The sequence below is a fragment of the Poromitra crassiceps genome (assembly GCF_964638095.1).
Source record: "Poromitra crassiceps genome assembly, chromosome: 13".
Lineage (NCBI taxonomy): Eukaryota > Metazoa > Chordata > Actinopteri > Beryciformes > Melamphaidae > Poromitra > Poromitra crassiceps.
Window position 1 is genome coordinate 29,744,132 of NC_139644.1, and position 137,521 is coordinate 29,881,652.

The 137,521-nt window shown below is 43.2% G+C and overlaps 7 protein-coding genes across 9 annotated transcripts in view; 2 read left to right on the plus strand and 5 right to left on the minus strand.

Moving 5' to 3' along the window:
* Positions 1-11,186: 11,186 nt before the first annotated feature.
* Positions 11,187-24,833, minus strand: LOC310788470 (adhesion G protein-coupled receptor E3-like; the record flags this gene model as incomplete). Its single annotated transcript, XM_083650018.1, has 17 exons — positions 11,187-11,261; positions 11,497-11,562; positions 11,798-11,957; positions 12,420-12,511; positions 14,502-14,568; positions 14,682-14,923; positions 16,446-16,649; positions 16,744-16,956; positions 17,132-17,307; positions 17,451-17,564; positions 17,965-18,130; positions 18,240-18,269; positions 18,669-18,749; positions 19,345-19,382; positions 19,465-19,611; positions 24,131-24,169; positions 24,803-24,833. The coding sequence occupies 17 exons, from the start codon at positions 24,831-24,833 to the stop codon at positions 11,187-11,189; spliced, it is 1,941 nt and encodes a 646-aa protein (XP_083506144.1).
* A 4,644-nt stretch (positions 24,834-29,477) lies between these two features.
* Positions 29,478-46,535, minus strand: LOC310788471 (adhesion G protein-coupled receptor E3-like; the record flags this gene model as incomplete). The annotated part of the gene is made up of 19 exons (XM_083650019.1): positions 29,478-29,552; positions 30,314-30,379; positions 30,635-30,794; positions 32,429-32,520; positions 34,957-35,023; positions 36,090-36,331; positions 37,523-37,726; positions 37,819-38,031; positions 38,178-38,353; positions 38,497-38,610; positions 39,042-39,207; positions 39,317-39,346; positions 40,557-40,681; positions 41,195-41,341; positions 41,893-41,947; positions 43,599-43,696; positions 45,602-45,730; positions 45,836-45,874; positions 46,505-46,535. 19 exons carry the CDS (start codon positions 46,533-46,535, stop codon positions 29,478-29,480), a joined length of 2,229 nt encoding a protein of 742 aa, XP_083506145.1.
* A 6,022-nt stretch (positions 46,536-52,557) lies between these two features.
* On the minus strand, positions 52,558-73,586 carry LOC310788472 (adhesion G protein-coupled receptor E3-like; the record flags this gene model as incomplete). The annotated part of the gene is made up of 19 exons (XM_083650020.1): positions 52,558-52,653; positions 52,924-52,989; positions 53,245-53,404; positions 54,825-54,916; positions 57,562-57,628; positions 58,442-58,683; positions 60,130-60,333; positions 60,426-60,638; positions 60,795-60,970; positions 61,114-61,227; positions 62,007-62,172; positions 62,305-62,334; positions 62,646-62,726; positions 67,433-67,557; positions 67,942-68,088; positions 69,984-70,127; positions 70,683-70,808; positions 72,944-72,982; positions 73,553-73,586. 19 exons carry the CDS (start codon positions 73,584-73,586, stop codon positions 52,579-52,581), a joined length of 2,301 nt encoding a protein of 766 aa, XP_083506146.1. The 3' UTR covers positions 52,558-52,578.
* Positions 73,587-76,976: 3,390 nt separating this feature from the next.
* Positions 76,977-97,221, plus strand: gtf2f1 (general transcription factor IIF, polypeptide 1). Of its 3 annotated transcripts, none has more exons than XM_083648806.1 (14): positions 76,977-77,030; positions 80,736-80,793; positions 81,287-81,333; positions 84,751-84,823; positions 89,873-90,066; positions 90,915-91,085; positions 91,942-92,153; positions 92,638-92,791; positions 94,157-94,215; positions 94,615-94,746; positions 94,885-94,964; positions 95,429-95,570; positions 95,719-95,857; positions 96,070-97,221. In XM_083648806.1, exons 2-14 carry the CDS (start codon positions 80,782-80,784, stop codon positions 96,272-96,274), a joined length of 1,620 nt encoding a protein of 539 aa, XP_083504932.1. In that variant the 5' UTR covers positions 76,977-77,030; positions 80,736-80,781; the 3' UTR covers positions 96,275-97,221. The 3 variants fall into 3 exon arrangements, with proteins under 3 accessions (XP_083504932.1, XP_083504934.1, XP_083504933.1); XM_083648808.1 differs by having other exon boundaries at positions 94,885-94,955; XM_083648807.1 differs by having other exon boundaries at positions 94,885-94,958; positions 96,070-97,220.
* Positions 97,222-97,358: 137 nt separating this feature from the next.
* Positions 97,359-105,271, minus strand: LOC310787147 (GDP-L-fucose synthase-like; the record flags this gene model as incomplete). The annotated part of the gene is made up of 10 exons (XM_083648498.1): positions 97,359-97,444; positions 97,953-98,052; positions 98,695-98,774; positions 99,459-99,525; positions 101,932-101,996; positions 102,107-102,240; positions 102,881-102,954; positions 103,453-103,581; positions 103,785-103,899; positions 105,117-105,271. 10 exons carry the CDS (start codon positions 105,269-105,271, stop codon positions 97,389-97,391), a joined length of 975 nt encoding a protein of 324 aa, XP_083504624.1. The 3' UTR covers positions 97,359-97,388.
* A 3,202-nt stretch (positions 105,272-108,473) lies between these two features.
* alkbh7 (alkB homolog 7) lies at positions 108,474-111,898 on the minus strand. The gene is made up of 4 exons (XM_083649002.1): positions 111,517-111,898; positions 110,693-110,866; positions 110,269-110,393; positions 108,474-108,737 (listed from the first exon to the last, which is right to left on the minus strand). The coding sequence occupies exons 1-4, from the start codon at positions 111,802-111,804 to the stop codon at positions 108,617-108,619; spliced, it is 708 nt and encodes a 235-aa protein (XP_083505128.1). The 5' UTR covers positions 111,805-111,898; the 3' UTR covers positions 108,474-108,616.
* A 15,642-nt stretch (positions 111,899-127,540) lies between these two features.
* cacna1aa (calcium channel, voltage-dependent, P/Q type, alpha 1A subunit, a) overlaps positions 127,541-137,521 on the plus strand; it is a gene marked incomplete at both ends in the record, with an annotated part of 192,414 nt that continues 182,433 nt past the window's right edge. The window contains one exon of the mRNA XM_083648784.1: positions 127,541-127,867. Within this exon, the coding sequence (XP_083504910.1) occupies positions 127,541-127,867 (327 nt within the window). The remainder of the gene's footprint in view (positions 127,868-137,521) is intronic.

Here is a 137,521-nt window from a genome sequence, read left to right on the forward strand (position 1 = left end):
CGTTTCGCTCTGCCTAGCAACAGACCATAAACACGGAGAACGCCATGCAGGGGCTTGCTACTCTCGCGAACATCTCTCGTTATATTCTAACAGTTTGTTTGGAAGTAATTTTGTGGTTATGGCTGAAGTGGCTGCCGCAAACCGTTTCATTTCACTTCCTGATCTGCCCCGGCCGCAGACAGACTAATCGTCAAGACAACACTGGCCAATTCACTCGGGGTTCAAGCGAGACTACTCTGCGTTGGTCTCGTCTACTATTAGAGGTAAGATGTGATGCATCGATATTAAATTTAGACTGTTTAATAACAATCGAAAATCTTGCTCGTAGCTGCTTTAAAGAGATTATTTTCCATTAAAACATCCTAGAACTCTCAAGAGGCTACTTATAAACTCCTCTTCTACTCATTGTGGCGTGGTATTGCTGTGTTTCAGAGGCTGTAGGAGGCTCATTTTTAAAGCTAGTGAATATATTGGATCATATGAAACTAGAAGACCTGATGCATCCATACTGTAGGTACCAACCATGTCATGCTAGCTTGTTGGGAAGGGGTGCAATAATGCTCCAAAGTTAGGCTAAAAACTAACATGGTCATTTTCAAATTGACATGTCACAATTTTTAACTGGCACCTCAGTCACTTCATGCTGGAACCAGGCCTGCTTGTGATATGAATACTGAGAAATACCATGCAATTGGGTTTTAAAACACACCTTGTGAGGCATTATTGTACTCTACTCAAATATGTGAGAAAGAAACATTGCCAACAGATTATGTAAGGCAGATCGATGACTACTGTAGCATATCACCAAACCAGATCTTAGCTGGACCTGAACCATTCAATTTCCTCAACATGTGGAGCTTGCAGACCACCACAGCCCCGGTTGCGCTTGGTCAGCACAATGCGCTGTCCGTGGTGCTGAAGCACTGTGCTCCATCAGCCGTGCTCTACCATCTGAACAAGCATGGAGTCTCACCTACTATGATGATGAAGCGTAGATAGATAGATAGATAGACAGATAGATAGATAGATAGATAGATAGATAGACAGATAGATAGATAGATAGATAGATAGATAGATAGATAGATAGATAGATAGATAGATAGATAGATAATGTAGATAGATAGATAGATAGATGGATGGATGGATGGATGGATGGATGGATGGATTGATGGATGGACTTCCACACAAGCAAATCCACAAGCCTACTAGGCTACTGATTAATATATTTGATTGGTATACAGTATAGAATACTGATTAATAATGAGATAAAAGTGGCTTAGTTGTGTAGTTGCTAGTGGAGTTGACTCCCTCTCAATGGAAATATGTGGGCGATGGAATTTGAATCAGGGTTGGAGTGATGGAGGCATGTAAGGTGGATCGGTCAGCAGTCTCTCTCTCTCTCTCTCTCTCTCTCTCTCTCTCTCTCTCTCTCTCTTGAAGGCAGCTGAGACTCAAGCCATCATTGCAGGTAAAGTGACGCCCCGTTGTGCGACAGCGTAGCCAACAGTGCTTTCCCACATGTTCCGAGCCATTCACCCTCAAAAGACACTAGCACACATAAATACACGCACACAACGCCAGTAACGCACGCGCGCGCGCGCACCCACACACACACACACACACACACACACACACACACACACACACACACACACACACACACACACACACACACACACACACACACAGCGCCAGTATTATCCCCTGCGTGAGTCCTCCATACTAAATCCCTTCTCTCACATCTGTCCATCCTCTCCCCAGCAGCAGAAACACCAGCCCTGTTCCCTCCAACACTCATCCATAACGTGTCTCTCATATTTGTAATAACAGTCAAACCAAAACAACAGCCGATATCGCACCGTCTTGTCTACAGCAACAACTGTAAATACGGGGACTAATATCAACCTGTAAGACCATGTTATTCTTCACGGAACATCATTCAGTGTCTGCAGAGTCGCCAAATGGCAGCGCTAAACGGAAAAACATGGTTAAAATACGCTCGTGAAACGCACCCATATGGGCGACTGTTGCACCAAGAGGAGTCGATCCAACAGAGCGTTGGAGTCTGTAGCCGAGTGCAGGTGCATGCTCGCCCTGCCATGATCTAGCATCCATCGCATCAGAGCATTTTAGCACGCTATAGGCTACATGAAGACAATTCAATTAAAACAAAATCATGGAAACGATCGCATTTTAGTACAGTCGCCTACCTCCTCGTAATTCCCTTCCAAATCACGCGTCTGATGGTTGAAGCACATCCATCCTCTGCCAGTGCCAACGTCGTAGGTTGAGCAGCACGGCGAGAGAGAGAGAGAGAGAGAGAGAGAGAGAGAGAGAGAGAGACGGGGGGAGGGGGCATAGACCTCTATGCGTAGTCGTCGTCGAGATATGCTGTGCCTGTGCCGCTGTGCCATACAAATGAACTGCAATAGGAATTCAAAAAATTTGGCGCCCTATGGGCGACGACAAAAAATTTTGGCCACTTGTCGCCAGATTAGAGGAATATTAACATTAAGATTAGACTGTTGTGTCATTATTCAGTCACCTTTTCTCACTCACCTCCATGTCACCACTTGCTCCCACTGCTGTGTTGGAATCCTCATTCTCTCTCCCACCCTTTTTGGACTTTTAGCCATATTTAGAGGAATATTTAATTTTAAATTAACATTAGGATTATACTGTTGTGATGTCATTATTCAGTGTCTTCTCCTCTTCTCTGCAGCATTACTCAATTTGCCCTCAGGAATCAGGGACAGTGATAGCCTACCTGCTATTCTTCCCATATATCCAGGGCCGGATTAATAGTACCATGGGCCCCCGGCCGGGGCTATTCATTTTCTAAGCTATTCATTTAGCCTTTTAGTCATAAAGATTATATCTTCCAGACTGAAATGTTATAACAGAAGTGGAGTATTGGCCAGAATTACATGAACATTTGGACACTTATTCAGTGGGTATTTTGCATGTTGCGTTCAGGTGCACTGTAAAAAATAAAAAAAAATAAAAAAAGTTTTACATATCTTGCCACCAGGGGGTGCTGCAGCACCCACCGCACCCAGCTTCCCGCACCCTAGTGTGTGTGTGTGTGTGTGTGTGTGTGTGTGTGTGCGGGCGCGACTGGCCACTTGAGGCTGGCCCCAAAAGCGAGTCGTTTCCAGGATCGGTTTTGGCCTATATAGCTAATTTCACCTTTTATAACTGTACAGGGTGAATTTGTATATAACTCACCCATTTAGACTAAAATAGACAATAGAAAATACTATGTTTGGGGGGTGATTGACAGGTCGCCTGTCCAGTGATTGCGCAGCTTGCCGATCCCGGTCCCCGGACCAATAGCAGGCGGAGCTGCGGCTCTGGGAAACCCCCCATCTCGTGCGTCTCACGTGAGCTGTGGAAGGACCCCAACATGGCGAGCGGCTACACAGGCTTCCAAACCCAAAAACTAATGGTAGGCTTCGTCCATATTTACTGTCGATGGTCACACCCCTGGCCCTGGCTATTTTCTATAGACATATCTCTCCACCTAACCCCGCATCCCTGCACCCAAGATAATGTGTGTGTGTGTGTGTGTGTGTGTGTGTGTGTGTGTGTGTGTGTGTGTGTGTGTGTGTGTGTGTGTGTGTGTGTGTGTGTGTGTGTGTGTGTGTGTGTGTGTGTGTGTGCATGCATGCGCATGTGTGAGTGTGCACGTGTGGGGGTAATGCATGCCTATGTGTGTGATGGAGAGTTTATGCATACATGCATGCATGCATAAAACTAAATATAAATAAAATATGTGAATGTATTTTACTGCTTGCTTCTGTGTGTATACCCATAGCCTGATTTGCCTTTGTAAATCTTCATTGCTGCTTGGTGAGATTCCAGAAAAGAAGAGCTTAGATGGGTGTAGCAGTAGACACACGAGGAGACAGGAGGATGTCATAGCATTGCAGAGTGCATATAACGAGAGAGGAAGAGAGAGATCTACAGAGAGAAGCGAGAGAGGCAGAGAGCAAGATATTTTTTACAGCGTGGCCACTAGGGGCCGATATATCACCAATGATGTCATAAATCACTGGTGATGTCACAGACAGTGATGAGGCCTCGTGGCCGACCTGGTCACTGAAGAGAGAAAAAGACCAACAAGTTTGAGTCTGGATGTTTCATAATGTAGAATATGTTAGAGCTGTGATCATACTTGATTAGCACTATTTGCCTCTGTCTTTCTCACTAGCTCTTTTCATCTCTCTCGCTCTCTCTCTCTATGTCGGTCTCTCCCCTTCCCTCACAAAAGCAAGAGCACAGAAACACATGCATCTACACGTGGATACGTCGGCTCATTAACTTTCTCTCTCAACATCTCAGTTTTTTTCACAGCCCTCAACCCCATGTCAATAAAGGCACTATTTGCCCCAGAGCCGAGATCAACGTGAGTCTGCGCAGGAACTGCATGATGGCTGGAAAACGAGATCGACCGTTGTTTAGGATCTCTATGACTGCTGTGTTATCAGAGTGGATTAGTTTGGACTTCCTAAACATGTCCCCAAAAAATGGCAGCTATGACAATGCGTGATAGCTCGTAAGTGCGGATGAAGGAAAGCGAGACTCTGAGTCAAGAGATTTGATCTCTCAGCGGTTGAAAGGGCAAACTGCGTCTGCAGCAGCTGATGGAGCAAACTGCATCTGTGCAGCAGCTGGAAGAGCAAACTGCGTTTGTGAAGCAGCTGGTGGGGCAAACTTTGTCTGCAGCAGCTGAAGGAGCGAACTGTGCAGTTGACGGCTTCTTCAGCTGCTGCACAGACACAGTTCACTCATGCGTCTGTGCAGCAGCTGAAGGAGTGAACTGCGTCTGTGCATCAGCTGAATGAGTGAACTGCATCTGTGCAGCAGCTGAAGGAGTGAACTGCATCTGTGCAGCAGCTGAAGGAGTGAACTGCATCTGTGCAGCAGCTGAAGGAGTGAACTGTGTCTGCGCAGCAGCTGATGGATCGAACTGCATCGTACGTAACTCAGCTTTCCTTTCAACTGTGTCGTAGCTTCTGATGGAGGCACGGAGGGATGAAGGGATGATGGAGGGAACTTACCTGCTGCCAACTGAAACCAGTTGAAAACAACACACACACACACACACACACACACACACACACACACACACACACATTGTGGCCACACTGCTTCAGCCTTTAACATTAAGAACTCAAACAATAATATAAAATAACAATAGTTCAGCTTGAACAATATTTTAGTGCTCTGTCCACTCCTGTTCAGTCATTTCAATCTGATCTACCCGTTTCCCTTCTTAACTCAGGTTCTCCCTGTCCTCCGCCTGTGGTCCGTTTGGAAATGGGGCAAGGGTGTTTCATGTGTGTGTGTGTGTGTGTGTGTGTGTGTGTGTGTGTGTGTGTGTGTGTGTGTGTGTGTGTGTGTGGACAGTCTGCCTCCAGCGGCCTGGAACGTTCTTCGCTACCACTGGATTGACAGGTAATGTCCAAGAGAAAGATGTCAGCTGTCTGTCGGTGTATTTCTGTTTCTAGCCACATGTGGTTGATTAACAAAATTGATATCTGTTGTTTAAATCATCATTGAAATTAAACATGAAAATCTCTCTCTCACTCTCTCTCTCTCTCTCTCTCTTTAGATCTCATCGAGTTGCAGTTGCTGTCCCAGTTCCACACGGTTCTGACACCATGCATGACCATGCATAACCTCGGCTTAATTTCTTAATAATTTCACATACTGACGCAAACCCAACATATTCACTTCAGATCGCAGGATTGTTTACCCAACGGGGTATCTGAGCTGACTGGCCTCACGACTCAAGCGCTGCAACAGTGTTTCCATGGTAACCAAGTGTAGTGGTGAGGAGAGGAGCAAAGAGAGTGAGAGAAGGAGACACTTTGTAACCCAGAGCACAGCGTTCTCTCATTTTCCTCTCTTTTCCCTGTCTTTTATTTTGAACTATCCTAGAAGGAGATAGTGCTATAGCTTATATCTTGTCAGAATCCATGTTGGTATGATTGCATGTAACACTGACCTGGGGACTTTCAAAAAGGTGTCTTTACAACGATTGTGATGATGAAACTCCACTCTCAGTCTAATCCACAAATGCTATGGCAAAGCAAAGCAAAGGACATTACATGGTTGTCTACGGTCCATTTCGACCTGCTTTGACACTATCTGGCACTCAGGGAAGGACATAGACGAGTATAGATTACCATAGGAATTAACCTGGAAGACCCAGGATGCTAACACTTCCAGTTCAATCGTCTAAAAGTCAATGTTGTTGTTTTTTGTATGGGGATTTTGGTTAAATGCTTGAAATAAGGTCGGTGGTTAACACGAGTTTATGAAACCGCGAAGTCTGTGTTCAGCAACATAATCTTCACAAATGAGGACCACTTTTATGATTTTCGAAGCATAAATAAGATTATCTTGCTGAACACGAAGTTCGCTGTTTCGCAAACTTTTGTTAAAGTCGAGCTGAACCCAAAAATGACTTTTCTTTTCTTTTAGTTCAAATACCTGGGTATGCAGTGCACCTATTTAATGATGTATGCAAAAAAAATCACAGAAATCTAATTCCTTTAGTTTTTCACACTTTTTCACATCAAAAGTTCATTTTTCAAGATTTCATTGATAACACTAATCTACAGTTTGCTGACGTCACCTAGTACGGTCAAATTTCTACCCCATTTCAACCAATCATATCACGACATGCAGCTGTCAATCAAATCTTCATTTCAAAATAATTCTCTCTTCCAAATTAAATATAAAATGGCGCCTAGTGCCTGTCATCTGGCAGAATTCCTATCCCATAAACTAACTACTAACTTGGCCAATTGCATGAAACATGAACAAAAAACAAAAACTATAATCTCTAAGAATGCAAAGAAATGTAACTGGCTCGTTAAAACGCGCATTCCAGGAATATCGTATTTACAGAAATAGCGTAAAAGGCGCGCGCTTGAGAGCGTGGTAGTCAGGGGTCTTCCCTCGGAGATTTCAGGTGGGCGGGCAGCACCCATGCATCGGATTGTGCGCTCGCTCCGCACGAAGCAAGTGGCTGCCTGGTACTCCACGGATCCCACTGACTCGCGTAGCACGACAACACGCTGAATCCCACTCGATTTGGGGGTGGAACACGCCATGATTGACCAATGCCAAAGCCAGTCGACAGAATTGTCAAATCAAATCATTGACACGTATATGGTCCGCCTCTCAATTTGTTTTCAGTCTCCGACGCTCCAGTGAAGAGTTCACTTCGACTTTAAGCACAGACCTTATTTCATCCAATTAACTGAAATCCCCGTACAAAAAAATCCCATTGACTTTTAGACTTGGGAACCGGAACTAGCATGACTAGTTGAGTTGGCCTACAAAAATATGTCATCCCTGCGCTACTCTATAACTTCTGTGCAGAAACTGGATCAAGTCAATTAGGAATCAGCAGTAACTACACTGAATCCTAGAACTGTCTGGAATCAGCTGTACAATTTCCTATGTGATTTCTGGGCAGGACTCCTAAAATGTTGATGTACAGTACAAACACCTTCGACTGAAGCGAATATCACAATTTGCATAGCATAGCAAAGTTCAAGGAGTTTCTGTTCCTCTGCTCAGACGTTAGTTTGTGGTCTGAGTGTAAATTGTCACAGATTCACAGATGTCCCCCATCTCTCCTCATGCACCTACACACCTGTCTCCCATCAGCCAATTAGTCCAGTGACTTGGTTCCGCCTTCACCTTCCTGCCATCAGCCAATCAGCTCCCAGACTCATCTCAGCCAGCTAGTTGCTCCATGTTCTCATTAGTCTCAGTGTGTGTGTGTGTGTGTGTGTGTGTGTGTGTGTGTGTGTGTGTGTGTGTGTGTGTGTGTGTGTGTGTGTGTGTGTGTGTGTGTGTGTGTGTGTGTGTGTGTGTTCTCCTATTTGTCAGATTGTCTGTGTTGTATTATATATTAGTGTCAGTGTCTTGTGTCAAGTCTTCTAAGCCCTGTTACCTGCCTGAATTTTTGATTCTCTGTTCCCTTCACCTGCCAGCCGATTTGGATTGTTTGCCTTTCGGATTGCCTGTTGTCATTTGCACGAAAGCTTTCTGCTTAAACTTTGAATGAACTCTGTCTACCGTTAGGTCCAGACTCTGACTTTCTCCCTCACAGAAAATAACAGTACAATGTAAGTTAGCACTGCTCAAACTTTTCAGTTTTGGCAACAGGTAAACAATTATCTTTTTGCCTGACAAGTTGTGGCATTCCTACATTCTGGGACTGCATTACAACTAATGCCAGTAGTAGAGAATAGCCCATGTCTCTTGACAGGCAGCCAGCATAGGGGCGGCTCTCAAATCCTTATTTGCAAAACGCATAGATGGATTCCAAGACTGTCACAAAGCCAGTGTGTTGAGCAGACCATTAAGAATGATCAGCCACATTCACTATCATTCAAACAATTATCCTTCCTGACTGTACTTTAACCAGTGTCAGTTTCAAGAGCACATAGAGTTGGTGAAGGAGGGAAGATCATTAGCCTACTCATTCACTGCCCAGTGGGAACTCTCACAGTGGGGATTTGAGCTGGCTTCCCTAACCTATGGGCACCTGCCACCCGGTAACTCCACTCTATTGAGTGGGTTACTTATTCAGACACGCATCATTTTCAAGTGTAAGAGGGTGAGGCTGGGAACTTTTGACACTAGTTATTTGCCAAAATCCCTTCCTTCATTTTGTGTGTGTGTGTGTGTGTGTGTGTGTGTGTGTGTGTGTGTGTGTGTGTTCTGTGCATTTACATGATGGTTATCCCATCCCTAATGAAGGATTGTGAGAGAATGTGTATATTCTTTAACGTGCTTTATGTACGGTAAACATTGATGCTGTACTGTATATGGGCTATAAATATACAGACAGCAGATCTATTTTTAGTAATGGCAGCATACATTTGATTTTGTTTTTATTTTGTTTTCATGTCATTGTTCATGTTATTTTGGCCTGAGAGGAAAGACTTCTCCCCACAAATATTAATTTAAAGTAAAAAAGTCTTTAGCTCACTTTATATAAAACTTTTTTCCCTAGATGTTGTCTTTAAAATTCCAGCCTTGACTTCTTCATCCTGGAAGAGAGTCAACTAAGAGAGTCGACATAATGTGTAATGAAGTGCTGCAGCCTTGTGGTGGAACGAAGGCACTACAGCAGATAATGCATGATAAGTTAAAACCTTACAAAACAGAGCTTCAAGCGTTCCAGTTGTGGAAGTGACGTCTCTCCACAGCTTTTCCCAGGCAGGGACTGTCTGGGACACATGTAAGGAGAGAACAATGAGTGGAGACAATACCAACAACTTCTTGAGGATAACCTGCTTCGTGCCAAAGCCTCCAAAACCTTAAACTGAGGTGATAATTTACGTTCCAACTTCCAACAGGACAATGACTCTGAGCCATGTTGTGTCTACAAGGCAGGAAGTAACACAGTTGCAAGCAAAACTTTAATGAGGGTTTCCAACTTCGAATCCATTTAGGTGTTGCAGTGCAGGGCCCTCGTTAATGTTTTGGTTGTACCTGTGTTACTTCCTGCCTTTTAGACATAAAATGGCTGAGGTGAAAAAGGTGAATACAGCCAAATCAACACTGGAATGACTTCAGAACATGAATGTGAAAGTCTTAATAGCCAAAGCCCAGAATTGAATCTCAATGGAAATGTGTAGAATGACATGAAGAGCTGTCCACTCCTCGTCCAATTTGACTGAGCCTGAGCAAATCGGCACGGAAGAATGGACGTAAATGTCAAAATCCAGATGTGCCAAGATACAGAATGCAAGCTGTAATCACTGCCAATGCTGATTCTACAAAGTATTGATTTTCACAAGGGTTGTACTTAGTGAAGGTTCTTTTAATGGGCTGTACAAAACATGTCATATTTACACCATTCACTGCAATTATTTAGAAGAATGCTGACCTTCCACCAGCATGGGGGTGAGTATATAATGACTGAATTTTCATCTTTGGGTGAACCTATCATGGACTATCATGGTGCAATACTTTGTGGGACTCTGAAAAAAATGTTTTTGTTCATGTTTCTTCTTCTTCTTCTTCTTCTTCTTCTTCTTCTTCTTCTTCTTCTTCTTCTTCTTCTTCTTCTTCTTCGTTTGTTTGGTTTTGCCCATCCAATGAATTTGTCTTGTAAAGCTGGACATGCCCATTCCATCCAGCCCGCTTGTAATTACAACTATGTAAATGGGAAAAGATTAGAGAGCGACTCCAGAGATCAGAAGCTGTTTTACTCAGTACTGTTTGTGTGTTGTGTGGAAAGTGAGCAACAGGCCATTGTGAACTCAAGCTATCAAATAGCAGAGATGAAGAGAGATATAGGCAGATTTTTTAATGTAATCTATAAGAGTCAGACATCGTTTTTAGATCATTCGGTAGCCCTAGGGGTACTACAGAGGTACTACTTGAGAGAAATGGAAAAATGCCAACTCTTTCACTCCACTTCTTATTTTGTAATGTTATATCCTTGAAAAGGTGGGCTATAATTCATTCATTGCATTATGCGATAGTTTTTTCTAAGCAAAATGTTGGAGTCAGGTAAAGGGGGTACTTGTATTCACAAGTCAGGGAAAGGGGGTACTGAAGCTAAAAAATGTTTGAGGATCACTGACCTATGTATATGGTATGAATGTTTTTATTAGTTACCAAGACATGCAAAGCATCATAAACCATCAGGCTTCTTGTTATTTTCCAATACATAATGGTTGTCAAACTTGTGAATCCCCGTGGATACATGAGTTACAGTATATCAGTGTTAATGTATTGTTAATGGATAACTTATTGGACAAGGAGTTTCAAGAAAAAAAGCACAGGGAACTGCAAGTTGGGCTTTCATCTTTAGCAAAGTTCATATAAAGTGACACCCATCTCAACACTGGCTTAGAGACACTAGTGATAATGAAACTAAAACAAAACTTTCAAATAAACCTGCCGGCTATATTGGTGGCCAGACAGTTCTTACTAAAGATCTAAATGATCTTACGTCGCAAACAGAAGTTTGTGGAGAAGTAGCTCAAGTGAAAATAATAATGATGAAAATAGTGGGCTAACAGACAAACAATGACACAATCAAGATGTGGACATTCAAATTCAAAGATATTTCATACACCACATTCATGTAACAGGAATTTGTCTGTCTCTCATCTCTTTTTTCCTTGATTTCAACACCATCACCCATCGTCTTGTCTTCCCTGATCTGTTTCTTCAACCTTGTCCAAGTCCTCAGAGACTGACGGTGCATCTCCCTGTGGAAAGCAGCGTTGTTGAGAATTACTGAACAAGCAAAATCCCAATTAATCACAACATTTAACCAATTAGGCCACGCCTTTGTTGTGAGAATGGACTGTCACTATCACTGGTCTAATCTTCACAGCACTCATACTCTATTTCAATACCTCAAATGCGGGTTATTGCTGTCAGACAATGTATGTGATCTATATTACAGGGCCAGAGCGGTGTATTGCATCTATAGGAACTCACCACAGATCCTTGAGTATTGCGTTTTCCAAAAGAGATTTTCATCAATTTCATGTACTCCTCTCGCACCTAGCAAACAATGAAATAACACCACTAAAATAAAGTTTTAATTGTTTTTAGAGGTTAAACACATTTCAACTGCACAATAAGATTATTGAGGTTTTGTGATGTCACCTCAACACAAATGCAACATTCTCTCTTCCTATTCTCTTCATAGCAGTAATAGTAGTAGTAAAGTATCTGAAATAATTTGATAGATAGAGGGGAGTGAGAGAGGAGAGGGCAGTGATCTGGATAAGTCTACCTCCTTGTTGAGCAGACAGTGGATGATGTAGAGGAAGGTCCCCTGCTGTGAGTTGAGAATGATAAAGAGGAACTGAAAGAAGAGGTTGTTCTGGTACAGGCCTAGGATCCAGGTACAGCCCAGTATGACAAACTGGGCCACGATCTTGAACACAATCAATCTGCAAACAAAACATCACAGGACTTCCTCAACAATGTATCGACAATGTAGGTAGTGGCCAAAGACAGGTTCAGCACCAAGGAGAGCTGCAGAGTGGAGGTGCCCACAGGTGAGCGGAGTTGTAATCAGCCAGTGAAGCGAGCGAGTGAGGCCTAACTAAATGGCTAGTCATACAGGGACGGGTATTCCACTAGTAGGATTTACCATGGCATAATTTGCAAATAAATCTGTTAAATGGATTGATTGATTGATTGATTGATTTTGATTATCCCTAAAACTCTCTCTCTCTCTCTCTCTCTCTCTCTCTCTCTCTCTCTCTCTCTCTTAGATTAGTTGACTATGATGCACAGTGTCGACTAGTGGTTTTGATAGTCGACTAGTCGACTATAGTCCGTGAAACCCCTAACTTCTATAGGGGAAGGAAACCTAACAGACCTAGCGGCAGAGAGAAACTTGTACCCACCTTGTGTCTTTGGACTGAGAGACATCACTCTTCATGCTGGCCAAGGTAGGTCTCAGAGTCCATAACGTAGCACAGAACAAGATCCAATTAATCTTAAAGAAGAAAGACACTGAGGATGAGTAGATATTGAATCTGACCCCATTACCCCAATGAGAACATTGACAGTGTATGATGCATTAAATGTTTTTGAACACTTTAGTGTCAGGCTGTTTCCCCAACTACACATTATGATGGTGCTACTTCTGCAGGTCCTCAATGTTCATACATTTAAATCTGATAATAGTTTAAAGGGATAGTCTGGTTTGTTTGAAGTGGGGTCCTATCAGCTAGTTCGATACACTAACTGAAATAGGTGCAGTGTTCTGCACGCTGAGCACACCGTGTATCGAGACCATAGAGATCCAGCACTCTGAAGCAACAGCCTCCACAGCTCTGTCTCTCTAGTACAGGGGGCTGTAGAGAGAATTTAGAGGTTGTTGTAATACCTCCTCCTAGACGTAGGGGGCGCTAAGTGCATAAAGCTACTCTTTGTTGTTGGAGTTCAGGAAGAAGTCTGTAAAAGGAAGTGACGAACAGGAAGGTGGGGTCAGTCCCCAGGAGAGAGGAGATGGGACTGAACCACAGTGCTCTGTGATACTTTGTTCATGTAAATAAATCTTTTCTAATACTTTCACCTTCTGGTTTGTATTGGTTATCTAAAGTTAGAGTTATAATTCCTCACCACAGGGCCAAGAACTAAAACGTAATTTAGCCACCTAAAACAACGCCCACCTAAACAAATCAATATCAGTGTACATGCACGCTCTATTTTGACAATTTTCAGCACTTTACTTTACCGTCAAACAGCCCTCTCATTCGGCACTATTTCCTCCCAACCGTACAACTACCGTATTCCTCCGCTAAACGCCTGCACAGAGCCGGAAGGCTTAGAAGAGAGACAAAACACTGACTTACTTAGAGACAACAAGTCACCAGGCCTCTCTGGTCTGGGACGTTTCCCTAATTTATCCTGGGAATGGTGAAAAAGGTCTGCAGGACACCCCGGCATTTAGGCAGCATATTATGGCAGTTCCTCGTATCTCTCTTTCTGCCTGTTCACTCTCTACAAAAGTTCCTCTTCTGTATATTACTCTCTCTGGTTCATAATTGTATCCTCTTGTCACCAAGGTGAATGGCATATCGTCCTCGCTATCAAAATCACTCATATTTTCGTTCGTGTATTTGTATTCTATTTGTTGTCTTCACTAACAAGCCGGGAGAAATAACTCAAAATAACAGCTGATCTGCGGAGTAATCCAGCGCCGCGGCTCTGTGCAGGCATTTAGCGGAGGAATACGGTAGTTGTACGGTTGGGAGAAAATAGTGCCGAATGAGACGGCTGTTTGGCGGAAAAGTAAAGCGCTGAAAATTGTCAAAATAGAGCATGCATGTACACTGATATTGATTTGTTTAGGTGGGCGTTGTTTTAGGTGGCTAAATTACGTTTTAGTTCTTGGCCCCCTGTACTAGAAATACAGAGCTGTGGAGGCTGTTGCTTCTGAGTGCTGGGTCTCGGTAGACGGTGCGCTCAGCGTCCAGAACACTGTACCTATTTCAGTTAGTGTATCAAACTAGCTGATAGGACCCCACTTCAAACAAACCGAACTATCCCTTTAATAATACATGCTTATTTGAGTGTCCCTCCTACAGTAAAAGCAACATTCAGAGAAAATCACCCTAAAGTTAGTGAACAAGTTTGGTTTGCCCTGAACATGCTAGTTTGCTAACAAAGTATTTAGTTAAATTGTTGTCAACATCTAAACTTGCGAGGAAATATGAATGTGTGTGTGTGTGTGTGTGTGTGTGTGTGTGTGTGTGTGTGTGTGTGTGTGTGTGTGTGTGTGTGTGTGTGTGTGTGTGTGTGTGTGTGTGTGTGTGTGTGTGTGTGTGTACTACTACTGTATAATTGGAGAGCTGTCTGTTTGTGCGGCCGGAGTTGGTGCACCACTGCTTCGATCGCCTCCAAAATCTGCCAAAACACTTTTCAGGGGTGAAATGGAATCTTATTCCTTTCACCAGACCGTGTCACATAAACACACTCACTGCGAGGACAACAATAACCGGCCCTTTTAAAGCCCAGTCGAAGTTGTGATCTGTTGACAGCCAGCACCTGCAATTCAATCACACAACACAGTCTTATCCAAACAATATGCAGGATAAATAGACATAGATTACAATGATCTGGAAGAAGCATTGAGTTTATGTATCTGTTATGCTACTCACACTGACACCTTTGTAGCACCATAGCCATCAGAATACACCAGTGCAGAAATGCCCACAATCACAAATGGAACACCATAGCCAGTGGGGTAGAGCAGCAGCTTGGGGAGGCCTTCTCTCTGGATGATCTGCACCTTGGAAAGCCTCCAAACCAACAGGTGCAGCTGCACAGCTTCCAACAGCATCCACACAAAACTGGCCACAACCAGGAAGTGGATCAGCCCAGCCATGACAGTGCAGGCCAGCTGTAGACATACATACATAGCATTTGGTAGTTGAAAATATATATAGAATGCCTTTGTCTATTCATGTGTGGGTTAGTTTAGTCACTTTAGTGAGTGACTCATGTAGGTGCCTTAGTACAACCAAAACCAAATCTGTGTAAAGTCTGACATCGAATGATGTAAAAAAAAAAAAGGAAAAAAAAGCTTACTACTGAAACTGTCATCTGCTATTGACAAATCTTTGTTGCACAACATATGATAATCACACTTACCGGTAATAGAATTTTGATGGAATGTTACCTTTACTGTAGTCTTACAAATTAGTCAGTGACAAACACTGGTAAACTTGCCACAAAATACAAAATAAGGGGAAATAAATACTGATGCCTGTTTATAGCCTGTTTAAATTTGAGCGATGATGAACATCACAAAGTATATAAATGTAGGTTTGAAAGTCATGGAGAAACTAGGCAGACTTCGCCCCTCTGGCTCACCTCGCGGATTGTTTGTGTGTGTGTGTGTGTGTGTGTGTGTGTGTGTGTGTGTGTGTGTGTGTGTGTGTTTAATGTACATACAAAAAACTGTGGCGACTACTTTTTGAAACACGCATTCGAAGAAGAAACACGATGTGCTGGAGCTGAGGTCACGACCAAGGCAGTTCCTCAACTGGTGGCCGATCATGAGCGCTCTGCAATGGTGTAACCTACCGCGCTGCCCGCCTGCTGACCCACCTCTCCCTCCAGCAGCCTGCGCGTGTGTGTGTGTGTGTGTGTGTGTGTGTGTGTGTGAAAGTGGGGCAGGCTCACTCAGTGACTCTGACTATGTTTTATAAATGTCGTAAAATAAATCGAAAATAGCCCACCAACATACAAAAACATGAGCATACAGTATGTGTTTAATGTACAGACTTTTGAAACACGCATTTAAAGAAACACAATGTGTGTTTGCGCGGAGGTAAGGTCTCCCCGACTCATTTCCTCATTCTGGCCGAGCAGCACTCTGCCACGGGCGGCCACATTCAAGACACAGTGATCCCCCCCGTGCTCCATTCAATAGATGACTGAGCGGGCTGTGGGGGCGCGGAGGTTTTGTAAGAAGGGACAACTGCAAGCTATAATTGGATCCGCCTGTTGATGATGTCAATGGGCAGTCAGTTTTGGAGCCATAAGCACCGCCCACTTCAAACCCTGCATCAGCAAACAATGACAACAGGGAAATGGCAATATTTAGGATTTGGGTTAAACTAATATCTCCTAGTTAGATAAGACCCTAAATTACATCATTTTGCTTGCCATGCTCTTTAACATTGAACTTTACCGTGGACTGTGGAGCCCATGACAGTTATACTTAAAAATCAACTAGTATGTGTAACTTAGTGTTATCCAGTGGTGGAAATGGCCAGGATTTGCTCTGGGAAACCTACTTACGCAAGGTGGGGGTCCCCGGACGCAGCGCGGCGCGGCCCACCCCCTGCCCCCTGTCTGATATTTTGGTATGCTTGAAAGTTTTTTCTTATTGATTCTACTCATTACCATTATCGTACCTCTTGTTTGACATATCTGTCATTAAACAGCAGCAGTAGATGGGATAGGCCGAGGCAGATGCAGAGGTGAAGACGGGCTGTGTTGTTGATCTTAGGGTTCCAACTACACAGGAGGAAGGTGAGGATGGCCAAAGCAAAGAAGAACAGTCCGATAATTACACACACTCGGTTCAGCCATTTTAGGAAAGGATCCTCTGGTGGAGGCTGAGAAGACAGAGGAACACACACATACAGTCTGATCAATTTGACCTTGGGTGTGGGACTTGGCATAACACATGTACAAACACATATTTTGTACCTCCCCAATTTGCAGGATGAGGGCGAAGGTGGAAAGGTGAGAGCAGCTGCACACTGTGTAGTTTTCATCAGAGTATGAGACCCAGCAGCCCTCTACTGACCAACGCATGCTCTCTCCCTCTTCTCCTCCATTGCTATCCCGCTGCTCCTCTCTTTTCTTCTCTCCTTTGTCCTCCCAGTAGACACAGGTCACCAGACCAGAGTCAGGTAATCTCTGAAGAACCAAGAGAAACAAAGATTATTAGATAGCCTATGTCAAAATATAGCTTTATGTTGTTAGAGAAGTGGATGGATGGATGGATGGATGTATTGATGGTTGGATGGAATGGATGGATGGATGGATTGATGGGTAGGTATACAGTATAATCAATGGTTGGTTGAAGGAGCACCGTCTTGTGTTGGATGGTGAAGGTGACAGGCTCGGAGAGGTTGGTGATGTTTGTTGTGGGCAAGATTGCAGTGATGACATCAGAGTACATCTCTGTCTTGTTCTCTGTTTTAAAGTATTGGTGACTGAGAAGACTCTCCATCCCACTGAGTGTCATGAAGGCAGCTGCTGCAGAACCTGGGAATGTCCACATGATAAAGATAGAGATAAACACAAGAGACAAGAGATAAACAAACTGGTAAAAATCATTACCATGGTCATCTCCATCATCATCATCATCATCATCATCATCATCATCATCATCATGAGCTCTCTCTCACCATTGTTGCTTTTGGCTACAGCCTGCAGGTTGATCTCCATGGTGTTTCCTTTGACCGAAAGCGAAGTTATGTTCTCAGTGTGGCTCCCTGGACCAATAGTTTGTAGACTCAAAGCTGGCACAGAGATACGAGTTACAATGTGTTGAATTGATATTGAGAATCAAATATGTCAAAGCCAGTGATTCTCAACCTTTTTCCTATCAAGGACCCTAATTTAGTCCCTAATTTAGTCCACATTAGATCCACAGACCCCCATTTGATGAGATATGTTGTCTCTCTTACCCAAATCTGAGAATATTTCTATTGTTACAAATAATTGTATTCCAGAAGTCCATGACTATCTGTATTGTAGGTAGAGAGATAACAGAGAACCTGTGATCAAAATAGTCATTCTTCTGGATTCTCTACTTGTGTGAACTTCTTGTAAATGCAATATTGGTGACATTTAATCATTCACAAATTGAAGACCTCACATTGAGACCCACTAGTCTAAGCTGAGAGGAATTTCTCTTACCCACTGTTGAAGTCTGCACGGTTCTGTTGGTCTGGTTCTGAGTTGGCTCTATCAGGGTAGAAATCAAACGCCCTGAGATGCCCAGGATCACACTGCCGGTCTCCCCATCTCCTTCACTACTCACCATGTTGGTTGTCTTGGCCCGTGGTCCAACACCTGACACTTCCTTCAAACATGTAAGTCATCATAATGAATAAGTGAACTGGCTGACAAAAGAGGGGTCTCTCTAAAGACAACATAATGTTATTGAAATGTGTTGGCGGTTGGTTGAGTACCATAGCTGCTGAGAAGCAGTTTGCCACTGTCTGCAAAGGAGACAGAGGGAAAAGGATTGGGTAAAATGTACTTGGAGTTTTCTCACCACATCACATCAAATCACATCTTTACACTGAAGCTCAAGAATTGTTTGATTTGTTTCTACAATTAAAACACACTGTGTGTCTGTAGATCATGCTATGTTGATGAAAAATATTTGAAAATTAGCTACTGAGTCTTGGTTACATTCACATTAATAATACTCTGACAGAGAGCAAGCCATGTTTGAATCTCTTTTTCCAACTCCAGTAGCATCATTATGCCATGCATAGAAACTCCAGTAGCATCATTATGCCATGCATAAACTCGTGCCTAGAAACTAGTAGGATGTAAATAAGTAATGATTATCAACATGAACTGTGGGTTAAATGAGAGATTTTTCTACAGACCGCTTCTGGTAAGGTGATGCCTATGTTGTTCTTTAGTTGTTGATCCATATGACAAAGGAAAGCTCTCTCTCTTGTCTGGCCCTGCAACAAATACACAAACTCAGCTTCTTCTATCTAAATTTGGATTATACATCTTGTATATCTACAGTTATGTCTTATCTATGTAATTTTGGATTGTGGCTTGCAGAGGACAAAATAATTAAAGAGACATTCAGAGACATTTTGGCAAATTAAATCAACAGTTCATCATTAAATATTATTGTCATGCTTCAATATGACTGATAATCCATTTATTTTTATGTTTGTGTGTCGAAAATGTGTTTCCGTTGCTACACTGTATGCTAATGATTTAGCATGGCTGTGTTAAGTGGAAGCTACAAGCTGTGTATCATCTAAAAATCACTACTAAATGCTGAACACAAAGGTGACATTGCAACCAATGTTTTCATTGCACAATGGTAACATTACTCTGAGGATTGGAAGATGTAACAGGCTTGTTACAGTAACTTCCCGGTTAGCAAGCCTGTTAGACAGTTAGCAGGTCAAATCTTCCTCTGAAAGATCTTAAAACATTCATTGTTGCTAATTATTTGAGTGGACTGGGCTCAAATGACATATTACATAGAATATAGCATGAATTGGAGTCTTTCAAATTGAAGATGCCAGCAGTACTTACTTCTGAAGGTTTTATCTCATCAAGAATATCTTGAAGACCTGTCAATGTGACAACATACAAACCACATGAATGTTATTAAGAAAATATGTCATCAATCTTTGTTGTCTTGACTGTGCTCACTTTGACAAAATGTGACCCCAACCGTCCACAGGATTCCAGTTGAGGGGTAGAATCCATCAGGACAGGAACAGTAGTAGGTCCCTGCTACATTAGTACACACAGTTTGGTGACCACACAGACCTGGTGTCTCACTGCACTCATCTATATCTGTAGAGGAGAAAACACCAACGTTTACACAGGCCAGCTCTTCTCTTATTGGCCAGCAGTGACCATCATTCTGGTCTGGACGCCACACAAACAATTTGGACACCACAAAATAGTAAAAACATAGGTCTCTCCCACACACACACAGACACACACGCGCACACACACACACACACACACACACACACACACACACACACACACACACACACACACACACACACACACGTGCGCACACACACACACACACACACACACACACACACACACCTACACACACACACACACACACACACACACACACACACACACACACACACACACACACACACACACACACACACACACACACACACACACACACACACACACACATTGAACAATGGCACACACCTGTGCATGGGTTTGCAAAGCTGGCTGTCACATCTGGGTTGTTTGTCCGGTAACCAGTGTTGCAGGTGCAGAGGTGAGACCCAATTGCGTTGGTACAGTTGGCATCAGGACCACAGATTGTCTCATGTTCGACACATTCGTCAATATCTGTCCAAATACATGATACTTGCTTTAAAAGGTTATTCTAATTCACTATTACTCATCTATGTCTGTATCAGAGGAGGTTTTTCCAGTGAGGCATAGGAGGATGGTCCTCCTCTATTAGATTGGGGATTTTATATAAAAAAAAATATTATAATTTTTTTTTTTTTTTTTTTCATTTTTTTTTTTTTTTTTATAATAAAATATCAATCAAATGTGTTTTTTCTTATGTGCAGACGCTCATTTTTTCATTCATTATATTCTTATATGCTTAAACAACAGTGACCTGAACTGATGGAAAGGAGAGCTCCATGCAGAGAGTCACTCTGGCCCTGGTCCCAGCCTGTGGGTGTTTATTTATTTGGTCATTTATCTAATGAAAAATATGATTGGTTGAAAAACACTTGCAATTCACAGAAACCTGACAGAAACACGTGAGAGTGATGTGTTTTCCCACCAATCACATTGAGCTGGAGGTTCGCACGCCCTTACCTAAACCAGGTGAAATCTAATTGGTTGTTGGTTGGATAGATGGCTGACAGTGATTGACATTCTGTATTGTCCAATGCTGAATAGCCTACGTCTGAAAATCTTGTTGAATCCGCAGCGCTCCATTGGAAATACAGGAAATGAAGACCTGACAGGCTAATAGATAGATTTACAGACAGTAGCACCTATATTTTCCCCTTTCTCTTTTCCTATGTTTTATATTATCAAGCAGTAAGTTAGCTCACAAGCAGGGCCGTAGCTAGCTATGAGGACGGGGAGGTCCGGACCTCCCCTAATATTTCAGAGGAAAAAAAAAAAAAAAAATTTTTTTTTTTTTTTTAATAAAACAATCTGCATGGAAAAGCATGAAAAACACGGGATCGCTTTTATTTTTAAACGAAAGGCAGGTCAGGCAGGAAGTTATCTGACGCCGCGTCCGCGGTAACTTGATTCCGAGAGAGCAGCAGCATAGCATGGTGGTGAGTGATGACTGTCTGTCTGCCTGGCGAGATAATTGAAGGTGAGCGACCTGCGAGACAGTGAGCGAGTGAACGACAGACAGTGAGTGACACTGACAGATTTTTTAGCAACAACCAAGAAAGTAAGTGTCTAGTCTGTCTCTTAAGTAATGTTACCTGTGTGACGTTGGGATGCTACTGGCTAATCATGCATGATGCCAATTGCCAAGCTCCCGAAGTCAGGTATGCAGGTGGCTATATGCATGGTTTCAGTTTCATGACCCAATAAGTAACAAAAAGAGGTGGTGTAAAGTTAAAAACAACATAATATATTTTATTTTATTTTTCAATCGTTCCTATCAGGAATAAATAAATGTCCCTCTGTATGTTTTTTTTATTATCGATGATGACTTTGTGTGTTGTGTACGGCTTAGGTTGTGTACCTGTGTTTGTAGGTGTCATTTTGATATGAATTTGGCTAAAACAGTTTGTGTTTGTTAGTTACAATTATGTTGACAGGAGAGCTGAGCAGGTGGTGACATGAAAGAGAATATACTGAATAATGACATCACAACAGTATAATCCTAATGTTGATTTAAAATGATATATTACTCTAAATATGGCTTAAAAAGGGGGGAAAAAAAACTCAAATCTTTTTTCGGCGGCGCCCATTAGGGCGCCGCCGAATCCGCCTCCCCTTGCTGGACCTCCCCTATTTCGGAACCCTGGCTACGGCCCTGCTCACAAGCCAGACAGTCGTTGCATTGTATTACGCGGAGTTTAGAGAGGGCAGCGTGGTTCACACGGAGGACAGAGGCTCACAAGCAAACACTGGGATAATTTAACCTCATCGGCTGCACTCGCACCGGCTACAGACTGCATGGATATTCAAGTAAGTCAATTCAGTTCGGCGTCCACCAAGCAGTGCAACTTTTTCGTATTATATTGTTTTATGCTGAATAGCCCGCCATTTGGCGATCTTAAACTCGCACATTTTTTAACTGAATTTGGCAGCGCGGAACCAGCGTGGAACGAAACAGCAATTTGCATAGCAAATTGCAACGAAACATGCAATTTGCATGTTTCGTTATGAAACGAATCTTGTAGCCTATGTTGGACGTAGTGAAGTGTTTTTGATTGATTTGTTCATCCATCAAGCCTTTTACTGACAGACTAACTAACTAACTTAAGTTTGATGTTGCCTGCTGTAACAGTGTGGATCTATAAAGCGGTCTGTAGCCTAATAATTTAGAAGAAATAAGGAATCGATTGGGACGAAGCATGTCAACCTAGGATGTCGGGAAGGGGGGGTAAATAGTGTAACTATCATGTTGATGCAGCAGCACTGTGGAGAGTGTGTCCCCCTGTACTGATAATGATGTTATCTATCACATCCGCTAACCTGTTGCTCGTTGAACAAGTCGGCATTTATCAGCTCAGCCGCACCGTCAAGCTAGACGTAAGGGGGAAGAGGACAGCAGAGAGAGAGAGAGAGAGAGAGAGAGAGAGAGAGAGAGAGAGAGAGAGAGAGAGAGAGAGAGAGAGAGAGAGAGAGATTTTACGCGTGGTTTCATGGGGCCTCCAATGCTAAAAGTCCTTCATCGTTCATTCAGGAATGTTTTCAAGGTGGCATTTGATTGTCTTGTCTGCCCACCCAGTGCCCAATTCGGTGTCTGTTCTTTTATTCCTGGTGGGAATCTTTTGCTTTGGATAAGGATTTCTCTGCTGACTGCATGGATTTCTTTTGTGCACAATCTAATGTGCTTTTTGCTTAGGTTACTGTAGGCTACATCACCTTCCAGACGGCTTCTAGAAGAAAAAAATGCTTTTAAATGAGCTGTTTGATAAAACTATTTATAAACCTTATTAATAAAAATGCTTATAAATGAGCCATTTAAATTAAATTAATTAATTTGACAAATGAAAGACTGATGCTGATTTGCAAAATGCAATTTAAAATGTGCATTTTTTAATCCATTTTCATATTCTTGCTTATTCGTTTTCATATTATTTGTCCTTTGCATAATTCATTTCGCCTTTACTTTACCATTAGACAACTGTTTTACTTAAAGCACAATTATGCCACACTGTATACAGGTATGGCGCGCACACGAGAAAAAAAAACGCCCCTTCGGTCGCCGCACTAGCTTCCTCCCCTGTTTCCAAGCTCACCAGCCACCACTGGTTCAGATGCTATAAATGTGCTTACCATCACAGCCATATGATTCAGGGGTGGGGAGATGTGTTGAAGGGATTTTATACCCATCAATACAAACACAGCCTCCGTTTTTGTTACACTTAGCACGTGGTCCACACGAGTCTGACTTACAGTGTTGATGATCTGAATAGAGATATCGCACACACACACACACACACACACACACACACACACACACGCACATGCACAAACATACACACACACACACACACACACACACACACACACACACACACACACACGCACACCACGTTCATCGTGAAAAGATGGAAGCATGTCATTCACGACAGTTGAAGTTATACCTCATTGGCAAGTTAACAGATGACAATGATTAGCTGTTACTCACAGGTCACATAAACCATACTGCCATGTGTGTGTGTTAAAGGTTTGTACACATGGAATCCTCCAGGACAGAGGGCCACATCCACTGAAACGGGATAATTTCTATTGCACCCGGTGGGATTTCCATATGCAGTCTCTCTTGTTGGTGTCACAGACTCATTAGTTGGAAGTGGAAATGAAATAAGGATGCTGGAAAAGGAGCCACCACGTTCCATTTCAATACATTCTGTAATGACTCTGTTGCCACCAATCCCTGTGAAGCGCCACCACTTGTCAACAAGATGTCCATCGTTTTTGGGATAGCCGTTGAAGGAACGTGATTTAAAGCCTCGGTTCCGCCATGAATCAGTTAAGTTGGTGTATCCATCACAAGAACCTGCTTGGAACAAGGAAAATTCTGTCAGTAATGATGAGTACAGATGACTACCTCACCTATGGAGCCTAGAAGCTTTTTGTGTCTGCTAGTAAACATCATCCATACCTGGAGGGAATTCACACTGGGCACAGATGAAGAGTAAACCTGAGAAAAACAGACAACAGAGTTATGGAGAGTAAGAATAGCTTACAGTACATGCTTTCAGTATTCTTTTACAGTTTACATCTTTACATAAGAAATAACAATTCTAGTGGGGGGGGCATTAACCCTCTGTAAATGTCATGAGAAATTTGACTTATGGTATGTGGTTATTGAAATGAAGAGATATAAGAATTTGGGCTTTCTCCTTTAAATTCTATTATTTATAAGTTGGGCTATTGTAAACCCAAGTTATAAATAATTAATTCTCAAGGTATCATGAAGTACCAGTAATGCCACTCCAAGTCTGATTTCTAAGACATTTATATCCAAAATAACTTCAGTGCTGATGATGATGATGATGATGATGATGCCTTTGTGTTTAATTGATTTGGAGTCAAGACAACACTTTCAGCTAAAACACCGCCAACAAATAATTAATTGATTGTGATCATGAATCAATTGAAGATGATCATACTGCTCAACTTTGAATTACAGTAACATATTTTCAGATTAACCACAATAAACATTTTGAAATGAATTACATGGGCTCTAATGTAGGCTAATACATCTTGATCCATAAGTCAGGTGATTCTCACACATCAGCAGCTACTGTATGTTAAATGTGAATTCACTCACCCAGGAGAAGTGACAGGGCAGAGTAGTTCATCATGACATCTCCCTCTCCGGCTCTGCAAAACATCAACCCTCTCTGTCTAAGATATACATCTTAGACATTTGCACAGCAGCCAAACATTTTTTAGAAGGTTTGGTACAAATGCAAACGGCGATGCAAATTCATTGAGTCACCCTGAAGAAGGCAGTAGCCCAACATGATAGTCCAATTACATATTTTTTTAACTGCAAGAGAGTGCAAGTGTGCAGTCTTCATTTCTTTATTCTAGGGAACAACACATCCGCATATCAAAACCACAGAATAAGTCAATTTCCAATGACGCGAAACGGTGGTGCAGGTGATATGCCTTGCTTTGGTTAATTGGAAAATGTCACATGGTTATGTTTAAACAGTTATTAGGCAACTAAAACAGCTTTGCATATGTTTAGGCAGCTAAAACAACTTTGGATATGTTTAGGCAGCTAAAACAACTTTGGATATGTTTAGGCAAATAAACCACTTGGTTAATGTTAGGCAACTAAAACAACTTGGTTAAGGTTAAGGTGAAGGTGAAGGTTAAAGTTAAGGTTTGGGTTACAGTTCAACATGGAACATGTCAGGAGGCGAACGGTCTCTCACACGAGGAAGTTGAAAGACAAGCTATAGTCCACCAACCCCATCAGCCCATTGTGTCAGTGACCTATTTCAATATCAGACTGTCATTAAATGGTAAATGGATTGTATTCATAGAGCACTTTTCTAGTCTATCGACTACTCAAAGCGCTTTACAATGAATTCAGTACCTTACAATCACACATTCACACTCACTGACGACAGTGGCAACCATGTGTGGCAGGGTGACCTACACCTATGGGTCCCGCCCACTAATCTCCACACACCAGGTGTTTCCGGCTACCTCAATTGGCCAGCCCCTATAAATAGCCTGCCTAACAGAGCGTAGGTTAAGGCTGGCTTCTCTCTCTGGTGTCTTCCCCTCCAAACCTCCATTGGAGGAAGGTATGTAGTGAGAATTATGTTTGATTGATGCACATTGCATGTCTCCTTGTGTTTATGGAGTTTGTTTATTCCTTAAGACAGGCTACTGTGTATCTGTCCTGGGTCTGGGTAGCAGGAGCTGTTCATATCCCAATGCTAAGTGCTGTGGTGAGTCTAGTAATTGGCTAAAAGCATTTCACATGTTATTCTGTTTGTCTGTGGCTAATTGTGCCTTTTCTTTTTGTACAGAACATAAGCTGCTGTGCTAGCTGTTCTGCCCTTCTCCTGTCCTATAAGTGTACCTTTAATTTAGTAAAAGAGTAATTGTTGTAACTTGTCCAGAATTAAGTTTTCCCTTTTTGTGTCCCACATAGGCCTGGCCACTGGAGTGGGTGTGTGGGTGTTAGACTGGTGTGAGCTGCGGGCCCTCCCTACCTGCCTTTTCCTTTATTTGCATGCGTGTGTGTGCCGTTGCAGTGTGCCGTGTTCAAGCACCCTTTGCACCAAGCACTTTAATTGTGTGTGTGTTGTACACGCTTGGTGGGGTAGGTACTTTTATTCTTAAACTCTCGTATTTTATACTATCCAGTCACTCCCTCACTCACTTCAGTTCCAGTGCCCTTTGCTTTTACCCTTCCCCCTTAATAGCTTGGACATTTTAAAGGTGCATTTCCCTGTTTTTGCAATTTAGCTGTTTTTAGCACTGTTTGAATAAATCTTAATAATTTTGGCAATTGCAATTAGTCTGAGCTTTTTCTAATAAATAATACATACTTTTATACCTGGAAATCACGTCTCTGCTCCTCCTTGGTCATTCACCATTGTAAACGAATCTGTATGGTTTATCTGTGGGCATTAAAGCCCTGTTATTTCCTTGGGTGAAACTCCCTAGGTGGCGTTGTCAGTTTAGACCTGGTCACACATGCAAGGTGCTAAGCAGCTCATCGGGAGCTGTTAGGGGTTCAGTGTCCCCCTTTATGAGTTAGACAGACAAACACTGCTGTATGAATGATGGATTTATTATGCACCACCACTTTGTTATACGTGGGACAGGATGGAGTAAAGCTACAAAAATGAAGAAAATAATTACCATTTGAATAATCTAAGAGTACAGAAGTAGTGCTGCAATAGAAGGTCTAACATGGAGATAAGCAATATTGCTAATAGTGGCAGAAACAATAGGTATGATATTCCATAGCTCTCCTCAGATAGCATGAAACATCAAATAAATCACACACAAATTATGGCATGAATGTAAACACAAGTAATTATACTCAAAATGTGTCTACCGGTCACAAGAAGAAAATATATACCCCCTTATTTTCATGATGGGTTATCATCGATCATAAACCCAACCCTTCTTATTCAAGTGTAATTCAAGCAATCAGCTCACCCTTTTGCTCGTTAGTGCATACTTTACACGCACCAAATGTGTTACTGACCTTAATATACATAGAATGCAACTAAGAGGTTATATTGCTTTTAGTCATGCTCCTTGATATTGGTTGGTTTTGTTGGGAGTTATTCGTTTGTTGTTGCCCTCACTGTCACTCTGAATAAGTGCATCAACTAAACACAATGGAAATCATCTGTCAAACTCATGTAAATGACATGAGTTTGACTGGTTTTGCCCATCCCATTCATTCATTATTATTGCTATTCCTTCCAGCTCCCTTGTAATTACAAGAATGTAAATGAAAAAGATTAGAGATGTGGATGCTGTTTTACTCTGTAGTGTTTGTGTGTTGTGTGGAAAGTGACCAACAGGGTTGTGAGCTCCAGATAACAAATTAGCAGAGATGAAGAGAGATATAGGCAGATTTTTAAATAGAGTCTATAGGAGTAAGAAATAATGTTTAGATCATCTTATTTCCTTTAGCCTAATTAGCCTTTTCACTTCCCACCCAATTCAACCATTTTGTGTCTAAAAGGTAGGAAGTAACACAGGTGCAAGCAAAACAGTAACGAGGGCCTGTATCACCCAATGGATTGGAAGTTGGAAACCCTCATTACTGTTTTGCTGGCATCTGCGTTACTTCCTGCCTTTTAGACACACAATGGGTGAATTTGGTGGGAAGTGAAAAAGGCTAATGTAAGTTCTTATTAGTTACCAAGACCATCAGGCTTCTTACTGTTTTCCAATACATATGGTTGTCAAACTTGTGAATCCCTGCGGACACATGAGTATCAGTGTTAATAATGTGGATAACTTAAAATTAATTAAACAAGGGGTTTCAAGGCACTCTTCAAGCACGGAACAGTTGGTTAACCCAAGTTCTCTGAGTGGAGAGACTATCTCTCCTTACTACATTTCCAATGTATGGGATTTAGCCTGATCAGCTGACGCAAACTACTCTACACTTCCCCTGGATGCGGCGGCACCCTGATTAGTCGGAGGCTATATCAGCACCATGCAGGCGTGGCCCCCTCGGTTAACCTTGATTTGATCCGTTTTGGAGTGGCTCTTAGCTGGAGATCGTTTCTTCACTCAATGAACCGGAGTTACAACGTAACCACCCATTCTCTTTTGTGCTGAGCCTATCTCTCCCTACTGCATCTCCAATGTATTCACAAACACCGGAAGAGACAGACACGATCGCGGCCGAGTCCGGAAGCAAACCGGAAGTGCCCAGGAAACTTGTCTATAGGACTCTGTAAGACAGACCACAAGAAAACCAAGCAGACCCAGCTGCTCCTGTGGGAATGAGATGTACTAGTCTAGCACCAATCAGCCATGTGCTCAAAATGAACCAGATATGAAAATGCAGTATGTACACACACCCATGGCTAGGCGCACGATGCCACCAAGGCTTATAGCGGCCCCACCAGACAGTAAAGCCAGCTGTGATGGGTGGAGCGCTATCTAGCATGCCAGGTTGCAAGGCTAGCTTTGAAGACAGACATCACTCTGGGCCATGGTCCGCTCTCGTAAGAACCGTGGCCCTGGAGGCATAGTCTATAAGGCAATGTCCCACTGCACTGAGCCTAGCACCTCTCTGCTTCATCGTCCTGTGAATGGTGGAAAGGCTACAGTTCCGACTGACTGGCACAGGACTCAGACTATGTCTTATAGGGGGGGATGCAGGGTTCAGGCGCATCACCACCCCAATCAAGGAAGTGAGGGGTCACGCCTACATGATGCTGAGATAGCCTCAGACAGGGGCCACACCAGCATGATGCTGAGATAGCCTCAGACAGGGGCCACACCAGCATGATGCTGAGATAGCCTCAGACAGGGGCCACACCAGCATGATGCTGAGATAGCCTCAGACAGGGGCCACACCAGCATGATGCTGAGATAGCCTTGGACAAATCACGGCGTGGCCTCGTCCATGATCAGGGTAAAATCCCATATAGGCTATATTGGAACTGTAGTAGATATGCTCGATACGAAAGAGAACTGCAATGTTTGCTTTCATATTTAGCAAAATTCATAAAAAAGTAACATCCACCTCAACACTGACTTAAAGACACAGTGATCATCTTAGTTACAGTTCTTACTAAAGATCTAAAAGATCTTACTTCCCAAACAGAGGTTTGTGGGGAAGTCCAAAAATGAAATGAAAATAGTGGGCTACAGGCAAAGAATGATACACTGAAGATGTGGACATTCAAATTCAAAGAGATTTCATGATACACTACATTCATGTTACTGGAATTTGTCTGTCTCTCATCTGTTTTTTCCTTTTGATTTCATCATCATCACCCATCGTCCTGTCTTCCCTGATCTGTTTCTTCAACCTTGTCCAAGTCCTCAGAGACTGACGGTGCATCTCTCTGTGGAAAGCAGCGTTGTTGTTAAGAGAATCCCTCAACAAAAAAAGCAATTAATGTGTTGAATTAGTCACTACACGTATCCCCAATAAAAAGGTTTTACAAGCTAAATCACAATTCATCAGAACATTTTTTTTTTTTTATAATATTTTTTTCCCGATTTTTTTTATCCCATTTTATCCCCCATTAGTGCTCACTTGATTTCTCAATCCTGGTTGCTACTCCATCCTCTGCCGATCTGGGGAGAGCCGAGACTGGCTCCATGCTTCCTCCGAGACATGGGCAGTCAGCCAGCCGCTTCTTTTCACCTGACAGAGGAAGCTTCACCGGTAGGACATAGCACGTGGGAGGTTCACGCTATTCCAACCAGTTCCCCTCCCTCTGAACAGGCGCCCTTAACGACCAGAGGAGGAACCACATTAGCAACCAGGATATTGCATGTTTTTGTGAAGGGGGTTCCTATATGAAGGAAACCCCCGGGAGGCACGGGGAGAACATGCAAACTCCACACAGAAAGGCCCTTTTGCCGACCCCACCCAGGTGGTGGGCACTCGAGGACATGCGGACGGGCACGCATTCCTTCAGCGTTCACCTCGTCCCCAGGTGGGACGAGGTGAACATTTAACCAATTAGGCTACGCCTTGTTATGAGAAAGGACTATGATTGGTGTAATCTTCACAGCACTCATCAATACCTCAAATGTGGGGTATTGCTGTGAGACGTTAATGTGATACAGGGATACAGTAATGTTTATATGAACTCACCACAGATCCTTGAGTATTTTGTTTTCCAATAGAGCATGTCAACCATTTCATGCACTCTTCTCGCACCTAGCAAACATAATGAAATAACACACCTCAAAAAATATGTTTAATTGCTTTTAGAGGTTAAACACATTTCAACTGCATAATAAAATGATTGCGGTGTTGAGCTGTCACCTCAACAAAAAAGCAGCCCTAACATTCTCTATTCATATTTGCCTCATAGTAATCATACTATTATTACTACTACCAGTAAAGTACTGTATCTGAAATAATTTGGTCGGGACTAAAGAGAGGAGAGGGAAGTGATCTGGCTAAGCTTACCTCCTTGTTGAGCAGACAGTGGACGATGTAGAGGAAGGTCCCCTGTTGTGAGTTGAGAATGATAAAGAGGAACCGAAAGAAGAGGTTGTTCTGGTACAGGCCTAGGATCCAGGTACAGCCCAGTATGACAAACTGGGCCACGATCTTGAACACAATCAATCTGCAAACAAAAACATTTTTCTGGAATTTTTTCATCATGTGTTGGAATTCAAATTTGGTAGCGAGAGTAAACAATTAAATCTGCCAATGGAAAACAAAAGGCATCTAATACTCATTCTACATGAACATACAGTACAGTAGTGTTAATATACTCATTCTACATGAACATATAGTAGTGTTAATATACTCATTCTACATGAACATACAGTACAGTAATGTTAATATACTCATTCTACATGGACATACAGTACAGTAGTGTTAATATACTCATTCTACATGAACATATACAGTAGTAGTGTTAATATACTCATTCTATATGAACATATAGTAGTGTTAATATACTCATGCTACATGAACATATAGTAGTGTTAATATACTCATTCTACATGAATGTACAGTACAGTAGTGTTAATATACTCATTCTACATGACCGTACAGTACAGTAGTGTTAATATACTCATTCTACATGAACGTACAGTACAGTAGTGTTAATATACTCATTCTACATGACCGTACAGTACAGTAGTGTTAATATACTCATTCTACATGAACGTACAGTACAGTAGTGTTAATATACTCATTCTACATGAACGTACAGTACAGTAGTGTTAATATACTCATTATACATGACCGTACAGTACAGTAGTGTTAATATACTCATTCTACATGACCGTACAGTACAGTAGTGTTAATATACTCATTCTACATGAACTTACAGTACAGTAGTGTTAATATACTCATTCTACATGAACTTACAGTACAGTAGTGTTAATATACTCATTCTACATGAACGTACAGTATAGTAGTGTTAATATACTCATTTTACATGACCGTACAGTACAGTAGTGTTAATATACTCATTCTACATGAACGTACAGTACAGTAGTGTTAATATACTCATTCTACATGAACGTACATACAGTAGTGTTAATATACTCATTCTACATGACCGTACATACAGTAGTGTTAATATACTCATTCTACATGAACGTACAGTACAGTAGTGTTAATATACCCATTCTACATGACCGTACAGTAGAGTAGTGTTAATATACTCATTCTACATGAACTTACAGTACAGTAGTGTTAATATACTCATTCTACATGAACGTACAGTATAGTAGTGTTAATATACTCATTTTACATGACCGTACAGTACAGTAGTGTTAATATACTCATTCTACATGAACGTACAGTACAGTAGTGTTAATATACTCATTCTACATGAACGTACATACAGTAGTGTTAATATACTCATTCTACATGACCGTACATACAGTAGTGTTAATATACTCATTCTACATGAACGTACAGTACAGTAGTGTCGATGTACTGTATTTAGTGAAAAACAAACAACCATGTAATATAAATTTAAACTAGAGATCATAGGTCATATGAATGACCTACACACAAGAATGGAACATTTTCAATTCAAAAGTATTATTATCAATGATCAATTAATACCTGTAAAATCTCAGCAAAGTAATAGTACCACACACAAACACACGCACGCACGCACGCACAAACACACACACACACACACACACACACACACACACACACACACACACACACACACACACACACACACACACACACACACACACACACACACACACACACACACACACACACCTTGTGTCTTTGGACTGAGAGACATCACTCTTCATGTTGGCCAAGGTGGGTCTCAGAGTCCATAAAGTAGCACAGAACAAGATCCAATTCACCTTAAAGAAGAAAGACACTGAGGATGAGTAGATATTGAATCTGACTGAATTACCCTATTGAGAAAAGAATGACAACATTGACACACAAGCACGCACACACGTACGTACGTACGTACGTACATACGTACGTACGTACATACACGTACGCACATACATTAATTTGAACACTTTTACTATCAGGATGTTCTTTTCCTTCCCAACTGCACATTATGATGTCGGTACTTCTGCAGATTCTCAGTGCTCTGTGGCTATTACAATATCATGAAAATATTACATATTTTTATTTTTAAAGAAACATACTATTGGATTAAATCCATAATCATATTAACATGTGATTTGTAGTGGGGTTCTGGCTAGATCCCCTGAAAATTACATACTGAACCAGTAATTGTCCAGTTGTTGGGTTGTAAGCACCTACAGGGGTGGGCAACTGGCGGCCCCGGGCCGCATGTGGCCCCCGACCTCACTCAATGTGGCACCTGGGTCAGACGTTTTTGGTTAGGTCAGGTTAGGTTAGACCACCCAAATCTGTGTTTTTATTTTGCTGTGCATCCCAGAACATGGTGCTAATGGTGTTAGTCCATCCACATACTGTTTAACGGTAGCATTTGAGCTAACGCTATTGTAACAAACTATATCCAGGATCCACATTGAACATGCACCATTACTAATCTGATTAATATGACATATTTGGGTGATGTACCCCATCAAATTGTGTTTAAGCAAGAGCAAAGTTTCTGGTGTCATCTGAAAGGAATAATTAGTGATGGTGTTACAGTAGCCTAGGCTACTGGTGGAAGTGCACGGTCACAATCTGGCCCTCTGGTAGCGAGGATTTTTTTTGTGTGGCCCTCTCTATCATCAAAGTTGCCCATCCCTGACCTATGATAACATGAACACTAATAAGATTATGCAATTCTGATTCTGATGTGTGCCTTATAGTCGACAGACAGACTATGGGCCCTATCTTCCCAACGGCGGTAATTTTGCGTTAGCGCCCGGTTTGCGCTGGAATAGCGCAAAGCCCTAATTGTGGGCGTGTCGGGCCGCTGCGCTTCACGTCATCTCAGCGCAAACCCCGATAGGCGTGTTTATGCACATATTAACAGGATTCACCACAAGTTGAGATCACTCCACTTAAAAGCCAGAGCATCACCGCCTGCACGTCTGTGACAGGCAGCAGCTTCTTTCTTGCTTGCAGAGTGACAGAGTGAGAGAGAGAGAGAAAAGAGAGATGGAGAGAGTCAGAGAGAGAGAGGGGGGAGAGAACGAGAGAGGGGAGAGAGAATTGGAGGATGAATCAGTTCGGATTCGTAACGAAAATTGATGCTTTTGTAATTAGTAGCCTTTTAATTAGTCGTTTAGCTCATATAGGCTATAACATACACATTTAAAAATATTTGTTTCTTTAATAGGGTAGGGATGTGTGAGATTTTAATTCTAGCCTATTTCAATAGCCTATACCAGAATTGTCCACTCGGGTTAAGCTATTGTTGCATGGTGCAATGGTGCAGGGAGAGAGGTTACTGTATACTATCAATGGTTACTGTATAGCCTACTGGCCGGTGTTGTGTCAGAAATGATTTGCTGCCAGAAACTGATTTTGATCCGCGGGACCACGCACAGCGCTGCCGAGGCACTGCCCACCCTGTGCACCGACCCTCCCCCCGGCCTGCCTACCCGGGCCAGCTCACACCTTCTCCGGGGAGACCCCCCTTCAGGATATGGCACACTAGCCGAACACAAAGCACCCCTCCTGGCGCTACACACAGACTCCCGCCCCGCCAGACCCTCGTTCCCCTGGTAATCCAATTCAAAACGCAAATCACTTTTTTGCACAAAATTCTCATTGTTAAATCAAGGTGTGTTTTTTCTGCAGTGTAGGTTAGTTGAAAATCAACGTGGCATTGAGGAGGGAAGTGTGTCCGCGCGCGAGCCGTGCATAATGGGCCTATCCAAGCGAGGATTTCCTGCACTGCGCCGGAGAATGCTGTCTGTGCTCAGGCATACGCCTTGCGTAGTGGGGTTGTTTACGCTAAGACCAGCTATTTGCTGGCGTTAAAATTGAGAGCAATGCCCATTTTTTTAACACATTGCGCTGGAACGCCTATTTTGGAACGGGCAACGCCCAAACCTCTCTTTGCGCCCGGCACAAACCGACGGTATCTTCCCCAGAGCGCTAAATGACACTTGCGCGAGACACATGATAGGCTAGAGGCCCACGGACACGCCTGGGCCACGCCTACACCTGTGTCATCCCAGCGCAAAACTGGACGGTGGAGGCAGGCGATAGCTTAAGACGTTGAGAAGATAGCAATAAGAGGCGTGCAAACGCAGCGCAAACGATATCGCCGTACGACGATAGGGCCCTATCTATTAGATAGATACAGTACTGTAGATAGATAGATAGATAGATACTCATGATAATACACTCACTGCGAGGGCAACAATAACTGGCCCTGTTAAAGCCCAGTTGAAGTTACGATCTGTTGACAGCCAGCACCTGCAATTCAATCACACAAAACAATCCAATCAATGTGCAGGACAAATATGCTGCCTTCAAATGGAAGTTGTGAACTCGTGTTTACGAGCCCGGAAATTGTGTACACGACATGCTTGGCATTCAAGTGGTCACGTCGTGAACACGAGCTGTTACCAGCTCAGTGGCCTTCTGGTCTGAGTGTCCGCCCTGAGACTGGGAGGTTGTGAGTTCGATCACCGGCCGAGTCATACCAAAGACTATATAAATGGGACCATTGTCTCCCTGCTTGGCACTCAGCATCAAAGGGTTGGAATTGGGGAGTTAGATCACCATATGATTCCCGAGCGCGGCGCTACTGCCGCTCACCGTTCCGGGGTCATCCCTATGTTCCCCGGGTCCTATGTTCCCCGTTTTTAACACTCTCCGTAACATTTGGGGTGTCTATCCGCTATGCCGACCACCCGCAATGCCGACCTTAGGTTTAGGCGTGAGGGGTGGGACAGGTTAGGTTTTGGGTTAGGGTCTGAGGGAGGTTAGGAAGGGTTATATGTTCCCCGGTCCCACAGAAACGGGGAACATAGGACCCGGGGAATATAGGACCCGGGGAACATAGGTACGCTCCCACCGTTCCCCTAGGGGATGGGTCAAATGCGGAGAACAAATTTCACACATTGTGTGACAATCAGTGGGACCTTACCTTTACCTTTAACATGCGCAGTTGAGGCTACCACTAGCTAACGAGCAGCGTAATGCAGGAAATTCAAAGCCATAATGACAGAGGAAACAAGATGAGACATTGAGAATATCAACATGTTCCTCAGATTATAAAATGACTGAAAAGCTCAATGTAAATATAATTACTGTCCATGGCGTCCGTTATTTTGTGAAAACGTCACAAGACGTGAGCTTCGAAGCTTTCAGAAAAATTCCACATACCAAGTTGTGAATACCACATGAGGGGGTTGTTCAAGTGGATTCATGTATTCACGGTAAACACGAGCCCACTTGAACGCGGCAATAGACTTATATAGATTACACTAATCTGGAAGAAGCAATGAGTGTACGTGTTACTGTTTACGCTACTCACACTGACACCTTTGTAGCGCCATAGCCATCAGAATACACCAGTGCAGAAATGCCCACAATCACAAATGGAACACCATAGCCAGTGAGGTAGAGCAGCAGCTTGGGGAGGCCTTCTCTCTGGATGATCTGCACCTTGGAAAGTCTCCAAACCAACAGGTGCAGCTGCACAGCTTCCAACAGCATCCACACAAAACTGGCCAGAACCAGGAAGTGGATCAGCCCAGCCATGACAGTGCAGGCCAGCTGTAGACATACATAGCATTTGGTTAACCTCACGTCACCAGGCTCGCTCTCAGAGGAGAGAGAGCCTGGCACACATTACTACAGGCAGGAAGACAGAAGACAGCGGTGGATCTTCCGGTGGTCCGCAGTGTTTTCGTTCCCCCATAGAAATGCAGCAGAGGTTTTTACATCCAGACTAGCATTTGGTTGTTTGAAAACGTGCATAGATATAGAAACTGTTTGTCTATTTTAGTGACTGATTCTTGTAATAGGTGCCCTTTAAAGTTGTTGCTGCCCATTACAAGCTAACAATAGTCGCCTCCCATTCACTTTGTATTGGATGCGACCAAATCGCTGAAAAAGCATGTTGTGATACATGGCGTCACGGACATTGCAAACGACAAGAGGAGAGGAGGGGCCAAATTCAAAATAGACCAATGCAAAACAGAAAGACAGCCAAACAAGCTGCAGCACCAAGAGACCAGCAGGGCAGGGCTAAACACCTTAAACTTCAACTTCAACTTTATTATGTCCCGAAGAGCAGTTTTGCAGCGAGAAACAATACATACAAAAGTACATAGACATACAGTACAATCAGGGGGAGGGAGGTGACCTGAATACAGTGGAGTAGAAGGCCAACAACTAGTCGTTGGTGACCAACCTTCACATCACACGCAAAATCACACTATACGCTGTACACAACAGCAATATCACTACAGCAATGAAACAACAACAAAAAATAAGACAGATAAAAAAAGACAGTACTGGAAATGTCCATTTAGTGCCAGGATAAAGTGCATGCATAAGTCATTAGACAGACACAATAACAACAACAGCCTTAGTCTAGGAACTCACTAGCTCCTGCCCTGGCCTGAATTCAGAATAGAAATGGTTGTGGGGGTGAAGGAGTGCTTATACAGTACCTCTTTATAGGTGGTAATCTATACCTGGAGCCAAAAGGCAAGAGCTGAAACTCAGCGTATAGGGAATGGGAGCTGTCAGATAGGATGGCTCTGGCCTTTCTTCCTACCTGTCTATTAAAAGCTCAAACCACATACTCTGCTGGACTCCTACAGTATGATCTTACTGCTCATGGGGTGAAGGCGACTCCATGCGAATTGATTGCTTTGTAATGGGGAGCAACGGACAACAAGGACATGAAATGGATATCGGATACGCTTCTGTGTGTTTGGGGTGTTAGTCTTATCATACCTCTTGTTTGACATATCTGTCATTAAACAGCAGCAGTAGATGGGATAGGCCGAGGCAGATGCAGAGGTGAAGACGGGCTGTGTTGTTGATCTTAGGGTTCCAACTACACAGGAGGAAGGTGAGGATGGCCAAAGCAAAGAAGAACAGCCCGATAATTACACACACTCGGTTCAGCCATTCTAGGAAAGGATCCTTTGGTGGAGGCTGAGAAGACAGAAGAATGCACACAGACTGATTAACTGGCCTTGAGACTGGTCCAGCATTTCCATGCAGGCACAGACAAATGGGCAGAGTACCTCTCCGATCTGCAGGATGAGGGCGAAGGTGGAAAGGTGAGAGCAGCTGCACACTGTGTAGTTTTCATCAGAGTATGAGACCCAGCAGCCCTCTACTGACCAACGCATGCTCTCTCCCTCTTCTCCTCCATTGCTATCCCGCTGCTCCTCTCTTCTCTTTTCTCCTTTGTCCTCCCAGTAGACACAGGTCACCAGACCAGAGTCAGGTAATCTCTGAAGAACCAAGAGAAACAAAGATTATTAGATAGTATCTCAAAAGATAGCTTGAGAAGTGGATGTATGTATTGATGGTTGGATGGAATGGATGGATGGATGGATTGATGGGTAGGTATATAATCAATGGTTGGTTGATGGAGCACCGTCTTGTGTTGGGTAGTGAAGTTGACAGGCTCGGAGAGGTTGGTGAAGTTTGTTGTGGGCAAGATTGCAGTGATGACATCAGAGTACATCTCTGTCTTGTTCTCTGTTTTAAAGTATTGGTGACTGAGAAGGCTCTCCATCCCACTGAGTGTCATGAAGGCAGCTGCTGCAGAACCTGGGAATGTCCACATGATAAAGATAGAGATAAACACAAGAGACAAGAGATAAACAAACTGGTAAAAATCATTACCATGGTCATCTCCATCATCATCATCATCATCATCATCATCATCATCATCATCATGAGCTCTCTCTCACCATTGTTGCTTTTGGCTACAGCCTGCAGGTTGATCTCCATGGTGTTTCCTCTGACCGAAAGCGAAGTTATGTTCTCAGTGTGGCTCCCTGGACCAATAGTTTGTAGACTCAAAGCTGGCACAGAGATACGAGTTACAATGCGTTGAATTGATATTGAGAATCAAATATGTCAAAGCCAGTGATTCTCAACCTTTTTCCTATCAAGGACCCTAATTTAGTCCCTAATTTAGTCCACATTAGATCCACAGACCCCCATTTGATGAGATGTTGTCTCTTACCCAAATCTGAGAATATTTCTATTGTTACAAATAATTGTATTCCAGAAGGCCATGACTATCTGTATTGTAGGTAGAGAGATAACAGAGAACCTGTGATCAAAATAGTCATTCTTCTGGATTCTCTAATTGTGTGAACTTCTTGTAAATGCAATATTGGTGACATTTAATCATTCACAAATTGCTGTGGACCCCCTGGAACCCACTGGTGGTCCCCAGAAGACCTCACATTGAGACCCACTAGTCTAAGCTGAGAGGAATTTCTCTTACCCACTGTTGAAGTCTGCACGGTTCTGTTGGTCTGGTTCTGAGTTGGCTCTATCAGGGTAGAAATCAAACGCCCTGAGATGCCCAGGATCACACTGCCGGTCTCCCCATCTCCTTCACTACTCACCATGTTGGTTGTCTTGGCCCGTGGTCCAACACCTGACACTTCCTTCAAACATGTAAGTCATCATAATGAATAAGTGAACTGGCTGACAAAAGAGGGGTCTCCCTAAAGACAACATAATGTTATTGAAATGTGTTGGCGGTTGGTTGAGTACCATAGCTGCTGAGAAGCAGTTTGCCACTGTCTGCAAAGGAGACAGAGGGAAAAGGATTGGGTAAAATGTACTTGGAGTTTGCTCATCACATCACATCAAATCACATCTTTACACTGAAGCTCAAGAATTGTTTGATTTGTTTCTACAATTAAAACACACTGTGTGTCTGTAGATCATGCTATGTTGATGAAAAATATTTGAAAATTAGCTACTGAGTCTTGGTTACATTCACATTAATAATACTCTGACAGAGAGCAAGCCATGTTTGAATCTCTTTTTCCAACTCCAGTAGCATCATTATGCCATGGATAGAAACTCTAGTAGCATCATTATGCCATGCATAAACTCGTGCCTAGAAACTAGTAGGATGTAAATAAGTAATGATTATCAACATGAACTGTGGGTTAAATGAGAGATTTTTCTACAGACCGCTTCTGGTAAGGTGATGCCTATGTTGTTCTTTAGTTGTTGATCCATATGACAAAGGAAAGCTCTCTCTCTTGTCTGGCCCTGCAACAAATACACAAACTCAGCTTCTTCTATCTAAATTTGGATTATACATCTTGTACATCTACAGTTATGTCTTATCTATGTAATTTTGGATTGTGGGTTGCAGAGGACAAAATAATTAAAGAGACATTCAGAGACATTTTGGCAAATTAAATCAACAGTTCATCATTAAATATTATTGTCATGCTTCAATATGACTGATAATCCATTTATTTTTATGTTTGTGTGTTGAAAATGTGTTTCCGTTGCTACACTTTATGCTAATGATTTAGCATGGCTGTGTTAAGTGGAAGCTACAAGCTGTGTATCATCTAAAAATCACTACTAAATGCTGAACACAAAGGTGACATTGCAACCAATGTTTTCATTGCACAATGGTAACATTACTCTGAGGATTGGAAGATGTAACAGGCTTGTTACAGTAACTTCCCGGTTAGCAAGCCTGTTAGACAGTTAGCAGGTCAAATCTTCCTCTGAAAGATCCTAAAACATGCATTGTTGCTAATTATTTGAGTGGACTGGGCTCAGATTACATAGAATATAGCATGAATTGGAGTCTTTCAAACTGAAGATGACAGCAGTACTTACTTCTGAAGGTTTTATCTCATCAAGAATATCTTGAAGACCTGTCAATGTGACAACATAAATACCACATGAATGTTATTAAGAAAATATGTCATCAATCTTTGTTGTCTTGACTGTGCTCACTTTGACAAAATGTGACCCCAACCGTCCACAGGATTCCAGTTGAGGGGTAGAATCCATCAGGACAGGAACAGTAGTAGGTCCCTGCTACATTAGTACACACAGTTTGGTGACCACACAGACCTGGTGTCTCACTGCACTCATCTATATCTGTAGAGGAGAAAACACCAACGTTTACACAGGCCAGCTCTTCTCTTATTGGCCAGCAGTGACCATCATTCTGGTCTGGACACCACACAAACAATTTTGACACCACAAAATAGTAAAAACGTAGGTCTCTCCCACACACACACAGACACACACGCACACACACACACACACACACACACACACACACACACACACACACACACACACACACACACACACACACACACACAGACACACACACACACACACACACACACACACACACACACACACACACACACACACGTGCACACACACACACACACACACACACACACACACACACACACACACACACACACACACACACACACACACATCCCCGGGCGGTGCACTGCGGCTGCCCACTGCTCCTAGTTATAGGAAGGTTCCTAGAGGATGGGTCAAATGCAGAGGATGAATTTCCCCATGGGGATAAATAAAGGATAACTTAACTTAATTTAACACACACACACATTGAACAATGGCACACACCTGTGCATGGGTTTGCAAAGCTGGCTGTCACATCTGGGTTGTTTGTCCGGTAACCAGTGTTGCAGGTGCAGATGTGAGACCCGATTGCGTTGGTACAGTTGGCATCAGGACCGCAGATTGTCTCATGTTCGACACATTCGTCAATATCTGTCCAGCATACATGTTACATGCTTTAAAAGGTTATTCCAATTTACTATTACTCATCTATGTCCGTATGCATGTATGCGTCTCCGTCTGCATGTCTGTATGTCCGTCAGGAGTTGCAAGGCACCCGTTGCTACGATCGCCTCCAAACTTTGCCAAACACTTTTCAGGGGTCTGGCATGAAACTAGTGTGGAAAAAATTGAAAGAATTCACCCATAGGTGGCGCTACGGCAATGTTTTACATTTTAAATGGCCATAACTTGCACGTCATTGCTCGCCTCCAAACTTGGGGAGTGCGCTGCCAGGAACCGGACAGAGTGCGGTGCCCAATTTCAGACACGTGCGCAGTCATAGTGCCACCTACTGGCAACACAAAAAGTGGTTTATCTCAAGAACGGTTCCGATCCACTTAATTGAATCATTTTAACACACATTTCAGAAAAATTGCTCTTCACGATGTCAATAAGGCAATTGCCTTTGTGCCCTGGCAAATTCCCCCCCTCATTCGTTTTCAGTAACTTGCCCAACACTGCTCAGGCTTCTGTGCAGATACCTTGACAGATGTTGGTCTCACTGGGGTCTTCGTCTGGTTCGGTTGGTGCGTACCCCTGAAGACATTCACAGATATGATCTCCAGGTCTATTGATGCAGACAGAATCAGGACCACAGACGGTAGAATTGAAACACTCATCGATATCTGAGGACGGGACAGAGACACTGTTCTAATGAAACTGTGATGATCTCACCATCATCATGAGAAGGAGCAGGGAGCAAGGAATAAAAAAGATGTATCCTTTGTGTTTGTGACACATTGACAGATCTTTACAGAGGGTCTGCTTCCATGCAGGTGAGCAAAGACAGGTCATAGGCAGTGAAAGTAAAGTTATATTGACAGCCAGTGCTACTGCATAATGTACAAATTCCATTGTGATACAGTATTATTTATTATATATGTTATATGTCATAACACTCTCATATCGTAGGAATGCCACAGTGCTGATACAATAATTATGTAATGGAGCAATGTCAATGTGCCTTTATTATTTAATCACAAAATAGTTTGATGCTATTCTATTCCATTCAATTATAGGCTCGATTGTGCGTCTCACACTTTGCGTGCTCACCTGCTCAAGTTGAGCAGCTGTGAGCTGAGCTGTGTGCTGTGTGTGTGTGTGTGTGTGTGTGTGTGTGTGTGTGTGTGTGTGTGTGTGTGTGTGTGTGTGTGTGTGTGTGTGTGTGTGTGTGTGTGTGCCATGTGTTCCGCGTGCGCCGCGTGCGGAACCCCTTGCCTAATTATAGTAGTGAGATATATAGAGCCAAAGTCACACCTACTTCCTACTTCCAGCTTCAGGACATGCACAGCATCAAAAAAGATATAAAAGATATGAGTGGTGGTGAACGGCGAAAGACAATCATTTTTTGATCCTGTTTGAATTGTACCATGAAGTACCCATATGATGTTTGTCAATTTAAAGTGATAATCCAGAATATTTCACTTTTCTTGTCTCTGACAACACCAATGGCCATGAGCAGTAATTGCAGGTGAGATCCAGACAGCGTCACATTATGTGACGTGAAGTGTTTTTTCTTCTTCTTCTTAATACATTCAAGTTGGCCAGTGGGAGCGGTAATGCAAGGCTTGGACGCCAACCGCGCACACGTCTCAAAAGAAGAAGAAGTTGGTCAGCGGTGCTCTATTATGGATCCCACTGGAGATCGCTATCTATAACATGTGGGCGGCTGGGTGTGTGTGTGTGTGTGTGTGTGTGTGTGTGTGTGTGTGTGTGGGAGATTTGAGCTGTCAACAGGGAACAAAAGGCTGGCTCTGGCAGGGTGTGTTCTGCGCAAATCTCCAGTGGGATCACAATAACGTGGAAACAACAGCAACTTGCTCCGACTCCGCCTACCCTCTCTGGCGGGTGCTGGGTGATGGGAAACACGCCAAGAACTGTGCACCGCTTGTGATATATTTTTGTTCTTTTTTGTTTGGGGGGCGGGGAAAGTGTCACCACAGACACAAGTTCATAAATGTTGCAATAGAAGAGATGCAGAGGCTTTCATCAATGGGCCATCGGCTCAATCACCATTGTGTTAACTCAGTTGTCGATTTATAGTGGCTTTACAGACATTTATTTACATGAAATATTATGGATTATCACTTTAAAAATAACTTTGTAAGTCATAAAAGTTACAGTTTGTCGTGAAGTATGCACTCAGTACTGTCAACAGACCTTGACAAACAGGAGTTGAGTCAGGTACAAGCTGGTAGCCTTTATTGCAGGTGCAGACGTAACTTCCTTTGTTGTTGGCACAGGTCCCATCATCACCACAGATGTTGGCATCACACTCGTTAACATCTGTCAGGAGCAAGAGACAACCTTTACTGTCATGTCAACCTCTATATCAGTCTACCTATATATCAGTCTACCTGTATATATCAGTCTACCTGTATATCAGTCTACCTGTATATCAGTCTACCTGTATATTAGTCAACCTGTATATCAGTCAACCTGTATATCAGTCTACCTGTATATCAGTCTACCTGTATCGAGCTGTATATCAGTTAACCTGTATATCAGTCTACCTGTATATCAGTCTACCTGTATATCAGTCTACCTGTATATATATCAGTCTACCTGTATATCAGTCTACCTATATATATATCAGTCTACCTGTATATCAGTCTACCTGTATATCAGTCTACCTGTATATATCAGTCTACCTGTATATCAGTCTACCTGTATATCAGTCTACCTGTATATCAGTCTACCTACAGTATATATCAGTCTACCTGTATATATATCAGTCTACCTCTATATCAGTCTACCTATATATCAGTCTACCTGTATATCAGTCTACCTGTATATTAGTCAACCTGTATATCAGTCTACCTGTATATCAGTCTAGCTGTATATCAGTCTACCTGTATATCAGTCTACCTGTATTGAGCTGTATATCAGTTAACCTGTATATCAGTCTACCTGTATATCAGTCTACCTGTATCGAGCTGTATATCAGTTAACCTGTATATCAGTCTACCTGTATATCAGTCAACCTGTATCGAGCTGTATATCAGTTAACCTGTATATCAGTCTACCTGTATATCAGTCTACCTGTATATCAGTCTACCTGTATATCAGTCTACCTGTATATCAGTCAACCTGTATATCAGTCAACCTGTATATCAGTCTACCTGTATATCAGTCAACCTGTATATCAGTCAACCTGTATATCAGTCAACCTGTATATCAGTCTACCTGTATATCAGTCTAGCTGTATATCAGTCTACCTGTATATCAGTCTAGTAACCTGCATAAAAGTGATGTAATTGCAGCCAAGCAGAAACAATATTAGTTTGAGATTTCAAGAGAGAGACAGAGACAGGGATATGTTTTAAATACTACCTGTGCATTGGTTGGACCCGCCAGGCGGTGATGCTGGATCTGTTGCTATGTATCCCACCAGACAGGTACAGTTGTATTTTCCAACTGCGTTGGTACAAGTGGAGTCAGAACCACAGATACCTGCAGTCCTCTCACACTCATCTATGTCTGCCAGGAGATGTTACAGAATTTTAAAACGGTGTGTGTATTGCTAACAAGAATGCATGAAGCCTCTGATATGTTAATTGCACTGACCGCAATATAAGTTGACATAGTTCAGATGCTATAAATGTGCTTACCAACGCAGCCATATGATTCAGGAGTGGGGAGATGTTTTGAAGGGATTTCATACCCATCAACACAAACACAGCCTCCATCTCTGTTACACTTTGCAAGTGGTCCACACGAGTCTGACTTACAGTCTTGATGATCTGAATATCACACACACACACACACACACACACACACACACACACACACACACACACACACACACACACACACACACACACACACACACACACACACACACCATGTTCATCATGAAAAGATGGAAGCAGGTCATTCACTACCGTTGAAGTTATACATTATTGGCAAGTTAACAGATGACAATGATTAGCTGTTACTCACAGGTCACATAAACTATCCTGTCATGTGGGTGTGTTAAAGGTTTGTACACATGGAATCCTCCAGGACAGAGGGCCACATCCACTGAAAAGGGATACCAATGCAGAAAAAAACTGCACCCTTTGAGATTTCCATATGCATTCCCTCTTGTTGGTGTCCCAGACTCAGTAGTTGGAAGTGTAAAATCAATACGAATGCTGCGAAAGGCGCCACCACCCGTTTCAATACAGTCTGTAATGACTCTTTTGCCACCAATCCCTGTGAAGCGCCACCACTTGTTTAGAAGATCTACATCGTCTTTGGAGTAGCCAGGGAAGGAAGTTGATTTAAAGCCTCTGTTCCGCCATGAATCAGTTAAGTTGGTGTATCCATCACAAGAACCTGCTTGGAACAAGGACAATTCTGTCAGTAATGATGAGCACAGATGACTACCTCACCTATGGAGCCTAGAAGCTTTTTGTGTCTGCTAGTAAACATCATCCATACCTGGAGGGAATTCACACTGGGCAGAGATGAAGAGTAAACCTGAGAAAAACAGACAACAGAGTTATGGAGAGTAAGAATAGCTTACAGTACATGCTGTCAGTATTATTTTACAGTTTACATCTTTACATAAGAAATAACAATTCTAGTGGGGGGGACATTAACCCTCTGTAAATGTCATGAGAAATTTGACTTATGGTATGTGGTTATTGAAATGAAGAGATATAAGAATTTGGGCTTTCTCCTTTAAATTCTATTATTTATAAGTTGGGCTACTGTAAACCCAAGTTATAAATAATTAATTCTCAAGGTATCATGAAGTACCAGTAATGCCACTCCAAGTCTGATTTCTAAGACATTTATATCCAAAATAACTTCAGTGCTGATGATGATGATGATGATGATGCCTTTGTGTTTAATTGATTTGGAGTCAAGACAACACTTTCAGCTAAAACACCGCCAACAAATAATTAATTGATTGTGATCATGAATCAATTGAAGATGATCATACTGCTCAACTTTGAATTACAGTAACATATTTTCAGATTAGCCACAATAAACATTTTGAAATGAATGACATGGGCTCTAATGTAGGCTAATACATCTTGATCCATAAGTCAGGTGATTCTCACACATCAGCAGCTACTGTATGTTAAATGTGAATTCACTCACCCAGGAGAAGTGACAGGGCAGAGTAGTTCATCATGACATCTCCCTCTCCGGCTCTGCAAAACATCAACCCTCTCTGTCTAAGATATACATCTTAGACATTTGCACAGCAGCCAAACATTTTTTTAGAAGGTTTGGTACAAATGCAAACGGCGATGCAAATTCACTGAGTCGTGACGGGAAGATGATGTAGAATAATAGAGCACATGGTGAGACAAGAGGAGGGAAGAGAGAGCTAGATGTTTGGACGGCTGCCATCTGTCAGTCTTGTAAACTGTAGTTTTAGATCCTTCACTCATTTTCTTCACTCATAGCCTACTGCAACAAAGCTTGATGATTATTTGATCGTTGTGAATGATATGTTGGCTATGATAACGCAAACCACTACCCATGTACATGTCTTAAGTACCTTAGTTCATTATACAGGAGCCTATTGCAATCGGTCATTGTCATTTCAATTTATGCATGCCAACAACGGCCTGAAGCCAAGTGTAAGGTGTAATATTTGCTCCAGAGGATGAGTAAGATAAGATCTAATATAACTATCCCTTGTGTTATTGAACTTGGGTGAGTGCCAGTAAGCCAGATGTTAGGGAACAACACATCACCCTGAAGAAGGCAGTAGCCCAACATGATAGTCCAATTACATCTTTTTTAACTGCAAGAGAGTGCAAGTGTGCAGTCTTCATTTCTTTATTCTAGGGAACAACACAATCCGCATACCAAAACCGCAGAATAAGTCAATTTCCAATTACGCGAAACGGTGGTGCATGTGATACGCCTTGCTTTGGTTAATTGGAAAATGTCACATGGTTATGTTTAAACAGTTATTAGGCAACTAAAACAGCTTTGCATATGTTTAGGCAGCTAAAACAACTTTGGATATGTTTAGGCAAATAAACCACTTGGTTAATGTTAGGCAACTAAAACAACTTGGTTAAGGTTAAGGTTAAGGTTACGGTTAAGGTTTGGGTTACAGTTCAACATGGAACATGTCAGGAGGCGAACCGGGTCTCTCACACGAGGAAGTTGAAAGACAAGCTATAGTCCACCAACCCCATCAGCCCATTGTGTCAGTGACCTATTTCAATATCAGTTATTAAATGGTAAATGGATTGTATTCATAGAGCACTTTTCTAGTCTATCGACTACTCAAAGCGCTTTACAATGAATTCAGTACCTCACAATCACACATTCACACTCACTGACGACAGTGGCAACCATGCAAGGTGCTAAGCAGCTCATCGGGAGCTGTTAGGGGTTCAGTGTGTCCCCCTTTATGAGTTAGACAGACAAACTCTTCCAAACACTGCTGTATGAATGATGGATTTATTATGCACCACCAGTTTGTTATACGTGGGACAGGATGGAGTAAAGCTACAAAAATGAAGAAAATAATTACCATTTGAATAATCTAAGAGTACAGAAGTAGTGCTGCAATAGAAGGTCTAACATGGAGATAAGCAATATTGCTAATAGTGACAGAAACAATAGGTATGATATTCCATAGCTATCCTCAGATAGCATGAAACATCAAATAAATCACACACAAATTATGGCATGAATGTAAACACAAGTAATTATACTCAGAATGTGTGTACCGGTCACAAGAAGAAAATATATACCCCCTTATTTTCATGATGGGTTATCATCGATCATAAACCCAACCCTTCTTATTCAAGTGTAATTCAAGCAATCAGCTCACCCTTTTGCTCGTTGCATACTTTACACACACCAAATGTGTTACTGACCTCCTTAATATACATAGAATGCAACTAAGAGGTTATATTGCTTTTAGTCATGCTCCTTGATATTGGTTGTTGGTTTTGTTTGGAGTTATTCGTTTGTTGTTGCCCTCACTATATGTCACTCTGAATAAGTGCATCAACTAAACACAATGGAAATCATCTCAGTCAAACTCATGTAAATGACATGAGTTTGACTGGTTTTGCCCATCCCATTCATTTGTTTTGTAAAGCTAGACATGCCTATCCCTTCCATGCTGTTTTACTCTGTAGTGTTTGTGTGTTGTGTGGAAAGTGACCAACAGGGTTGTGAGCTACAGATAACAAATTAGCATTTCCTTTAGCCTAATTAGCCTTTTCACTTCCCACCCAATTCAACCATTTTGTGTCTAAAAGGTAGGAAGTAACACAGGTGCAAGCAAAACAGTAACGAGGGCCTGTATCACCCAATGGATTGGAAGTTGGAAACCCTCATTACTGTTTTGCTGGCATCTGCGTTACTTCCTGCCTTTTAGACACACAATGGGTGAATTTGGTGGGAAGTGAAAAAGGCTAATGTAAGTTCTTATTAGTTACCAAGACCATCAGGCTTCTTACTGTTTTCCAATACGTATGGTTGTCAAACTTGTGAATCCCTGCGGACACATGAGTATCAGTGTTAATAATGTGGATAACCTAAAATTAATTAAACAAGGGGTTTCAAGGCACTCTTCAAGCACGGAACAGTTGGTTAACCCAAGTTCTCAGAGTGGAGAGACTATCTCTCCTTACTACATTTCCAATGTATGGGATTTAGCCTGATCAGCTGACGCAAACTACTCTACACTTCCCCTGGATGCGGCGGCACCCTGATTAGTCGGAGGCTATATCAGCACCATGCAGGCGTGGCCCCCTCGGTTAACCTTGATTTGATCCGTTTTGGAGTGGCTCTTAGCTGGAGATCGTTTCTTCACTCAATGAACCGGAGTTACAACGTAACCACCCATTCTCTTTTGTGCTGAGCCTATCTCTCCCTACTGCATCTCCAATGTATTCACAAACACTGGAAGAGACAGACACGATCGCGGCCGAGTCCGGAAGCAAACCGGAAGTGCCCAGGAAACTTGTCTATAGGACTCTGTAAGACAGACCACAAGGAAACCAAGCAGACCCAGCTGCTCCTGCGGGAATGAGATGTACTAGCACCAATCAGCCATGTGCTCAAAATGAACCAGATATGAAAATGCAGTATGTACACACACCCATGGCTAGGCGCACGATGCCACCAAGGCTTATAGCGGCCCCACCAGACAGTAAAGCCAGCTGTGATGGGTGGAGCGCTATCTAGCATGCCAGGTTGCAAGGCTAGCTTTGAAGACAGACATCACTCTGGGCCATGGTCCGCTCTCGTAAGAACCGTGGCCCTGGAGGCATAGTCTATAAGGCAATGTCCCACTGCACTGAGCCTAGCACCTCCATGCTTCACCGTCCTGTGAATGGTGAAAAGGCTGCAGTTCCGACTGACTGGCACAGGACTCAAGTCAAGTCAAGTCAAGTCAAGTCAAGTTTATTTGTATAGCACATTTCATACACAGAGGCGATTCAAAGTGCTTCACATAAAATGGTTGACAGGAAAATAAAAGAATAGAAGAAGAGAATAACATGGACATTTAAAAGCATCACCACAACAAAACTTTTAAAAAAAAATTAAAAAAGGGTATAAAAAGTGCATTAAAGGTCCCATTCCGTGCAAAAGCTGTTTTTACTTGTAAATGCATATATACTGCTGTCAGCCCTCCCTGTAATGAGTGGTCACAAGCTCAGAACTGCCACTGTTGGATTTGTCCCTATTCACCTTATGTTCAGACCTTAAGGTCTCATGCTTTCCGCATCAGCGAGGAACGCGAGTGTCCGCGCGGAAAAGTGACGTCAAATCAGCAGACACGCCCCTCCGCAAGGCTCCGTGCGGACGGTTTTCGAGCGGCCGTGCGCACGCCGAAATTTGTAACTACGCGGACGCGGACGGGCGGACAAAGTGGAGTTTTCAAGACTCGCGCTCAATTCCGCCTGCAGAAACCCACACAGAGTATACAAGCTCCACACGTTTCCTCGTCGGATTCCGTGTCTCTCATTTCCGTGCGGCCGGCCAAAGCGTCAAGCATATTCCAGGCTTTACAGTGGACCAAATTCTTCCGGGTCCACCTAACACTTCCGGCGGTCACGGCGCAAAATAAAAGAGTTGTTTTTGGAGCGGACAGTGAAGGGGTAAAATAAATAACGTAGCCTACTACTTTGAGCCGGTACACAGCAAGCAAGCAAGTATCCACTGTTAGCCAGGTCAGATAACGTTATCGTCGACAATGACGAGCACTTTCTTGTAAAACATACCTGGACTCCAACAAAGAAAGCTTCGGATAGTTTTCTCTCCTCCGAGGCAGCGCGATAGCAGCGCGAGCCATTAACGTCAATAAAGACCCGCAGACGTTAACGTAATTCCCTGGAATGCGAGACTTAACGAGCCAGTTACATGGCATTGCATTCTTAGACATTGCCGTTTGCTTTTATTTGGTATGTTACATACAATTGGCTAAATTATTAGTTAATTCAGAGTTAGATGATATTGGAGCAGCGCAGCCATTTTTTATTTTATTTTATTATTATTTTTAGCCGGAAGTCGTAGGACGGCCACAGAACCGGGTCAAATGGGCGTGGCTACATAAGGTGAATACAGCTCTCTCAAGCAGTCTCCTCCAAGCCACACCCCCAAACGCTTCGTTTGCCCAGAGGGGAATTGGGACGTCACGAGCTTCCTCACGCATACTGCGCGGGTCTCTCTCACACAAGCTACCTGCACCATTTTGTCTCTATAGCCACAAAATTAACACTTCTAGCTGGAGCGACGCCAACTGTACGTGATCCAGCAACTGCAGAGGTGCATTCGGTAAGTCTAGGCATTTTGAGATGTCCTCTTTAGCGTAGTAACCGTTAAGTTAACGATAACTCGCAACCTAGCATGCTGGTCCACAGACGCTAATCTGATTAGCCGCTGGGAGCCTGGGGCGGGCTCTCCCTCAGCGGCCAATGGGAACTGTTAGTTCTGAATATATTATAGAAACAGACTATTCTTGGGAAGCGACGAGATGAGGAAGTGAGAACTCCGTCACAACAAACGGGGTTGCTATATTTTCGACAAATTAATCCAGAATCATGTTTTATGGACCAGAGACACACGTTTTTAACAGGTTACAGCTGCACGAATTGGGACCTTCAAGCAACAGGCGCAGCAGTTGCAAAAAGAGCTAAAAACTTATAGAGGAATAGACTATATAAGAAACATGACTAGACACACATATGATAGTGATTGAGAAATAGCTGTCAGCAGTTAAAAGCGACGGTAAACATAAAAGTCTTTAGTCTATTTTTAAAAATAAGTAAGGTTGGGGCAGATCTGAGGTTTTCAGGCAATTTGTTCCAGCTAGCAGAAGCATGGTGGGTAAATGCGGCCTTCCCATGATTTGATTTGATCCTAGGGACAATTAATAAGCTGGACCCTGCTGACCTAAGAGTTCTAGACGGTTCGTAGCGTGGGAGCAATTCAGCTATGTATTTAGGGCCTAGGCCATTAAGTGATTTATAGACTAATAACAGTATTTTAAAATCTATTCTATGAGGACTTAAGAACTGGAGTGATATGATCAGCTTTCTTAGTCTTCGTTAGAACTCTAGCAGCAGCATTCTGAATGAGCTGACTATCAGACTACTAAGGATGAGCTGACTACTACTCAGACTATGTCTTATAGGGGGGGATGCAGGGTTCAGGCGCATCACCACCCCAATCAAGGAAGTGAGGGGCCACGCCTGCATGATGCTGAGATAGCCTCAGACAGGGGCCACACCAGCATGATGCTGAGATAGCCTCAGACAGGGGCCACACCAGCATGATGCTGAGATAGCCTTGGACAAATCACGGCGTGGCCTCGTCCATGATCAGGGTAAAATCCCATATAGGCTATATTGGAACTGTAGTAGATATGCTCGATACGAAAGAGAACTGCAATGTTTGCTTTCATATTTAGCAAAATTCATAAAAAAGTAACATCCACCTCAACACTGACTTAAAGACACAGTGATCATCTTAGTTACAGTTCTTACTAAAGATCTAAAAGATCTTACTTCCCAAACAGAAGTTTGTGGGGAAGTCCAAAAATGAAATGAAAATAGTGGGCTACAGGCAAAGAATGATACACTGAAGATGTGGACATTCAAATTCAAAGAGATTTCATGATACACTACATTCATGTTACTGGAATTTGTCTGTCTCTCATCTGTTTTTTCCTTTTGATTTCATCATCATCACCCATCGTCCTGTCTTCCCTGATCTGTTTCTTCAACCTTGTCCAAGTCCTCAGAGACTGACGGTGCATCTCTCTGTGGAAAGCAGCGTTGTTGTTAAGAGAATCCCTCAACAAAAAAAGCAATTAACGTGTTGAATTAGTCACTACACGTATCCCCAATAAAAAGGTTTTACAAGCTAAATCACAATTCATCAGAACATTTAACCAATTAGGCTACGCCTTGTTATGAGAAAGGACTATGATTGGTGTAATCTTCACAGCACTCATCAATACCTCAAATGTGGGGTATTGCTGTGAGACGTTAATGTGATACAGGGATACAGTAATGTTTATATGAACTCACCACAGATCCTTGAGTATTTTGTTTTCCAATAGAGCATGTCAACCATTTCATGCACTCTTCTCGCACCTAGCAAACATAATGAAATAACACACCTCAAAAAATATGTTTAATTGCTTTTAGAGGTTAAACACATTTCAACTGCATAATAAAATGATTGCGGTGTTGAGCTGTCACCTCAACAAAAAAGCAGTCCTAACATTCTCTATTCATATTTGCCTCATAGTAATCGTACTATTATTACTACTACCAGTAAAGTACTGTATCTGAAATAATTTGGTCGGGACTAAAGAGAGGAGAGGGAAGTGATCTGGCTAAGCTTACCTCCTTGTTGAGCAGACAGTGGACGATGTAGAGGAAGGTCCCCTGTTGTGAGTTGAGAATGATAAAGAGGAACTGAAAGAAGAGGTTGTTCTGGTACAGGCCTAGGATCCAGGTACAGCCCAGTATGACAAACTGGGCCACGATCTTGAACACAATCAATCTGCAAACAAAAACATTTTTCTGGAATTTTTTCATCATGTGTTGGAATTCAAATTTGGTAGCGAGAGTAAACAATTAAATCTGCCAATGGAAAACAAAAGGCATCTAATACTCATTCTACATGAACATACAGTACAGTAGTGTTAATATACTCATTCTACATGAACATATAGTAGTGTTAATATACTCATTCTACATGAACATACAGTACAGTCATGTTAATATACTCATTCTACATGGACATACAGTACAGTAGTGTTAATATACTCATTCTACATGAACATACAGTAGTAGTGTTAATATACTCATTCTATATGAACATATAGTAGTGTTAATATACTCATGCTACATGAACATATAGTAGTGTTAATATACTCATTCTACATGAACGTACAGTACAGTAGTGGTAATATTCTTATTCTACATGAACGTACAGTACAGTAGTGTTAATATACTCATTCTACATGAACGTACAGTACAGTAGTGTTAATATACTCATTCTACATGAACGTACAGTACAGTAGTGTTAATATACTCATTCTACATGACCGTACAGTACAGTAGTGTTAATATACTCATTCTACATGAACATATAGTAGTGTTAATATACTCATGCTACATGAACATAGTAGTGTTAATATACTCATGCTACATTAACATATAGTAGTGTTAATATACTCATTCTACATGAATGTACAGTACAGTAGTGTTAATATACTCATTCTACATTAACGTACAGTACAGTAGTGTTAATATACTCATTCTACATGAACGTACAGTACAGTAGTGTTAATATACTCATTCTACATGACCGTACAGTACAGTAGTGTTAATATACTCATTCTACATGAACATATAGTAGTGTTAATATACTCATGCTACATGAACATAGTAGTGTTAATATACTCATGCTACATGAACATATAGTAGTGTTAATATACTCATTCTACATGAATGTACAGTACAGTAGTGTTAATATACTCATTCTACATGAACGTACAGTACAGTAGTGTTAATATACTCATTCTACATGACCGTACATACAGTAGTGTTAATATACTCATTCTACAACGTACAGTACAGTAGTGTCGATGTACTGTATTTAGTGAAAAACAACCATGTAATATAAATTTAAACTAGAGATCATAGGTCATATGAATGACCTACACACAAGAATGGAACATTTTCAATTCAAATGTATTATTATCAATGATCAATTAATACCTGTAAAATCTCAGCAAAGTAATAGTACCACACACAAACACACGCACGCACACACACACGCACGCACGCACGCACGCACGCACGCACGCACGCACGCACGCACGCACGCACGCACGCACAAACACACACACACACACACACACACACACACACACACACACACACACACACACACACACACACACACACACACACACCTTGTGTCTTTGGACTGAGAGACATCACTCTTCATGTTGGCCAAGGTAGGTCTCAGAGTCCATAAAGTAGCACAGAACAAGATCCAATTCACCTTAAAGAAGAAAGACACTGAGGATGAGTAGATATTGAATCTGACCAAATTACCCTATTGAGAAAAGAATGACAACATTGACACACAAGCACGCACACACGTACGTACGTACGTACGTACATACGTGTGTGCGTGTGTGGGCGGCGGCGAAAAATTTGGGCCGTTTGAAGCCCAATTTGGGCCGTTTGAAGCCAGATTTGGGCCGTTTAAAGCCCGATTTGGGCCGTTTGAAGCCCGATTTGGGCCGTTTGAAGCCCAATTTGGGCCAAGTCCAATTTTACAATGAGATGCACCCACTTTAACCCTGAATAAAGTAATAAAACCACTAGTAAACCAGTAGGCGGCGCCTGGCCTGCTGTTCAGTGAGTGGCCTGGCCTGGTCTGCAAAATTTTTTTTTTTTTTTTTTTTTTTTGCAGGCCAGGCCAGGCCAGGCCACCGGGCATTTGCCCGACGTGCCCGATTATGCAGTCCGCCCCTGTACGCACATACATTAATTTGAACTCTTTTACTTTGCTCTGTGGTTATTACAATATCATGAAAATATTACATATTTTTATTTTTAAAGAAACATACTATTGGATTAAATCCATAATCATATTAACATGTGATTTGTAGTGGGGTTCTGGCTAGATCACCTGAAAATTACATACTGAACCAGTAATTGTCCAGTTGTTGGGTTGTAAGCACCTACAGGGGTGGGCAACTGGCGGCCCCAGGCCGCATGTGGCCCCCGACCTCACTCAATGTGGCATCTGGGTCTTTTTTCCCTTTTTTCTTTATTTTTTATTTTTTTTTACAAGGCAGACGTTTTTGGTTAGGTCAGGTTAGGTTAGACCACCCAAATCTGTGTTTTTATTTTACTGTGCATCCCAGAACATGGCGCTAATGGTGTTAGCATTGTCCATCCACATACTGTTTAACGGTAGCATTTGAGCTAACGCTATTGTAACAAACGATATCCAGGATGCACATTGCACATGCACCATTACTAATCTGATTAATATGACATATTTGGGTGATGTACCCCATCAGATTGTGTTTAAGCGAGAGCAAAGGTTCTGGTGTCATCTGAAAGGAATAATTAGTGATGGTGTCACAGTAGCCTAGGCTACTGGTGGAAGTGCACGGTCACAATCTGGCCCTCTGGTAGCGAGGACATTTTTTTGTGGCCCTCTCTATCATCAAAGTTGCCCATCCCTGACCTATGATAACATGAACACTAATAAGATTATGCAATTTTGATTCTGATGTGTGCCTTATAGTCGACAGACAGACTATGGGCCCTATCTTCCCAACGGCGGTAATTTTGCGTTAGCGCCCATTTTGCGCTGGAATAGCGCCGCGCAAAGCCCTAATTGTGGGCGTGTCGGGCCGCTGCGCTTCACGTCATCTCAGCGCAAACCCCGATAGGCGTGTTTATGCACATATTAACAGGATTCACCACAAGTTGAGATCACTCCACTTAAAAGCCAGAGCATCACCGGCTGCACGTCTGTGACAGGCAGCAGCTTCTTTCTTGCTCAGTGCAAGCAGAGTGACAGAGTGAGTGAGAGAGAGAAAGAAAAGAGAGAGGGAGAGAGTCAGAGAGAGAGAGGGGGGAGAGAACGAGAGAGGGGAGAGAGAATTGGAGGATGAACCAGTTCGGATTCGTAACGAAAATTGATGCTTTTGTAATTAGTAGCCTTTTAATTAGTCGTTTCGCTCATATAGGCTATAACATACACATTTAAAAATATTTGTTTCTTTAATAGGGTAGGGATGTGTGAGATTTTAATTCTAGCCTATTTCAATAGCCTATACCAGAATTGTCCACTCGGGTTAAGCTATTGTTGCATGGTGCAATGGTGCAGGGAGAGAGGTTACTGTATACTATCAATGGTTACTGTATAGCCTACTGGCCGGTGTTGTGTCAGAAAGTGATTTGCTGCCAGAAACTGACCGGCCTGCCTACCCGGGCCAGCTCACACCTTCTCCGGGGAGACCACCCTTCAGGATATGGCACACTAGCCGAACACAAAGCACCCCTCCCCGCGCTACACACAGACTCCCGCCCGCCAGACCCTCGTTCCCCTGGTAATCCAATTCAAAACGCAAATCACTTTTTCGCACAAAATTCTCATTGTTAAATCAAGGTGTGTTTTTTTCTGCAGTGTAGGTTAGTTGAAAATCAACGTGGCATTGAGGAGGGAAGTGTGTCCGCGCGCGAGCCGTGCGTAATGGACCTATCCAAGCAAGGATTTCCTGCACTGCGTCGGAGAATGCTGTGCTGGCGTTAAAATTGAGAGCACCCAATGCTCATTTTTCTAACACATTGAGCTGGAACGCCTATTTTGGAACGGGCAACGCCCAAACCTCTCTTTGCGCCCGGCACAAACCGACGGTATCTTCCCCAGAGCTCTAAATGACACTTGCGCGAGACACATGATAGGCTAGAGGCCCACGGACACGCCTGGGCCACGCCTGTGTCATCCCAGTGCAAAACTGGACGGTGGAGGCAGGCGATAGCTTAAGACGTTGAGAAGATAGCAATAAGAGTCGTGCAAACGCAGCGCAAACGATATCGCCGTACGACGATAGGGCCCTATCTATTAGATAGATACAGTACTGTAGATAGATAGATAGATACTCATGATAATACACTCACTGCGAGGACAACAATAACTGGCCCTGTTAAAGCCCAGTTGAAGTTACGATCTGTTGACAGCCAGCACCTGCAATTCAATCACACAAAACAATCCAATCAATGTGCAGGACAAATATGCTGCCTTCAAATGGAAGTCGTGAACTCGTGTTTACGAGACCGGAAATTGTGTACACGACATGCTTGGCATTCAAGTGGTCACGTCGTGAACACGAGCTGTTACCAGCTCAGTGGCCTTCTGGTCTGAGTGTCCGCCCTGAGACTAGGAGGTTGTGAGTTCAATCCCCGGCCGAGTCATACTATACCGAAGACTATAAAAATGGGACCCATTGCCTCCCTGCTTGGCACTCAGCATCAAAGGGTTGGAATTGGGGGGTTAGATCACCATATGATTCCCGAGCGCGGCGCTACTGCCGCTCACCGCTCCCCTAGGGGATGGGTCAAATGCGGAGAACAAATTTCACACATTGTGTGACAATCAGTGGGACCTTACCTTTACCTTTAACATGCGCAGTTGAGGCTACCACTAGCTAACGAGCAGCGTAATGCAGGAAATTCAAAGCCATAATGACAGAGGAAACAAGATGAGACATTGAGAATATCAACATGTTCCTCAGATTATAAAATGACTGAAAAGCTCAATGTAAATATATTTACTGTCCATGGCGTCCGTTATTTTGTGAAAACGTCACAAGACGTGAGCTTCGAAGCTTTCAGAAAAATTCCAGATACCAAGTTGTGATTACCACATGAGGGGGTTGTTCAAGTGGATTCATGTATTCACGGTAAACACGAGCCCACTTGAACGCGGCAATAGACTTATATAGATTACACTAATCTGGAAGAAGCAATGAGTGTACGTGTTACTGTTTACGCTACTCACACTGACACCTTTGTAGCGCCATAGCCATCAGAATACACCAGAGCAGAAATGCCCACAATCACAAATGGAACACCATAGCCAGTGAGGTAGAGCAGCAGCTTGGGGAGGCCTTCTCTCTGGATGATCTGCACCTTGGAAAGCCTCCAAACCAACAGGTGCAGCTGCACAGCTTCCAACAGCATCCACACAAAACTGGCCAGAACCAGGAAGTGGATCAGCCCAGCCATGACAGTGCAGGCCAGCTGTAGACATACATAGCATTTGGTTAACCTCACGTCACCAGGCTCGCTCTCAGAGGAGAGAGAGCCTGGCACACGTTACTACAGGCAGGAAGACAGAAGACAGCGGTGGATCTTCCTGTGGTCCGCAGTGTTTCCGTTCCCCCATAGAAATGCAGCAGCGGTTTTTACATCCAGACTAGCATTTGGTTGTTTGAAAACGTGCATAGATATAGAAACTGTTTGTCTATTTTAGTGACTGATTCCTGTAATAGGTGCCCTTTAAATTGTAAAAACAAAACCAAATATCTGTAAAGCCTGACAATTAATGGTAAAAACACATAATGCTACTGAATTTGTCATCTGCAATTGGCAGATCTAATTGCATCAAGTACTGGTTGTAGGATAATCACGCTTAATAGAACTTTGGTGCAATGTTATCTTTACTAGTCTTACAAATTAGTCAGTGACAAACACTGGTAAAGGAATCAGGGATCAATAAAGTTATTCTGATTCTCATTCATTGATGAATGAATGAATGAATGAATGAATGAATGAATGAATGAATGAATGAATGAATGAATGAATGAATGAATGAATGAATGCCGGTGTGATCAGTAGAGTTGCTGCCCATTACAAGCTAACAATAGTCGCCTCCCATTCACTTTGTATTGGATGCGACCAAATCGCTGAAAAAGCATGCTGTGATACATGGCGTCACGGACATTGCAAACGACAAGAGGAGAGGAGGGGCCAAATTCAAAATAGACCAATGCAAAACAGAAAGACAGCCAAACAAGCTGCAGCACCAAGAAACCAGCAGGGCAGGGCTAAACACCTTAAACTTCAACTTCAACTTTATTATGTCCCGAAGAGCAGTTTTGCAGCGAGAAACAATACATAGACATACAGTACAATCAGGGGGAGGGAGGTGACCTGAATACAATGGAGTAGAAGGCCAACAACGAGTCGTTGGTGACCAACCTTCACATAGTGCAAAATCACACTATACGCTGTACACAACAGCAATATCACTACAGCAATGAAACAACAACAAAAAATAAGACAGATAAAAAAAGACAGTACTGGAAATGTCCATTTATTGCCAGGATAAAGTGCATGCATAAGTCATTAGACAGACACAATAACAACAACAGCCAACAACTGCTTATACAGTACCTCTTTATAGGTGGTAATCTATACCTGGAGCCAAAAGGCAAGAGCTGAAACTCAGCGTATAGGGAATGGGAGCTGTCAGATAGGATGGCTCTGGCCTTTCTTCCTACCTGTCTATTAAACAGCTCAAACCACATACTCTGCTGGACTCCTACAGTATGATCTTACTGCTCATGGGGCAAAGGCGACTCCATGCGAATTGATTGCTTTGTAATGGGGAGCAACGGACAACAAGGACATGAAATGGATATCGGATACGCTTCTGGTGTGTTTGGGTTGTTAGTCTTATCATACCTCTTGTTTGACATATCTGTCATTAAACAGCAGCAGTAGATGGGATAGGCCGAGGCAGATGCAGAGGTGAAGACGGGCTGTGTTGTTGATCTTAGGGTTCCAACTACACAGGAGGAAGGTGAGGATGGCCAAAGCAAAGAAGAACAGTCCGATAATTACACACACTCGGTTGAGCCATTCTAGGAAAGGATCCTCTGGTGGAGGCTGAGAAGACAGAAGAATGCACACAGACTGATTAACTGGCCTTGAGACTGGTCCAGCATTTCCATGCAGGCACAGACAAATGGGCAGAGTACCTCTCCGATCTGCAGGATGAGGGCGAAGGTGGAAAGGTGAGAGCAGCTGCACACTGTGTAGTTTTCATCAGAGTATGAGACCCAGCAGCCCTCTACTGACCAACGCATGCTCTCTCCCTCTTCTCCTCCAATGCCATCCCCCTGCTCCTCTCTTTTCTTCTCTCCTTTGTCCTCCCAGTAGACACAGGTCACCAGACCAGAGTCAGGTAATCTCTGAAGAACCAAGAGAAACAAAGATTATTAGATAGTATCTCAAAATATAGCTTTATGTTGTTAGAGAAGTGGATGTATTTATTGATGGTTGGATGGAATGGATGGATGGATGGATTGATGGGTAGGTATATAATCAATGGTTGGTTGAAGGAGCACCGCCTTGTGTTGGATAGTGAAGTTGACAGGCTCGGAGAGGTTGGTGATGTTTGTTGTGGGCAAGATTGCAGTGATGACATCAGAGTACATCTCTGTCTTGTTCTCTGTTTTAAAGTATTGGTGACTGAGAAGACTCTCCATCCCACTGAGTGTCATGAAGGCAGCTGCTGCAGAACCTGGGAATGTCCACATGATAAAGATAGAGATAAACACAAGAGACAAGAGATAAACAAACTGGTAAAAATCATTACCATGGTCATCTCCATCATCATCATCATCATCATCATCATCATCATCATCATCATGAGCTCTCTCTCACCATTGTTGCTTTTGGCTACAGCCTGCAGGTTGATCTCCATGGTGTTTCCTTTGACCGAAAGCGAAGTTATGTTCTCAGTGTGGCTCCCTGGACCAATAGTTTGTAGACTCAAAGCTGGCACAGAGATACGAGTTACAATGTGTTGAATTGATATTGAGAATCAAATATGTCTAAGCCAGTGATTCTCAATCTTTTTCATATCAAGGACCCTAATTTAGTCCATAATTTAGTCCACATTAGATCCACAGACCCCCATTTGATGAGGTTTTGTCTCTCTGACCCAAATTTTATATTGTTACATGATTTTGTCCAGAATTCATGTAATCTAGGTAGAGCAACAGTGAAGCTATAATCAAAATAGTCATTTTTCTACATTCTGTAATTATATTAATTAAAAAAAATCAAAGTTTTTGTGAAGTTTAATAATTAATCAATTTGCTGTACACCCCCTGGAACCCCCTCAAGGGCCCCTGGTGGTCCCCATCCCCTGGCCTAAGCTAAGGGAGATTTCTCTTAGCCCTCATTCACACCATATGCCAAAGCCACGCTAAAGCCACACTGATGCTACGCTGAAGCCACGCAGTTTCAACGGTCTCGCCTTATTAGCAGGCGAGACCGTTCACACCAGCCGCACGCCACGCCATGCTGAAGCTGCGCTGAAGTGATAGTTCAGGTTTCTCTTCTATTTTCCAACTGTGCAGCGCGCTGAACCGCAGCTGCTATGCATGAAGTCAATGCAAGTTGTGGGCGGGTGCGGGGGAAGGCAGTGTCGAGCTAGGCGATGAGGAAAAGAGAGTGCTTCTTGTGTGACCGGTTTAACGTGAGACTCAGCTTCTGTTCAGCGCAGCTTCAGCTCTGTTTCTGAATAGCGCCCGGTGTGAACCAAGGCTTACCCACTGTTGAAGTCTGCATGGTCCTGTTGGTCTGGTTCTGAGTTGGCTCTATCAGAGTAGAAATCAAACGCCCTGAGATGCCCAGGATCACACTGCCGGTCTCCCCATCTCCTTCACTACTCACCATCTTGGTTGTTTTGGCCAGTGGTCCAACACCTGATACTTCCTTCAAACATGTAAGTCATAATGAATAACTGAACTGGCTGACAAATACACACAAAACATATAGAGAGATATGGAGAGAAAGAGGTATATCTAAAGGTAGTAATGTTATTGAAAATTGTTGGATGTTGAGTACCATAGATGCAGAGAAGCTGTTTGTGACTGTCTGCAAGACAGAGGGAAAAGGATTGGGTGAAATGTACTTGTATTTTTCTCACCACATCACATCACATCTTTACACAAAAGTAAATTGTTTGGTTTGTTTCTACAATTAAAATACAGACCATGCTATGGTGAGTTGAAAAAGGTAAAAGAAAATAGCTAGTGAGACTTGATTACATTCACAGTAATAATAGTCTCACAGAAACTTAAACAGAGACCAAAGCTATGTTTGAATCTATTTTCCAACTCAAGTACTAGTAGGATATAATAAATAAGTAATGATTATCAACATAAATGAGAGATTTTTCTACAGACCGCATCAGGTAAGGTGATTCCTGTGTTGTTCTCTAGTTGTTGATCCATATTACCAAGGAAAGCTCTCTCTTTTGTCTGGCCCTGCAACACATACACAAACTCAGCCTCGTCTGGTCTATCTCATTTACATCTTGTACATCATTTTTGTTTGTACACAGTTATGTCTCATCATCTATGTCATTTTGGAATGACATAGATGAGAGATCCAGCAGAAGATACAATTAATTAAACTAATTAAAGAGACAGTTTGGCAAATTAAATCATCATTAAATCATTAAACATTATTGTCATGCTTTAGAGCTGACAATTCATTGATATTTAGGTGACACTTTACAATACTGTAACACAAGAAATGGGTAGTTATTGAGGAACTAGTCAGGAACTAACCATTAGTTCATGAATAGTTAATGATTAGTTCCCGAATAGTTAATAGGTAGTTCCTTAATGGTAGTTACTTAGGAACTGACCATTAGTTACCATGTTAACGAACCAGTAAGTAATGATTACTTCCTTAAATTTTTTTTTTTTTTTTATTATTTTTTTCGCTAGTTCATGAGTAGTTAATGGGTAGTTCCTTAATGACCCTTAATGGTAGTTCCTTAAATATCCTTAATGGTAGTTACTTAAGAACTGACCATTAGTTACCATGTTAACGAACCAGTAAGTAATGATTACTTCCTTAATTTTTTTCTGCTAGTTCATGAGTAGTTAATGGGTAGTTACTTAAGAACAGACTATTAGTTACCATAGTTGTTACTACGGAATTATTCATTAGTTCATGATTACTTTACCATTAGTTACCATGTCTGTGCCCCCTCAAGTAAAGCAGGGCTTCATGCTTAGTTGTTACTAGGGAATTAATCATTAGTTCATGATTAATTCATCATTACTTACATATTTGTGCCCCCTCAAGTAAAGCAGGGCTACATACTTAGTTGTTACTAGGAAATGCATCATTACTTCATGATTATCTTACCATTAGTTACCATCACCCTACCCTATACCAAAAAGATAGCTCATTTGGTAGAGACTAATAATCTTGCATTCTTGGGGCCAAGGGTTCAAACCTCACCTGGAACAACTCTTGTATTTATTTGTTATAGGTAGGGTGATGGTAACTAATGGTAAGATAATCATGAAGTAATGATGCATTCCCTAGTAACAACTAAGTATGAAGCCCTGCTTTACTTGAGGGGGCACAAACATGGTAACTAATCATGAACTAATGATGAATTCCCTAGTAACAACTAAGTATGATGGCCTGCTTTACTTGGGGGGCACAAATATGGTAACTAATGGTGAAGTAATCATTAACTAATGATTAATTCCCTAGTAACAACTATGGTAACTAATAGTCTGTTCTTAAGTAACTACCCATTAACTACTCATGAACTAGCGGAAAAAAATTAAGGAAGTAATCATTACTTACTGGTTCATTAACATGGTAACTAATGGTCAGTTCTTAAAGGGGCCATATTATGCATTTCTTAATTTTGTATCATATATATGTTGTTACAATCTTGGATGGTCATATTAAACATGGGCTAAGCTTCAAATAAATATGTGAAAGTGTTTTAATGTTACCCCCATGAACCACCCCTCGCGCCTATGAACTCTCGTAGACGAGAGGACATGGATTTATGGCGATTTTGTGCGAGAACCATAATTTTTGTGACGTCAGTAAGGACTTGTTACCCTGGCAACAAAGCGTTGCCGCCGGCCGGCGCGCAGCGCGCGCACGCTAGCTCCCACCCTTCCCCTCTCTTCCCTGTTCTGTGTTTCAGTAACCCGCGGCGGCGTCACCACTCACCAGGCTCTCTCTAGCCTGGCTGTCTGGGACTAACACAACAGTAGTAGTCTCATTAGTCTCTTAGAACAGACGAGTTGGCTTCCGCAATTTTCAAATGCTCTCGCCATACCGTCTGTACGTTTGACCCCCAGAACATGCACAAGGAAGTAGTGAAAAAAACCTTCAGACCGGAAGGAAGTTCGACGGAATCTGACCAATCACGACACGCGTGTCCACGAAAAATATGTTCCCCCCGGAAACTTAAACCGATGCAGGTTGCTAATGCTAGCAGTGCTTTAGAATTACCATGGAAGCTACGCCCATAGACATATATAAAGGCTACGCCGACGAAACCGGTGAAAGAAGACCCTGATAGACGTAAACGATGTATCCGCGGCTTGGAGGAACCTCGTGCAAGACGTGCACTTATTCCAGAGTTAAACGAAAGTGATGAGGTAAGTTGCTAACGTTACTGAGCTTATCGTTCGTCTTACTAATCAGCGTTAGCTAACGATAGCTACAGCAGTATACAGCTAGTTAGCTAATGTTAAATTCTGATTGGACGAATGAGCGGAAGTCCCGCCTTTCAACTTCCTCTTCCGTTTGGTGCATGATTCTCCCCCACGAAGTACAGACTGTATATAGCTGCATCCGCCGGATGTAGATAAGACAGTCTGTTTTAAGAGACTATAGTCTCATGGAATAACGGATTCCAGACCGCAAAAACAAGGAGACGACATGGAAGTGAGCCAGGATGTAGGACTGAAGTGGTAAGTTCTGAAAATATGTGTCTCATTCCAGCATCGGTCCAATGTGCTGCTAGGAAGCGCTAACGTTACTTACCGGCTGGGTAACGTTAGCACTTGCTATTTAGCCTAGCAGCACAGCTGCCTTATAGACATGAACAACCGATGATTGACGAAAGGCACATATTTTCAGAACTTGTAACGTTAGTCCAACTTGCTGACTTCTCCAAGTCCTCATTTTGGTTTGGTCCGTGTAGCCTTTGCTAGGAGAGGCACACAAGCATGTCACAAGCATTTGGGAAGTTAGCTAACTAGCTACATTAGCTAGTGTGAAGCTCCCGGTGTAACGTTATGGCAGGCCGTGGTAATAGAAGCCCTGCTTGGCCAGCCACCGAAGGATATGTCCGGGTGCAGTCCGGCCTAGCGGAGCTGTAGATAGCTAGGGGGATGTTGATAAATCAATTGATAGCTTGCTTTATGTCCAAGTCACGTTTTTCATCGATGGTCAAATTCGTTTTGACAATCAGTTGCTCGTTGATATAATTGTTTTACAACTACCAAATTTAGTAGCCATAGCAGAGATCGCCTGTCTGTTTCTGTTATGCATGACTATCTATCTATCTATCTATCTATCTATCTATCTATCTATCTATCTATCTATCTATCTATCTATCTATCTATCTATCTATCTATCTATCTATCTTATCTAGATAGATAGATAGATAGATAGATAGATAGATAGATAGATAGATAGATAGATAGATAGATAGATAGATAGATAGATAGACAGACAGACAGACAGACAGACAGTCTCGCTTCTACAGCGATAGCTCTCTGGGCAGAAGTTTGCAAACGCAAAAACTCCTCGCGCTGCCCACCTGGAGTATTTTCCGGAGGGTGGGGGTTCAGGGACAGGACCTAAAAACAGAGCGTTTCAGACAGAGGGTGAACTGAAGGGGGCAGTGAGAGCCAGTACAAGATAAACAATGAGTTTTTTAAACTATGACTGATGCAATAAGTTACTCTACTGGAGGCCAACAATAAAATAATAATACATTATATTAGCAAAATATGGGCCCTTTAAGTAACTACCATTAAGGATCTTTAAGGAACTACCATTAAGGGTCATTAAGGAACTACCCATTAGCTACTCATGAACTAGCGAAAGAAAAAAAAGAAAAAAAAGATTTTTTTTAAGGAAGTAATCATTACTTACTGGTTTGTTAACATGGTAACTAATGGTCAGTTCTTAAGTAACTACCATTAAGGAACTACCTATTAACTATTCATGAACTAATCATGAACTAATGGTTCGTTCCTGACTCGTTCCTTAGTAACTACCCAATTTTTGTGTTACAGTATTATAAAGTGTTACCGATATTTATAATATTTTTGATGTTTGTGTCGAAAATGTGTTTACATTGCTAGTGCATGTTAATCATGAATGTCTATTACTGTAAGTCAGTGGTTCTCAAACTTTTGACTTACCCCCTTCCCCTGAATTCAAAATTTCTGAATCCAAGTACCCCCTTTTGCCAACTACAACATTTTGATTCGAAAACTGCAAGAGAAACTATAGCATATGATACCATGAATGAATGATAACCCACCTTTCAAAGAATATAACGTTACAAAATAAGAAAAAGAGTTGCAATTAGCGCCTCCTGAGCAGATTTATTTTAACGTTTCATTTATTTTAATGATTTATTCTTACATTTTCCATTTTCTCCTTTCTCTCAAGTACTGTACCTCCTAGTACCTCCATGTACCCCTAGGGAACGCATACAGTACCCCACTTTGGGAACCACTGCTGTAAGTGGAAGGTACAGGCTAGCTTTGCATCATCTCAAAATCACTTACATACAAAATGTTGAAAATACAAAGGTGACATTGCCACCAATGTTTTCATTGCACAATGGTAAGAGATTGGACGATGTAACAGGCTTGTTAACCTCTCAGTTAGCAAGCCTGTTAGACAGTTAGCAGGTCAAATCTTCCTCTGAAAGATCCTAAAATGTGCATTGTTGCAAATTATTTGAGGGTCTTGCTTGCAAGTGACAGTATAGCATGAATTGGAGTTTTTCAAACTGAAGATGCCAGCAGTACTTACTTCTGGAGGTGTTATCTTATCAAGAATATCTTGAAGACCTGTCAATGTGACAACATACAAACCACATGAATGTCATTAAGAAAATATTTCATCAATCTTTGTTGTCTTGACTGTGCTCACTTTGACAAAATGTGACCCCAACCGTCCACAGGATTCCAGTTGAGGGGTAGAATCCATCAGGACAGGAACAGTAGTAGGTCCCTGCTACATTAGTACACACAGTTTGGTGACCACACAGACCTGGTGTCTCACTGCACTCATCTATATCTGTAGAGGAGAAAACACACGTTTACACAGGCCAGCTCTTATTGGCCAGCAGTGACCATCATTCTGGACACCAGAAAATAGTAAAAGCATAGGTGTCACACAGGCGCACGCACGCACGCACGCACACACGCACACACACACACACACACACACACACACACACACACACACACACACACACACCCACACAGACGCGCACGCGTGCACGCACGCACACACACACACACACACACACACACACACACACACACATACACGCACGCACGCACACACACACACACACACACACACACACACACACACACACACACACACACACACACACACACACACACACACACACACTGACACACACACACACACACATTGAACAATGGCACACACCTGTGCATGGGTTTGCAAAGCTGGCTATCACATCTGGGTTGTTTAGCCGGTAACCAGTGTTGCAGGTACAGATGTGAGACCCAATTGCGTTGGTACAGTTGGCGTCAGGACCGCAGATTGTCTCATGTTCGACACACTCGTCAACATCTGTCCAAATACATGTTACATGCTTTAAAAGGTTATTCCAATTTACTATTATACTCACCTATGACCTCATAGTTGGTATTACATATTTCGTATTGCACCTCTTCAGATGATGACAATACTGTATCCTAGAACAACACGAGTCAGGCTGCAAATCTAAGTCCAGGAGTTCTCAAAAATTGTCATGTCAAGGAGCCCTAAATTGCGTACATTACACACAAAAACATATATAATCATCATCATCATCATCATCATCATAACAACACATTGACCCAGGGACAATATGGGAAGATCTCTGGTGTTGAGTACTGAATTGTATACAGGTTTGGACAGTAAATGGAGAGATTGAGGTGATGGAGGAATAAGAGGTTCTTATAAAATGGCTCTCTCAAATCAAGCAATCTGATTGGTTCACAGCCATGGTATAAATACCGTATACCACTCTCATAACCCATGGCCATGGGTTATGAGACGCAACTCTCTTACTAAAAGGCTTTGGTTACCTCAAATGACAATGTAGAAAAAACAAAATGGCGGAGACAGCTGTCAGATCCTTGTGAATCGATCTTCGCTTATAACTTTACTAATACTTCGCAGAAAATTATGTTTTGTACAAGAATAGACGCGGGCTAATGTCTTCTTTGCAAAAAAAAGGCTGTTAACCCCGCATTTCTAAATAAGACGTAACGTTAGTTGGTGTCGGGCTTTGCAGAAAGCTCTCAGCTTCTCAGCAAGCGCCAGGATTGGCCAATGTCAACTTCAGTCTCCAGAACGATCCAATCAAATCACCCACACGTCTATCTTCTTGCTAGAGGTCCCGCCTTACAGTAGTGTTTCAACTGACTCTATCAGAATGCCATGCCAGTCGGACTTATAGTATTATTATTAGTATTAGTATAGTATTATTATTATATTATCATACTTGGAAACCGTTTTATAAAAGCAATATAGCACTCGAGCTGCGTGTGTTGTGGCATATATCCCGCTGCTCAGCAGTTATCCCACGAGGCCGCAGGCCGAGTGGGATAACAGCTGATCAGCGGGATATATTTGCCACAACACACTGGCTCTCATGCTATATTGCTTAATTATACGGATGTTCTACATTCTCTTATCATGTGACCAAGGAATCTCCTAAAAGACAGCTGGGGTTCTGGGACACCACTTTTTCGGTTGTCACGGTGGCTAAATGGTTCCCACTGTCGCCTCACAGCAAGAAGGTTGTGGGTTTGAATCTCCACCCCGGTCCTTTCTGTGTGGAGTTTGCACGTTCTCCCTGTGTTTGCATGGGTTTCCTCTGAGTGCTCCGGTTTCCTCCCACAGTCTTAAAGTACTAGCATCGCAATGTATATAATCTAGTGAAATGTGTAGTATGTATATGATGTAGGTAACCCATGTTGTGTGTAGATATATCATGTAGTATATGACTGTGATCATGCTATGGAAAGCCGTTCACACAAGCCCCTTATGCTTGTGTGATAAGGGGCTATAAACATAACTGAAACAAACATAAATGAACCACCGTCCTAGAAACCCAAAATTGTAGCCAGCCCATATTGGAGCTACATACAAAACAATAGCGTGAGTTTCAACGCTATTATAGGCTACTGTATGCTGACACAGACCCCTCCTCTTCAAGGATTCTTCCGGATTATTATCTAAGCTCTTAGATATCACATGGAGACCTGTCACCACTACAGAAACTCTGCTTGACTTCACTCCCTAGGTTTTCCTACAACTGCTTCACGAGAACCTGCCCTCTCAAATATTACTAACCTCCTGCCTATTGTGACTTTTGCATTCTTTGTTGGGTGTTTATATATAGGACATCAAAAGTGTAATGGAAATCCATGTATGTCAACTTTCAGGGTCTCAGGCATAGTGTTCTCTGCAGATACCTTGACAGATGTTGGTCTCACTGGGGTCTTCGTCTGGTTCGGTTGGTGCGTACCCCTGAAGACATGCACAGATATGATCTCCAGGTCTATTGATGCAGACAGAATCAGGACCACAGACGGTAGAATTGAAACACTCGTCGATATCTGAGGACGGGACAGAGACACTTGTTCTAATGAAACTGTGACCATCTCACCATCATCATGAGAGGGAGCAGGGAGCAAGGAATAAAAAAGATGTATCCTTTGTGTTTGTGACACATTGACAGATCTTTACACAGAGTCTGCTTCCAGATGAACAAGTACAGATCATGAGCAGTGATGGTGCTACTACATAATGTACGATTTCCATTGTAATGCTATCATAATGTCATAATACTATATCATATATTATCATAATCATAGCACATCATATTATATAATATCATATCATAAGAAGAATACTATGCGCTGCTGACAACAATGTAATGTGGCAATGAAAATGTGCCTATAATCACAAAATTGTTCTATTCCGTTAGATTAGCCTGGACTGTACTGGACTAGACTAGACTAGACTGGACTGGACTGGACTGGACTGGATTCATTAGATTGCATTGCATTTCATAAAGGGTTATAGCAACAGATCCAAATCTGGCTTTGGAAACCCTGGTTGAACCTACTTTTGATGAGCAAGTGCAGCTAGTGAAGTACAGTATGTCAGACCTTGGCAAACAGGAGTTGAGTCAGGTACAAGCTGGTAGCCTTTATTGCAGGTGCAGACGTAACTTCCTTTGTTGTTCTCACAGGTCCCATCATCACCACAGATGTTGGCATCACACTCGTTAAGATCTGTCAGGAGCAAGAGACAACCTTTACTGTCATGTCAACCTGTATATCAGTCTACCTGTATCAGTCTACCTCTATATCAGTCTACCTGTATATCAGTCTACCTGTATATCAGTCTACCTGTATATCAGTCTACCTGTATATCAGTCTACCTGTATATCAGTCTACCTGTATATCAATCTACCTGTATATCAGTCAACCTGTATATCAGTCTACCTGTATATCAGTCTACCTGTATATCAGTCTACCTGTATATTAGTCAACCTGTATATCAGTCAACCTGTATATCAGTCTAGCTGTATATCAGTCTACCTATATATTAGTCAACCTGTATATCAGTCTACCTATATATCAGTCTAGCTGTATATCAGTCTACCTGTATATCAGTCAACCTGTATCGAGCTGTATATCAGTTAACCTGTATATCAGTCTACCTGTATATCAGTCTACCTGTATATCAATCGACCCGTATATCAGTCAACCCGTATATCAGTCTACCTGTATATCAGTCAACCCGTATATATGTCTACCTGTATATCATACCTGTATATCAGTCTACCTGTATATCAGTCAATCCGTATATCAGTCTACCTGTATATCAGTCTACCTGTATATCAGTCTACCTGTATATCAGTCTACCTGTATATCAGTCAATCTGTATCAGTCTACCTGTATATCATACCTGTATATCAGTCAATCCGTATATCAGTCTACCTGTATATCAGTCTACCTGTATATCAGTCAACCTGTATACCAGTCAACGTATATATCAGTCTACCTGTATATCAGTCTACCTGTATATCAGTCTGTATATCAGTCTACCTGTATATCAGTCTACCTGTATATCAGTCAATCTGTATCAGTCTACCTGTATATCAGTCTACCTGTATCAGTCTAGCAACCTGAATAAAAGTGATGTAATTGCAGCCAAGCAGAAACAACCATTAGTTTGAGATTTCAAGAGAGAGACAGAGACAGAGATATGTTTTAAATGCTACCTGTGCATTGGTTGGACCCGCCAGGCGGTGACGCTGGGTCTGTTGCTATGTATCCCACCAGACAGGTACAGTTGTATTTTCCAATTGTGTTGGTACAAGTGGAGTCAGAACCACAGATACCTGCAGTCCTCTCACACTCATCTATGTCTGCCAGGAGATGTTACAGAATTTTAAAACGGTGTGTGTATTGCTAACAAGAATGCATGAAGCCTCTGATATATTAATTGCACTGACCGCAATGTGAGTTGACATAGTTCAGATGCTATAAATGTGCTTACCAACGCAGCCATATGATTCAGGAGTGGGGAGATGTTTTGAAGGGATTTCATACCCATCAACACAAACACAGCCTCCATTACTGTCACACTTTGCAAGTGGTCCACACGAGTCTGACTTACAATGTTGATGATCTGAATATCACACACACACACACACACACACACACACACACACACACACACACACACACACACACACACACACACACACACACACACACACACACACACACACACACACACACACACACACACACACACAGACACACACACACACACAATGTTCATCATGAAAAAATGGAAGCGGGTCATTCACGACAGTTGAAGTTATACATTATTGGCAAGTTAACAGATGACAATGATTAGCTGTTACTCACAGGTCACATAAACCATACCGCCATGTGTGTGTGTTAAAGGTTTGTACACATGGAATCCTCCAGGACAGAGGGCCACTTCCACAGAAATGGGAATATTTTGAGGATTATTGCACCCACTGGGATTTCCATATGCAGTCCCTCTTGTTGGTGTCCCAGACTCAGTAGTTGGAAGTGTAAAATCAATACGAATGCTGTAAGAGGCGCCACCATGGCTCGTTCCAATACACTCTGTAATGACTCTTTTGCCACCAATCCCTGTGAAGCGCCACCACTTATTTAGAAGATCTTCATCGTTTTTGGAGTAGCTAGGGAAGGAAGTTGATGTAAAGGCTCGGTTCCGCCACGAGTCAGTTAAGTTGGTGTATCCATCACAAGAACCTGGAACAAGGAAAATTCTGTCAACACTGATGAGCAGCATAGATGACTGCCATTTCACCTATGGAGCCTAGAAGCTTTTTGTGTCTGCTAGTAAACATCATCCGTACCTGGAGGGAATTCACACTGGGCAGAGATAAAGAGCAAACCTGAGAAAAACAGACAATGGAGACTTATGGAGAGTAAGAATAGCATGTTGTCAGTATTCTTTTGCAGTTTACATCTTTACAAGATTACAAGAAAAAAAATAAGAACCCTCTCTAAATGTCATCTGAGAAAATGTACATATTTAGTAATTGAAATTAAGATATTCAAGGATTTTGCAAGACACAGCCCAAGTTATAAATAACTCATTTTCAAGGTATCCGTAATTCCACTCCAAGTCTGACTTCAAAGGCATTTACTGTAATTCAGTGCTGAACTGTGATGATGATGATGGGGGAGAGGCACTAAAATGAATGTAAGAGTATTAATTATAATCTAATAACATTTTCTGGTTGGAATAATTGTCAACCAAGAATGAATTGATTTTTATCATGCATGAATTGAAGACGATCATACTGCTGCTCAACTTTGAATTAACATATTTTCAAATGAGGTACAATACATTTTGAAAGGGATTTTGAGTAAAGTCCATGCGATCTGATGTAATAAGTCTTAATCCATAAATTTGGTGATTCTCACACATCAGCAGCTATGTAAAATGTAAATTCACTCACCCAGGAGAAGTGACAGGGCAGAGTAGTTCATCATGACAGCTCCGTCTCCGGCTCTGCAAAACATCAATCCTCTCTGTCTAAGATATACATCTTAGAAATTTGCACAGCACCCAAAAATTGTTTTTAGAAGGTTTGGTACAAATGCAAAAAGCAATGCAAATTCACTGAGTCCTGATGGGAAAACGTGTAGAATAATAGAGCACATGACAAGACAAGAGGAGGGACATTCTTAGGATTACAGCAGCAATTTCACTCACTCACTATTAGAGTATAAGATTAGTTGGTGACAGACACTTTATTGTAATCAAGGAGTCCAGATGAACTCTTAATTTAGAAAGTAACGCAATAACAGCACAGAAATGGACCAACTCACATTATGCTTGGCAGACATGCTGAGCACACACAAAAATAAGGGTGATTACAAAAACATAGTTTAAAAACAGTAACAGACATTGATCAACAGCCATTACAATCAGAGTCATTATCATCACATATTGATTACAGGCAACTGGTGATAGTGAGTGAGCATGAGTGAGTGTCATGTGTTGTGGATCTGAGTCTGAATGAGTGATGATGACAGAGGGTATTGAAGAGTTTCTGGCTCTCTTAAGTCTGGGAGATGGGGGCCGAAGGCGTCATCCTGAAGGGGGGATTTCAAGGTCAGGTCGTTGTTCAGGGGGTGCAGTGGGTCAAGGAGGATCTTGTTGGTTGTAGAGAGGGCCCCCCTCTCATAAACGTCAACCACCAGACTGTCAACACCCAGGGTCTTGCTGACAATGTTTATTGTCTTCCTAATCTTTTTTTCCCCCAACATTTGTGTAGAATGCTTTCTATGAAAACTTTACGAACACCTAGGCTACAGATCCTGTACTGGCCCCATGGTGTGTGTGTTGACTTGCACTACTGTAGCTGCGGCCAGACGGATCGGTCAGAAAACGAACATAATTATTGACATATTGATAGATTTTTGCCCCTTGGACTGTTTTGGATCAACATGGTGGGAGAGGCAGAAATACTAACACAGCTCATATGCAACAATAGCTATGTGAACATTTGATTGTGTTTCTAAACATACAACACAGCTTCAACAGAATTCAATTGACATACCGGTATTTATTCTTTATATATTAATCTGTTTATTGATCTCTGCAAAGATTTTTTTTTTTTAATAAATCTGTTTTTTGCACAGAATGACAGTTGATTATGTCAGCATTTTAATGAGCAATAAACAGTGCAGCTAAACAGTGCACTTCATCTGATTTGCACACAAACGTATATCTAACTAGTAGATACTAGTTTAGGCTAGTAGTAGGCTAATGTGTTAGGCTACCATTGACTCAGCAAAACAACCACAACATAGGTGGGCAACATGGTAGGCCCAGTGGTTCCCAACCTAGGGGTACGTGGAGGTACTACTTGAGACAAAGGGGAAAATGAAAAAAATTAAGAATAAATCATGAAAATAAATGAAACTTTAAAATAAATCTGCTCAGGAGGCACTAATTACAACTCTCACTCCACTTCTTATTTTGTAATGTTATATTCTTCAAAAGGTGGGTTATCATTAATTTAACTCATTGTATCAGGCTATAGTTTTCTCTTACAGTTTTCTAAGCAAAATGTTGTAGTTGGGTAAAGGGGGTACGTGGATTCAGAAATCAGGGAAAGGAGGTGGCCTCCTAAAGCCAAAAAAGTTTGAGAACCACTGCAGTAGTCTATGCTGTCAGTTGTGTCGGACAGTGCATCCCTTGCTAAATGACATGCACCAGTCTGATGCAGACTGAATTTGGATACACAGAGTCAAACACAACAGAAGAGAGAGCTGAGCTTGCTTCACCCGTCATGTCAATTTGTCTTGTAAAGCTGTCACACCTTAGTGCATCTAAACCCCCATTTAAATACAAATCCTTCAAATACAAATGGTGAAGAAAGAAACGAATGCTTGACATGTAAATGTATTTTGTTGTTGCTGTTGTTACTATTACTGGGACAGCTCCCCATGTTATTAAACCTACCTGAGTGTTATTGCTATTTAATGTTGTTTTTTGTATCATACAAGGCATCTCGCACGCTACACGCGCTCCATTCCTAGGCTTGCTTCCTGCGCGGGCTCGCCCACCCTGTGACATCATCAGTGATGTCATAAATCCCACTGTGACATCATCAGTGTTGTCATAAATCCCTCATAAATCCCACTGATGAAATCCCTCTATGACATCATCAGTGATGTCATAAATCCCACTGGGACATCATCAGTGATGTCATAAATCTGACATCATCAGTGATGGTGGTCTCATTGCCCACACAGCAGCCAAGCTGCGGGCAAGGCCAATATATATATATATATATATATATTGTAGCAATCCTAGGCCTGGGTTTGGGTGGATAAAGCAAGCACGTTGCTCCTTGGCCATTGGGCTTGTAAGTTGCAGACCTCGGGTTCGAAACCAGCCTCGCCTGTGTTACATTGGTGTCAGAAGTGGGATGTTAGGATGGCGGCCGCGCAGTCATCGGAGGCGTGGCCCCGGGAGCGTGAGGGAGCGCGGAGACCTTGAAGCGGCAGGGGCTGCGCTTCCCACACGTGGAGGTAGTGTAGCGATCCTGGGTCTGGGTGGATAAAGCAAGCACGTTGGTCCTTGGCCAAAGGGATTGATTGTCCCTTTGGTCGGATGGTTAATGTGTTGGGCTTGTATCATGGCGCATTCCTTTATTGCAAAATAACTGGGATGTTGAGGCTAAATGATGTCACATCCGTTTTGTTAGCATTCCATTTGCAGAAAACTTGAGCTGGGAAGTTCACTGTTCATTGGTCAGATCCAGTCGCTAGCCAGGCTAGCCATTGTTAGCAATAACAGTTGATAACATGGCATTTTGCGGCATTTTGCGCATACAAACACTGCAACCTCATGTCCAGATAGATGTTATGCAGTGCTGTGTGTACAGCTGATTTAATGAAACACAAACAAAACAGAAGTGCTAAACAACATTACTACGATTATAACTACTGTTGTTGCGCGGCGCAGCCATCTTGGATTTTTGAGGTCGGGGCTGCTGAGGCTCCTACGAGTTTGGAATGGGAAATACCAGCTCTGGTGACGTCACCGTCCCAGCTCATGACCTTTGAAGTCGTAAGATTACCAGTTCCCAGTTATAAAGGAATGCACGATTGGAGACCTCGGGTTCGAAACCAGCCTCGCCTGTGCCGTAATACCGTATATATATATATATATATATATATATATATATATATATATATATATATATATACTGTGTGTTGATCAGTGTTGATTTGATGTATACTGCTTTGTCAATAAAGCTAATTGAATATTTTTGAGAGAGAGATGGGGAGGGAGGGAGGGATGGGGGGGCTGCCTAGGAACCAATATATCTTGTCCAAGTTCTCCATCGACCATTTAAATTGAGGGACGGAACGATTCGGTTTGAGACTGCGCACTGTGCGCAGATCGAGGCACTAACGGTGAGTGTGAATACATCCATGGTTAGGATTAATCAATATACTCTCCTGTTTACTTTATGGATATTTAGATATACCTAGGATCACTTAATATAGCTAAAGTGTGTGACGCAGTTTGAAGCTGGATTATTAGGTCACGGGTTGTTAGCAGTAGCAAACAGCTTGCTAAAGATGTGCCTGCTGTTTATGTTAGCATGAATAACGCTAGCTTAATCGAGGGGTTTTTAAAGGCTTCATATAGATAATGTTGCTCTACAGGCTATTATGTAATAGTTTGGATATCGTAGTTAACGTTATGATATACTGTATAAACATGCAGTGGATGGTCTCTGGGAAACAGAATGTCCTGTTGAGTTTTAAGTTTGATCTGACCTTAGCCCCTTTTGGGACGTGTGTCATCTAACTGTAACAGAGTTATCAGTTACCCTCCACAGTCCCTTGTCTAAACGCGCTCACTAAAAGTGAGGCCTAGCCCCATATGTTCCGCTGTTCTCCGTTCCTCTGCGATCCACTCTGAATCAGTAGCCGCTTTCACACCGGCCTTGAAAGCCACGAAATGCACGGAAAATAGGATCCGCGCCTCCGATGTGAAAGTCGTGAACGAACGCGGTTTGGTGGATAATTGTTGTACGCCTTTCGCTCCGCCAGCCGACCTAGTCACAGCACCGGGTTACCTGGCAACCCGCCTCCACTTGAAAGCGTCGGAGCAGCAACCCGGAACAGTGTGAATGCTCAGCTCATTCATAAAAACAATTACAGGGGAAATCACCTCATGCAGCAAGAAAGACAGTGAAAGTAAAAAAAGTAGCCTATACAATAGGGATGTCACAATATATTGTCCCACAATATATCGCGATATCAAAATGTGACAATATGTATCGTTGAGATGAAATCTCATATCGTGAGAAAAAGAAGCTGACATGGTGGCACTGATCTGCATCTGATTGCATGCTCGCTCTCCTTTTCATTGCTTTGTTTGAACAGACGAGGGACGTTACAGACACGGAGGATGAAAATGGTGAAATTACTCAAATTAGCGTCGAGGATGCCCCCTCAACTTACAAATCGATCGCAAAAAAATATTGTTAAAATATCGTATCGTATCGTTATTGTGAACCCAATATCGTGTATCGTATCGTATCGTGAACTGAGTGTATCGTGACACCCCTACTATACAATCATGACTGCAGGGGCGCCAGGAGGAATGATCCGTGCCTGTAAGTAGGTTAGGCTTTATGCTCAAACGATGTTGACATTAGTAGGTAAAATTAACAGATATAATACGCTTCAGAGGACTATAGCTGTCTGTGGCGAGTTGGTCTGCGGATATTCCCTCTGGAAACCAGCTCCAGAACTGCAATCTGTCGAGCTAGCCACAGTATTCCATTAAGGCAATTGGGGGGGTCGAGCATTTAAAACACTCTCCTACCCGTTTCCGACGTCCGATCCAAAGATATAATAAGCTCCCTACTGAAGCCAGTAGTATTAGGGTGTTAAAATGATACTGCTGTGTGGGAAAAAAACTGTTTAAAAGCAGTCTTTCCACCTGTGCCTGATTTACAGCAGGGTGTGTCGCAGAGACAGCCACCTACCAAAGCAGAAGTCTTCATAGCCCCTTTTGGTACTGTCATGTAACTGTAACGGGTTTTGTGCTGTTGTGCCCAGCTATCATAGCCCCTCTGGTCGGAAGCTCACAGAAGAAGGGACGGCTGCCATCTTGGCATTTTCGAAAAAATAATATCACCAGCACAGAATTGGGATAAAACAGGTAGCCTACTTGGCAGCATCAAGCTTTCAAATGGATGTAATCAATGAAGAGTTCTGCTTTTGGTAGGTGGCTTTGGAATGTCTCTGTGACACCTGTACAACGAGCAGATAGGTATGTTATGCTACTTGGGACATTTTTCCAGTCCTCACTTAAGCGCAAACTCTGCGGCGTCAACGCGGACGTGACGTGACCAGCATGAGAGCTGTGATTGGCCGTTGCCTTGGGCCGCGCACATATCCGCTGATGTACTTGTTGTGAGGAATGAGGATTGATGCCATTTCCTCATTTAACAGTGCTTGTCCCTCATCTAGCAAAGCCTTCTGCAGGCTCACCGAAATGAGTTTGGGAATAGAAGGACAATAAAATGTCCGCCCACCGACATGATTGCAAGTTCTTGGTAAACGACACAATAACATCATATGTAATGGACGTAAGTGTACCACAAGCCACCTAGTGTTTTGGACGTGTACTGCAGCCAACGTGCCGAGTTACGTTCGAGTATGCACAGTCTCGCTGTCGCCGCTAGTCGGCGGCAAGGCTCCAAGTCGAGGCTGCGCAGAACCCTGTCAGCGCCTTTAGCGTTTAGACAAGGGACTGTGTAGGGTAACTGACTAAGTGATAATCCCTTACAGTTAGATGACACACGTCCCAAAAGGGGCTAACCTGACACCCCAAGATCATTTTAGTGGGTACAATTAACGTATAATGAAAAATAGACCATCTCTGACTGTCAACTCTAAGTTTTGTGTGACCCAAGGGATATAATGTTAGCTACATGCTGAATTTAAATGGTGTTAACTTGCACTCGCTAAATTACAACATTTAGACATCACACAGTAGCCACCAGCTAACTGCTTTTGCGGAATTAACGCGATCAGGACAGTTTCACTGGAATTCTGTTGCTAGGGAACAGTTTGAAACCTTGCTTATTTCTTGCTAATAATAATGGGCACGGTGGTGCAGTGGTAGTGCTGTCGCCTCGCAGCAAGAAGGTCCCGGGTTCAATTCCCACCTGGTACGCTGTGGGCCCTGAGGGTGTGTCCCCATCCCCATGTCCTCAGTGCCTACTGCCCAGGTGGGCTCGTCAAAAGGGCCTTTCTGTGCGGAGTTTACGCGTTCTCCCCGTGCTCCCCTGGGGTTTGATCCAGATAGGAACCCCCCGCTAAAAAAAACATGGCAAAAAAATAAATAATAATAATATGGGGTACATTTTAGAATCTTTATATCGTCAAGTATGTACAGTTTTAACTTGACAACAAAGGTTCTAAATTGCTCCTGGCTTACCGTAAATTCCGGACTATAAGCCGCACCTGCAAAGTTGACTATTTTTTTCTTATATAAGCCGCACCGGACTATAAGCCGCGGGTGTTTTAATGGTATTTTTTTTTTTTTTTTTTTTATTGTGTTTTAATGTTTAATTACCATATGTAAGGGTTCATGCACAGAGGGGATTGTCGGGAAAGAGATGGCTGTTTGAGGAAGCTCCCATTTATTAACATTTCAACAAAACAACATAACACAACACCACCTGTGTTTCTTTTTTTACAGTGCACACAGTGTCACACAGTGTCATACAGTGTGGTGAAAAGAGGGCAAGAGAGGAAATTAAAACAGAAGTGGATTTATAGTTAGAAAGAGTGCTAAAAAAGAGAGCTTTTTTTTTTTTTTTTTTTTTTTTGGAAAAAATCCATAGATAAGCCGCACCGTTATATAAGCCGCAGGGGCCAAAAAAGGCCAAAAAACGGGAAAAAAGGTGCGGCTTATAGTCCGGAATTTACGGTACTTCCTATTGTCTTGTTTGCTAATACAGTAGCAGGCAGGAAATAAGCTAGGTTTCAAACTGTTCCCTAGCAACAGCATTCCAGTGAAACCGTCCGTCTACTATTGTCCTTTAATTCACAATAAGCCAGATTCAGCATCATTACTCTTCTTTTCCACAGTGTACCTAAGCCAGCTACAGAGTGAATATACACAGACAGCCCAACCATGACGTCACTGGTAAGTTCTGAGTGGAGTTTACTCTATGCAAAGTAGTCAATCTTTCAAACTGTGTTATTCCTCTACATATCATCATCATCATCATCATCATCATCATCATCACTTTATTGTCAGACACAAGGTCCAATTAAAAAACACATAATACATGTAAAACAAGGTAAACAACACAATAAGAACACTAGCAAATCAACAATACTAACATACATAGCCTGTAATGTCTGTCTGTGTGGCTTGTGCACTGTTACAGTTTAGATGTCAAATATATTGCACTTTTCACATGCATTATTCTATTAAACTCTGTTAGCCCAAGTCCAACACCACACACAGTGTCTCCACACACAGTGTCTCCACACACAGTGCTCAAATCCAATTGAAAAGAGGCCGTAGTCCATTTGGTATTACAATCCTTCAGTTGACGTTCCAGATTGGAGGAAATTCAGTGCCAAGAGCAAAACTTCTAAAGTGATTCTCTGGATGTGTCTTTGTCTTACAGGGGGGCAGCAGTTCTTCAGCCACAGAATACACTGTGCGAGTCCCAAAGTGAGTAACATCATAGCCTGCCTTCCACCCCGACAATGCAAATAACTACACAATGTGTGGCAGCTATTCTTTCTCTGACCGTGCCCGTCTGACCGCGCCTGTCTGCCCGCGCCCTGCTGTATGTCTCTGCTCTGTTGTGTGTTAGTTTGTACACGGAAAATGTTGCTTTAATTTCATGCCATGTCAGCCTTTGACCTTTTTGTTGCTGTGGCGGCCGTAGAGTCAAATCTGTATAGTCCTTATTCCTGCGATGGTGGCGAGTTAGTGAACATAGGTATTTTACTATTTCCCTCTTCTGTAGGCTAGTACAGGGCTGCCAAGTTTCAGCCACAGTTAGGAGTGAGATTTGATACCCTTTTTTTAGGGTAGATTTAGAGGGATATCTCAATTTAAATTAACATTAGGATTACTGTTGTGTGATGTAATTATTCAGTCTTCACCCCCATGCCAGCTGCTCTCCCTGCACTGTCAGCCTCCTCGTGCTCTCTCTCTCTCTTTCACTCTGAATAGTGAACATGCAAGAAGTATGATCAATTGCTAAAATGAATAGAATACACAGAGTCCAAGTCTACATTAGGATTAGACTGTCAGATGTCATTATTCAGTCTTATTCTGTCATTATTCAGGCAGCTCCTCTCCACCCAATTATTTGTGCAACTTAAAAACTAGTTTCCTGCTATTTAATATATAGTGTATTCATAATTGACCAGCACAAGTAGAAATGAAAATAATTGTAAGAAGAGAAGTCAGATCCACAGCCTCCTCCACTGTTTCCTCTGACCTGGAAAGTTTGGCAGGGGGTGGTTGACCCTTCACTGCCCAGAATGACAGCAGGTCTCTCTGCTTCTTCTTCGCTGACATCTTTCAATTTGTTTCAAACAGACAAAAATGGAAGTGTGCCGTTAAAGGCCGGCTTTTCCGTGGGGGATATGAATATATATTAAATCTCACGCCCCTAAGGTTTTCAAATCCGTTGAAATTTTTGAAATTGGTTGTTTACAGCCTGAGATATCACCAGAAATCCGCTCTGTGTGGTGGGGGGGGGGGGGTGGGGGGGTGGAGGTGCGGGTGCGGGGACTCGAAATACTACATTTCCCACAATGCACTGGGCTCGCGTGGCCTTCGTTTCCATGCCCACCCCTCAGGCGTTTGGCTGATATCAAACTCCAGTAGGTGGCGGTAATGCACATATATGTTTGCCAACCGCCATAAAACTCAAAGAAGAAGAAGAAGGCTTCGACAATAATATATGGAGAGAAGAAGAAATAAATCGAAAATAAATTGCCTCCAAATTGCACCAAATTTAAACTGAAGTATATATGTCGGGAGATGTCTTCATAATTTTTTTTTCATGCATTTTAAGGCATTTTCGTAGGAGTTACGTGCATCTGATGTTGAAACTATTTTCTGTAAAAATGTGTAAAAACGGGTACATTGCTCAGCGTTGATTTTGTTACTTCAACCCACCTACTACTAGATGTAAAATTTGACGAGCTTTCCAATGCCGCCAGTCACGTGTCTGTCCGTGCTTCCGTTCCCGAGAAAATCGTCTCTTTGCAAGGAGCTATGGAAAGCTAACCTAGCTACAGCAGGCTAGGTGGTCGAAAAGATGGCTGCCTTTTTGTTTTTCTTCAGACCTCTGAAGGGGCGTGGAGGACCTCTAGAGGCGGGACCATGGCTCACAACAGTTGTAGTTCATAGGTGCACGACTTCCGCAAGGCGGACTTGGGCCAGATGACGCGAAACGCATCGGCTGGCCCAAAAAATATGTGAGAGATGCTTGATATCTCTGGGAGTGAAGCTCCAATTTCAAAAATTTCAACGGATTCGAAAACCTTAGGGGCGTGAGATTTAATATATATTCATATCCCCCACGGAAAAGCCGTCCTTTAAGGACTGCATGACCCACAGTCTCAAAAGAGAGCTACATGTTACTGTAAATCCCCTTAGCTCATAGTAAGTATCAATTAGCTCACACATGCAAATACCTGATGATTTTAACTAACACTGCTATTAGTCACGGTTGTTGTTTTTTGTTAATCCCACGCAGCAACCTGCCACGCTGTTCACCAGCAGCGCGTGTAACGTTACTCCTGCTCCGACTGAGTGACTATAACGCATTTTATTCTATAAAAATAACGTATTTTGGATGATCAAAATGAGGTGGTTACCTACCGTTTGACCTCCCGCTTCAGTTGAAAGAGTGTCACGGCATTATTCAGCTGACACAGAAAACTGAGTTTTCTTTTCAAATGTTCGCCAAACTGTTTTGTTGTTGTTCTCTTCCTGGGATAGTGACTCCATGACCCGGCCTACTCTGCCGCTGATTGGTTGGTACTCGTGATTGCCTTTCGTTGGGTTGGTTAGATTTAGGCAGGGGACTGATGATTGGTTAAGGTTAGGGTAAGAATATCTGGGTCAGCTAATCAGAGGCAGAATAGGGCGGGCTCACTCTGTGACAGACTCGAACTACGGCAAGCAGCAAGTTATGGAAATATTATAATATCAGTGAGAGGGAAAGCAAGTGTGGCTTGTGCGCATGTGAAGAGGTTGAATTGACTAACAATCTCAAAGGGTGAGACTTGGCAGCTCTGCTAGTAGCTTACATGTAATAATATTCCTATTGGGAGTTATGGATTTGTTGGGATATAGGCTATTTAGTAGGCTATATACAGGAATACTATAGTAGTTTTCCGTAAAGGAACACACAACAGGCGAGACTCGAGTAACAGTGATTTTTTCCCCCTTTTTTGCCATTCCTTTGATTCCACTGCTGTATTGAACTATGCTTTGGTTGGAATTGTGGTTTGGTTATAATTATTTCTGATAGTAATCAATCTCCGAGATGGTTTCCCGTCAGTCCTCCTGTAATTTTTTATGAATGAACTGAGCTTCCCGGGTTACCCTCTTAAATAGACATCGACTCATCTCTGTTACTACCTCCGCTGGCGGAGCGAAAAGCGTAACAAAATGACACGCCATTCCGTCCTTGTGACATTTAAACAGGAGGTGAGGCGTAGTAACGCTGCAATGATCCTGTATAAAAGGGACTTATGATTAAACATGACAGATTCAGACAGCTATTTGGTGCAGTGGCTCAGTTGTTAGCATAGCACTGCTTCCTCACAGCACTGTCTTTGTGCCTGCCTTCTCCCATGTTTGTGTGTGCTTCCAATGGGTGCACTGGATTCGCACAGTCCAAAGACTAACAAGTCAGGTCAAATGTGAGACTCGAAAGTGGTGTGAATGTGTGTTAGCCCAGTGATCTACTGGTGACCTGTCCAGGGTCTTTCCCTTCCTTTTGCCCAGTGCATGCTGGGATAGGCTCCAGTTCACTGTGACCCTCAATAGGAATAAGCGACTGAAGACAATGAATGAATTAACTAATGTCTGTTTGCCTGTCTATCTATTCCATAGGAACACCAGCAAGAAGTACAGCATCATGGCCTTCAACTCAGGAGACAAAGTCAACTGTTCCACCTGGACACAGGTGGGTTACGCCGGGGTTACGCCGTGACGTGCAGAGTTATGTTGATTATGTGAAATACGATCTGGGGTCAACACGGAGTGTTTTATTCTGAAAACCACCGGATGTTTTATTTTGTTTCTGTGTCGTACTTCCTGTCCCGCTCTACCCTTATCTGTGCGAACTTGCTGCGGCTTTGCTCTGACATCCGGGAAAAATAGAAGCCTTGCGTATCTGCTTCGGAGACCTCCGGATCGTCGGAGCTGGGACAGAGTAGACACGCAACGCAGCGGAGTTGGTGGAAGTTGACACATTGATTAGAGTGGAAATGTATTGGCTCCGAAGCCGTACCAGAGCGCAGCCGGACCGAACCTGGACTCAGTGGAATTTGCGCGTTACTCTTACTGTTCCACCTGGACACAGGTGGGTTACTCTTACTGTTCCACCTGGACACAGGTGGGTTACTCTTACTGTTCCACCTGTGGAACCTGTGGGTTACTCTTAGACAGATGAATGTCACTCATATCCCATGGGAACTCTGGCCCTCTTTCAAATAACGCTTGAGGCAGGCTGCAGCAGAACATCAATAATGATGTGCCTTTTTCTCCACTTTCATGAACACTTTGCTTATTTACACTTGGGTATATTTTTCTATACTCAATTTAAGAATGTAAATGTGTTAATTTTGTGTTCTGAAGATTAAGGTAATCACCATGGAGCTAGTCCACTGACTGAGTGAGGGGCTATGTTGGAGTGTTTGTATTAGCTTGAGTAGGCTTACATTTGATGGCTACAGAAAATATAGAAAGTCAGCAATAGCGTGGCCGTGGTGGCAGCCATGGTGGTCCTAGTTATTGCAAGGATATGGCCTTTTGAATTATCATTGTCATTTATCATTGATGTTTCTGACTTTCTGGTATTTTGAAAATATTTTTATTGGACCTATTCAATTTTTAGAGCATGGGTCTTCAACAGGTTGTCCGCGGCACCCTGGTGGTCTGTGAAAGCATAGCAGGTGGTCTCTGTCCCTGACCATGCATTCAATAATGTACGCGGCTGTGGCGCAGGAGGTAGAGCGCGTCGTCCACCAACCAGAAGGTCGGTGGTTTGATGCCCGGCTCCTCCAGTCCACATGTGTCCTTGGGCAAGACACTGAACCCCAAATTGCTCCCGGCTCCTCCAGTCCACATGTCGATGTGTCCTTGGGCAAGACACTGAACCCCAAATTGCTCCCGATGGCTGTGCCAGCACCCTGCGTGGCAGCTTGCCGCCTTCGGTGTGTGAATGGGTGAATGTAGGCACATTGTAAAGCGCTTTGGATAAAACCGCTATATAAATGCAGTCCATTTACCATTTTACCATTTACCATGTAGTTGCCATGTAATCTCAACCCATTTCCTCACACCAATGGTCCTCAGGTTGCTTCATCAGACAGCATGGTGGTCCCTGGGTCACAACAATCACGAAAGAACATTCAACACAAATGGCTCATCTGTTAGCTCCACGTTTCTTTTGCAGTGCTGTTGACAGGAAGAACCAAATATAGCAGGCGGTAAAACGAGCATAAATGTGCGCGGCCAAGAGCCTCAGCGTTGAGTTCCGGTTATTCAGGTATTGAAACGACTTTGCCCCCAGAGGTTAAAAAATATATATTTGTTTTTATTATTTTTTTAACCAATGGATTCCCAGATTTTGTGCCTAATAACTACCGTAAATTCCGGACTATAAGACGCACCGGTGTATAAGCCGCGGGACCAAAATTGACTATTTTTTTCTTCTATAAGCCGCACCGGTCTATAAGCCGCGGGTGTTTTGATGTTTAATTACCATATGAAAGGGTTCGTGCACAGAGAGGAATGTCGGGAAAGCGATGGCTGTTTGGGGAAGCTCCCATTTATTAACATTTCAACAAAACAAAACAAAAGTCAGGTCACTAATCCCCAGACAAAATCACACAACAATAGGCTATATGTGCAGCAAACCTGTAACCAGAGAAGTCAAGTCACTAATGCTCGTCTTCCTCTTCTTCCTGCGTACTGAAACCACCAAAGTCCTCATCTTCAGTGTCGGAAACGAACAGGTTCAGGGTGGCTTCGTCAACCACTCTCCTCTCTCCTTCATTGTCACTCAAAACCAACGAACTCCTCTTCATCTATAGCTGTGTTTCCATTACAGTTTTTCGCAAAAGAATTGCGATATTTCTACAACTTCGACAATGTACAATTGCGACTTGTAGGCGTTTCCATTGAAGTTGCGTTTGAGTGATTCCCCGTTGCAGCAGCTGCCACAGTGATTACGCACGGGGATCTGCCCCATATCCCGTCCCCTGCATGCTCAAATCCAACCAATGGTCAATGGAAATCCCAACATGAAGTTACAATGCATATAAACGAGCCTGATTATCAATTCAAAAGAAAATGAGTCGCAAAATGTTGCTGGCTGCGTGAATGCAGTCAGCGCGACAGGCAGAGGAAAAAAGGTAGCCTAATAGCCTACAACTGGTCCGATTTAGAGATGGAGGGGGGAAAAGGCTGATTTGGTTCTATAATTGCACCTGAAACGTGTGCAATGTATTAGCCTACTCACAGTCACTGTATTCACTTCAGACAGCACCACCGCACCAGTGTGTGCTTTTCATCCTCTCATCTCGCCGCTGTGCCAAATGCGCGCACACAGGCAGCCTGCTGTCACCATGGACCGATTTCTGCCATTAAACATTATCTAATTTGCCCGGCTACGCTTTTGCACAACACTTGTCTTTCTGCTAGGTAGCGTTGCTTCAAAGTTTTCCACTTGCTGCGGAGGTTTTGACACGGCTATCGAACCTTACTTACCAAACTTATTTTCCGCTCCTTTTCCAAGGGATAATATGGGTCACATGACGTGCAAATGCGAAAAATGTGTTTCCATTACACTTTTGCGATAAACTGCTATATCGACACGTCTGAAAAACCACCTCATGATCATCTACTGCTCGTTCTCATGCTGTCGAGAACGAGCAAAGCTTTTTTTTGGTGAAAGAATCCTCCAGGGCGCTTCTTGTTAACAGTCCGAGTGAGTGGCAGGTCGAACGTCAAAGGCACTTCATCCATATTTATGATCTGCTCCGGTTCGATGGAATATTCCTTGATCTTCCTTTGTGTGAATTCGCCGAAGTTTGTGATTTTCTCCTGGTAGTCGGGGGAGGGAGTTGATGGGCTTGTGGCCGTTTGCTTACCGTAATTACCATATGTAAGTGGTCACGCACAGAGGGGATTGTCGGGAAAGAGATGGCTGTTTGAGGAAGCTCCCATTTACCGTATTACCGTAACATTTCAACAAAACAACATAACACAACACCACCGTTGTTTATTTTTACAGTGCACACAGTGTCCGCGGTGTGGTGAAAAGAGGGCAAGAGAGGAAATTAAAACAGAAGTGGATTTATAGTTAGAAAGAGTGCTAAAAAAGAGAGATTTTTTTTTTTTTTTTTTTTTTTTCTGAAAAAATCCATAGATAAGACGCACCGTTATATAAGCCGCAGGGGCCAAAAAACGGGAAAAAAGCCGCGGCTTATAGTCCGGAATTTACGGTAGTATTAAAGGAGAATTTCAGTTTTTTCGAACCTGGAGCCATCTCCTGCCATTAATTATGATTTGTCCACTCACCCGGCGATCCCCGCGGCGTATCTGGGCGTCCTAGCGTTGTTTTGATATCAATAGCGTCCAAGTCAGTCGTAAAGTGGAGTTGATTTGGGGCCAAGTGTGAGCCTGTATTTCCTGCATCTAAATAGCTATTTTTCTTCCCTTTTTCGCCAAATATCGCCATAATCTGATCCGTCAACATCCAGCAGAGTGTTATTTCACCCCAGGCTGTTTCCTGGAGTGCACAGGGATCAAATTACCTCAAACGTGATCTAGGTCACCAAGTCTCGTGAAGTCCCGCGATACTTTCCTGTCGACTGGCCAAATACAGGCAGGACGCTTTGCGGTCGTGGTTTTAGCGTAACCTATGTGGGGTTTGGCATAACCTTCGTTATTTCGAATCCCACATAGGGGTGAAATAACACTCTGCTGGATGTTGACGGATCAGATTATGGCGATATTTGGCGAAAAAGGGAAGAAAAATAGCTATTTAGATGCAGGAAATACAGGCTCACACTTGGCCCCAAATCAACTCCACTTTACGACTGACTTGGACGCTATTGATATCAAAACAACGCTAGGACGCCCAGATACGCCGCAGGGATCGCCGGGTGAGTGGACAAATCATAATTAATGGCAGGAGATGGCTCCAGGTTAGAAAAAACCGAAATTCTCCTTTAATAATTACAAAAGATAACGCCGGACCTGTTAACCTCTCCATTGAGACAGTATGTTATGTGTGTCCATATAAATTCAACCATAACAAAAGGGGTATAGTAAAATATATTGCAGGAAATATAGTAGGAAATACAATAAGGACTATTAAAAGGGAATAATGTCAGAGCGACTATATTGATATAATTGGTTCTAAATGTAAATGCAATGAAAAAGGCCATTAGTTGTAAACATAAGATGAGTAGTGCTGCTGAGAAATGAACATGTCCATTGCAAACACTTGCTTCTTATGACACATTAGGACACATACTGACACTTGTATTGCTACACTGCATCATAATGTTGGCAAGATGCCTCATATATTTTCAAATTAAATAGTCCACACCGAGCTGTTTCTATAGATCCATTCATATTCCACGGTGCAGGGATTTTCCTGCCATGACCATGAATGTTCCCCACGGTGATCGATAGTTTATTAGTCCCTCTTGTGGGCAGTTTAAGTATAGCACTTTCCTTGTTAAATGTTCAGGACCTCGTTTACCAGTAATGATTGTGAGGTAAAGAGTGCTTTAAGTGTAATCCTATGAAGGCTTGTTCATTACCTACGTGCGTTTCTCAACGCAGCACTTAGTCAAGTGTATTTTAAAGCCTGTGATCCTGTCGGTATGGAAGGTGCTTTTGGGAGACGGCCCTGGTCAAGATATCACAGCTCAAGCCGAGTATATTTTAACGTACAGATAATAGTTGACTGAATGACCTCCTTCCCTCCCCCCAGGCTCGTATGGAAAGAGACATGAGCGCCCGGCGGATGTACGGGGAGGACGAGTCGCAGGAAGGCGCGGCCGGCAGTGAGTTTGGCAAGAAGCAGCGGGAGGAAGCGCGGCGGAAGAAGTTTGGCATCGTGACGCGCGAGTTCAAAGTGGAGGACCAGCCCTGGATCCTCAAGGTCAACGGCCGAGCTGGCAAGAGGTGGGGACAAACACGCTTCTTTAACTCCGTCTCTCACTCTTCCCATCTCAAACGGACTCGAACTCACTGACTTTCTCTTTCTCTCTTTCTCAATAGGCTTGCATGTTATCATTATAATCTAAACACACTTATTTTCACAAATGAGGGACAATGCACTCATATTTGAATGCATTGGGAATGACTCACTAATCCAACTTTCCATGCAGTAGATGTGGAAATTCCTCTTTAAACTCGTTTAGATCTTAAACAGTAAACCCCTAGAATGTGTTAGTACTGTGGAGTTCACATGCATCCCTTGCTGTGGCTCCGTTTCAGCCAAAAACCTGGGATCTATGCAGGAAATGATGCAGGAAAATGGGGGAAAAAAACAGTTGCAAAGCAACTACAGCCGCTAGGTAGCGAAAAATTTATTGTCACACCAGTTTAGGGCTGGGCGATATGGACCAAATTAAATATCACGTTATATTTGATCACATACTGCGATATCGATATTGCAACCATATTTTAGGGATGACTTCATGCTTTTGCAAAATATTTACACAATGAGATTTTTGATCAATACAGTAATGTGGATATAATAATAGAATAGTCTGGTAAGTTCAAATTTTTTTACTGTAATGTCATATCACAATATTACCATAACCAATAATGTAAGACTACTATATCTAGTCCTGTATCACAATAAAGATATATATTGCCCAGCTCTAATCCACATGTATACTGTATAAACAGCAATATGTCCTGGGTCAAAATGTTCCCATGTGAAAGCATAGGAACCTGATATGCATTGTTTTGTGTGCAATATAGCCACTCTCTCCCTCTTGTCTGTTTGTGTGCGGTTTTTACAGGTTCAAAGGTCAAAAGAAGGGCGGTGTTACAGAGAACGCATCCTACTACATCTTCACACAGTGTCCCGATGGGGCTTTCGAGGCTTTCCCCGTGCACGGCTGGTACAACTTCACACCGCTGGCCAAGCACCGCACGCTCACGGCCGAGGAAGCTGAGGAGGAGTGGGGCAGGTGAGGAAGGATTGGGTGTCTGTGACGCAGGGAGGGGGGTAAAGGTAAAGTCCCACTGATTGTCACACAATGTGTGAAATTTGTTCTCCGCATTTGACCCATCCCCTGGGGGAGCGGTGAGCGGCAACGTGCGCCGTGCTCGGGAATCACATGGTGATTTAACCCCCCAATTCCAACCCTTTGATGCTAAGTGCCAAGCAGGGAGGCAATGGGTCCCATTTTTATAGTCTTTGGTATGACTCGGCCAGGGATCGAACTCACGACCTCCCAGTCTCAGGGCGGACACTCAGACCACAAGGCCACTGAGCTGGTCGGGAAAGAGATTGAAGACGTGCGCAGTGGGGAAGGAGTGGCATGCAAAGTAGCTCATTTGTGTTTTGGAACGAATTTGTGTGTGAGAGAGAGAGTTGTATTTGGATGCATAAGTGGAACAGACAATTTGAACTTAAAATGTACTTCACATGCACACATACAGTGTCTGAAATGACCACCTGCCAAGCACCAAATACCAGTCAAATGTGTCTTTGGCCGATAAATCAGTAAGTGTCCCACTAATATTTGAAAGCCTTGGTTCTGTCCAGTCTTTGCCTTTCTTCAAAAGGTTTGGATCACTGTGCCTGACCATGAGTGGCTTTTGATTAGCTGCCTGTATCTAAACTAAACTGTTCCTCCTGTTTCTCTGCTGTCTGGATGGTCAACTAGCCTAACATCAGTTAAAAAATGAAAGAAAGAAAAAAGTAGATGAATATGACTTTTGGCAGGTACTGTTTATTTGTTTACCAGCCCGTGGCAGGTGCGTCAGAAGGTGGATTTTGGACATTGCATTTATGATGCCTGCCCCCCCCCCCCCCTACAGGAGGAACAAGGTAGTGAACCACTTCAGCATCATGCTGCAGAGGCGTCTGCGGGAACAGGAGCGCGGTGTTGACGACGACGAGGACGAGACCGAGAAGGCGGGGAAGAAGAAAAAGAAGAAGGGCGGCGGGCGAGGGGGCGACCTGCGCATCCACGACCTGGAAGACGACCTGGAGATGAGCAGCGACGACAGCGACAGCAGCATGGGAGAGGGTAAGGAGGAGAGAGAGGCGGGCTGTGACTGAGGAAAGCAAAGGATCCTGAGACTGAGAGAGACAGAGGTTGTGAAAGATAAGGAAAAACCGGCCACTTCAAATGTAATTGTAGTAAAGCATTTAAATGTCTCCTCATTCTGTTCCATTTGTAATAATAATTAATAATACAGTAATTGATTGGATTTATATAGCACCTTTCAAGACACTCAAAGCGCTTCACATATCAGGGGAGGGAACTCAACTCATCCACCACCGATGTGTAGCACCCACCTGGGTGATGCACGGCAGCCAGTTTGTACCAGAAAGCTGACCACACATGAGCTATCATGGTGGAGAGTTGAGGACGTTTGCTTCTTCCCTCCCTCCCTCTCTCACCATTGTTCCTCTCTCCATGCTCTTCTCTCTTGACGCTGCCTGGGCTCCCCTCCTGCTCATACGTCTTCCTTCCTCCCCTGCTTCCTTCCATCCATCCCCTGGACCAGATGGAGAGAGCAAGGCGAAGGCAAAGAAAGAGGAGGGGAAAGGAAAGAAGAAGAAGAAGAAGAAGAGGAAGGGCAGTGACGATGAGGCCATGGAGGACAGTGATGACGGCGACTACGAGGGCATAGAGGTGGACTACATGTCCGACGAAAGCAGGTCAGATTCAATGCATTCTCATACACACACACTCATACACACCTTATGGACACGTCACACGTGTATAAAATATTTTGTATGCCTCCGCAGGTGATAGATGTGGCTGCCTGTAAGCATTATGTTTTCAGGTTGTACGTCCCATGCTCGTTAACACAATATCTCAGGAACACCTTGAGGGAATTTCTTCAAATTTGGCTCAAATGTCCACTTTGACTGAAGGATGAACTGATTAGATTTTGGTGGTCAAAGTTCAAGGTCATTGTGCCTTGAGGGGCGTGGTGAGGGAAAGGGGTGGGGCTAGAGAAAAATGGGCCATAGCTAGGGATAGGAAGGTCTTAAGGTGCGTTCACACCGACCTATTAAAGTTTTTCGCTAGCATCGAGTTTACATACAAAGTCAATGCAAACGAGCGATTGAGCGTATATTCGCCCGGGAGAAAAATCGCTGGGCATCCAAGCGACAGAGACAGAGCAGAGCGATAGGGCGAAAATTCGCTCTTCGCCCCAGATGAAATATCCCAACTCGATTTAATTACGCTGGCAAAAGTCGCTTGCTGCTCAACGCTGATTGGCTGCCGTGTGAGTCAAGGATCACACTGGCTTTTAACAAACCGCTGGTTTATTAGTGTGGATTTGCCACTGGTTTATTAGTGTCGCAACAAATCGCATTGACAGGCTGACAGCTGACATGAAGTGAAGTCTGTACTACCGGTATAGATACGCAAGCTCGCGTTATGAGCACGCTGATAGGCTTAGTTTGTAAACAACTATGGTGGCTCGTAGTGGACAAACATGATATTGCGTTTTCATCCTGTCTAACATTAGCCAGATGTCCGTCAATTCTTGTGCCTGTTGACGAGCGATTTAAACACAGCGACAGAGCGATTCCAAAGGGTTGAATCGAGCGACAGGGAGAAAAATAAATATCTCAGTGTGAACAAAGCTTTACAGAGTCTGGGTTTGAGGGGTGGGTAGGGGGAGTGGCTCGGGGATGTGGGTTGTGGGAAGGGGGCGGGGCTAGGGATATGAAGGTCGTAGAGATTCGGGATTTGAGGGGTGGGTTAGAGGGAGTGGCTAGGGGTATGTGGGTGGATATGGTTAGAACCATTTTCCATGTTGAAAACGATTAGCCATGTTGTTGAGGTACCCCCAAACATTGCCTAAAGTGCCATAAGGCTTAAACACCACTGTGCTGTGGGCTTCAAGGTATTTGTGCTTGTATGAATCTGGACAGACATGGATGTATGCAACTTGACTTGTTGCTGGAGGCATACAACAGTGAGGCGGTTATTTCTATTTATTTTTTTAACGCCTATCTTGTGACATGCACAGCTTTGCACACATTAAATGTTGTCCCCAATTTCAGTTCAGAGGAGGAGCCAGAGAAAGGAAAGCCCAGCAGCAAAGGAGATGACCACCCCAAAGGTCAGAGAACATAAGCAAATATAGATCATATAAAGTATTAATACATCAGCAATTTTAGCACCCATTAATTGTAATCAAATTGTCTTTAGACAGTGATGCCACTGTATCATGGGTTGGTTAAGGATTCAATAAAGCACACAGATGTGAACCCATTTACACTGCAAGTGGGTCTGTTTTCACCAGCAAAGTCCTCCCTTTTTGGACTGATGACATTGCTATCTCATAATTGCTAAGAATTCTCTAAGGTGATGAATATTATGAGAATGCAGATTGCCTATGTTTTTACTCACCAAAAAGTGTGTAGACATGTATATAGTTTGTTTTTTACTTCTGGCACTTTAAATGAATGATTGCCAACTACACTGATTTCCTTCTAAAACATTTGTCCCTTGTTTGTAGGAATTGATGAGGCATCTGAAAGTGAGGAAGAGAGTGAGGAGGAGAAACAGAATGAGGACGAAGCAAAAGAGGAGGAGGAGGAAGATGAAGGAAAGAAGACCCCAGTCCAAACGGAGAAGAAGAAGAAAAAGGGTACAACATAAATCTAGGACAGATTACAACTTGACAAAATACATATTTGAGTGAGAACCTAATTAATATGAGCAGTGTTAATGATGCCTGATGCTTCAGCTGAATCTGTGTTGAGTTGTGTGGACTTGTGTGTCGCAGACAGCAGCGGAGAATCAGACAGCTCAGATGACAGCGACATCGAAGGAGAGGCAGCCTCTGCTTTGTTCATGGTGGTAAGAGTGAGTGAGTGTGTGTATGACTGGATATGGACGCATGCTATAGTATAGTAGTGTTTTCTTATTCAAAAACCTGCATTACCTGACCAGCTTTACCGTTTGTGTTCTTGCATCATTGGCTTCCACTGTTGATTATTTGCATAATTTCACATTGATGAATAATAAAATAATCGTTAGCCCATATTAACAATTTTGCATTTGACTTCTGTCAGAAAAGGTTTTCTTTCTCTGCCGTTGTTACATGTACAACTTGCACGTAGGTGTGGATAACCAGGATGGGTGTGTTCAATTTGTAACAAATTGATCTTCATTGGCTGTTGCATGTGCTGAAAATAAGACATCGCTAATGTAGTTCTGTCACAGTAATCTCATGATCTCTAATTTTCTGAATTCTGTCTCGTTCACATGGTGTGCCTTTCACCCCCCCCCCCCCCAACTAACTCCTCTTTGTTTCTCTTTTCTTTCAGAAGAAGCGCACGCCTCCGAAGCGTGGAGGGGGGCGTGGCTCCGGCGGCAGCTCCAGGACTGGCAGTCGTCCCGGGACACCGTCCATAGACTCCGCCTCCACCTCCAGTACACTCCGTGCTGCCGCCAGCAAGCTGGAGCAAGGTGTTCGCACATACACGCCCACACCAAATGATACAATCTACTCCATAGCCAATTTGTAAATGAAAGACACTTGACAGATGTTTTGATTCTTAATCGGAGTATGAAAATGCCAAAGGTGAGCTGAAATCCCTCCCTCCCTCGCCTACAGGTAAGAGGCAGCCCCCGGGCCCTGTCACTGATTCACCGGCTGCCAAAAGGCTGAAGATGGAGCCCAGCAGTCAGAGCCCCGCCCCCTCTGGAAAGAGCACACCCCAGCCCCCATCAGGCAAATCCACCCCCAGCTCCAGGTACACAAGCTAAACAATCTTTCCTAATGTCTCCAAGCATTATAGCTATATTAATTCTCAGCAATTTACAGACTGAGATGACTGAATAATATTAAAAGTTGCAAATGCTGACATTAAAAGACAAAAAGGAGCTTTCATTTAGATGTAAAAATGCTACTCTGCTTCTCCTCTGCCCCTCAAAATTGTCTCTTCTCCATCCATGTACCCCACAGTGACGTGCAGCTGACAGAGGACGCAGTCCGGCGCTACCTGATCCGCAAACCCATGACCACCAAAGACCTGCTGAAGAAGTTCCAGACCAAACGCACAGGCTTGAGCAGCGAGCAGACGGTCAACGTGCTGGCGCAGATCCTGAAGCGCCTTAATCCTGAGCGCAAGAACGTCAATGACAAAATGCACTTCTACCTCACTGAGTGACCAAAGGACACGGGGGGGCAGGGTGGTAGGAAAATGTAGCGGTGAGGGGCTGACTGTGATGTCTTTGAAACTAATGATAAAACAAGACAAAATAGTAAAAAAAAATGGGGGAGGCAAGACCCAGTAAATAAGATCTGTGGTTATTTGAAGGCTTATAAGTTGTTTTTCTTTGCTAGACACTTTTTCAATAAAATCTAAAATGTGCTACTGTGTCCAGTTGTTCTTGGTATCACATAGGTGGTGCTAACTTACCCAATACTATGAACCACAAATCTGGTCTATAGGCCTACCTGTAACTGGGATGCATTTCTCCAAATAACTAAATAAAGATTCTTAGTTTGAAGTTGATTCATTTAAAGAAGAAAATAGTTCAACATAAAATAAACTTATATATTTTGTGTAACAATAGAAATTCTTTTGATAGTTTTTGTACTTTACATTAATAATTTATGTTCCATAATGAGAAGTGTTCAGATTCAAACCTCTCTTTTTCATTGTCTATGAGCTTCTGCAAAGCCTGATAGTTCTCATTATAAAAATGATCAGTGTTGTAACAGCAATTAACCTTGATGGGGATCTCAAACTATGCCGTGTTGGGTCCTTGAATTTGATGGATTTGGGCCTGGGAAGTCCTTGAAAAGTCCTTTAATGTTTAATACGGTGTGGGAACCCATACATGTATATTATGTACAGTATATTGCATCATACAGTATGCATAGTATTTGTCATTTTGGAGTAGAAATTGGAATATGCACACTATATTTGTACGTGTTGGTGGGGGGGATGTACCCTTGTAGGCGGTTACCACAGGAGTCTTGCAGTAAATATTGGCAATGTGTATAAAAGAAAATCCTGTACTTTTATTGCATTGTTATGTTCAAAATGATTTACAATCCTGTATAATGTTGCACACCACACTGATGCAGGAGCAGACAAATCAAAAGCTTTAAATGGAGTACATTAGACTAAAACAAGTACATACAGGTTACAGATGATGTGGCATTGAATAAACCCTCAATACATTGTACAGAGTGATATGCCCTTGTTTAACCACAGAACTAAATGACATGACAGGATGCAGCAGGTTGTCATTTCAGCTCAGTGCCTAGTCACTTTATGTGCGGGCAATGTCGTAGTTGGCCAGAAACCAGTCGCAGGTCATTTTAATGGCTAGCAGGGAAATGAAGAAGAAACAAATGAGATTTCGCAGGCTGGGGTTGCATGCAAACATCATTCAAATCCCTCCTTCATTTGTGTGTAGAGTGGCTGGGGTAAAGCAGGGACCAAGCTTGCCCAAGGGTTGACTCACATTTTCTTGGGACGTTTCCCCCCCCCCACCTTTTCTACTACAGTACATTACATTTAAGAAACAATCATTTTCAGTGTATGAATTTCATTAATGCTCATGAATAGGACATAACTGATATTCATAGTCTGTCCTTTCCTTGGATGGACAAATTCAGATCAATGCCATTGTATTTTATTAAAGGATAGACTTTGAGGTTATGATTTGGACATATTCTAAAATGTTCATATAACCTATTCAAATTCAAATGGGTTTTCAGTGTAGACACTCAACAATTTGACTTATGAAGTGTTCACACCACAGCAGCATTGCACTTTTTATTTTGTTCTGACAATAGGTTCCCTAGTGTCAAGATGCACAGTGAACTCTGACCTTGTTGAAGGGGCGTGAACATGAAGTTGGGGAGGTAGCTTCTTAGCTTGGCGTTGCTGGCCGTCTTCTTCATCTGGCCGTCAGACATGTTGGTGTCAAACTGATGTGAGGTGTCAAGGCGAGGTCAGGTGGTACTGCTGGGGGTTTGCGTGAGCCTCAAATCTATGACTCTTTGGTTTTGGTCCCTGGACTGTACAGTACAGTGCATCCAGAGGCTACACATTTGTATCTATGTCTCGGGAATGTTGACAAGATACTGAATGTCCCTGGGCAAAACCTATGATATATGAACCTACCACCCAGGTTCAGTAAAGCATCTCAAGACCAAGACCTTAGACGATTTACTTATATATAAGAAAGATGCCATTTGCATGGTTCTGGGAAACTGCACAGCCCATTAGACTTGTCTCCACTTGCCACGGTTTAGCTATGCCATGGATCAAACTGATCGTTGCTAGTATCTCCAGAAATGTCCAAAGCTTGTATGCAAAGCTGGATACAAGCTCAGATATAAATGTTTCAAGGCTTACTGATTGTAAACCGAATGCTTTGTAATAGCTGCGTTCATTTTTATTTGAATCTTTTTCACTAAATACAAAACTGTGAATGAAACAAGTTGATAAATCACACGAAGTGTGCTTGTCACTGTATTTTGGTGGGCTGACTATTCAGTGAAGACCCAAATCATACCATCCCCAGTTATAATGAACAGAGATAATGCTGGGGAGTATTGAAAGGATACAAGCATTTTGCCTTTGAAGTCCAGAGATTGTGCAACCATCTCCGCAGCCTCTTTGATCGAGACCTCTTCCTCTTCCCCCACTGTGCAATCCAGAGGCAACATGTCAAAGGAAGCATGGTTACACACATACAGTATACACAACGATCATCTCGCACACGTGTGTGTGTGTGTGTGCGTGTGTGCGTGTGTGTCATTCTGTCATGCTACATGTGTGTTTATTGCACATATTTGCAATTAATTGTTTTCAAGTGCTAACCTCAGTAGTCTTGCCCTCTGTATCACACATTACACACAATGACATACTGTAGTAGAAGCACATATAATAGGTTGAAATTAATGCTCTTAATGCATTTAGAATGTAGTTGAGTTCATATTAATGTCCAGTTTAAAATAATAAATGCAGCTAAAAACAGGAGGATGATAACAATGTGATGCCACTAAGAGGTAGAAAGTTAGAAAACAAAAAAAAGAAATATAATAATAAGGTGCAAAGGTGCTGAAGGTTCATTATTAATGTTTGAAATGTTCATTATTAATGTTTGAAATTGTTAGATTAGTGCCTAGAGAGTCACTATGAAGGCACTACTCACCAGAGAGTCACTATGAAGGCACTACTCACCAGAGAGTCACTATGAAGGCACTACTCACCAGAGAGTCACTATGAAGGCACTACTCACCAGAGAGTCACTATGAAGGCACTACTCACCAGAGAGTCACTATGAAGGCACTACTCACCAGAGAGTCACTATGAAGGCACTACTCACCAGAGAGGATGATGGGGTCAATCTCATTATATTCCCTTAGTACCCAAACGATTAGACGGCCCAGGTCCTGAGAATAACAGAGACACATCAATCAATCAATCAATCAATCAGTAAAAAAAAGAAAATTGCTCAACATCCATTACATCAGTACAAGATTGTAAAAAGAAACACTACAATAATAATAGAGTAGAGTAAAGATCCATTGATAAAAGCCAGAGTTGAGTCCAACAACAACAATGCAAAACCAGTTTGCAAACTGCAAATGTGCTACAAAGACAGAGGCTACACCAACTGTGGGGCACATTATTTTTGTTCTTTTCAGCCTCAGTCGATAGTCAGCCAGATGGTGTTAGCTCAGACTGCTCTCTGCGGGGACGGCCAGCTCAGTCAAGGATGCCATGAGCCATTCCAACACCTGCCACTCCAATATCTAAGATCACACTTAGCTGTCTGACTCAGCCCAATAACCTGCTGCCTACTTTAAATGGATAGTTCTGATTTTTAGAACCTGAGACCTATTTGCTAATTTACCAATGATGATGATTGGTAGATTCCTTTCCCAGCACAAGCCGTGCTGCAAGCTGACTGTTTCAGTGAGCCTCAGTCAGCTTGCACAAACAGACAGACGAGACATGTTTGTGAGGAAAGCCACTACACCCAGCACACAGTGTTCAGGTGACAGTGACAGCAGCTTTTCAGCCAGTAAATGGGCTGAAGTAATTTAGTTCCCTGTGGATGCTCGCTTTTGCTACTGGAACCTTTCACCACTCATGTCACCAGGGTGGGAATTTCTTTTTGTCATTTTAGGGGCGTGGCCATCTGGCCTTCGGTGTCGCACATTTTTTTAGTGCACAAGATTCAATAGAGCAATGTCAATAGAGTCTATTGACATCGTGTGGAGCGATTTCTCTGAAATGTGTGTTAAAATGAGCCAATGACACATCCTCTGCATAGGGCAGGCTACATTAAACCGAGATCACTGACGCTTTTAAAGCAACTGACAGTAGCAGGCTGGTAGCAGGGCACTAGCTGCCAAGGTGGCCTTAGGGATCTCAGGGCATCACGGCCAGAGGGAGGGGCAATGGCGGCCATGGCCTCCAAGTAATTCCCACGCTGCATGTCACCCTTCTTGTCATGAAGGCTGGCCAGTCCTCTTCCTCTCACTAACCCTGTTTTGTTCCCTGTTGTCTGTGGGCGTGTGTTTAGGCTGGGTGGCTGAGTGGAGGCGGCGTTACACCAGGTGTGGTCCATTACCTGGCAGGTCCGCCCATCAATTAGGCGGGCTATTTATAGACTCTGGTTCTGCAAGATGGCGTCCGGTTATTGTCTGGAAGTCCTGCCTGACGCCCTGCTCGGTTTGTCTGCCTGAGTCCTGCCGACCTGCCTCTCTCTGCCTGTCTCTCTCGATCTGCCTTGCCGCCCTTGCTCTACGTTACGCACAGTTGTGCGCCCCGCCAAAGCGGACTGGACTGTTCCGTGTGGATTGAAGACGCACTCTCTATTATCTTTGTGTTCTACGTTTTGGCTTTATAGCCCTATTTACGTTTAAAAGACTTTATTAAATACAATCTCAGTTGGCATTAAGACTGTGTCCGTGTCTGGTTCTGGGTTTTCTGTGCTTACCGTGACACTTCTAGAAAGTAGACTTCTTTTTGTCTCTAGATGTTTAGAAATCCATGGCTTGTTGTTTTGTTATTTTTCTAAATTGTTATTTTGAAAGATCTTATCATATTTTGTGGGAACTGCCACATCTTTGCATGAGGATAAATCACTACAGGCAGTGTCACCAACATCATCAATAGAGTCAGTAGATGCAGTATGTGTGACTTCCCTGGGTAGATAGAAGAGTCGCAATGACACAGTTCTAGTTGTCAGTATACAGGCTAGCGCCTGTATGCGCTAGCCGGCATCTCTCCTCCGCACATCAGACGACTGGGTATCGCTCAAGATGAACGGAGAACACAGGAGACAGACACCAGACATCCCTTACATGGCCATGTAGCACCCCCATGGAGGCTCCGATCCAGAGCCAGCTTTGCGAAGACAGTTCTGCCCCTCCAGACAACCAAAGAAGCAGCAAGGGCCAACATCTGGGAAGATGAATGGCACAGCTACAACACACGAGCTCTCGAATGGTTGGAGAGAGGAATTACACCAACAGAAAGCCTCGCTAGTGGCCACGATCTAGGCTGGACAACCTGGAAGTCCCTTAATAGACTGCGTGTAGAACAGGGGAGGTGCAAAGCACTGATGAAAGCCTGGAACTATACAACAGAAGACACGTGTAGATGTGGATCTGTGCAGACAATGTCCCACCTACTGGAATGTGCTGATGCCCCCCAGTGCAGTCCAGAAGACCTGGCAGAACCTTCCCCATCAGCTGTGGCCTGTGCCCGATATTGGCAGAACGACATCTGAGATTGCTACGGACTCGAAGAAGTTCTAGTTGTAGCACACAGATGCAGTACTGTACCAGAGAATAGATGAACTGTCTTCTAGGAGAACCAGAGCCCCACACATTCACAGCAGTCCCATCCTCTATGAGCGAGAGGGGAAAAGAAGACATGGCATGTTACTGTGTGTGCTATGTGTTTGTGCTCATTCAGTGCATGTTCAAACATGTGGGCGAGTGGGTCTGAGATACTCACGTTTGGCTTTGTACGTCTTGTTCACGAGTGCTGACAGCACATGGCCATTTTCTATGTTGAAGTTGTCGTGAGGGCCAAACACGTTAGTCGGGATGACGGCCGTGTAGCGATGTCCATACTGCTGAAAGTATGCCCTGTAAATGAACACGCACACACACGCGCGCGCGCGCGCAGAATACATTGGTATGTGGCTTCACTATTGATTTAAAATTCCTTGGCAATGCACACACACATGCACACACACACACACACACACACGCACACACACACACACACACACACACACACACACACACACACACACACACACACACACACACACACACACACACACACAAGAGTGTGTTTACATTATTGTCTGACTGGACTGTCATTATTGTGTGACTGGTTATTACTATAATAGAATGCATTTCAATTATTTAATTGGAACACTGATCCAACTGCCCACTAGGAGATTGCCATATAGGACTGGTCTGTTAAGAGTGACAACAGAGCAGCAGACAGTATGCGCCTGACTCAGTGAATTACAAATCATTGTGGTTGTTTTCACGGTCACAGATTAGCTGAGAGAGACCACAACCAAAAGTTAAATAAAATATAAGATTGTTTGAGCATACTTCTGCGGGCTTTGCTTCTTCAGTCTTTTTGTTGAGGATGAATGCGTGACACAGATTCCCCCGTCTGCCCAGGCCACGCCCCTGTTTCCATCTGCCCAGGCCACGCCCCTGTTTCCATCTGCCCAGGCCACGCCCCTGTTTGTAGTGCACGACTCACCTGTTCTGAACATCAATCATCCTTTTAGCATGTGAGTAGCCAAAGTTGGAGTGGTGGGGCGGCCTGTCGTGTATCTGTGAGAGTTGGGGATTACAGCAAACGTTAAATCCCCACCCTTTCCAAAATAAGAAATTAATGTTTCTCTGAATTCCATATCACCCAGATCATTACTGTCGAGGTACAATGTCATTGTGTGTGGTCCAAAACCTGAGAGACCTGGTAAAAAGTAATCATCTATAAAGCTGAACAGTCACATGACGTCTCCTGCCCCAGGAGAGAGTTCCCCATTCATTTTCTCCATAGGCATTTTGAAAAATCCTTATATAACGGGTTTTAAGACTGGAACCAAGCCAACCAGTGACCTACTGAATCGTGAGTGACCATAAAACATTTCAGTTGGAGCAAAAACAAAAACATCTTAATTTTTAAGTCGGTTTCGGTGAAATATGAGGCAATTTATCATAAACTAAACTCCAAATTCAATGTCTCGCCAGTCTAATCAATTGATGTATTATCAGTTGTTCAATTCTGTATTGTTTCACAAGCTTGTCCCTATCAGTTGTTAAACTCACCATGGTCTCATCAATGGGGTAGGTGGTTTGGTCGGGGAAGATGCAGCTGGACAGGCAGGATACGACCTTGGTGACGCCCATCTCATGAGCCGTTTGTAGCACGTTGTCATTGATCCTGAGGTTGTCCCTCTGTGAAGATGTCAGACAGACATCAAAGATTAGAGACAATGGAGATATTATCCATTCATCTCAAGTACTGCAAAATCAGCCTCATCTTCACTGTGGCATTGATATTGATTTTACTGCAACAATTCACAAACAATTTCTATTTTTAGCCTATTGTCCATTTAGTTTCAGTGGTGATGGGACACAGAAAGGCTGCATTGTCTCACCAAGAAGTGCAGGTTCTCCCTCATGTGTAGATATAGTCCTCCCACTTTTGCAGCTAGGTGGATGACATGCGTGGGACGATATTTCTCAAACACAGCCCTGGTCTGCCCAACATCTCTGTTGATATTATAGTACATCGTTTTACTACCACATTTTACAGCAATCTTTTACACATTGGGTGGTAGTAGCCAAAAAAATAAATTTGTAACTTGAAGGTCCCTGTTTGAATTCCCATGCCAGCTGGGGAAATCTCCATGGGAGAAGTGAATGAGTAACATTCACTCCTCCATTTACAACTGATCAGATGCCCTTGAGCAAGGTGCTTCACCCCCAATGCTACAGTGGGGTCTCTCAATACAAGACTGTCTCTGACTGGACACCTCCTAGGTATGATTGTGAGTCGCCTCCATGAATGTATTGCTGAAAGAGAATAGCAGCTCTATAATCATGGTGCTCCCTGCAGCAGGAACAGGAACAATATAAAACCCTGTCTGGGCATACTAAGAAGCAGCAATCTGGTGGAAACTTTTATCAAACACACCTTGCATGACCATTTAGCCCCCCCCCCCGTGTGGTCTGCAGCTTCCTGTTGTGCTGTTTTTCACGTCCTGTATGCTGATTTGTGAGGGAAGCTGTCTGTCCTGTAAGGTGAGGTAGGTAGTTCCTAATGAACATGGAGGAAATAAAGCTGGATTTGCTAATTAGACGTTTGGTCTTCTCTTCATATTAAATGTACTATCAAGAACTATCTATTCTAGAGTGTTTACCGTGCATTTTAGTCAAAAGAAGCGCTGCAGACCTCAGTCCAATCACAACTAATCAGCAGTAGCTTGTCGGGAGGTGGAAGAATGTGACAAATCAATATTATTCTGAATTTAATATTTTTAGCTAGAGAGAAAACAGATCTAATAGTATCTTAAAGGTTGTGCTCAAAATTTTTGTGGTTTAAATATTCCTCAGTGGTCTTATGGTTAAGGTTATGATTTATGTTGGGGGGGGGATCCAGGCTGTGGGGCCTCTCTATCCTCTCAGTTTCTCCCCATATGCGCTGTTGTGAGTGGGTGGGGCCATGATAATGAGGAAAACATGTCAAACCAAATTGCAAATATGCAAACCAAAAGTTTTCTCAGGAAGGAGGCTAGGGCAACAATGCAGAGGGTCAGAGGCATTCACTTTTCACATTCTGTGGGTTGTTAGGATGGAGGATGACTGAAGTATAGGCTACAGGAAAAACTAAACTAAAAACATAACATGAGACCGCGTTAACACATCGATAAATTATTTCATTGGTAGTCCATTTGGTGGACCTGCTATAGTGAAGCAACTGAACTTACACAAGATCGGCATCCTTAGAAGAGAGGAAGATCCATTCTTCTCCCTCACGCCTCCCACCTTCCTTCTGCACCTCATGCTCAATGGCTTTGCCTACCAACCCAGATCCTCCAGTCACAAGGACGCGCATCGGCCCTGCGTTGTTTACTGACCCCATCTTCTCTGACTGCAAGTGCAAATCTGTGACAGGAAGAGTTAAATCAGTGACAGGAAATAGGTGTCATGAAATTCAATTGAATAATTTGTTCACATTATTGCAATAATACAAATATGGGGACCCGCGATCACGAATGGCTTGATAGCAGGATCAGAACGGCGATGACAGGAACAGGGCAGCAGATGGTGGAAGACTTGAGAATAGCGAAACACAGCTTCAGAGTAGGGATGTCAATTTTCGGTTAATTTCACTTTCGATTAACTGACGCTAATAATCGATTAACCTATCGGTTAATTCATAATTTTTTAATATTAAAAAAAAAAAAAAAAAAAAAAAATGTTGTCTATTTACTCAATGAGCTCATGCCCAAACAAGGCGTGTCTATTTAGATGCTGAAATGTTAATGCTTTTTGTGTTAGAATTATGCCTTTATTTTTTGTTGGCTTTGCTGAAATTTATAAGTTTATTGCCACATTTTGATCAGGTAATCATTCCAAAATCATTCTGGCTCTTATATGGATGACAAGGAAATATATTTTTGAGAGCTTTATTTCCTGTTTATGTAAACATTACAACAACAACAATCTGTTATTTCTTTTGATTTTTTCACATTAGGCCTACTGTCTTTTGCAGCATAAAAACTTAAACAAAATATAGCCTATTTCGATTTGCTGCCAACAATTGAACAAAATTTGAACAAAATAGTTGCATGATGCAAAACACTGTGCAAAATCTGCAAGGAAACTCAAAAAACGTGTAAAAAAAAATAAAAAAAAATAATATTAACTGATAGACCGACAGCAATAACCGAACAACGACGTTAGCGACGGTTAATCGATTAACGGTTAACCGTTGACATCCCTACTTCAGAGGATGGGATACGATCAGCCCAGGTACAGCGACCATAGAGGTGGAAGGATCAGGGAAACAGGACGATGACGCGAAGAGCATGGCTATATGTACTGCCACGTCATAGCCTCGGCATTGACGTCATTACCGACGTCATATTGGCATGACAGGGGCTGATTGACTATTGAGGATGGGGTGATGAGTCAGGAGGCACACATCATAACGGACGTCACACTAGGATTACGCTTGACTTAAGCTGGGAGCTGATGCCTATTGTGATGTGAGGTAACATGACTGGTCTTCATCTTGAAACTAGGTCGAGACCAACATGAGTGAAAAAAGAAGTAGCTGCCATTAAGTAGACAATCTGAGTCGATATTCATAATATATCCACATACTTTAAGTTAGGACTTCTCAACCAAAGAGTACACATTATGCAAACAGATAATAATAATAAATCACAATATTTTGTCAATAAACAACCTTGGAATAATGAACAAATCAGCATAAAAAGCCTCCTTTTTAATGCCTTCATGCTCCTTACCTGTGTGTTAGTGGGCTGAGGTAAGTGTGGATGTCTCTGGAAAGTGTTTGTCTAAACTCAGTGTCTCACCAGGCAATCCTGTCAAACAAGTACTTCATACAATTCTTTTGTTTGTATAGTTTTGAACGCTTTCAGGGTTTGTTTCCGCACTTTGGAGTGATGAACAGGGTTGGGGCAACTACAGGTGTGGGGGGAAACTTCTGACTCCTCCTACCAAGTGACCCAGTCCTTTGAATCATGGAGATCAGCTACTACCATCTACTGGTATAGCCTACTGGTCATAATCCATTTTTGACTGAAGCTAATCATTTTTAAATGTGCGGATTATGGCACAGCGAGGCAAAAAAAGAAAGGAAAAAAGTGGCATCTAAATATGAGGGCTGAGGCTTTGATCACAATATATTATGTCAATGATCACAATTGATAAATTTACATAAAACAAAAAACGCAATTGCTTTCTTGAAAAGGTTTGTCCTATTATCAATGAAATAACTGATAATTAATGCCCTATCATGAATCAATTAATAGTAGTTTCACTTTGCAATCTGAATTAACTCTTGGCCTGCTGCTTGAGGTACATTTCTGAGGGAGTATAGATCAAAACCTAATAGAATTCTCTATCTATGTGGAATCGATAGGAATGTTGTTGTTTTTTGCATTCTCATGATATAAGTGTATGATAGATATAGTTATGTATTTGTTGTTTTCCTTTTCCTACCTGTCTCCAGTCCAGTCATACATTTTTATGAGAAATACAAGAGGTCTTGATGCTAAGCAGTAGGAGACTATGAAAACATGCATACAGTAGACTCTGTTTACTTTGTGAATTACACTAAATTGCAAATGAGATTCACTTCTTATTTTACTGCACTGCTTACGATGACGCAAGGGACGTACTCTTTAATAAAATGTCCTCTATTTATGGTGACTTCTTTGAGTTGGACGACTATGAGAACCTCGAGCTGTGTTTCAAAAAAGGAATCTTCCTCACTGCTAATTTTATGTCAAGCATGGGAGCAGAGACAGAACCTCTTATTTAGAAACTGATGTATGTTTTATATTACTGTCCTGCCCATTGCTGTTTTGTGACTTGTACTTTAAATGTTTGATCTTTAATCTTTAATTTAAATGCTGTAAATGTGTGATGTTTTTATTGTGTATGTGTCTTGTAAACACATGGTAAATGGTAAATGGCCTGCATTTATATAGCGCCTTTATCCAAAGCGCTTTACAATCAGAAGGTTCACCCATTCATACACCAATGGCGGCAGGCTACCACGCAGGGTGCTGGCACACCAACGGGAGCAATTTGGGGTTCAGTATCTTGCCCAAGGACACTTCGACATGGAGACTGGAGGAGCCGGGAATCAAACCACCGACCTCTTTTATCCAAAGCGATTAGTGGACGACCCACTCTGCCTCCTGAGCTACAGCCGCCCCAACACATGGGGGTTGGGCACCTTGAGTGCATGACACTTAAATCAATCAATCAATTAACTACACCACTGCATATGCTTCTAAAATAGTCTATGTTGAAGTCCCAGATTTGGAAAATATGAGAGCTTCCTATTTCAATTTGATTTGATTTTAGTAAAGTGCTTCAGAAATGCTAAATTTAACAATAAGTGCTACCAATCACTTCTCTGTATTATACAGAACTAGAGTAACACACCGCAGTGATGTCTTTAACGGTATTCAGAATCAAGTGGTGTTCAACCCTGACATTATCGTTGCTATTTCTCAGTTGGGATCACCGTACTCCGAGCAACCCCACAATCAAGTCCACCTTTAAATATTGAGCCACATATGTATATATAAATAATTTATTCATGCAATCTATCAGTGGAGATCCTCATCACAGTCCTCTCAGTTCATGTTGTGCCCCTTTAATAATATCCCAGTTGAGTCTGTGTTGTGGGTATTTGTATGTTTCCCTCCTGGGCGCTCTTGGTTCATGCGGGAAGGTTCCGACAAATGACGGAGATGCGGCGCTGGCGAGGCACTTTCTGTCCGTGGAACAAGGACTCCTGATCTCTCAGGATCTCATGAGTGAATTCATATCTGGCCTGGTCCCTGCGTGGGTGGAGGGAAGTGGAGAGGGTGGGGGGAGAGCTCAGTTCAGTTCAGTTCAGTTCAGTTAGCCCCTTATCACACAAGCATGTCTCAAAGGGCTTTACATAGCATCATATCACAGTAGGCTATCCTACATCATATACTGTATCTACACACAACATAGGTTACATAGTAACATCATATGATATTACACATTTGACTAGATAGACTATATACATCATGATACTACACAAACAGAGCATATCTTTGGACTGTGGGAGGAAACCGGAGCACCCGGAGGAAACCCCCGCAAACACAGGGAGAACGTGCAAACACAGAAAGGAGGATATTCAAACCCACAAGCTTGCTGTGAGGCGACAGTGCTAAAGCTAAACACTGAGCTACCTGATTACTAGATTGTTAGATAATCGTTATCCTGTCTAGAATATAACTACACTCCATGATGAAAATGACAAGAGGTTTCTGTTTGCCTTTCATTGCATTCATTGTCTGTTCTGTTCAAAGGGAGTTTTCTTAACGCTAACAGATAGCAGAGCACAAAACACATTTAGACACAGCTCTTACACATGCCTCACTCGACATGGATTCATGCATCCACATGAGCACACAATGAAGGAGAAGGAGTCCCTGGTCTCATCATCAAGGTGTTGAGGGTGAAATCGATGTTGGTTGAAGAGGCAAAGAATCAAGATGTGGCAGATGGCATCCAACTTGGCTCTGCTTTCTCAGACCTGGTTCAACCCTTTTTCAAATATTTTGCCTATGGCTGGGGGGCTAGATGTTGCCTTTTCCTGGTTTTAAAGGCTGCATTACAGTAAAGTGATGTAAATTTCTGAACTTACGACAAGACTGTTCTAGCTGTTGTATTATTTGCCTTTACCCACTTTGTCATCCACATTACTGATGATTCTTTATCAAAAATCTCTTTGTTTAAATATTTTGTGAAAACACCAATAGTCATCCCTACAATAATGTTGCAATATCAATATCAAGGTATTTGGTCAAAAATATCATATTTGATTTTGTCCACATTTTGTTCATTCTGTAAATTCCGTACTTTTTCCAGACTTCAGTTTCTTTACCGGCTTTGAAGCTTTTGATCAATTTTCCGTATGATGTATGCTGAAAAACCATTGACTGTATCGAAAAACTGATAGCGGGTCTACAGCTACATTTTTTTTTACTCTGATGTGAATTGGGTCTGAGCAGCGTTCATTTTTTTCAATAATCTTTTGCTTTTGTGCAACTCCCAAACTTTCCAAGACCTAGAAATTATCACATTTATTATCCAGAGAATCAGATCAAAACATATTCTTCTGAAGAGGATCGCTCTTCCTGGATCCATGGGCCAATGCTGCTGGGACACAAGCCAGGGCCTGATCAACCCTGGCTGGGTCGCCTGAGCCAGGGTGTATGATTGTTAAAAGACCCAAAACACCCGATGACCTCAGGAAACATCAAAGAAGATGTGTCCCAGCACATCCTAGGATGTATCTTAGAATCATGAAGCAACTGCAGTATATTTCCAAACCTCAGTATGTAGAGGGAGCGCCGGGGCAGCAGCAGGTCCAGCCATTCATTGGTGGCACCCTCCTTCCCCAAACGCATAATGCTGTCTGACAGAAGACTTAACCCCGCAATGGTGCTTCCGCAAAACTGAGAAAGGGGCAGAAGGTGGGTAGATGGGGCAGGAAGGTGGACAGCAATAAAGCACGCTGGAACAACAGCACAGTATCTCTTAAAGGAGAAACAGTTTTGCAGGCATTTATTTAGTTGGACAGTTATTGAGAGTCGATTTGAGTTGCACAAATGACATCACTGGTCCACAACTTAACTCAAATCGACTCTCAATAACTGTCAAACTAAATGAAATCTCTAGAAATGGGGTGAAAAATGTATTTGCTGATGCGGTTCTTCAGCAATGCACCGGCATGTAGTAGGAAGAGAAAACCTACCTTGACACTGTCGATGTGGGGTTTGATGTAGCCAGCCTTGTCTAGATCTAGGATGTGTATGGGACCAAGGAGTGGACTGTCCTCAGCAAACGCCACAGATCTGACGCGACTCAAGATCCCTTCACATGCCGCCCCCCACGTCACGCGCTCCGTCTCTCGGTACCCGTGAATAGCCTACATGAGGGTTAGTGAGCACAATGTAGGTCAGGTCAACACAACCATGCTGTTTCTATGCAATAAGCCACAAAAAGGTAATTGTGAGAGCAAAATTATTTCAATGATTTTGCTCCCACATTATGCTTTATGGTGATTAGATAACAGCTAAGAGGCCTTGGGGAGTCAATACACCTGTATTTGTTAATGTAGTTATACAATTAGTTATACAAGTACTGTCAGACTGAAGCAGAGATGGGGACTTGGACTTGAGTCGCAATTAACTCACACAGACTTCAGACTTGACTTGAGACTCGCCCTCAAAGACTTGAGACTTCACTTGGACTTGAGGTTTGGGACTTGTGAACAATCTTTCTTTTTGTGTGTGCATCTACTAATGTCATCTAACCAATGCTGATACGGTATGCTAATAGATAATACAGTACATGCTTTGAATTTCTTAGTTTTAGCTATGCAGTGTTCTAAGCAGACCGGATGGCATCCAGCAGATGATAGAACGCCCATGCTCTCATAATCCTAATGATGTATCATACGAGACTTGACTTGGACTTGTGACCAAAGACTTATGACTTGACTTGGATTTTCAAAAATGACTTGTGAACATCTCTGAACTGAAGCCAGCAAAGGTGGACTTGTCAAAGTGAACTTACATCATCCCAGTGGTCGAACTCGTAGCGTTTCTTCCTCAGGCCTGGCTCCAGCTCTCGCATAAAGGCGTCCTCCTCCTCCTCACTGATGAATTCCGTCCTCACCTGCACCTGTGAGCTGAGCCTCTGGACCAGCGCAGGGCTAGAGCCCGTTATGAGCGCTGCATCCCGCCGCAAAGGTAACGTCAACAGGCCGCTGGACGAGCTGGCCGTGGAGCTCAGACAGCGCCGCGAATGGCACAGAGGTCCTTTATGAATACTTTTCACGACTGTTAGTAACAATAGCTTCATTCTTTCGTTGTAAATATCACCTCAATATACCAGCTATACCGGCTTTATCAATACCCAGTCCGATAAAGCCGCGTTTAGCCTGAGTTTGCGGTATTATTTTGTTGACAGAAGTCAGGCTGCGATGTGAGGCGCCATGTTTAAAGCGCAAAGTATTGTGGGGGACGTAGTCTTTCAACGACTCGAGACAAAACAGCATGCGCTCGCTCTGCATCACAAATACGTCACCACACCAGTGTGGTGTCTGTCTTGAGCCCCGCAGAAGATTTTTAGTCGAACTTTGGATAAAAACCTGCTATGAATCGTCTTTCAACTGCCGGCCGATGTAGCACGGCTATTGTGTTAAGCTGAGAACAAGAAACCACATCAAAAGCTAACGTTAATGTTCACTACAGCAAGCCTGGTAAAGAGAAGGTGAGTTCCTGCGAATCCATGCTAGCTATACTCCTGTTAGACTCTGGGTGTCACTACAGTGCACCTTTTGTGATATTGTCTTGGATGAAGGAGGATAGGTTTCATGGCCCAGGCTTAGGCATATTAAACCCAACCCATTCAAAAATATATTGTTTTTAGATGCCAAATAGCTACACTATTCACACAATTAAAATGTAAGTGAGTTACTTCCCCACATCCTCCTCTCTCCCTCGCTCTCTATCTGACCCATAGACTGACCTTACTTATTGTATTTCATGTTTTGATTTTGGCCATCTGTATCTGTATATAGGCTCATTCACACACCAATACAGACTTGCATTGCCACACAGTTATGCACTTATTCAATCTCTGCGTTGATAATATAATGATAGTGATCATTAATGCTAATTGTGAAGGTTAGAAGAACAGATGACAGTGGACAGTGGTGGCTTTTTTCAATTACATTATCCAGCAGCTGGCTCCTGTGTGTGTGTGTGTGTGTGTGCGTGTGTGTGTGTGTGTGTGTGTGTGTGTGTGTGTGTGTGTGTGTGGCGTGCCATACAGTATAGGCCTGCAAGCTGTGTACAAAGTCACAAAGGAGGCTCACTCATCCCAAGCCTGCTGCCTAGGCTACTGTTGTCACAGCTTTGGGATACGTCCACACAAAGAGAGGGAGACGAGCAGCAAGAGTAAGGAAAGAGAGGGAGTGAGCAGACAGATGTGAAGAGAAGGGGAAGTGGGTAGGTGAAAGAGGAGAGAAGGGATAATAGAGGAGAGGAGAGCGGAGAGGAAAGGAGAGGTCACCCACTGTTTGCCTGACCGACTGGCGTCCATGCCTCACCACCACCCTTCCCGCTGTCTCCTCAGCTGCTCTCATTGGCCAGCCGCCACAGAAGTTCTTCCCTCGCTCGCAGGCCTTTTCTCAGTGGAGTTACGACTAATAGCTCCAAGGTTGCACCAGAGTTCTGGGTGGATCTAAGGCAGGGGTGTCAAACTCATTTTACTTCACGGGCCACATGCGACCCAATTTGGTCTCAAGTGGGCCAGACAAAGAGAATCAATGCATAATAACCTATAAATAACAACAGCTCCACATTTTCCAGTTTCTTTCAGTGTAAAGAATTACAGGTTGTACATTTTGAGAACACGTTTTCATTATAGGGTTCTCTCAGCTACCATAGGCCTATCCAACAAATGATCAAATCTACTGTCTGTAACTGTGCATTACATTTGACGGCAAAAGGGTAGCCGACTGAAAATTGTTTGCCATTTAGTGATGAATACAGAAAACATAAATAGGCTATTTCCTATTGCTCCTGAAACCTACCTTAGCCTCCACAAGTTCATCAAATTGGATTGAAGGACTTGTCAGTGCCATTTTCCCACTTTGCAAAGTCATCCTGTGGGCTGGATTGGAGAGGAGTCTGGTGGACTGGTTTTGGCCCCCGGGCCGTATGTTTGACACCCCTGATCTAAGGGGAAGAACAAGGAGGGGTCAGTACAGTCAGTCCAACATGCAGCACATGAGTTTGCAACATCTCACGCACAAGAAGCAAGTGCAATCTCATTCTCCCTGAGTATGTCATAGCCTTAGTCCCTACTGGCTGTGACACAATTGACCCATTGTTCAATTGTTCTTCTTTGCAGGGATAAACAAGCAGAGAGGTTGCTATATGCCCCATCATTCCTACACAAGGATACCTGCGCATTGGACCAGAATTGTGGTCAGAGGTAAATAACGTTGTGATCTTAATGTACCTATATAGTGTATATGCCCAATAAGTGACAGAAAAAAATCAAAAAAATCACAGAGATAATTGACTTGTAAGAAAGAGTGTAAGAATGTCAACACTATTCAAGTCACTGCATGCAGTGCTTGATTTCTTAAAGGAACACTGGCGATTTTCAAACAGATTTTCAGAGTTCACAGTTATTGAGAGTTGATTTGAGTTAAGTTGTGGAGGAGCAGTGATGTCATTCATGCATGCATGACATCACTGGTCCACACCACTCAAATCAACTCTGTAACTGTCAAACTAAATGAATGACTGCACAACTGTTTACAGTTTTCAGATATACTACTGATTTTGTAATGATACAAAGCTGGTTGAAAATTGCTGGAGTGTTCCTTGGTAGCATAAAGCCTGACTGTTCATCTCCATATCTGAGGTCTTCACGGGCACCATTCATTTCTTTACATTCTGTAGCATCTACTGTTGTGATGCTGCGCGACCCGACCCCTCCTTGGTTTATCCACCTAGGGGGGAACAGGAAGTGTGTGCTGTGTCAGAATGCTGACAGGGTGACAAGTGTTACCGTATTGATTGTAAGGTACACTGTAGATCCAGGACACTCTGAATCTGATGCCCCCCACTGCTTCTTATTTGATCTGAGCTTTGTTTTATTCTCTAGGTTAGACACCAATCAAGAGAAACCTACAAGTTGAAATAGAGGTAGAGAGGAATGAAGGAATGATTGGATGAAGGAAAAAGTAGAACAAATTTAGGAGACATTTTTTGGAGAAGTTTCTTGGCAATGAGGATATTACATTAAATTGGTTGGTAATGCACACACAAAATGCAGACTTACACACTTTGCATCGGTGATATAATGATCGATAGTGAATGCTAATTGTGAAGGTTAGAAGGGGAAATATTTGAAAGGATGAATAGTTTGCATTTGATCAATGCTTTATTGTGCAATAAAAAATCGGTTGTCCCGTACTGACACTCTTGCACGACTACAAAACCGAGCATGTGTCCCTCCCTACAAGACATTCCCCCAGCGAGACTGTTGGCCTACTTACCACTAAGGACAGGTTAGGCTCTCCCTCTCTCTCTCTCTCTCTCTCTCTCTCTCTCTCTCTCTCTCTCTCTCTCTCTCTCTCATCCTATCCCTCTTTTGTGCTTGGTGGACACAAAGGCTGACCTTCTGCGTGTAATTGAAGGGAGAAGCGCTGCGTTTGCTCTGACAAGAAACGTGCGAGCCTTAAAGTCCCTGGAAACCAAAATCTACAAAAACGTTCTAACTATGTTATTTAGGGTCTTATCTTAGTAATTTTGTGCCTCCGAAATTATTATACATTACTTTCAACCCAAAGCCTTAAAATCGACACTTTTCTACAAGATTCTACAAAGTACTTCCTCATTGAAGACAGCAGTGCGCAAGGTGCTAAAATGCAGGAGCTTATGACGTCATAAGCTCTATATAACCTTTGTACACGTGCGCAATCTGCACCCACCCTCCTTTTGTCCGTTCTTTGCCCCCAGTGACAGCGCTCCCTCAGTGTCCGTCTGCCTCCCTCCCACTCTGTGCCGAGCGCTATGCTTCTCTCTCTCTCTCTCTCTCTCTCTCTCTCTCTCTCTCTCTCTCTTCTCTCTCCTCTCTCCTCTCCTCTCTCTCTCTCTCCTCTCCTCTCCTCTCCTCTCTCTCTCTCTCTCTCTCCTCTCGTGTGAGAGAGAGCACAGAGAGAGACACAGCCTGGTGACGCGAGGTTACTCACACATACACACACACACACACACACACACACACACACACGCGCGCGCTGTGCAGTCGCAGCAAGAGTCTCTCCCTCTCCGAGCAACGAACACACACACACACACACACACACACACACACACACACACACACACACGCGATCTCTCTTTCTCTCTTTCTCCGTTTCCCTCCCCCCTCTCTCTCGCGCTCTCCGAGAGACAGAAATTTCCCTGCTGTAGACGGGACACGCCCACACAGTCCGCGGGAGAAAATACACTCTAAAAAATAATCGATTCTCATTACTTTTGCCAGACTGTCAAACCTAAATTTATATACTTTGCGATGTTCATCATCGTTCAAATTTGGCTGGTGGATTATTAACATAGGCTCCTGTGATGTGATGAACTCAAAATGCTAAATAATAATAAAATATTTCTGGTTTCCAGGGACTTTAAACAAAGTGTAGGTGGCATTGTTTGATGTCACTATGAGACGGTTCAGATGGAAAAGCAGAGCTGGTGAGAGAGCCAGGAGGAGAAGATAGAGAAGCAGACAGAGGAAGAGAGGAATCTGCTCTGCAGGACCAGCTGCGGTACCACACTTATGAGTAGGTTAATGATTCTACATGTTTAAAAATGCATTGTGCTTATATCAGCAGCACGACTACTGCCTGCGTGTGTGGATTTATATGCGTACACTGCACTATTGCCTATCTATCACACTTACACGTAGACACAGACACACACACATCTTACTTACAAGTAAGCATGAAATTAAGCACACTTAACATGCACGCACGTGTGCACATGCTCTCTCTCTCTCTCTCACACACACACACACACACACACACACACACACAGTAGCGAGTGCAAAGATGCCCATTTCATTGTTGGATGCCATATTGCTGCCCCCCAGCATTCCACTCATCCAGCCGTGATGAGTGTTTGTGTTCATATTCTAATTCCCAGTTGGTGCGCTCATTCAAAGCTTCTACGATTCGCTGCATTGTCATTGGTCAGCAAGTCCTGCGGGCATCATTACGGCTTCTGTTGAATCATACAATAATGAGGAATGTCAATAGGAAAATACTCACAGTGGCCAGGAGTGGAAGCCGGTGTGATAATGTAGTCTGCTATTGCTTCACACCTGTAATAAGGAGGACTGAGGAGTTGTGCATTCTGATGTGCATTCAGTTAGCTTTTCAGTCAGCCTATTAGATGATGATTATTATTATTATCATTATCATCATTCTTTTTCTTCCTATTATTACTAGAAATATTGTTCCCGCCTGATCAACTGGCATGCACGAAGCGCCGCGGACCCCCTCGCCTTATTATAGTCACTTGAAATAGCCCACTGTGCATCGTCGTCTTCCTCCTTCCCCTCCTCCTCCTCATTGCTCATTTCTGCCGTCCGTCGTCATACGCAGCTCGTCGTCATACGCAGCTCGGCGGCTACGCCGACTCACCTGTAGCGCTCCTTTCTAGCCTACCGTGCCCTTTTGGTCGTCCTTGCAGCGCTGGCCTCTGTCTTTCTGTTCCCTCTTTGTTGAACTCATTGTGTGCTGCAGAGGGCGCTGTTGTCGGCGTGTCTGTTCCCTCTTTATTAAAGTCATCTGCTGCAGAGCGGAAGTAGCGGCACCAGTCGCGGCCATTACAGTTGCGGGCACTCCCGGTCCAACCAACGTTGTCGAGTTTTCGAGCCAGAATATTGTCCCTCGTTGGTTTCCTCGCGAGGGCTTGCCCGCTTCGCAGGCTCGCAGATGCAGCTCGTGTATGGGCGCGTGAACCCGGCCTAAATAATAAATCTAATAGATTTCGAATGTTTCAGTTAAAAGTTCCTCATAGCTGCTTTAACTACAATACCTGTAAAATAAATCAAATCCAAGTCCAGACCTGGTATATTAACAGAGATGTATCAAACATTATAGAACTCACAAGGCAGGGAGTGAGGTGAGCTTTATTTGGGTACCAGCAGATGGGTGTGGAGGGAAATCAGGAAGCCGATTACTTGGCAAAGAACACTTCTCATGGGGATAGAGTAGAAATTGCCATACTACAATATGGACTGTCAGAATACACTTTAGTCATAAACCAGTCAGTCAAAGAAATACATCAGAAAAGAAAAGGCCAGGTCTTATTTTGCAATACAGAAACAGTGGAAAAAGCAAGAAGGCAATTTTGCCTGCAAAAGAAAAGATGGGCCGGTTGCGTGTGCTGTCGACTGGATAGGTGGTGATGTGCAATTTGGGTAGTGGGTGTCTGGTAACTGGATAGTAAGGCTCGGCAATATGGACCAAAAATCATATATTGGTATTTTTAGGCTGAATGGCGATACATGATGTATATTTCTACATGTATTTTTTTCTAAGTGGACTAAATGTTCAGTTGTAAGTCAAAGCCACATGTGATGTCACAATCACTTTTATTAACACAAGACTGTGATCACCATAAAATGAAAGACAGGGTTTCCTTCCCCATTTTAAAATATACAGCTGCTGGGGCTGGGCAATATGAACAAAATCAAATGTCACTATATTTTTTGACAAAATACCTATCAATCATATATCGATATTGCAACAATTTTGTAGGGATGACTATTGGCGCTTTCACAAACTATTTACACAAAGAGATTTTTGATCAATAATCATCACTAATGTGGATATCATGACTAAGTGGGTAAACAACAAAATATGTTCAGAAAATTACATCACTTTACTGTAATGCACCCTTTAAAACCAGGAAAACACACTTATGCCATATCACGATATTACCATATCCAAAATCTAAGACCATATTTAGTCTCGATATCGATATAATATCAATATATGGCTGAGCCCTACTGGATAGGTGCTGTGCAGTTTGGGTGGGGGTTTGAATGAAATGGCTCTCAATCTCATACTTGTTAACCTTTCAAGGTAGGAAGAATAGAAACCGCACTCTGGCTCCGATGCAATGAATTTAATAAAGGACAACGTTTCAAGGTAACCATATATTCATATTGTGCTGTAATGAGTTTGCCACAAACCATTCCTTTGCATTCACTACCTTTTGAGGTTTCAGTCTGACGCAACTTCTGTGGCTGGAAACTCTAAATCTCACTCTAAAATGCTCTGGACACTCTAAATCTCACTCTAAAACACTGGACACTCTAAATCTCACTCTAAAACACTGGACACTCTAAATCTCACTCTAAAACGCTCTGGACACTCTAAATCTCACTCTAAAACGCTCTGGACACTCTAAATCTCACTCTAAAACACTCTGGACACTCTAAATCTCACTCTAAAACGCTCTGGACACTCTAAATCTCACTCTAAAACACTCTGGACACTAAATCTCACTCTAAAACACTCTGGACACTCTAAATCTCACTCTAAAACGCTTTGGACACTAAATCTCACTCTAAAACACTCTGGACACTAAATCTCACTCTAAAACACTCTGGACACTAAATCTCACTCTAAAACACTCTGGACACTCTAAATCTCACGCTAAAACACTCTGGACACTCTAAATCTCACTCTAAAACGCTCTCGACACTCTATATGTTAGGGCAACAGGAACACATGCTTTGACCCAAAATATCCCAAACATATATTTAAACCACAGTAAACCGTGTGTGTGTGTGTGTGTGTGTGTGTGTGTGTGTGTGTGTGTGTGTGTGTGTGTGTGGGGGGGGGGGTGATGTTTGACTTTGCATTGGGTCTGTGGAGGATGGGGTTCACCAGGGGCGGAGTGCTTTACATGCATCCAGCCATTGAATTATTCAGCCTTATGAATCATTGAGTGACGACACTCCTTTTTAGGCCCCTCGCCTCAGATCTGCAGGCGCACAGGGAGCCACGGTCTGAACATCTGACAGAGAAGGAAAAACAACAGAGAGAAGCAGCCGCTTTACATTGAACTCCTAAAGATGGAATGGATAAGCATGTTGGAAACCTGCAATGGCACCCATGGTTGTGCTTTTTTGAAACAAAAAGATCAAGGCCGCACACTGAGGCTCCATCAATGTTTTTTTTTATTTGCAATGTTTCGATCTTCACAGGATCTTTGTCTTTGCTTGACAAAGATCATGTGAAGAGTGAAACTTTGCAAATAAAAAACCGTTGATGGGGCCTCAGTGTGTGGACTTTATCTTTTTGTTATAGTTACCTTTTGTCCAGCACCTGTAAGTTTTTTGGATGTGCGCATAATTGTCTTTTTCACTGTGCTTTTTTGAAACCCACAAAATAAGTGTAGGTCTCAGGGTCCAAGTCTTGAAGCTTGTTAGGAGAGTATCAAATGATTTGATTTAAATCAATAGGCCCATTTGACTTTGCACTTTGCTTACACCATTAAAGGGATAGTTTAGATTTTTTTTGCTGCAGGGTTGTATGAGGTACTTGGCGACAGTCAGTGTACTACATGAATGCAGCCGACACGGCCCCAGTTTGGAGAAACGGAAACCGGCCGTATCAGGCAAGTGGAGCGGTCTGTTCAGTGTGAACAGGGTTACGAGCAAAAACAAAAAACAACAGAAACAAACAAACATAGAATGTTTCCATACTGCTCACCTGGTGTAATCCAAGTCTCCACAAGCCCTGAGATGCCAGGTTGACTTGAAAAGACATCATTTGCACCCTGTTTTAGCTAATCTGCACTGTGCAGCCAGGTGCTGCTGGAAGTACTGGCGTGCTGCACCACCTGGCTACAGTGCATATCGTTCATTCATACCTTAAACTTAAACTTGACGGCATCTGTTCACGTGAATAGCGACTCCCCTTCCGTTCGTCATGCCGTTCTCACTGAAACTGCTGTCCGTGCCCAGCAACTGGAAGCCGGCTGCAGCTAAACTCTGGATAGAAACATATTTGTATATTACTGGTATATATTTTCCTTAACTATCGCCTCCTCCCAGTTCTATTCACCATATGTAGAAGAGACAGTCTGGCTTTAGAGACTAACAGGAAGTGTAAACACAATCAGAAGTTCTGATTGTGTTTACACTTCCTATGACTCATAAACCTAGTCTGACTCCTATGTGAGTTAAACTAGGTTTGACCAGGTGAGTCAGACTAGTTTGAGCAGGTAAAACAGCCGGCATTTTGAACAGGAAGTCGTGACACAATGGTTCAAGTGGGCGGGGCTACATAAGGTGAATAGCCCTGTATTTCCTCCGCAGCTCCCTGGGGATTTCAGATCTCGCGCTGCTACGGTCTTTGGCCACACCACACTGTGAGAGGATCAGCTGTTCCTGTAGTAAACAATGGGGGCCGCTCGCAACAATAAAAGTACTCCGATATAGCGAGAACAACAACAAGAAGGTGCGAAGCTACATAGTTTAACCCTAATAAGTCTCAAACCATGTTGTACTCGTTGACAGAAACCCCTATCGTATAAACATGCAGTGGCTCATATGACCAATCAGTTTCATTGTTGTTTCATAGTCATGCATCGATCAAATTCGCAACATTTGAAGGCACACACACACACACACACACACACACACACACACACACACACACACACACACACACACACACACACACACACACACACACACACACACACACACACACCTTTTCTCTTAACATTTCTTCTGAGAACAGTTTGTGCTGCCAAAAGAACAATTACGAAGCCCAAAGTAAGCCAAAATACTACATGAATATCAGCCAGCTCTGATCATCTAACAGCCAAACTGATGATTTGGCTCGAGAGGAAACTAGAGGACACAATTTAACCTTCAGTAGGGACAATTGGGCTATAAATGTTGCATGAGAGTTTGAACCTTTATTTACAAAGACAAAAAGGCTGTAATTGATGTGCAATGGATAAAACATAAGCAAACACACAATAATAATAATAATAATAATAATGATAATGATGATGATGATAAAATCTCAAGAGTGTTATTAAATTAGTTGATCTTCTATTATTCAACCAAAACTGTTGTTGTTATTGTTATTGGTTCAAGAGTTTTTTTTTTTCCATTATCAGATTTTTTTTAATTACATTTAGTTTTATTGCATTATGGGCTGGCTGTGTGGTCATGGGGTTTGGACAGAAGGCTGCTGCTCCTCTTCAAAGGCTCCAACTCTGAAGGGCAATAGATAATTTCACAGATTATCACACACTAGTGTAAACACACACAAACACACTTGTGAATACACACAGCTAATGTACATACACAAGAATCTTGTGTATGTACAGTATGATATTATAAACAATCATACGCATGTGTCACAGCAACTCTACTACAAACTCTGGGCATCGTTAATACCATTATCATTAGGCACTCGTTCGTCTAGGCCTCCAAGTGGTTTGGTCGCCGCAAAACATAATATCAGAAAGGCTGTGGGGCCTAATGAGAGTGAGGAAAGCTTACCTGATTAGCTGCTTGGGCTAGCTTCGTGTCGCAGCTGCTCGTCTCTCGCCAGCTCGCACTCCCTGGTTCACCAGCGCTTTACACACATGGACAATATACTTGAGACAAGACACAGTTAAAAAAAGGGGAAACTTGGCAGTCCGTTGAATCGGTCATAGTCCACAGTAATCGCCATCTTGCGATTGGGTTCAGAGAGAATGAACGCCGAGCCGGAAGTCCTTCTTGAAGGAAACATAACTACTCATAAGCTCCACCCACTTCAGTTCGACAGCCATACTACTAAGACAAACCCAGGAGCTATTAGTGCGCAGTGACACATGTGCATAGTGTTCAGCAGTGATTCTCAACCTTTTTCATATGAAGGACCCCTGATTTGGTCCACATTGGGGCCACCGACCCCCATTTAATGACACTTTGTCTCAGGCCCAAATATGCAAATTTGTACAGAATCCCACGACCATCTGTATTGTAGGTAGAGAGATAACAGTGATCAAAACAGTAATTCTTCTATATTCTCTGATTGGTTTAAATATAAATCCAAATATATCACCAATTTGCTGGGGACCCCCTGGAACTCCCTCAAGGACCCCTGGTGGTCCCCGTACCCCATGTTGAGAACCACTATTTGTACAAGCATGTACATGCACACCCTCTAGACACAGCAAAAACTGACTACGACAGGCATGCACCAGGCAGAGAAACCAGTGGAACCAACGTGGGTCTTGCTGACATCCCACTTTGCCTGAGCTGAGATCTCTCATCCAGGAACTGTAAGCAAGAGGCATGTGAGTCGCCCCCGAAGCTCAGATTCCCCCTGCCCACCGCACACCGCCCCACACACAGTTCAGTCAAGTAGACAGGGAGTTGCACTGTATCTGTTTCATTATGATACCAGCTGTGGTGCTGATGTGGTTCCTTTTTATGATACTGGGTGTGTATTGGTCTCTATAAGGTCCATGGTTCTGATTTAGTATTGGCTAAAGTGCTGCCATGATGCTTGAGAAGCTGGCAATATGTTGGTGACATGGCTGGTGGTATTGGACTGTCTGCAATGCTGACATAGTGCTGTTCTGAAGTGGTGCTGACATGAGGCTGTCATATACAGTCGTGCTGTCATAGTTGGTGGTATGGTGCTGTCCATGATGCTGATGTGATGTTAATATGCTCATACATCGGCAGTGATAAGTAAATATGGTGGTGCTGATATGGTGTTGTGTGACATTTGTCCACTGATGCATGTACGATGTAGTTCTCATTCTCAACGCGGGGTCCGGGGCCCTCCAGGGTTCCTTGAGGGGGTTCTAGGGGGTCCCCAGCAAATTGCTGAATTGTTAAGCGTCACCATTATTTCATTTACAAGGCTATTTGATCATATTTTCACCTGTATATACAATACAGATACTGTAGTCATGGGATCCTGGACAAAATCAGATCTAAAAATAAAAAATATTCTCAGATTTGGGGTCTGAGAGACAACATCTCATCAAATGGGGTCTGTTGTTGCCCTAGTGTGGACTAAATTGGAGGTATGAAAAAGGTTAATCAGTGGTCTACACTAATGGCCCATTTCCACCGCTGGTATCAGCGTGGCCCCGCCCAGCCCCCGCCTCCATATAGGTGGAGGCTTTTTTGTCTCATTCCACCGATCAAAAACGTGGACAGCCCGGGTTGAGTCGGGGTTGAGTCGTGCTAGTTTTGGTCCCTGCTTTGTTGAGGTTCCAGCGCTGTGAACCCGGTACCATACCGTGACTTGAAAACACTGCAGACGACTGTTTGGTCAGGCAGAATCGTGTTTACTGTCTACTGTCAATGCTGGATACCAGTTTAGTGGGGCTTACCCTCTCTTCTGTTATTTCCATCAGTCTTTTGTGTTGCTGCCTTCGGCTCTGGTGAAATAAAATCGATCTCCTTGCTCAGCTTTAACATGACGGTGGTTTTCAATTGTTTTGAGAGAGAAAAAGTCCGCTCCTCGGGAAGCCGCTTGGCTTGGCTCCGCTAGGCCGGAGGCGGGGGTTTAGTGAAGCCGCGGTCTTGCCTGGTGAGTTGCCGCCGGGGTAGAGGCTTCCCTTCTGCAACTCCCGTCCCCCGCGCAGTGCATGCATGTGAGTTTGAGTAACAACAAAGTGATATCCCTTCTCCTAGCCGATTCTCACATTTGCCCATGTACACTGTAGGACATTTACAGGCACCAGTATTTCATAACCAGTTTAAAAGTTCTGTGTATGGATTAACGTTATACGTTATAGCCTACTTCAGCTATGGGCGGAGGACAGATATGCAGTCGCCATGACGACCAGGTGTGGGCGGAGGCGAGTAAACTTGCTATGGAAACAGAGTCTATATCAAGTAGAGACGAGTAAGACCAGGTCGAGTAGAGCTGTACTGTGCTGTTATATGTGGTGGAAATGAGCCATAACTGGGACTGGGCAGACTGCAGTTGGAGCTGTCTGTGGTGCTGAAATGTCCCACATGCAAAAGGAGAGGAAGCAAGTGCTCTATCTATCTATCTATCTATCTATCTATAGTATCTATCTATCTATCTATCTATCTATATATCTATCTATCTATCTATCTATCTATCTATCTATCTATCTATCTATCTATCTATCTGTATATCAGTTTATGATCAGAAATGAAAATTCTTGCCCTTTGTGTGGGGTCAGTCTCAGTCTTGCAGCAGGAAGTCTTGCTTAAGTGGACTCTGAAACCAACGATCCATTCCTGAGATATCGGATAGACGTTTAAGGTCGTGCTGTTATTGATCGGTATTCGCACTTGGAAGGCCTCTCTTTTGACTGGATGTCTTAAAGAAGTGACCTAATTTGCCCTGGTCACCCTTAAATCTGTGTTTGTATGATCATTTCCCATTCACAGAGGCGGCTATTTCTGGAGTCAATCAATTAGAAGACATAATAGATGAAGAGAATGTTGTCCTGAGAGAGTGTCGTCAGGGGCAGGACACGCATGGTGGCAGGCCTCCTTTTCACATATTCGCCCGTGCAAGTGGACTAAGGCTTACTATATTCACCATGATGTGCTTGAGTTTGACTCATGATCTAGCTCAAACATCAGACACTCTTTGCCATCTTATTATTCCGATGTAAATCTAATCTGCTGAAGTTAACATTTAAAATGATGAAGCAAATGCAAATGTGTGTATCCTGACTGAAACCGCCAAGACGAATTACCATTGGAAGAAAATACATAAATACAAAAATATTGACAACAACTGACATGGAATTAATACAACATAGGCTATGGATAATCATAAGCAACAAGATATTAGCAGCTTAATTATAGCTAAATTGCCTACATTGTTGCCTGTGTTATGCCACTGAGCATCTTTGCTCTGCTTGGCGATGAGAGTGTGTGTTCACTGGGCTGTGGTCGCACCTTGACCAGGCTCCAGTATTTTGCTGGACCGATGAGAGGAGCCGCTATATACTGTAGGAGGGAGGGAGGGAGGGAGGAGAGAGCTCTCTCCGTCCATTAATTTCCAAATGTCTGCTGCTAAGAATAGCCTGCACCCCCTTTCCCTAACAAACACACTGTACCTCCACGCGCGTTGCACACTGTATACCGTGCACGCCCGTACACGCACAGTCATTCTCAGCTGGGGTTGCAGCTGTTTGCACGGGCTGTATGATGTGCACGCACGCACGCACACACACACACACACACACACACACACACGCACGCACGCACGCACGCACACACACACACACACACACACACACACACACACACACACACACACACACACACACACACACACACACACACACACACACACACACACTTGCCGTTGCCGATTTCACCTCATGCTATTTTTTACGCATTATTTGCGTTTGCTTCGGAGATGGATAAGCTATGGTTGGGAGAGGTCGAGTCCATTTGGGCAGGGCTGTAGCCTGAAGCTCCTTAAAATAAACAGACGTCTATATGCCTCTGTCCGTGGCAGCCAGGGGAGTGCGTGCGTCTGGAAGTTGAACGGGCTGCGTGCGTCATGTGCTGCGGCTGCAGAAGCTATCACACCGGCTCTCATTATAGTTCACACCACAAGCTGAAAGACAACGCTTTCACGCTCGCTCCGCGCATTTGATTTACAGGCAGACGCCTGCCTGAATTCCAAAGGAACAGCCCACCCCATCCCTTTCATCTCTCTCTCCATCCATCCTTCATCCATCCATCCATCCATCCATCCGTCCTTCTTCTCCTCCCCTAGGGGCCGCTGGACGGAGAAACAGAGAGAAGGCCGAGAGGAACGCTCTTTTCCAAGGAGAGAGACAGGACGCGCTGTCTGCCAGGACATTTGGACGGACGAAGGTAGACTGTGCGGGGCGGGGATGGTGAGGGACTGTGTCGGCACCGCACCTCGGCTCGAACGGCCACACGGAGAGCATGAGAGGGTGTGCGGCGGCGGGGAAGCGGCCGTCTGATCCTCGTCTTTGACGATGCTGTGCATGTGTCCCTTGCTCAGCTTCTGGATGGCCGCGCAGGTGACGGAGAGAAGATGATGGTTGTAGCGAGGGGGGATGCCATTGAATTCGTCTGAGAACATTGTTTCATCTCCAGCGCTCGACCGCGTTGACACCGACATTTGAGAGGAAAACGGTATTTTTTCTGTCTCTTTTCTACTCGAGATTGTGCGCTCTGAAATAGGCTTTAAGCAGCAAATGTCACAATTTTCCTTGTGTCGAGGCTTGTCAGAGCGCATTGGGAAAACGACTGTCAGGTGGCAGGAGCCACATTATCGCCACACTGTACCAAACATTGCGGATATTTCAAAATAAATAAATAATAGCCTAGTATATTTTTCCCACTGCATTTTTAAGTCTTCAGAAACGCGTCAAATCCTAAAATCCCAAGTTGAACTGCACTGACCGCCACGTAGGTAGGTTATTTATTTTCTTATTTTGAGATTTATTTTCGACAGTTGACCGTTTGATTTAGTGAGGCCTGTGTGTTGTTGAGAGCGTTTGTATTGTCGGTACATGCTGTCATGACCGTACACAATTTAATCGCCCAGCAAGGTGCAGGAGGCTGTGCGCTGGTGGTACAGGCATGAACCATGGAGAACATAAAACATCGATGTTAACTCGCTACAGTCTCCCAATGATTGTAGCCTATGTTAGGGCGGTTGCTGGTTTATATGGACATAGGAACGAACTAAGAGAGTAGATCCCCAAACCCCTGTGCAACCAGCCAGCCAACCGACCGCACATTTAATTTTCTCACACCCACAATTGGCCACTGGCAGAGACGCACAGAGAGCAAGACGGTATATGCATGGGCGTCCTCGCATGCTAGAGCCAGGGGCCGCATCTCACTGCTCTCCACCCGTCGGGTGCAGGTGTTCAACCCGTTGTGCATATGAGCCGTCCTGATCCAGATGGGATGTAATGTTGTGTGGCCGCACTGCTGAGCATTGGTCTCCGTCTCCGCTGCTTCGTGAAGATTGGCTTTCGGTGTCCAGAGAATGGCGCGGTTCCCAGATGACGCGCCGGCCAGGTACGGCGGGCATGGAGGGCCCGGCGGAGGGGGCCCGGGCGGCCGCGGCGGCAGCAGGCAAGGAGGACCCCATGGACACGGCCACGGGCACGGGCCTCCCGGAGGGCCCGGGGGCCAGAGAATGTACAAGCAGTCCATGGCGCAGAGAGCGCGGACTATGGCCCTCTATAACCCCATCCCGGTGCGCCAGAACTGTTTCACCGTCAACCGCTCGCTGTTCATCTTCAGCGAGGACAACTTTGTGAGAAAATACGCCAAAAAGATCACCGAATGGCCATATCCTTTTCTGTCATTGGTGCACAGTGAGTAACACTGCTACACAGTAGGCCTTGCCGGGGCAGTAGGCCTACTGTGTAGACAACTGTTTGATTGTATGGTTCCCATTTTTTCTTATTCCAATGGGTGGGAGGCCTTTTGATGACAAGTGGCATGTTGGATAAACCATATAGGTGGAGGCCATAGAAGAAATAGGCTTTTGCACGTTATTTATAGTATTGGGAATGTCCCATTAATGAGTGGAGGTTGACCAATTACTGGTACTACCACCACAGGCCCCATGATGAGGCTGTTTATCACTATCAATCACAGTTAACTCGCTGTCACCATAATGTGTGACATTTAGTTCTCGTGTGTATCGTGTGTGTGTGTGTGTGAGAGAGAGAGAGAGAGAGTGTGTGTGTGTGTGTGTGTGTGTGAGAGTTGGGGGGGGTGTCTGTGGGGCGCTGCTGGTTGCTGATGTCAGCATACAGTGTAGGCCCAGCGCCTTCACACGGGCAGAGAAATAGGAGAGGATAGGGGGAGGGGAGGAAAGGTGCGAGAGAGAAGCTACTATTTGGTTGTGTGTGTGTGCGTGTGTGTGTATGTGCGCGTGTGTGTCCCATTAGTGGCATGCACACACCATATCTGGAAAGACACCTGCATCATGCTGATATGGGAGCTTGTGTGTGTGTGTGTGTGTGTGTGTGTGTGTGAGTGTGTGTGTGTGTGTGTGTGTGTGCGTGTGCGTGTGTGTGTGCGTGTGTATGTGTCCGTGTGTGTGTGTGTGTGTGTGTGTGTGTGTGTGTGTGTGCGTGTGTGTGCGTGCGTGTGTATGTATCCGTGTGTGTGTGTGTGTGTGTGTGTGTGTGTGATAGAGAGAGAGAGATAGAACATGTAGGTTTGTGTGGGTGTTTGTAGGTTACATTAACTTCCTCATTGACAGTATTTCCATGTTTTCTATTTTGGAGACGACTCATCTTAATCATACTGGATGCAGGCATCATTGAATGGATGTGCCATCATTTAAAATTGTGTGTGTGTGTGTGTGTGTGTGTGTGTGTGTGTGTGTGTGTGTGTGTGTGTGTGTGTGTGTGTGTGTGTGTGTGTGTGTGTGCGTGCGTGCGTGCGTGCGTGCGTGCGTGCGTGCATGTGTGTGCTCAAATATGTATGCATGGAAGCATGTTTGTATGCGCACACGTTCCAACCACGATGCGTGACAATGTTAAATTAAACCCCAGGCATGCCACTGCAATTTCATCTTTCAGATTCCGGCACATTGCACCATTCTGGGGAGAAATGGAGAGTGATTTCTGCCTTTCTTTCTGTTTCAAGATTTGTGTGTATGTGTGTGTGTGCATGCACGTGCGTGCATGAGTGAATGTGAGAGTGTTAATGACGAGAGAGGAAATCGGAGTAATGATTGTATTGATCCGTCCTGATGCTTGAGCCGTGACATAACTACACACACTAATTGGACGACTCCTGGAGAAATGCAGGAGCTACTTATAGTGCCTCTCAATCATTTCTATTCACTATCTAAATACACACTTGTGTCTTACTGAGTGAGGGAGAGACATAGGCAGACAGAGAGAGAGAGAGAGATTGTGTTTGTAAGGAAATCAGATTTTGTATATTTGAAGATTTCCAAAGCAATAATGTATCCATCTGTAAAATATAGAACAGCTAGAGTCTGACTGTAAGATGTCATTTTGTCAACCTAACTGGGCGTTCACACCAGGATGATTTGGGCAAATTTGCACGATGGGATTACTTACAAAGTCAATGCAAACGCGCGAGTAGATGCCATTTCGCCCCGGGCGGTGCAAACGAGGCGATTGACGCAAATCTTCGTGGCGTGAATGACGGGATTTTCGTCTCATCGCCTGTTTGGTCGAGTTGACATTTTTCAACTTTGGCGAATAATTCAGCGAAGCTTTTTTCCGCCTTGCTGAGAACGCACAGTTGAATTGCTTTTTCATCCTTTAATAAAGTACCATCATTTGTTAAACTTAGTACTGCCAATCATTTTGTAAAATTATTTTCGAGTGCTGGATTTCTCTAACCTTGCGATGGCAGCTGGATTCGCAAGATCACAATTGCACGAGAAATCCATCCCGCCGCGCTCCAAGCTATTGGTTTAACTCTGTCCCAGCAGTGAGCCGGACCAATCAGCATCCAGAGGCAGCTACAGGCGGGATTTAGGTGTGACGACAGCGAGAAGCGAGTCTGTGATAGACGGTGATAGACAGATGGTTCATCCAATCAGCTGCCAGTTATTTTTTGAACGCGCCTGGCCACCTGCCCTTTTCAAAACAGTTTCCAAAGATGCCTCCCAGAGGGTTCTGTGTAACAAATCTTGAGAGGGCCTTTCTGTGTGGAGTTTGCATGTTCTCCCCGTGCCCCCTGGGGGTTTCCTTCATATAGGAACCCACACCAAAACATGCAATATCCTGGTTGCTGATGTGGTGCCTCCTCTGGTCGTTCGGGACGCCTGTTCGGAGGGAGGGGAACTCGTTGAATAGTGTGATCCTCCCACGTGCGGTGAAGCTTCCCCTGTCAGGTGAAAAGAAGCGGCTGGCTAACTGCCCATGTCTCGGAGGAAGCATGGAGCCAGTTTCGGCTCTCCCCAGATCGGCAGAGGGTGGAGCAGCAACCAGGATTAATAAATTAAAATTAGCACTAATGGGGGATAAAAATGGGTTAAAAAAATTGTGGGGAAAATATATATAAATCTTGAGAGGAAACAATGTAGTAAATCTATTATTTATGGGCTTTTCCAAATGTTTTGAAAGACATTACTTTTTCAAATTATTACATGTGTTTTTCATTACCGGTATGTACAAAATATGATTATTATAGAAGCCTGTTTTTATACAGATCATATCGACTTCAGTGAATATTGGTTATCGGCGATAACAGCATAGTTTATCGGTTACCGTTATCGGCCACAATTTTCACATCAGTGCATAACTAATTGAAAAGCTTTCAGACATTGGAACATGCATATTGGTCAAATAAAAAATGTCAGATGGCTATTTCTTCCAATCTAACCACCATAAGTTGCAATGGTGTGTAATTTAATTGCTAAAATAGTAGTGGGTTTTCACGACTTTTAGATCATGTGTGTAACCTATCTGCTCTGCTGAGATGATTGAGTGTGTTTGTGGTTTGTGGGAACATGATGCAACCATCATCGTGGTCTCTGATGGTGTGAAAGGCTAGACGAGGTTTTATAATATCTGTTTTTCTCTGAATTTGTCCATACAGCCACCTCCTGTCACCATTTTCTTTATGTTCCCCTCCATCGCAGTCTCCTTTCCTCTTTCTCCTCATTTCTTTCTTTCTCCTATATCCAGTGTACTGGATGTGTTTTTCTTCTCTCCTTCTCCTTCTCTTAGTCCCTTGTGTCCTTTTTCTCTCCCAGTCGGCTATTTCCACAATGTGCTTATCAGGGAAATTGTCATTGTTCTCCAGGCGCTATTCAGTCCCAACACCAACACATTAACTAGTCCATCATGGGCAACCTTGAGTACGTCAGTTGAGACAAAGGCTATCGTTGGCATATTGTACAGCGTCATGTGGATGATGACAAATAACCAAGCTCAGGTTAGACTGAGACACACAATGGGTTTCGTTATAAAATGTTATTTTGAGATCTCTTTTTTTACCTGAATCATCAATTGACATTGATCATTGATATTTAAAAAATGAAAGTCACCGCATCTTCTGTAATATGAATTTAGCCACTAAAGGTCCTGAGATATAGTTAATAACCACTTATAATGTCATCCATTTATTGTGAATTATTGAGTCATACTTGCCTGAATCGTGTTTAATTGCCCATCGGGTTAGGTCTTGCTAAATTGTCTATGTGCTAAACCGTGAGTCAGTTGAGTGAATCTGCCCTCTGCTAGAGCCGGTATAGTAACCTAACCCTAACCCTAACCCTCTGCTAGAGCCGGTATAGTAACCTAACCCTAACCCTAACCCTCTGCTAGAGCCGGTATAGTAACCTAACCCTAACCCTCTGCTAGAGCCGGTATAGTAACCTAACCCTAACCCTCTGCTAGAGCCGGTATAGTAACCTAACCCTAACCCTCTGCTAGAGCCGGTATAGTAACCTAACCCTAACCCTCTGCTAGAGCCGGTATAGTAACCTAACCCTAACCCTCTGCTAGAGCCGGTATAGTAACCTAACCCTAACCCTCTGCTAGAGCCGGTATAGTAACCTAACCCTAACCCTCTGCTAGAGCCGGTATAGTAACCTAACCCTAACCCTCTGCTAGAGCCGGTATAGTAACCTAACCCTAACCCTCTGCTAGAGCCGGTATAGTAACCTAACCCTAACCCTCTGCTAGAGCCGGTATAGTAACCTAACCCTAACCCTCTGCTAGAGCCGGTATAGTAACCTAACCCTAACCCTCTGCTAGAGCCGGTATAGTAACCTAACCCTAACCCTAACCCTCTGCTAGAGCCGGTATAGTAACCTAACCCTAACCCTCTGCTAGAGCCGGTATAGTAACCTAACCCTAACCCTCTGCTAGAGCCGGTATAGTAACCTAACCCTAACCCTAACCCTCTGCTAGAGCCGGTATAGTAACCTAACCCTAACCCTCTGCTAGAGCCGGTATAGTAACCTAACCCTAACCCTCTGCTAGAGCCGGTATAGTAACCTAACCCTAACCCTCTGCTAGAGCCGGTATAGTAACCTAACCCTAACCCTAACCCTCTGCTAGAGCCGGTATAGTAACCTAACCCTAACCCTCTGCTAGAGCCGGTATAGTAACCTAACCCTAACCCTCTGCTAGAGCCGGTATAGTAACCTAACCCTAACCCTCTGCTAGAGCCGGTATAGTAACCTAACCCTAACCCTCTGCTAGAGCCGGTATAGTAACCTAACCCTAACCCTCTGCTAGAGCCGGTATAGTAACCTAACCCTAACCCTAACCCTCTGCTAGAGCCGGTATAGTAACCTAACCCTAACCCTCTGCTAGAGCCGGTATAGTAACCTAACCCTAACCCTCTGCTAGAGCCGGTATAGTAACCTAACCCTAACCCTCTGCTAGAGCCGGTATAGTAACCTAACCCTAACCCTCTGCTAGAGCCGGTATAGTAACCTAACCCTAACCCTCTGCTAGAGCCGGTATAGTAACCTAACCCTAACCCTCTGCTAGAGCCGGTATAGTAACCTAACCCTAACCCTCTGCTAGAGCCGGTATAGTAACCTAACCCTAACCCTCTGCTAGAGCCGGTATAGTAACCTAACCCTAACCCTCTGCTAGAGCCGGTATAGTAACGCCACTGATGCACCTATCAATCATAAGGTCATCTCAGGTAAAGCCAGCGCCCGCTGCAGCACAGTGGATGTGACTGTGTCATCTGCTGCTCTGCTTTCACACTGCTGGCTCAAAGCAGACCCAACTGAGCTGAGCTGAGCTGAGCTGAGCTGTGTTGTGTTGTGTTGTGTTGTGTTGTGTTGTGTTGTGTTGTGTTGAGTTGTGTTGTGTTGTGTTGTGTTGTGTTGAGTTGTGTTGTGTTGTGTTGTGTTGTGTTGTGTTGAGTTGTGTTGTGTTGTGTTGTGTTGTGTTGAGTTGTGTTGTGTTGTGTTGTGCTGTGTTGTGTTGTGTTGTGTTGTGTTGTGCTGTGTTGTGCTGTGTTGTGTTGTGTTGTGTTGTGTTGTGCTGTGTTGTGTTGTGTTGTGTTGTGTTGTGTTGTGTTGTGTTGTGTTGTGCTGTGTTGTGTTGTGTTGTGCTGTGTTGTGTTGTGTTGTGTTGTGCTGTGTTGTGTTGTGTTGTGTTGTGTTGTGTTGTGCTGTGTTGTGTTGTGTTGTGTTGTGTTGTGTTGTGTTGTGTTGTGTTGTGTTGTGCTGTGTTGTGTTGCGCTGTGTTGTGCTGTGTTGTGTTGTGTTGTATTGTGCTGATGGCAGTTACTAGAACTGCATCATCTAATAAGCAGTGATTTGAAGAATCTTTTCATAGTTGATTCATTACATCATCAGCCAACATAGATGATTTGCCAGATTAATCTGTGTGGTTGATTTGGTGGATTTATGGTTGAACTGACGGATGTTTCAGTGAATGGGGATTGAAATAACGACTTGATTCACCAGATTTATGAGTCTCAGTGCTCAGTGGATTTACTTTATGACCTGCGGCTTTATTTAGTTGTGAACTGACTCTGGGCCCATGGGAGTATCATATAAATTACTATTCTCTCACATCCATTTAGATACACAGATATTTGGCTGTTTAATTAGAATTAGCATTGCAGAGTTCAAGTCGGTGACTGTACATTTCATGTTTAAAACCAAGCAAATAGGCCCATACACAGCATTATTGTTCAACAAACATGTTTTCAGATATGAATAATAAACTAATAATCAAGTCTCAGAAATGCATTTTGGGACAATTTAGTGTGCATTATGGATGTACAGTGTTTCCCCTAGAAAATCTTTCAGGCCTGGAGGGATTTCGAAACGTATCCCGACCGCAACGGTGGGGGCCCTCGCTGGCGACACTAAACTTTTAGCTAACGTGTTCGCATCGATGCTGATACTTGGGATGCAATGGCATCCCAAGTATCATCATGCTATTATGGGATGCGATGCGAACAGTTGTATTATGGGATGTGTGTTTCCCAGGGAACGACACACGTTGACACGTTTTGGAACAGCGCTGCACGCTGGCACGATGCTCGTAAAAGCAAAATGCTTAGTTTTGAATGATTTGGCATCTTCTATTACTGTCAACACTGTCAACACCAGTATTGTTGTATTGTAATAATATGCCATAAAGGTTTATTGAAATTTTGGGGAGAGCAGGGGGGGGGGGGGTTAATTTTCTTTCTGGCCTGGCGGGGGCGTCGTTTGCCTGGCGGACCCGCCAGGCCTGTAGAATGGTAGGGGAAACACTGATGTAGATGCAGGTACTCCTACTGTACCTAATTCAATGACAGTTACTGAAATAATTGAAAGCGAGGTGGCAAAGTTACTATAGAAATAGGAGAGGGGGGGTGCTGCACACTCAAAGAAACAGCGTGAAGAATGATTTAATGCTCATACCAATGCTTTGGCCATATTGTTTTTAAAAAATAGCCTTTTTATTTTTGCAGCTTTGAGTGTGCAGTATTTTTTCCTTGTCTATAATTACAGAAATAATACAATGAAATATACCTGGCCCAGTGGTCTCTCTCGCCAGCCACAGCCTGATCACCAGGCCAACCTGGTCCAGTGGTCTCTCTCACTGGCCACAGCCTGATCACCAGGCCAACCTGGTCCAGTGGTCTCTCTCACTGGCCACAGCCTGATCACCAGGCCAACCTGGTCCAGTGGTCTCTCTCACTGGCCACAGCCTGATCACCAGGCCACCTGTGACCAGGAAGAGAGCCGGGGGAGCCGGTGATGTAACGAGGAAGTAACGGCTGGCCAGAGCTTCGCCCTGGCTGGCACTGTGAAGTAGCCGGTTGTCACTCCATGCATAAACTGCATGTGAAATTTGACTTTTTCTTGTTAAATGCACATATTTTGAAAGTGTAAAACCGTGGTATTTCTACGCAATGGGGTGAGACTAGGGCTGTTCGATAAATCGATTTTGAATCGTAATCAAATTAATTAGTTAGGACGATGTTAAAAACGCGAAAATCGTAAAATCGATTTACACTTCAACTAGGGTAATTACGTTACGGTGGGGCGGCTCTCTCTCATGTACGTTCTCAAACGTTGCCTTTACAGTTCACATAATAACAAAACAACACGTGAGGCCACCGAGTACTGATAGATTGGCTGTATTCATGGCTGTAACTTAGCAGCCTCAGCTGACTCACCTGTCCCTGTGTGTCTGAATTTCCCCCTAACTGCTATCGCAGTTCCCCGCATGACTGTTGTGACTTTGTACGCGACAATATCCGTGGGAAATGGCAAAGTCAACTGAATTTCAAAATAAAATGGAGTTACTACAACAGTGTTGAGCACAGAGAGAGAGAGATTGACGGGTGGCTATCACGTGGGGCTTTCTCCCCGTCGGCAAACAAATCTTCAGGAGAGAGAATAGCGACCGAAGAAGCAAGATGGACAATGTTGTTGTGCCAGCAGATATTCTTGCAAGATTACGTCTCTAAAAAGTCAGACTATAGTCAGACCTGGTTATACATATCCAGCATCAATAGAACATTAACTCATTGAGTGCCAGCCACTTTTGGAAAACGGATGCTCCCAGTGCCAGCCCTTTCAGAGCGTTTTCAGTGATTTCTCGAGGCCCACAGAATATTGTGTGATATTACTATGTAAACACCGAACACGCCCAAAGAACGATGAGACTATCTTGTATCATCAGCAAAAAAAAGTTTATTGATATCATTTTCCGTTCTATAGTTATGAGCAGTAGAAGATAGGTTGGTTTCAGCAAAAACAGACGTTTCAAACTAGAAGCTGAGATAATGAGCCTTTTGTGAAATGAAGCATTTCAAGCACATCACTGACTCTGAAGCTAATATTTTCTGATGTAGTGACACCTCAAAAATAATTTCCTTCAATAAAAGAGCGAAAACAAAGGAATTTTGATGGCAAAATAATATTTTTTAGCTGAAACCAGCAGCGCTGGCCCCTGCGTGCGCAGACCCTACACTTTCTTGCTGGTCTTGATTTACTGCTGGTGGGCATCAGATATTCTAGCTTGTGTTTGCCAATCTGTCTGTCCATTGAGCCTGCTGTCTGGGTCGGTGTTGTATGGTGCCCTGCGTGCCCCACCCCCCTCAACTGCACACTCCTCCTCCGTGGGAGTGGCTCTCTGCTGCATTTGCTCTGCATTGAAAAGTGCGCTACACCCAGCTTTTTCACAGCGTTCTGCCGTTTTTGTCGCCGGCTCCCAGCGCTTCCAGCTGAGAATAATGTAACCTTTTCTGGCAACTAATCATGTGGAGGGGCTATCGCAGCGGAGACGGAGGGGCTCAATTGTGGGAGCAGATTGGCTGCTGCAGGCACAGCTAACGTTATGCTTCATGCATATCGATGCATACCGATGCGGTTTCCGTTTCCCCATGACTTCTTCTCTGTTTTTTCCTCACCTTTCTCTAATCTGGAGAGCACTGTCACCACCTAATGGGTCCGTAAAATAGCTTATATACCTTCAACATCCCCCATATTTTTACAGGAGATGCATCAGGCTTTGATCCACGTCCCACCGTCAAAAAACGCAATTGACGACTTTAGTCGTCATTGGCACTAGGGGTGGGAATCACCAGATGCCCACGATACGATACTGAAACGATACTTGAGTCACGATACGATAGTATTGCGATACTGCGATATTTTCGATATTGCGATATATCGATATTGCGATATATTGAATATTGCGATATTTCGATATATTGCGATTTCTTACTTTTTCAACTGCAAATGATGTCCCCAAAGGAAAACTTTGTCAACATCTGGTTTATATAAGAACAATTTTTCAGTCTGTACATCTGACTTCAACCATTTTATTGCAGCAACATTGTCAAGTAGACAGACCAACAACTTTCATAAAGTCATGTCATAGTTGCATGCACCTGACAAACTGAACTGTTTGTTACAGTCTACTTACAGTCCACCTTAACTGGATGTGTGTGTGGTCTACTGTACTTATGTAGTTTTTGCAACTTCACTTCACTTACACAAAACATTTTGTGCAGCCCATTCAGTAACTGGGGAATTTGT

Coding starts and splice junctions, on each gene's coding strand:
- gtf2f1 (XM_083648806.1), top strand. Junction 91,086..91,941: donor GCTGAGGAGGAGTGGGGCAG/GTGAGGAAGGAT, acceptor CCCCCCCTACAG/GAGGAACAAGGTAGTGAACC. Junction 95,858..96,069: donor AAATCCACCCCCAGCTCCAG/GTACACAAGCTA, acceptor TGTACCCCACAG/TGACGTGCAGCTGACAGAGG.
- alkbh7 (XM_083649002.1), bottom strand. CDS start 111,804: ATGAAGCTATTGTTACTAACAGTCGTGAAAAGTATTCATAAAGGACCT. Junction 110,867..111,516: donor AGTTCGACCACTGGGATGAT/GTAAGTTCACTT, acceptor ACCCTCATGTAG/GCTATTCACGGGTACCGAGA. Junction 108,738..110,268: donor CGCTCCCTCTACATACTGAG/GTTTGGAAATAT, acceptor CCACCCACGCAG/GGACCAGGCCAGATATGAAT.